At 37.9% G+C, this 142546-nt stretch overlaps 7 protein-coding genes, 4 long non-coding RNA genes and 3 pseudogenes across 21 annotated transcripts in view; 7 read left to right on the plus strand and 7 right to left on the minus strand.

Moving 5' to 3' along the window:
• Positions 1–14836: 14836 nt before the first annotated feature.
• On the minus strand, positions 14837–17522 carry LOC148189223 (UDP-glucuronosyltransferase 2A1 pseudogene; annotated as a pseudogene).
• Positions 17523–22423: 4901 nt separating this feature from the next.
• Positions 22424–46303, plus strand: LOC121937919 (uncharacterized). Of its 4 annotated transcripts, XR_015777072.1 has the most exons (5): positions 37814–37973; positions 38048–38154; positions 41606–41703; positions 42906–43405; positions 44941–46303. It is a non-coding gene; the product is annotated as an uncharacterized LOC121937919 (long non-coding RNA). The 4 variants fall into 4 exon arrangements; XR_015777073.1 differs by lacking the exons at positions 37814–37973; positions 38048–38154 and adding an exon at positions 22424–22728; XR_015777071.1 differs by having other exon boundaries at positions 37816–38154.
• LOC148189224 (uncharacterized) lies at positions 27456–29583 on the plus strand. Its single transcript, XR_015777077.1, has 2 exons — positions 27456–28204; positions 28706–29583. It is a non-coding gene; the product is annotated as an uncharacterized LOC148189224 (long non-coding RNA).
• Positions 29678–35144, minus strand: LOC121950272 (UDP-glucuronosyltransferase 2A1-like; annotated as a pseudogene). Its single transcript, XR_015777066.1, has 2 exons — positions 35004–35144; positions 29678–32673 (listed from the first exon to the last, which is right to left on the minus strand). The product of XR_015777066.1 is annotated as a UDP-glucuronosyltransferase 2A1-like (transcript).
• A 1040-nt stretch (positions 46304–47343) lies between the features above and the next one.
• Positions 47344–51291, plus strand: LOC148189225 (uncharacterized). Of its 4 annotated transcripts, none has more exons than XR_015777068.1 (4): positions 47344–47632; positions 47842–47939; positions 48885–49396; positions 49899–51291. It is a non-coding gene; the product is annotated as an uncharacterized LOC148189225 (long non-coding RNA). The 4 variants fall into 4 exon arrangements; XR_015777070.1 differs by having other exon boundaries at positions 47347–47939; positions 49899–50054; positions 50152–51291; XR_015777069.1 differs by having other exon boundaries at positions 47348–47939; positions 49899–50307; positions 50405–51291.
• A 674-nt stretch (positions 51292–51965) lies between these two features.
• On the minus strand, positions 51966–56536 carry LOC148189226 (UDP-glucuronosyltransferase 2A1-like; annotated as a pseudogene). The gene is made up of 2 exons (XR_015777065.1): positions 56242–56536; positions 51966–53915 (listed from the first exon to the last, which is right to left on the minus strand). The product of XR_015777065.1 is annotated as a UDP-glucuronosyltransferase 2A1-like (transcript).
• A 2677-nt stretch (positions 56537–59213) lies between these two features.
• LOC121949989 (ubiquitin-conjugating enzyme E2 Q2-like) lies at positions 59214–75014 on the plus strand. 2 transcript variants are annotated; one of them, XM_042495880.2, is made up of 13 exons: positions 59214–59494; positions 62416–62520; positions 64413–64535; positions 64629–64685; positions 64783–64932; positions 67102–67186; positions 67280–67340; positions 67433–67523; positions 67618–67676; positions 69161–69209; positions 69307–69402; positions 71445–71511; positions 71597–75014. In XM_042495880.2, exons 1-13 carry the CDS (start codon positions 59336–59338, stop codon positions 71626–71628), a joined length of 1134 nt encoding a protein of 377 aa, XP_042351814.1. In that variant the 5' UTR covers positions 59214–59335; the 3' UTR covers positions 71629–75014. The 2 variants fall into 2 exon arrangements, with proteins under 2 accessions (XP_042351814.1, XP_042351813.1); XM_042495879.2 differs by having other exon boundaries at positions 59216–59494; positions 64780–64932.
• A 1724-nt stretch (positions 75015–76738) lies between these two features.
• scamp5a (secretory carrier membrane protein 5a) lies at positions 76739–88752 on the minus strand. The gene is made up of 7 exons (XM_042495386.2): positions 88522–88752; positions 87597–87674; positions 87313–87432; positions 83784–83940; positions 83597–83698; positions 81643–81760; positions 76739–80245 (listed from the first exon to the last, which is right to left on the minus strand). The coding sequence occupies exons 2-7, from the start codon at positions 87601–87603 to the stop codon at positions 80057–80059; spliced, it is 693 nt and encodes a 230-aa protein (XP_042351320.1). The 5' UTR covers positions 87604–87674; positions 88522–88752; the 3' UTR covers positions 76739–80056.
• Positions 88753–90448: 1696 nt separating this feature from the next.
• parp16 (poly (ADP-ribose) polymerase family, member 16) lies at positions 90449–98698 on the plus strand. Its single transcript, XM_042496796.2, has 7 exons — positions 90449–90582; positions 92705–92901; positions 93760–93897; positions 93987–94193; positions 94362–94533; positions 94639–94783; positions 96224–98698. Exons 2-7 carry the CDS (start codon positions 92713–92715, stop codon positions 96357–96359), a joined length of 987 nt encoding a protein of 328 aa, XP_042352730.1. The 5' UTR covers positions 90449–90582; positions 92705–92712; the 3' UTR covers positions 96360–98698.
• A 1953-nt stretch (positions 98699–100651) lies between these two features.
• LOC121950100 (uncharacterized) lies at positions 100652–102994 on the minus strand. Its single transcript, XM_042496014.2, has 4 exons — positions 102508–102994; positions 101274–101361; positions 100997–101192; positions 100652–100884 (listed from the first exon to the last, which is right to left on the minus strand). The coding sequence occupies exons 1-4, from the start codon at positions 102920–102922 to the stop codon at positions 100825–100827; spliced, it is 759 nt and encodes a 252-aa protein (XP_042351948.2). The 5' UTR covers positions 102923–102994; the 3' UTR covers positions 100652–100824.
• Positions 102684–108680, plus strand: LOC148189227 (uncharacterized). 2 transcript variants are annotated; one of them, XR_015777079.1, is made up of 5 exons: positions 102684–102859; positions 103072–103167; positions 107275–107396; positions 107845–107956; positions 108634–108680. It is a non-coding gene; the product is annotated as an uncharacterized LOC148189227 (long non-coding RNA). The 2 variants fall into 2 exon arrangements; XR_015777078.1 differs by lacking the exon at positions 103072–103167 and having other exon boundaries at positions 102688–102859.
• ctdspl2a (CTD (carboxy-terminal domain, RNA polymerase II, polypeptide A) small phosphatase like 2a) lies at positions 105563–119017 on the minus strand. Its single transcript, XM_042496518.2, has 13 exons — positions 118702–119017; positions 116117–116328; positions 114268–114403; positions 113948–114094; positions 113601–113834; positions 111803–111896; positions 111111–111222; positions 110924–111010; positions 110773–110835; positions 110602–110681; positions 108141–108267; positions 107965–108060; positions 105563–106761 (listed from the first exon to the last, which is right to left on the minus strand). Exons 2-13 carry the CDS (start codon positions 116303–116305, stop codon positions 106696–106698), a joined length of 1431 nt encoding a protein of 476 aa, XP_042352452.1. The 5' UTR covers positions 116306–116328; positions 118702–119017; the 3' UTR covers positions 105563–106695.
• A 381-nt stretch (positions 119018–119398) lies between these two features.
• Positions 119399–128734, minus strand: sqor (sulfide quinone oxidoreductase). The gene is made up of 10 exons (XM_042495817.2): positions 128553–128734; positions 127406–127608; positions 127081–127251; positions 126878–126931; positions 126591–126785; positions 126286–126495; positions 125636–125819; positions 123713–123780; positions 123451–123629; positions 119399–122190 (listed from the first exon to the last, which is right to left on the minus strand). The coding sequence occupies exons 2-10, from the start codon at positions 127601–127603 to the stop codon at positions 122133–122135; spliced, it is 1317 nt and encodes a 438-aa protein (XP_042351751.2). The 5' UTR covers positions 127604–127608; positions 128553–128734; the 3' UTR covers positions 119399–122132.
• The window catches only part of atp8b4 (ATPase phospholipid transporting 8B4), a 25576-nt gene continuing 7792 nt past the window's right edge, over positions 124763–142546 (plus strand). Inside the window, exons 1-21 of the mRNA XM_042495816.2 lie at positions 124763–124830; positions 131731–131830; positions 132785–132843; positions 135202–135260; positions 135357–135470; positions 135577–135675; positions 135766–135827; positions 136287–136359; positions 136609–136679; positions 137749–137828; positions 137991–138149; positions 138243–138331; positions 138408–138604; positions 138770–138978; positions 139772–139815; positions 139917–140082; positions 140175–140363; positions 141612–141727; positions 142069–142233; positions 142319–142430; positions 142519–142546. The exon at positions 142519–142546 is cut by the window's right edge and continues 78 nt beyond it. Of these exons, the coding sequence (XP_042351750.1) occupies positions 132813–132843; positions 135202–135260; positions 135357–135470; positions 135577–135675; positions 135766–135827; positions 136287–136359; positions 136609–136679; positions 137749–137828; positions 137991–138149; positions 138243–138331; positions 138408–138604; positions 138770–138978; positions 139772–139815; positions 139917–140082; positions 140175–140363; positions 141612–141727; positions 142069–142233; positions 142319–142430; positions 142519–142546 (2063 nt within the window). The 5' untranslated portion in view covers positions 124763–124830; positions 131731–131830; positions 132785–132812. The remainder of the gene's footprint in view (positions 124831–131730; positions 131831–132784; positions 132844–135201; positions 135261–135356; positions 135471–135576; positions 135676–135765; positions 135828–136286; positions 136360–136608; positions 136680–137748; positions 137829–137990; positions 138150–138242; positions 138332–138407; positions 138605–138769; positions 138979–139771; positions 139816–139916; positions 140083–140174; positions 140364–141611; positions 141728–142068; positions 142234–142318; positions 142431–142518) is intronic.

The raw sequence follows: 142546 nt of genomic DNA on the forward strand, positions 1-142546 counted from the left end.
GCATAAGAATGCATTTTCTTTGTTGATCAACATTACAGAAAAAAGGGCCACACATATAGAATAAAGCGACGGTGGTCCCAAGTTGGCTGGTACATAATGACACAAGTTCCCTTTTGGATAGGACAGAGTGATATTCACACTCCACCATAGATTAGAAATAGAAAGGTGCATTTTGTAAAGAGAAAAATATCTAATACAAAAATGTATCTATTCAGTAAAGCTTCTCATTGTTTAGTAAATTGGCACCAGAAATGTTGCCATTGTAGCTATTTAAAATAAAGGCTATAATGTGAACACAATTATAACTTGTCTTAGTATTCACTGTGACGTGACAGATGAGCTCAGGTCCGGGAAGTTGGCAGTGTTTCTGGATTTTGTTGATATCTGGCTTTCACTTTGCATAGTTAAGTCTTAATTTGCATTTATAGATACAGTGATAAACTGTGTCCACTGTCAGTGGTTTTTAGTGTCCCCGAGCTCATTTTGTGATATCCTTCAGTCATGTTGGTATTTAATGCAGTGCAGCTTTATGGGTCAAAGGTCATGGCCATTCATATTTGGTTTTTAGCCTTGTCTCTTTTATGTATTTCTCAAGGTTCTCTGAATCTTTTCATGCTATTATGATAGGTAATGGATTTGAACACCAAATATCTTGTTTTGTAATGTGTTCCATTGTGTTCAAAATGAATAGTTTTTCAGTGATGGATGAAACACCTGTGTTTGTAAGTGTATTTTAGCATTATCTAATCTAGACCCCATTCAAAGATGTTTGTTTTTAATGACTACAGTCTATAACATATACTACACACACTGGCATGCAGCATTGTCACAGTGCACAAAGAGTGTGCATGAAGTGAAAGGCACATAATAAATAATATAATAATACGATAAGTTCACAATGACACTCAGCTTTACAGGACTTTAAATTCCAGTATTGTGAACTAAAACCTTTCTTTAGCACTTAAAGTTTAACTGGTATGTTAGTGTTTTTGATGGGCATTGAAATGGTGATGAGCCACCAACACCTCATCTCAAAACCATCACAGCAGGATACACATCTATGAATAGGCCTTCACTAGTTATCTTCTGTTGACCCCATTCAAAGAGGTTTGTGCAACCCAGAACTAAGTTTTTATTATTGTTATATCTATTTTTTGGTTGTTTTTGATAACTATAGCTGGTAACACATAGAGTTGTAAATTAGTTGGCAAATACAGGGCTGGTATACAGCATTGTCACTGCGGCACAGAGAGTGTGCATGAAGGCATGTGAGATTGCTAAAATAAGTTTACATTGACACTCAGCTTTACAGGTCTTTACATTCCAGTGTTGTCAACTGAAACAACTCTTTAGCACTTAAAGTTTAACTAATGTTAATGTGTTTCTGATGGCCATTGCGTTAAAAATTCAGACAAACAGAGCCACTGAGAGCCAAGATGCCCTACTGCTTTAGAGGGCCACTTAATAAATAATTACCTTTCAATTATTTCAGTGATATTACATACATGTGGTTATTATGTCACTTCCCAGCAGATGTTTCTTCATGTGAAAAACATGTTTAACTCCTTTTTTTGAATAGCTTGTAGTCAATTGTGCAATTGACGACAAATGTGGAATTCTGCTTGTATTTCTACTCTTTACAGTTTAACATTATCTTACCCAACATCCACTTGTTTAACACAGGAAAGAGGAAAAAGCCATGTTTCAGTCAGATACAACATCTAGGATATGAGAAGTAAGCAACCCTGAAGCCCAATGTGTAATGTCCTCACGACCATAACGACCATCGTCAGCTAGAAGAAACCATCCCCGCACTGCAGGGAATCAAGGCCTGACAGATTTTCACAGGCTGACTTGCAGAGAATCAAACCGCTCACCCACTGCAGGTCACTCACTTCTCAGTGGCAGCAGTCTCCACTGTTCAACACTCAAAGTTAGGATCTGAGAATCATATGGGTGCTGGTCACTCCACCTCTTCAGTGTAGAAGAAATTACATATTTTTGTCCACTTCATCAACTGAAGGCCAAGTAAATATAAAAATATATCTATAAAACTGTGTGTGAATGTAATAAAGACAGATTGCTTTCTAAAGAATGCACAAAGCCACTGAATCAAATGTACATAGATCATACAGAGATGAATAACATTTTTTTTCACACATATGAATACTCGGCCTCTTTTAGGGATGCATCTTACTCCATAAATGTGGTAATTTTACATGTCGGTATCATCTTTCTGAAGCTGGCAATACTGTATTATAGGCATCATTAATAACTTGTTAACTGACTGTTAATTATAGTTTTGTCAATACTCCTTGATAACCAATGAAGAAATGATAACTAATTAACTTTACCCATTATAAGTAATGTTATAGATTGTTATTTTATTAGTCAAATACCAAGACTTATACAGTCTTGTATAAATACATAAACTAAGTATTAATGGTTTCCAACTAATTTGTAAACCTTTGTAAAACAAAAAAGTAAATTATACAATATAAATATCTCTTGGATAGATAGACCAAATATTTATAACACTTTGTTAACTATTAATAGTTGGTTTGAAAACTGTTTATAAACATTGTTTGGATGGTTTCTATAAAGTTGCAACTGCTAATGGTAATAAACTGTTAAACTGTTAACAAATACCATGTAGCAGATCTTGAAATACTATTTGGAAGACCATTATAAAGTTGCAGTTGCTATTTAAATCTTTTGAGTCACTTAATAAATAATGTCTTTCTAAGCACTTTGTAAAGTATACATACACGTTTGCCCTTCATTAAATTTTTAATAGGTTACAAAAGTTGCAAAACAACAATAACCCACTACATTTATCTTTGGCTCAAAGTTGCATGTCAACATTGACTTTCTGTTCATATATGTGTTTAAAATGATAATCACACAATCAGGACACAAATATGTACTCTTTATGTAGCTCACCTATAAAACATTTAAAAGGGCCAAATTAGTTTTACTCCATACAATCAATAACCATTGACAACATTTTAACTATCTAAATAATGTTTGTAGATGCTTTACAGAGTATCTAATTCTGTAGTATTGTTTTACCTCTTTAGTTAAAACAGAACCTTTTATTATAATTAGAATAATGAAATGTAAACTTGAGGCAATAACCTGTGCAACATCAAAATGGTATGTCATGAAATAACAGATGTAATCATTAGGTAACTGAATATGTTCAACTACATAAATATCCATAATAGTACAAGTTTTGAAAAAAAACCCCCAGTATTTAAAATGGGAATTAAAGTGGAGAATTGTATGCCTACTCCATTACAATTTCAGGGTGTTCTTCCCAATAATCCAGGGATGTTGTACTAACCAAGATAAGCAGTGTGTGCTACTTGTTAAACCCAGGATGGGGGAATAAGCCACGTTTCAGTCAGTCTAAATCAGATACAGCATCTTGGATATGAGAAGTTAGCAACCCCTTAGCTCAATGTGTCATGTGCTAACGACCATCGTCAGCTAGAAGAAACCATCCCCCGCACTGCAGGGAATCAAGGCCTGACAGATTTTCACAGACTCCCTTGCACAGAGTCAAACCCCTCACTCACTGCAGGTCACTCACTTCTCAGTGGCAGCAGTCTCCACTGTTCAACATTCAAAGTTAGGATCTGAGAATCATATGGGTGCTGGTCACTCCACCTCTTCAGTGTAGAGGAAATTACATATTTTTGTCAGCTTCATCAACTGAAGGCTCATAAATCTAACAATATATCTATAACACCATGTGATTGCTTACTGAATAATGCAGAGCACCACTGAATCAAATGTTTAACATCTTAGAGAGATGAACAACAATTTTTCACAAACAAATGAATATTTAACCTCCTTTAGGGATGCATTTCGCTCCATAAATGTGCTGGTAATTTTACATGTCAGTGTCATCTTTCCTAAGCTGGCTGTTAACAGACTGTTAATTTCACTTTTGTCAATACTACTTGATAACTAATAAATAAATTGCAACTACTGATGGTACGCTGATACACTGATACACTACTGATGGTATATTGTTAAACTGTTAAAAAATACCATGTAGTGGATCTTGACATATTATTTGGGAGGCCATTTTAAAGTTGCATTTGCTGTTTTAAATCTTACAGTCACTTAAAAAATGCTTTGTTTCTCAGCGCTGTGTTAAGCATGCATACACGTTTGCCCCCATTAAATGTTTTATAGGTTAGAAAACTATTTATTTTCATATATAAGTTCAAACTGATTTATGACCAAACCTTTTAAATTTATATCACTGCAGCTCAAATGAAAAGGGTTCAGGAGGTGAAAAATGGACTACATAAATTCAACATTACAGATCAATAACAAAACCTATGTTACAAAACTACAATAATCCACCATGTTTTTTCTTTGGCTCAATGTTGCATTCTGACATTTTATTTCTGTTTCCTGAATATGTTTAACATGATGATCAGACGATCACTCTTACTCTTTAGTTTTGTTTTACTCCTATAGTTGAAACCAAACCTTTTATTATGATTAGAACAATTAAATGTTAACTTGGCACAATAAACTATGTAACATCACAATGGTTTGCCATGAAATTCATGTAATTATTAGGTGATTAAATATGTTCAAATATTTAACTATCCAGTAAAAAAAAGTACAACTTTTGTATCAGTATTCAAGCTAGTGGGAATTTGAGTGGAGAATTATATGCCCAATCTGTAAACTTTTAGGATGTTCTTCCCAATAATCCAGAGATGTTGTACCAGCTAAAATAAGCACTGTGTGCCACTTGCTTAACCCAGGACAGGGGACAGACCCATGTCTCAGGCAGTCAGAGTTGGATGTAACATTCTAGCTAATATAAATTAGCATCTCTGAAGCTTAATGTGGAATGGCCTATTGACCATCGTCAACAACAAAGAAACCAACCCCCACACTGCAGAGAATCAAGGCCTGGCACAGAGCTGCACACGCTGACCCCTCACCCTCTCCAAGTCACTCATTTCTCAGAGGCAACCTTAAAGGCACATGGGTGCTGGACACTCCACTCAGTCAATGTGGAGGATTGTTTAATGCTTACATCATAAACTAAAAACCCTTTAAGGAATTTGAAATTCTTCATATAAACCAAAACTGTGTTGAATAATAATAAGTCCCTCTGGTCACTGCAGCATGCACACAGAGAGATGGCAAATCATTTAATCCAATACAAAATGAGTAGTCAGCCTCTGTTAAAGACACAATCCATAAATGTGCTGGTAATTTTGCATGCCAGTACACCCATTTAAAAACTCTCAGTTCCCTCTCCTACAACAGAAGACTTTAAAGGTCGTACACAGCAGACAATCCAATCCAAATCTCTCAGCGTTATTTTTTTATTTTACTTGAAAGTGAATCCTATTTTGATCCTAGTTCTGCAGTTTTTGTATTGTTGGCTGTTTTATATTTCTTTAGTTGTTTTAGTAGTTGTAGTTGTTTTGGTTTTCTTGAGATCTAGTAATGTGTATATACAATTTTGTTTGTCTAATGCAGATTTAAGATTAATTTAAAACATTGGAGAAAATATAAAACAAAACAAAACAAAACAAAACAAGAAGTGTCATTTTGTACAGGCCAAGAGGGACAAAGTGTGGACTGACTTTCCTTTTTAGAATTTAAAGTTAAAGTACAGCCAAAAACCTATAGAATTTGAAATAGTTCATCTCAGCAGTTGAACAGAGGGTTTCAGAGGTTAATCATTCCTCTAACTGACTTATCCCTGTAACTGAGACAAACTGATTGCTCACAAAACCTCCCATATTATAAATACCATTAAAGATTGCTCTAGTCATTTATATCATGATGGGTTGTCAATGTGTTTTCAACACAAGGTAAAAAGGAGCACACTCTTAAACAGCAACTCAAAAACTTATTCAGGTGCACGATTCAAAAAGCAATGTACGAAAAAACTAAAATGATATTTCTATCTCCAATTTCCTAAAAAAATAAATAATTTTATTATTACATTTTTGTAAGATTATTTTCTTTGAACAATAATGCATCTAACTTCTTTTTTTCCTATTCTTTGTCATTTATCCATGTTGAAATGGGAATGTCACTCTATACTATATATCTAAGATGGAACTTGTGTCATTATATACCAGCCAACAGTGGACTCATGTCACTTTATACAACTCAAGTGTGGACCTCTTTTCTGTAATGTGGAGCGACAAATAAAATGGATTCCTATAGATGGGCACACATACATTGGATTTCAACCATAACAATAAATGCCAAATTCAGCTGATTCCTGTGAATTCTGGGAGACCCTGCAATTTTGTCAAATCACTGCAACTATACAGAATTCTTAACTATTTAAACCGGTTAAAATCTGATTTTCACTGTATGTCTGCCCACAACTAATCCACTCAGTTCCTCAGTTGCCCTCTAAGTATTTCTGAGTGGCTCTGATGTTTTACAAAGAAGACTTTGGACCAGCAAAGCTATTTTTAAATTATTTGCTTCATTTTATGCAAATATTGGCTCTGAAAAGGCATCATTCAATGATGATGAAACTTTATTCCTTTTTTAAAAAAAAAAATAACATTTTTGTTTTAATATTCTTTTCCCAATAGAAAAAAAAACTTTAAATCCTCAAAAATAAAACCTAAAACTTGCATGGCATTTTTTTTGCTTGTAAAAACTGTTAAATGGAAGTTTTGAGTATGTCCATCCATATTCTCAAGTGATGCTAGCCACGCAAGATGTATGCAGATGTGCCTCGTGCTGTCTGGCTGTCTACTGACGTATAATAACAATGCCGCTGGCTCTGTCCGGCTATGTTCTCATCTCACATCATCCTGCCATGATCCAGATTGATGCAGGTATGCCAAAAGCACTGACAGAGGGAATGTATTTGAAAAGTTAACAATGAGAATGGACTGGGGTAGCTCCTTTTAAACACAGTGTCAGGCTATAAAATGGTAAAGACATCCACAAGGGCTGAGCCTTTATATTCAGTTACAAAAATACATACTTACAGATCCTTTTAGAAGCAAAGAAATTACATGATTTAGTTTAGATATATTTACAAGTAACTTGTGTCATTATGTACCAGCCAACTGTGGACCCCTGTTGCTTTATACTACACAAGTGTGGACCTCTTTTGCCTGTAGAGTAGATCAGCAAATAAAATGCATTCCTGTGATTATAGAGAAAAAAAACATATGTACATTGTAAGATTGACAGAAATCTAGTGCTTCTAGTGCATCTAAAAACTCAAAGGGAGTTTTGGAGGATTGAGCTAATCTCAAGGTTAAGTTAAATTCTGATAATAAACTAATTTAAGCAATTCATTAAAATTAGTAAAGATCTTGCTGGTATTTTCTCTCCACATTTTCTTCCTACCCTTATTATTATTATTATTATTATTATTATTATTATTATTATTATTGTTGTTATTGTTATTTCTCCTTTCTTTAGATTTAAAAATATTTCCTTGCCCTCTGGGGAAGCCGTATTGTAAAACAGTGTCAAGCTAGATGGTTAAGCCATCCACTAAAACTGAGCCTTTATAGTTTGTTATAAAATATTAGTTATAATTACAATAATCACAGTCATTGTAATCATAGTTGAGGAATAATTTTGAATTATTTAGGTGAGATTCTTTTGTGTAAGTCTTATCTATCTCATTTTATTTATTCTTTACATGGTGGAGTGTGAACGTCACTCCATGCTATCCAAGAGGGAACTAATTGTCATTATGTACCAGCCAACAGTGGACTCATGTTGCATTATCCTATGTTTGGACATGTTTTCTATAATGTGCACCCACAAACAAATTACATTTCTATGCGTACAGACTGAGAGTGTATATTGAAGTATATTGAAAAACTGATTGACATTCAGTGCTCGTGAAAACTGGTCAGGTCAGTATCGTCAGGGACTGAACAACTTTAAAGGTCTAGTCAAGGTCTGATGTTACATCATTTTACATAATTAAACCTAAAAAGAAAAAATCTTACTGCTGATCATTTTATGTAAAGGTTTATTCTGCTTGGATTATAGTTTTCTTGCTTTTTTTAAGGCTCTAAAATACTGATTTCTCTCCTGCCTTCTGGGTAGCCCTTTATTTTAATACAGTATAGAGCTTAAAACTTATGAAATCACCTAAAGCCAAGCCTTGAATTTTAATGCAAAGACTAATAACAAATCACTTTTCAGGAGACTGGTGTCTTTATTAACCCTATCATGCTATTTGTATCATATTTGATACATTACATTCTGTGGCCTTCATGTCACCCACATTAACATTACTAAAGCCTGTTTAACGGCCCATCTGCAGTCTGAAAGGCTGCTGGGGAGAGGAGTGTTAAAAGCGACGTGTGTGCATGGGTCGTTCAAATACCAGCTCCAACCAGGAGGAGAGCTCTGAATATGGATATAAACACTCACACACACTTTGGTCCCCTCTTGGCAAAATCTGAAAAATTTCACCAGAGGCCATAACACATGATTTTATGATGATTTAGAGCATGTCCAAGTGGGGACTTAAAAAATGTCCCCTGTTAGTTTTGCCGTTCCCTGTTGGTGACTGTGTAACGATGAGTATGTTCCCTGTTATATATATGCGCTGAGTGCACACACACACACACACACACACACACACACACACACACACACCCACACAGAACTGTTCACCCTACACCCAGTACAATAACAGACTTGGTGCAATAACTGTTGTGTTCCATGCCACCTATGTATATACATATTAAATCAGAGTGTTTATTACATATTTTAAATCTTTACTGGTATAAATGTGTATGTGGTCATCTGTATGGGTGAGGTGTGCTCAGGCTTGTGCGTGTGTGGTTATGTAGTTATATAAGATATGTATGTAAATATATATATATATATATATATATATATATATATATTTTGTTTGATGCTGCAAACTGGACTGCTCCAACAAAATTTTATTGTATAACCTACATTGAGAACAGAGGTCTGTCTGTCTGTCTGTCTAAATGATGTAAGCAAACTTCATAGTTCTGTATCAGTAAATAACAATTTACTTTATATATGTTGAGTATTTAATTCGTAATTTCTATTGGAAAGTTTGCTGGGAAGATTCATGGTCCCCAGAGAGTCATTTAAGTGTCATCGTAAAGGCTAATATGTCATAAAAAAAGGTCAATGTGTGCACTTTTTCCATGTGTTCCTCAGTCATAAGTTCCCTAAAATGGCACTCACTCCTCAAAACTTTAAGAACCCCTAAACTAATATTTTTGTATCGAAAGGCGCTGAAATGGTCAGTGTAGCTGTTATAAAAGTGTCTCCTGGGAGAAATCACTGCTGTTACCTCTTAGAGGGCTGAGTCACAGATCATGTAGACTGAAAATAACTCAGCCAGTACAAACACAGAACCAGTACAGCTGGCGTCAACCAGTACTTTAAAATACCAGAAATGTTGCCATTTTCTTGGGCAATCTTACGTTAACATTTTATTTAACCGGTACTAATTTTTCTTTCTTTCTCATTTGATCACTGCAAAAGACTTAATACAACATAATTAGTTATTTGTGATAAATGTATGTTCTCCACCATATGGCTGCCTACGCATTGTACCTCTTGGTGTTTCATATCCTTTGTTTTGGGTGAGATTCAGCCCTTTCAAATGAATGAAGTTTACAACAGACTTAAACCAGATCGAGCAGAAGGCCCCAAGAAGCACCATTTTATGGGGTTAGGGGGCAAAAGACAAATACTGTATCTATTATAATTAGGCTTAACATGTGTGATTACACTAATAATTACAATACAATTAACCCTGCTTTGGGCCCCCATAAATTTAGGGCCAGCTCAGTCTGCTTGTATTTGGCTTTTATCTACCGTTGACAAGGACTCACCCATCCTGTGTTTGTGACACTTTGCACCACCATTTTGTTCTGCTTCTTACTTTTCCTGTGAAAAGTTCCCAGCCTACAGACACACACTCTCAGGCTGCAAAAGGCTTACTCTTGAGCACAGTGTAAGTAATGTGTATCATAACGATAATAGTATATGGTTACCTTAGTACATCAACTTATGTTGGGTTTTTAAAATAATATTATTTTATTGTGTGAGCATGATTGTTAATACATTACATTTCATTTTCTGTATGTAACATAATAATCGTTTCTTTGAGAAATCAAATTTCATGACATAAATGTTTGAGTCACTCATTGACAAATACATTGGTAGTCATATGCAGTTGTTATCACACAAGATAAACAGAAATTCATAAATATTAAGGTAAGAATGTATATGCGGACAAACATGTCACAGGAACATTTGTAAAATATAACCAGGAATATTGAAAACAAAGTAGAATTTGTCTTAATCTGGTTTTGTCATATCTTAAGTAGCCAACATAAGAACAAAATACTTCACTGACTCAACCTAACTCATGACTCAGTAATTAACATCAGGGATTAATTGAGCTGGTGAGGAGAGAAGAAAGCTAAAGAAGAAGATTTTGTTGACAATTTCAAGAGTTGTTTAGTGTGGGTTAGCTTGGGTGTCTGCCTGGTAGAGATCTACACTTTGAGTGCAAATGAATGAAATTTTAATCATATATACTTAACTGACATTTTATTAACCATCTATAACAGTAGCTCTTAAAACTGCCTAATGGTGCTGATACATTCATCGGTCAACCTCTATTCCAAACCCTTTAATTTGTCAGCAATAACAACACTTTCCAAGGAACAAGGCCCTTCCCTGCTGCACTTCCATCTCTGCTCTAACATGTAAGATATTTCTCTCATTTCTTTTGTGGCCATATTTTCACGCAGAAACCTTCCACTCACTTATGTTTTTTCTTTGTATGTTAACAGATGCAGTGATGGCACTGACTCACACGGCTGCTGTTTCTACAGGATGAGAAGACTTTCTGGACCGCAGCACAGATTCTGGATAATGTGTCAGATGGAATTAACAGGCTGCAGATGAAACTCCTCAGTATGTTGAGATTTGACCTTTCTCACAGCTCACCCAGCTTTTAAACAGGATTCTCCTCATCAAACAAAGATTACCAGTTCATCATAAAGCAGACAGAGGCAGGAGACTCTGCTGTCTGTTACTGTGGGACATGGCAGCAGTGTTTTGAAATGTCATCAGACTGGTAAAGTGAATAACAAATGTGAAAGTGAAAGTTGGTGTCTCAAAAGGATGTTTCACACCCCCGAACAAGAGTTTTAAGATTATCTAATCGAACAAGACACCAAGCTGTTTGTCGCAGGTAAGTACTTTTCAACTGAACAAAAGGGTACATCTAGTCTTCTAGTTTCTTGTTCGTGTTAAATAAATAAATAAATCAGTTTATATGTTGCTTATTGTTCAAAATATATATCGGCTTTGATACCATGATCTGTGTTTGAGGGCAAAGGAATCTGCAAATGATCACAATATTTCATATATATAAATATAGTTAATACATCAGATAATTCAAATCTATTCTACAAATACTCTAAAATGCTCTTTGATGGATGATCGATTCTTAACAGTTGGGCAACATTTGAAAGAATTTTCTAATTTATTTTTACAACTTTTGACAAGCTTTAAAATTGCAAAGGCCTATGAAATTGAAAATGATCCTTAACCAGTTTAGAAACTTAACAATACAAGTTCTGTAATTTTTAGGTAGTAATTGTTTGTGTGCATGTGTGTGTACGCATGCGTGTGTGTGCATTGAAGATTGCCGTGTCTTGGTTAGTCAGTTTGTAGGTTGCAGAAAGTGCACATGTAGAATCATGTTAGTAATGCTTTAAACTTTAAAATCAACATGTTTGATTTCACAGATCAGAAGAACAGATGGCAACATGTTATACTGGGTTATTTTAAGAAAAACAATCACATCAAATGAGAAAAATGCAACTCTTTCATCTTCCATTCAGAAACATATTCTACTTTTAGCGACTCCTGAAAGTGGAGGGCCTCTGTGTCGACTTTCCACCTCCCTCCTGGTTTCTTTCCTTTTTTAACCATTTGTTTATGAAGACACATTATTTCTGTCTGTGTAGATCTTGCTGGTTGCATGTCTACTAACTGTGTGATAATCCTGCGACCGTGAGGTGAACAGAGAAAATGCTAAGTGATCCTGTATAAATTACCAATACTGTGTGGCGGGCCACATATAATACATATTTTGTAAGACCAGCTGAAGGCCATTTAAAATATGTCTGCAGGCCACAATTGGACCCCGGAACCAGACTTGGACATGCCCAGTTTTAAAGTTTATTTACAACTTTATTAGGCATATTTAACTTTACTATTCTGCCCTCTGACATCTCTTTTTTTTCTCTTCATGCAGATTGAACTATGGCACAGCCACAGGCTATGATCTCTCAACTGAGTAGAGAATCAAAAAAACTGGATATCTCAAGTGAGGACGGAATTTAAACTGGGCACTCTTGCATCAAATGCTATTTTTGGCGCCATCCTTCTGGGCTTGGAGAAGTTCATTGAGAAGGAGTTTGCATGCCCCTGCGATCCTCGGATGAATGCTTGGTTTGCAGTTGCATATTTTACTATACCTGCACTTGTAGTCTTTCTGCTGATGATAAAAACCAAAGGCTTACAGTGTAAGAGGGGTCCAAAGTGTGTAAAAACTTTGGCTTCCAGCATTGTCCCTGCCCTATTTTGGGTCATCATTGTGCTTTGGGATGGCCACAGTTGGGCCTGTTGTTGGACAACCTGGTCAGGCAATTATGTAGAAATTGAAAAAGCTGCTCCTTTTAAATGGTGCAAACCAGCCAACCTCACCTCTTCACAAGAGTATGACTACAAGATGAAGACTCAGCATTGGTTTTTTGGGTCTCAGGTAAGGAACAAGCTGATGTCAATTAACGTACTATAGATTGTTGTGTAATTGTCAGGAAATTTAGCTCTGGGTTCTTGATGTTGTTGGTAGTGTATCTAATCACACAGCAGCTTTTAGCCTTTTTCTGTTGTTTGCTAGCAGATGGAAAATACAGGGAGGCACCTTCACTCCATACAAAGTCAGTGGAAAGTGCCTGATTGATTTCTCCCTGGTGGTAGCAGGACTTAAATGCGCTCTGTCTCTATGTGTGTAACTAATAATTGTGGAAACATTTCACTAAAACCACAAATGACGCTCAAGGAAAATTTAGACGGTCATCAAAGTCACTAGGATTCATCCTCAAGGAACCATGAATGTACAAAAGTTCATTGTTCCATGCAGTTGTTTTTAAGATATATCAGAGGTAGGCTGACTAACCCTTTACAAAATGTGTTGCATTACTGAAAACCAATTAATTTTACTTGTCTTTTTCTTTGTTTTTCCTTTGGTCTCTGGTTTAGGTTACAGGAATGGTGCTGGTCACATTGCTCATTTTGCTATATGGAGTGCATTTTGTCTACGAAAAGTACTTCAAACAGAGAGACCAAGCTACAGAAGATTATGAGTTGCAAATAAACGAAGGCAGATATGGTAATGTTTAAATTCCACTTAAATACATTTTAGAACAGTAATAAAAAAGATAAATTGAAGTAACTTTGGGCTTTGGCTTTGGAAATGATAGTGGAATTATTACTGGAGAATTAATTTAAAGAAATTATGGATAAAGATAAAACAAACCTTTGATTGTCATTAATCACATTGTCATATTGATAGAAGTCTAACAATTACTTGGCCTATTTTGGTAAAATAAATTATAGTTTGATCTGTACCAAAACAAATGTATCTTGATGTGTATATATTGTGTAAAATTTATGCAGAAGGCTTTTTACTGATGATATTTTTTATTTTTGACAATAGATATTTTACCTAGATATATATTTTTTAACACTGTCCATTTTAAACTGAAAAATATTACCTGACCTTCATATGAGAAAAACTATTGTTTTCGTCATAATTTGTGATGATGTAAGTCTTTCAATTATTAATTAACTAGAGGTCAGTCTTTTTTTCTAGATGTTGCCATAACAGGAAATGCCTTTCATTTCATCTTGTCATGATCTTTTCTGAACGTTTGATAGAATTCCTTGTTAAAACAAGAGCTGTAAACATAAAAGTTGTAATTTTGCATAGTTTCAAGCAAAAGCTGTCAAGCTAAAGTAACCTGTAAATAGTCTCAATAAATGTTTTGTGTTGCATTTACCACTGACATGACACTTTGGTCCTTCTGTGTGCAAAAAATGTCTAAAATTAAAATCAAATCAAACATGGAATAACAATATGTCACTTTTTTCTTTTCATGTAGGGTATGCATTTACTGTATAATAATGAAATAAACAAAAACCGGTTTCATGAAAGTTATATAGCTTTTTGTCTTTAAGACTTTTGACTTTTTTTAGGAAATCCCCATTCAGATCCTTGACAATAAACCAGACAGCATAATTTTGCAAAAAAGCTTTTGATCATATTAGGATAATTTCAATAATAATTTTCACACCCATGACTCATATATTGACTTACAAATGCATTCCTAATTTTTAACTTATTAAGACCAGCCTTTATGGTAAATACACGAAACAAAGATGGTTATATTGATCTGCCAGTTATCTCACTATCTAAAGACAGTTGCTGCAGTGGGAATGTCTTTCATACTACAAAACCTGCACTAACTGAATTAGCGATCCTATTCAGTTTTAAAAAGAAAATGTAATCAGATAGGAAAGAAGGAAAGTTGCACTAAAAGTCACTGCCAAACAGTGTTACATGTATTTGTGCATGGCAAATAAGGTGGTGAATACAACTGTGTTTCCCAGAGAATGTTGATCTTAAATTTGTAAGCTGAAATTTCTTCCAGAAACTGTTCACATGACCTCCGGTTCACCAATGGAAGTTAAGTGAAGTTTAACTTACAACCAGACTCCATGAAGAGGGAATCACAAAGGTTTGAGGCCTCACATAGATTGTGTAAGCCAGTTTTATTATAGGGTAAAGCCCCTTTTAGGGCAGGGCCTTGATGCTGAGGGACATTGAAAAGATTGAGTATTGAGTATTGAGTTGTCAACGGATAGTTCAGTGACTGGCTTTTCCGAGTTAATGACCGTCTGCATTCCTTAGAGAGGATGAGAAGTTAGTGTCTGTGTTTCAAAGTAAATCCAGAAACAACACATCACTGCTTAACAGTATTGCCTCCATCTGTGGGTAGCAGATAAGGTGGTGACCACAACTCAAATTCCAGGAGAATTCATTGACTAAAACTGAAATGTCTTCCAGAAACTGTTCATGTGATCTTTGGGTCAATAATGGCAGTTAAGTGTCTAATTTAAGTCAGACCTGGAGAGACTTCAAGGAGAAAGAATCACAGAGGTTTGAGCTCCTACATGGACAGCTTAAAGTGCCTTAGTTACCTCGCCTTGATCTCTCAGGCAAGTTCAGGGACTTAAATCTGATCTATTCTGATCTTTGAATCCGACAAATAAATTTCAAGAAGGGTATTAGGTCATCAGTGGGTACTTGAATGACTGTCCTTTCTCAGTTTATGACCCTCTACATTCCTTAGAGAAGATCAGAAGAACATAGAGGGACACTGCAGAGTTCACATTCTCTGCCTGTGCCTGTTTGGCTCGGTCCAACAGTATCCATACAGTATTTTTCCTAATGTTGTCAACTGTAGCAGCATCCCACACAATGTTGATGGGTTAATGATTGATAAATCTTGAATTTCACACACCAAACCAACATTGTTTTCCATGTCATTCATGTTTAACTTTTTTGCCAACAAAATAATTCTCCAAAGTAACCTTATAATTGAAATAAAGATCAATGTTACAAATAGCGCAGCTGACAACAAAGCAGCGATGACATCAACAGAGTTGTAAACAAACCAGGACATTTTGTTGGACTGGGCCTGCAGGTGACGGGCTCCTCTATGTCTGATGACATATTCAATCCAAAACATTGCCAGGTCCAGTGGTTTCATGGGCTGATCTCTGTGCAGCCGTGAGAGCGTCTGCATGTTTTCCCTGTAAGAAGAATTGTAAAGAGCTGACACCAGAGCATCTGCAAAGATGTGTCTGTCAAGCTTCGGCAATATCCACAATCACAGCCCCTCCCTTTGCTCTGATTCTGGACAGGTTATCAGGCTGATCAAAGAATAAGGGAAGTCCAACTACAGCAACTCCATGGTAAATTGCCTCCTGAACGCTGTTTGTACCTCCGTGGGTCACAAACACTCTAGTTTTGGGATGTCCTAAAAGGTCGTTCTGTGGCAGCCAGTCGACCATTAATGTGTTGTTACCCAGGTTGGCTGGCCTTTGTCCCCTATACCTCCATATAACCTTCTGAGACAGCTGGGCAAAGGCTGCAGCTATCTCCTCAGTTACTTCAGAGGAAGCTTCTCGACTAATGTTCCCAAGGTCATCATAATGACTCCGTGGTCTCCAGAGCTCTGGACAAACTCCTCCAGCTCTGCAGGCAGCTGCTTTGGGGGCTTGCACTGAAATCCTCCCATGTAGACTATATTTGGCATCGTTGGACGTGGAAATTCAAAGACAAAATCATTCCTCATGAGCCATATATCTGCATCCAGGAAAAATGTTGAATAATCCACATCGGGACCAAAGTACTTCTCAACTACAGGTTTGTAATAAGGTTCTGTAATGGTTGACATTGTGTACATCCCAAAAATGTAACTCAAAACATTCTTTATTCTTTGAGGGAAAGTCATCTTATCTGTCAACTCTGTTGCAGTGAAAGGAATGTATGACAGCGGTGAGGGGGCCATAAGGAAATGGGCTTCCCCTTGAATGGTCCATCTGACATTGAAAACAAGAGGAACTTGGAGACGACGTGCCAGCAATGTCCCTCCGCCAACTCCAGGGTCAGTCAAAACCATGTCATATTTGGCTTCATGGAAAGACCGCATCAGGTTTTCATCTTCAAACATCTGAATGACCATGTCACTCATTCCTTTATGGAGCAGAGAGAACTGATCCACAACCAGCCGCTCCATCTGTATCTGAGTCCAGATTTTAGACCAGGTAGATGCATGCCTAGCTTGAAGCCGGATCTCCAGATGTCGGGACAAAAAGCTTCAAAGTAGTTTTTCAAATCCTCCAGGGCTGGGAACAGTCACAGAGGTGTAGAGGAGACTTTTCACTGATGTACCAGCTATCGGACGCCCGAACCACAGTGACCTCGTGACCTTTGGCGTGCAGTTCTTCTATGAGTACTCTCATGTTTACCCAGTGGCTTCCGTCCAATGGAAACACAAGGATTTTGCCCCCAGATGCACTTGATAGTTGAATTAACAGTAGAGAAAAGGTGATGAGAAACAAGTGAGGCCCCTTCATACTGACACTCCTCACAGACCTTAACAAATGCACAAAAACAAATCAGTAAGAGAGTTATTCTGGTTTGCATGTTTAAGTTTACAGTTACATGATATCATGACCTCAGTTTATTTTTTAAAGATTTAAACTGAAGTAGGTAGTTTCAGTTTGTCATAATTTGGCAAAAATCCCATAATAACCTTTCAGCATATTGTAATTTAAGTAGTCTGAGAGAACAAAAGACTTTTGTATCTTCTCTCGGCTCAGTTTTCAGGCTTTAGAAAATCTAGGCCTTAATGGGAGACCTTGGTAATCACAGGTAATTTCTTCCTATTGGCTGTTCCAAAATGCTGAATGTGAAAGAAAAAGCCTGATACAGAGTACTGCAAAGAAAGTTGATTTTCCAGCATTTGCAACAACACCCTATGCTGCTTAACAACATTAAAAATAAATAGTTAAGAGAGTCTTACTGAGAGTCTGACAATAAACACAATAAAACACATGTCAAAATTATGAATGAATTAAGAGAAATTGATACAACATTGTGGGCGGGCACCTGTTCATTCCTATTAAAGTTGCTCAGCAGTGAATGATGCCAAAAAAAGCTTGATTTCCACAGTATGAAATTACCTTTCACCTCTCATTATCTTCCATATTATAGGGCCCATAAAGCAGGCACACTAGAGAATTACAGCTGCAGAGTGTGGCCAAACAGGGAACTTTAACTGAACAGCTAACTTGAATGGAGATGAAATTATTTAATTGTGCTGCTCTTCTCCAGACTTTTGACATGTTGTTGGACTGAATGGACCAAGTCTCAGTAGTGAAAGAAGTCATTTTACAGTGGTTGTAACATTTTTTAAAAAGATGTATCCACTGATTTACAGACGTCCATTTCCCAATTTGAGTCTATGAGAAAAAGTCTTTTTGGGCCCCATGGCATCTGCTGATGGACTCAGACGCTGTAGTCCCACATTTGATCACTATGTAACATTGGCTTCAAAGCCTGGCACTGTACCTGGGGGCTTCATTAATATCTGCGATGCTTTTAAGAGATGAAGACAAAATGTTGCTGAAAGAGAATCCCTTGAAAGAGTCCTAAAACCTGGAAATTTGTTAGCATTTAAGCAACTCCGGTTCCCTAATCTCAGAGTCAATGGGTGTTTTGAATGGGTTTTTGTTGGAAGCCTTAAATAAGGTCTTAAGCTTAAGATTTTTCACATTTTGTTCAAGGACATATAATCTGTCCATAAATACTCCACTCACGAACTTGGAAGCTTTTATGTGTCTTTAAAACAAGTTGCTAAAACGTGCAGTGGGACAATAGAACTTCATCCAGCTGAGCCATGCAGAACATGGCTTTACAGCCACGTTGTAGTGGTGACATTAAATCATGTGGCTTGCTGAGCAAAACATGTCAGTATCATAAATATTTATTTACCACAGAGCTATTTCCCAGTTATCCAAAATCCAGTGGAAAAAATCCCATGGGCTGTTTGACGAGGAAACCAGGGCGAAGCTAACCTCTGCATCAGCCTATAGAAAACGTCATACTTGGGACACTCTGTTGTTGAGCCTTCTGCTAACTGGGGCCAAAGGTCACATGGCTGTGACTATTAGTTCAAGCTTATGTAGCAAATGTTATGTTGAGCCCCAAATCACAGTATGGCCCCCCCTGCCCCTCTCCCTGCTGCTACAGACCACCTTGAGAGGAGAGCAGGCAGCAGCTCCAGAAAATGACGCCGAGTCAGCGGCCACAGCAACTCCAATCCTGCCAGCCCAGCACAAATTCTAGTCCAAAGCAGCAGGGAGCAAGGCAGAAGGACTATGGGGTGGCTAGGTAGCTAATTCTTGTCTGCGTTGTGGTTCTTGAACAGAGAGAGATGTCTGAAAACAGATTAAATAAATCAATGTATTGAAAATAGTGGGTTTCTGTATAAAGCGCATGTATATGTTTGTGGTAATCTGGTGGGCGCTGCTTAGGACAGAGGGAAGAGAGGGAGGGCTGCAGCAGGATTGCACATTTGAAAATTTGTTGTTTTTCCTTTTCCAGATTTATGCACACGCCTGCTTTCAACTAGAATTTGGAGCACCTTCTCATGTTTCAGGTGATTTATGTAGCAGGTCCACCACATAGATATTACCCCTCTAAACTTGTCTAATTGCATCTCTTACATAACAGCGTGAGACTAAAAGACACAACAATTGGTGAATAACACTTGAAAACACAAGTTATACATAAGTACATTTATTTCTGTTAGATTTTACACATACACAACTACCAAGACTTGCACAGACACATTTCAGCAGAACATACAGTTGCTGTTTTTACTTTTCATGTGAACTTTTGATTAAGACTTACCCAAATCCACATGCTGGAATGTCAATCCTACTTTAAAATGTCAGTTCAGTGGCAGTATTATAGTTATTCAATCAGATGGCAGGCTTTGAGCACAGTTGGAGAGAAAGCGTGGTGAATGCACCTCCTAGTCCGTCCTTCTAAGTCATGACGAGTTAACGTGTGGTTATGTAATGTAATTCGACCAGCTCTGTTGTAAAGGAAGGTGTGGATAGGAACCTGTTGTACTGCAACAAGTTCAGAAGTAGAAAACATTTGTGTGTTGTGCCATCTAGTGTCAAGTCAGTGTATGTTAAATTGATCATGAATGTTAATTGAACAAAGCAGCGCTATAAACCTGTTTTTTATTTTTCACAGCTGCTGCACCCATTGACAATTTTACAAAAAGCACAGAGCCATAAAAATCATACTTATCAGATAAAACTTTTATTTAATGCATTTGGGGGAAAGAGAGAGAGGGGATGACCTATAGCAAAGGGTCAAGGGTTGGTAACCTTTGTACATGTAGCGCCCACTCTACCAGGTGAGACATTTGGCTCCCCAGATTGCAACCTCTTCAAACAAATTTACTCTCTACCCCTTGTCACAGGTTGCATATGTCTACAGTTGAAGGTCAGCTTGAAAGTGTACAATTTATGCAGTGATGCAAATGCTAAAAGCAAGGATGAGGAAACATAAACAGAATTTAGTATAAATATATTATTTTGCCCTTTTCTGTCCTGTTAATCAACTCACAACCCCTCTGCTTTTTTTGTAAAACTTAATTGAATTAAAGCAAGAGCTGTAAAATTAATGCTTTATTGTATCTGTCTCATTTTGTATATTGCAAAAGAAGAAAAACTAAAGTAACCTGTACCTAGTCTTAAAAAATGTTGTGTGGTGCATTCACCATTTACTTTACACATCGGTCCTTCTGTGTGAGGACATAAAATGTCTAAAATGAAAAAAATCAAACATGAAATGACAAAATGTAACATGCATTTCCTTTTCATGTAGGCTATGCTTTACCAGATGATATTGAAATAAAAACATGCTAAATTACATTTGTCTTTTGTCTTTAATAATTGGAGGAATTGTTTCTAATTAATGCATTATTTTACATTTCAGTTTTCAGGAAATTCACATTTAGTTACTTAACAAGAAACCAGACAGCAGAATAATGCAAAAAGCTTTTAATCATATCAAGATAAGACTTGATCATCCACATTCATTTGTCATATAATAGTTTAGATAAACATTTCTTATCTCACTCTCCAAAAACACTGAACTGAATGAGTGATCCCATTAAACATGGAATCGGTGGAGAATGACAAAAAACAAAAAGAAAAAGCTGCACGTTAATTCACTGCTTAACAGTATTGCCTCCATCTGTGGGTAGCGGATAAGGTGGTGACCACAACTCAAATTCCAGGAGAATTCATTGACTAAAACTGAAATGCCTTCCAGAAACTGTTCATGTGATCTTTGGGTCAATAATGGAAGTTAAGTGTTTAATTTAAGTCAGACCTGGAGAGACTTCAAGGAGAAAGAATCACAGAGGTTTGAGCTCCTACATGGACAGCTTAAAGTGCTAGTTTGGGATTATGGACTAAATGAGATACTAGTCAGTGTATTACATACAGTAGATCGGCATGCTCCCAGTTTGCAGAGATAGACAGGGAGCGTGCCCACAGCTCAACACAGCTACCACAACCAAAATGTATTTTAGCTACCTTAAAAGGGCCTACCTAAAAAGCCAGTATCAGTCTAAGTGGATGCTATATTTAGAGGATTTTAACTGCTTTACCTCGCCTTGATCTCTCAGGCAAGTTCAGGGACTTAAATCTGATCTATTCTGATCTTTGAATCCGACAAATAAATTTCAAGAAGGGTATTTGGTCATCAGTGGGAACTTGAATGACTGTCCTTTCTCAGTTTATGACCCGCTACATTCCTTAGAGAAGATCAGAAGAACATAAAGGGACACTGCAGAGTTCACATTCTCTGTCCGTGTCTGTTTGGCTCGGTCCAACAGTATCCATACGGGATTTTTCCTAATGCTGTCAACTGGAGCAGCATCCCACACAAAGTTGTTGGGTTGATGTTTGATAAATCATGAATTTCATGCATCAAACCAGTTTCATTTTCCATGTCATTCACATTTAACTGTTTCCCCAACAAAAATAATTCTCCAAAGTAACCTTACAATTGAAATGCAGATGAATGTTACAAGCAACAACAAAGCAACAATGACATCAACAAAGCTGTAAACAAACCAGGACATTTTGTTGGACTGGGCCTGCAGGTGGGGCTCCTCTATGTATATGTTGACATATTCTATCCAAAACACTGCCAGGTCCAGTGGTTTCATGGGTTGATCTCTGTGCAGCCGTGAGAGCGTCTGCATGATTTCCCTGTAAGAAGAGCTGATACCAGAGCATCTGCAAAGATGCATTGGTTGAGTTTTAAATGTTGATTAATAAATACTTGTGAATGTAACACTTTCTAATGAGCCATCAGAGTTCTAAATGTTGATAAGGTAGTTGTCAGAAGGTAAGTGTCCTGCTGAAACAGAATAACGAGATTTTTCACAACCTGGGTCAACTGTTATTAATGAGTAAAGTAGTGGAGTTCCTTTTTTTTGGAAATTTTGTTCTTGATTTTTGTTCTTTAAATTAAAAATAGACCTCTGGTGTCATTGGCAGTGTGATGAGGAAATGAGGAGGAGGGTCTCTGCCTCCTGTGGACGCTTGTGAGGAGAACTTCCGGTGTACCTGAGCACTGATGACTGATGACTTTCACCTGTGCTCGGTGTGTGGAGGCGCACGCGGGAAGAGTGCTTTGAACTGCCGGACAGCGCATGGGAAAGTCTGAAATGTCTGGTCCGTGTCAGCCGGAAGCGAAGGAGGGGAGCCGTTCCTGAGTTATATGGGAAGGCTGGACGCCTCCTTTAGGTAACGAGGGGCCGGAAAGTATTTTCAATACGTGGCTTTGCCTGTCTTCATGAAGCGGTTCACTGACACCTCAGACAAACCGCACACCACCTGAAGCTTCGGTCTGTCCTCGCCGCCTGTCGCTGACATCCCATCTGCAGACGCCTCCTGACACTACACCCCCTCCTACCCGAGATAAGTGTTCCTAACCTACTTTAATGTTTAATGTTATATGGTATCTGCTAAGGCTGTTCTTTCTTTGTTTACATGAAATAAGCATCTTTGAAGTAGAATATAGCAAATTTGACATGTGGCCACATTAGAGGCAACACTGGTGGCTACGTGGCCCTCTGCCTCCCTCTGGTGGTACTAGAAGTGACTCTGGCCTGCCTACAGTTTGCAGTGGTCCTTGATTGATGTGCATTTTTATACATAGACTGACTGTATATGATTTTTATACTGTGTTGTGTAAGTATGCAGTGCTACTTGCTGTGCTGTTCTGTATTGTGTGCATTGTTTCTCTTAAGCTGTGTGTAGACTTTATCCTTTATGCTGTGTAGAGCCGTAGGGTGGCTCAGAAGTGGGGTTGGTCTTCCTGTTTTTGGGGGTGTCAAGTTACTTTTTTTCATGAATTTCTATCTTCAGTTAAGATTCTGCTTATTTATACTTGCTTGGTTCTGAATGTTCTCTTGCCTCTGACACGGGACCAGAGTGGGTCAACAAAAGTGGTGGCAGCTGTGTAACAAAATATAGCTTGAACAACTGAAGTTTATCACAAAATATTTGACTTTAATAACTGAACGTCCCAGTCCTTTATCAAAGATGAATATTGAACATATGAATGATTTATGCGTGACTCTTGTGAAGAGTGTCGTTGGACAGAATTGACATATTTATGACAGAAAAAATTGTTGATCGACACTTTTCTTTCATGAAGCACACACAGAAAATTTTCTTATGTCCTGAATGGGCATTGCCATACTTGGATCACACAATGTGATGGGTTGTGTTATTATCATCACCATGGAGAAAGTAGTTTTACTTTTAAATCCACACCAACTCTGACCTGCATTCAGTGTCTCTGCCACAGTTCTTCATTAGTTCCCTCAGTTGTTTCTTAATTCACTAATCATTCATTTTTTACTTTATGATTTTTCATTGGGAGTTACTCAAGAGATTTTGTGACATAAGTCGACAGTAAAAGGTCAGGTCAAAGAGAGATTTTACCGACCAGAATGTTTTATCTGAATACTCTGTAGGGGATTCAAGATGTACACTTACACGGTATTTCAAATGCAAAAAGCGAGGATTGGCAAACATAAATATAATTTAGTATTGATTGTTTTGTGATTTAATAAACAGGAGAATGTTGTTTTGGGTCATAGTAGGGGTCAGACACACACACACACACACACACACACACACACACACACACACACACACACACACACACACACACACACACACACACACACACACACACACACACACACACACAGAACTGTTCACCCTACACCCAGTACAATAACAGACTTGGTGCAATAACTGTTGTGTTCCATGCCACCTATGTATATACATATTAAATCAGAGTGTTTATTACATATTTTAAATCTTTACTGGTATAAATGTGTATGTGGTCATCTGTATGGGTGAGGTGTGCTCAGGCTTGTGCGTGTGTGGTTATGTAGTTATGTAAGTTATGTATGTAAATATATATATATATATATATATATATATATATATATTTTGTTTGATGTTGCAAACTGGACTGCTCCAACAAAATTTTATTGTATAACCTACATTGAGAACAGAGGTCTGTCTGTCTGTCTGTCTAAATGATGTAAGCAAACTTCATAGTTCTGTATCAGTAAATAACAATTTACTTTATATATGTTGAGTATTTAATTCGTAATTTCTATTGGAAAGTTTGCTGGGAAGATTCATGGTCCCCAGAGAGTCATTTAAGTGTCATCGTAAAGGCTAATATGTCATAAAAAAAGGTCAATGTGTGCACTTTTTTCCATGTGTTCCTCAGTCATAAGTTCCCTAAAATGGCACTCACTCCTCAAAACTTTAAGAACCCCTAAACTAATATTTTTGTATCGAAAGGCGCTGAAATGGTCAGTGTAGCTGTTATAAAAGTGTCTCCTGGGAGAAATCACTGCTGTTACCTCTTAGAGGGCTGAGTCACAGATCATGTAGACTGAAAATAACTCAGCCAGTACAAACACAGAACCAGTACAGCTGGCGTCAACCAGTACTTTAAAATACCAGAAATGTTGCCATTTTCTTGGGCAATCTTACGTTAACATTTTATTTAACCGGTACTAATTTTTCTTTCTTTCTCATTTGATCACTGCAAAAGACTTAATACAACATAATTAGTTATTTGTGATAAATGTATGTTCTCCACCATATGGCTGCCTACGCATTGTACCTCTTGGTGTTTCATATCCTTTGTTTTGGGTGAGATTCAGCCCTTTCAAATGAATGAAGTTTACAACAGACTTAAACCAGATCGAGCAGAAGGCCCCAAGAAGCACCATTTTATGGGGTTAGGGGGCAAAAGACAAATACTGTATCTATTATAATTAGGCTTAACATGTGTGATTACACTAATAATTACAATACAATTAACCCTGCTTTGGGCCCCCATAAATTTAGGGCCAGCTCAGTCTGCTTGTATTTGGCTTTTATCTACCGTTGACAAGGACTCACCCATCCTGTGTTTGTGACACTTTGCACCACCATTTTGTTCTGCTTCTTACTTTTCCTGTGAAAAGTTCCCAGCCTACAGACACACACTCTCAGGCTGCAAAAGGCTTACTCTTGAGCACAGTGTAAGTAATGTGTATCATAACGATAATAGTATATGGTTACCTTAGTACATCAACTTATGTTGGGTTTTTTAAAAATAATATTATTTTATTGTGTGAGCATGATTGTTAATACATTACATTTCATTTTCTGTATGTAACATAATAATCGTTTCTTTTGAGAAATCAAATTTCATGACATAAATGTTTGAGTCACTCATTGACAAATACATTGGTAGTCATATGCAGTTGTTATCACACAAGATAAACAGAAATTCATAAATATTAAGGTAAGAATGTATATGCGGACAAACATGTCACAGGAACATTTGTAAAATATAACCAGGAATATTGAAAACAAAGTAGAATTTGTCTTAATCTGGTTTTTGTCATATCTTAAGTAGCCAACATAAGAACAAAATACTTCACTGACTCAACCTAACTCATGACTCAGTAATTAACATCAGGGATTAATTGAGCTGGTGAGGAGAGAAGAAAGCTAAAGAAGAAGATTTTGTTGACAATTTCAAGAGTTGTTTAGTGTGGGTTAGCTTGGGTGTCTGCCTGGTAGAGATCTACACTTTGAGTGCAAATGAATGAAATTTTAATCATATATACTTAACTGACATTTTATTAACCATCTATAACAGTAGCTCTTAAAACTGCCTAATGGTGCTGATACATTCATCGGTCAACCTCTATTCCAAACCCTTTAATTTGTCAGCAATAACAACACTTTCCAAGGAACAAGGCCCTTCCCTGCTGCACTTCCATCTCTGCTCTAACATGTAAGATATTTCTCTCATTTCTTTTGTGGCCATATTTTCACGCAGAAACCTTCCACTCACTTATGTTTTTTCTTTGTATGTTAACAGATGCAGTGATGGCACTGACTCACACGGCTGCTGTTTCTACAGGATGAGAAGACTTTCTGGACCGCAGCACAGATTCTGGATAATGTGTCAGATGGAATTAACAGGCTGCAGATGAAACTCCTCAGTATGTTGAGATTTGACCTTTCTCACAGCTCACCCAGCTTTTAAACAGGATTCTCCTCATCAAACAAAGATTACCAGTTCATCATAAAGCAGACAGAGGCAGGAGACTCTGCTGTCTGTTACTGTGGGACATGGCAGCAGTGTTTTGAAATGTCATCAGACTGGTAAAGTGAATAACAAATGTGAAAGTGAAAGTTGGTGTCTCAAAGGATGTTTCACACCCCGAACAAGAGTTTTAAGATTATCTAATCGAACAAGACACCAAGCTGTTTGTCGAGGTAAGTACTTTTCAACTGAACAAAAGGGTACATCTAGTCTTCTAGTTTCTTGTTCGTGTTAAATAAATAAATAAATCAGTTTATATGTTGCTTATTGTTCAAAATATATATCGGCTTTGATACCATGATCTGTGTTTGAGGGCAAAGGAATCTGCAAATGATCACAATATTTCATATATATAAATATAGTTAATACATCAGATAATTCAAATCTATTCTACAAATACTCTAAAATGCTCTTTGATGGATGATCGATTCTTAACAGTTGGGCAACATTTGAAAGAATTTTCTAATTTATTTTTACAACTTTTGACAAGCTTTAAAATTGCAAAGGCCTATGAAATTGAAAATGATCCTTAACCAGTTTAGAAACTTAACAATACAAGTTCTGTAATTTTTTAGGTAGTAATTGTTTGTGTGCATGTGTGTGTACGTAATGCGTGTGTGTGCATTGAAGATTGCCGTGTCTTGGTTAGTCAGTTTGTAGGTTGCAGAAAGTGCACATGTAGAATCATGTTAGTAATGCTTTAAACTTTAAAATCAACATGTTTGATTTCACAGATCAGAAGAACAGATGGCAACATGTTATACTGGGTTATTTTAAGAAAAACAATCACATCAAATGAGAAAAATGCAACTCTTTCATCTTCCATTCAGAAACATATTCTACTTTTAGCGACTCCTGAAAGTGGAGGGCCTCTGTGTCGACTTTCCACCTCCCTCCTGGTTTCTTTCCTTTTTTAACCATTTGTTTATGAAGACACATTATTTCTGTCTGTGTAGATCTTGCTGGTTGCATGTCTACTAACTGTGTGATAATCCTGCGACCGTGAGGTGAACAGAGAAAATGCTAAGTGATCCTGTATAAATTACCAATACTGTGTGGCGGGCCACATATAATACATATTTTGTAAGACCAGCTGAAGGCCATTTAAAATATGTCTGCAGGCCACAATTGGACCCCGGAACCAGACTTGGACATGCCCAGTTTTAAAGTTTATTTACAACTTTATTAGGCATATTTAACTTTACTATTCTGCCCTCTGACATCTCTTTTTTTTCTCTTCATGCAGATTGAACTATGGCACAGCCACAGGCTATGATCTCTCAACTGAGTAGAGAATCAAAAAAAAACTGGATATCTCAAGTGAGGACGGAATTTAAACGGGGCACTCTTGCATCAAATGCTATTTTTGGCGCCATCCTTCTGGGCTTGGAGAAGTTCATTGAGAAGGAGTTTGCATGCCCCTGCGATCCTCGGATGAATGCTTGGTTTGCAGTTGCATATTTTACTATACCTGCACTTGTAGTCTTTCTGCTGATGATAAAAACCAAAGGCTTACAGTGTAAGAGGGGTCCAAAGTGTGTAAAAACTTTGGCTTCCAGCATTGTCCCTGCCCTATTTTGGGTCATCATTGTGCTTTGGGATGGCCACAGTTGGGCCTGTTGTTGGACAACCTGGTCAGGCAATTATGTAGAAATTGAAAAAGCTGCTCCTTTTAAATGGTGCAAACCAGCCAACCTCACCTCTTCACAAGAGTATGACTACAAGATGAAGACTCAGCATTGGTTTTTTGGGTCTCAGGTAAGGAACAAGCTGATGTCAATTAACGTACTATAGATTGTTGTGTAATTGTCAGGAAATTTAGCTCTGGGTTCTTGATGTTGTTGGTAGTGTATCTAATCACACAGCAGCTTTTAGCCTTTTTCTGTTGTTTGCTAGCAGATGGAAAATACAGGGAGGCACCTTCACTCCATACAAAGTCAGTGGAAAGTGCCTGATTGATTTCTCCCCTGGTGGTAGCAGGACTTAAATGCGCTCTGTCTCTATGTGTGTAACTAATAATTGTGGAAACATTTCACTAAAAACCACAAATGACGCTCAAGGAAAATTTAGACGGTCATCAAAGTCACTAGGATTCATCCTCAAGGAACCATGAATGTACAAAAGTTCATTGTTCCATGCAGTTGTTTTAAGATATATCAGAGGTAGGCTGACTAACCCTTTACAAAATGTGTTGCATTACTGAAAACCAATTAATTTTACTTGTCTTTTTCTTTGTTTTTCCTTTGGTCTCTGGTTTAGGTTACAGGAATGGTGCTGGTCACATTGCTCATTTTGCTATATGGAGTGCATTTTGTCTACGAAAAGTACTTCAAACAGAGAGACCAAGCTACAGAAGATTATGAGTTGCAAATAAACGAAGGCAGATATGGTAATGTTTAAATTCCACTTAAATACATTTTAGAACAGTAATAAAAAAGATAAATTGAAATAACTTTGGGCTTTGGCTTTGGAAATGATAGTGGAATTATTACTGGAGAATTAATTTAAAGAAATTATGGATAAAGATAAAACAAACCTTTGATTGTCATTAATCACATTGTCATATTGATAGAAGTCTTGCAATTACCTGGCCTATTTTGGTCAAATAAATTATAGTTTGATCTGTACCAAAACAAATGTATCTTGATGTGTATATATTGTGTAAAATTTATGCAGAAGGCTTTTTACTGATGATATTTTTTATTTTTGACAATAGATATTTTACCTAGATATATATTTTTTAACACTGTCCATTTTAAACTGAAAAATATTACCTGACCTTCATATGAGAAAAACTATTGTTTTCGTCATAATTTGTGATGATGTAAGTCTTTCAATTATTAATTAACTAGAGGTCAGTCTTTTTTTCTAGATGTTGCCATAACAGGAAATGCCTTTCATTTCATCTTGTCATGATCTTTTTCTGAACGTTTGATAGAATTCCTTGTTAAAACAAGAGCTGTAAACATAAAAGTTGTAATTTTGCATAGTTTCAAGCAAAAGCTGTCAAGCTAAAGTAACCTGTAAATAGTCTCAATAAATGTTTTGTGTTGCATTTACCACTGACATGACACTTTGGTCCTTCTGTGTGCAAAAAAATGTCTAAAATTAAAATCAAATCAAACATGGAATAACAATATGTTACTTTTTTCTTTTCATGTAGGGTATGCATTTACTGTATAATAATGAAATAAACAAAAGCCGGTTTCATGAGAGTTACATAGCTTTTTGTCTTTAAGACTTTTGACTTTTTGTAGGAAATCCCCATTCAGATCCTTGACAATAAACCAGACAGCATAATTTTGCAAAAAAGCTTTTGATCATATTAGGATAATTTCAATAATAATTTTCACACCCATGACTCATATATTGACTTACAAATGCATTCCTAATTTTTAACTTATTAAGACCAGCCTTTATGGTAAATACACCGAAACAAAGATGGTTATATTGATCTGCCAGTTATCTCACTATCTAAAGACAGTTGCTGCAGTGGGAATGTCTTTCATACTACAAAACCTGCACTAACTGAATTAGCGATCCTATTCAGTTTTAAAAAGAAAATGTAATCAGATAGGAAAGAAGGAAAGTTGCACTAAAAGTCACTGCCAAACAGTGTTACATGTATTTGTGCATGGCAAATAAGGTGGTGAATACAACTGTGTTTCCCAGAGAATGTTGATCTTAAATTTGTAAGCTGAAATTTCTTCCAGAAACTGTTCACATGACCTCCGGTTCACCAATGGAAGTTAAGTGCGAAGTTTAACTTACAACCAGACTCCATGAAGAGGGAATCACAAAGGTTTGAGGCCTCACATAGATTGTGTAAGCCAGTTTTATTATAGGGTAAAGCCCTTTTAGGGCAGGGCCTTGATGCTGAGGGACATTGAAAAGATTGAGTATTGAGTATTGAGTTGTCAACGGATAGTTCAGTGACTGGCTTTTCCGAGTTAATGACCGTCTGCATTCCTTAGAGAGGATGAGAAGTTAGTGTCTGTGTTTCAAAGTAAATCCAGAAACAACACATCACTGCTTAACAGTATTGCCTCCATCTGTGGGTAGCAGATAAGGTGGTGACCACAACTCAAATTCCAGGAGAATTCATTGACTAAAACTGAAATGTCTTCCAGAAACTGTTCATGTGATCTTTGGGTCAATAATGGCAGTTAAGTGTCTAATTTAAGTCAGACCTGGAGAGACTTCAAGGAGAAAGAATCACAGAGGTTTGAGCTCCTACATGGACAGCTTAAAGTGCCTTAGTTACCTCGCCTTGATCTCTCAGGCAAGTTCAGGGACTTAAATCTGATCTATTCTGATCTTTGAATCCGACAAATAAATTTCAAGAAGGGTATTAGGTCATCAGTGGGTACTTGAATGACTGTCCTTTCTCAGTTTATGACCCTCTACATTCCTTAGAGAAGATCAGAAGAACATAGAGGGACACTGCAGAGTTCACATTCTCTGCCTGTGCCTGTTTGGCTCGGTCCAACAGTATCCATACAGTATTTTTCCTAATGTTGTCAACTGTAGCAGCATCCCACACAATGTTGATGGGTTAATGATTGATAAATCTTGAATTTCACACACCAAACCAACATTGTTTTCCATGTCATTCATGTTTAACTTTTGCCAACAAAATAATTCTCCAAAGTAACCTTATAATTGAAATAAAGATCAATGTTACAAATAGCGCAGCTGACAACAAAGCAGCGATGACATCAACAGAGTTGTAAACAAACCAGGACATTTTGTTGGACTGGGCCTGCAGGTGACGGGCTCCTCTATGTCTGATGACATATTCAATCCAAAACATTGCCAGGTCCAGTGGTTTCATGGGCTGATCTCTGTGCAGCCGTGAGAGCGTCTGCATGTTTTCCCTGTAAGAAGAATTGTAAAGAGCTGACACCAGAGCATCTGCAAAGATGTGTCTGTCAAGCTCGGCAATATCCACAATCACAGCCCCTCCCTTTGCTCTGATTCTGGACAGGTTATCAGGCTGATCAAAGAATAAGGGAAGTCCAACTACAGCAACTCCATGGTAAATTGCCTCCTGAACGCTGTTTGTACCTCCGTGGGTCACAAACACTCTAGTTTTGGGATGTCCTAAAAGGTCGTTCTGTGGCAGCCAGTCGACCATTAATGTGTTGTTACCCAGGTTGGCTGGCCTTTGTCCCCTATACCTCCATATAACCTTCTGAGACAGCTGGGCAAAGGCTGCAGCTATCTCCTCAGTTACTTCCAGAGGAAGCTTCTCGACTAATGTTCCCAAGGTCATCATAATGACTCCGTGGTCTCCAGAGCTCTGGACAAACTCCTCCAGCTCTGCAGGCAGCTGCTTTGGGGGCTTGCACTGAAATCCTCCCATGTAGACTATATTTGGCATCGTTGGACGTGGAAATTCAAAGACAAAATCATTCCTCATGAGCCATATATCTGCATCCAGGAAAAATGTTGAATAATCCACATCGGGACCAAAGTACTTCTCAACTACAGGTTTGTAATAAGGTTCTGTAATGGTTGACATTGTGTACATCCCAAAAATGTAACTCAAAACATTCTTTATTCTTTGAGGGAAAGTCATCTTATCTGTCAACTCTGTTGCAGTGAAAGGAATGTATGACAGCGGTGAGGGGCCATAAGGAAATGGGCTTCCCTTGAATGGTCCATCTGACATTGAAAACAAGAGGAACTTGGAGACGACGTGCCAGCAATGTCCCTCCGCCAACTCCAGGGTCAGTCAAAACCATGTCATATTTGGCTTCATGGAAAGACCGCATCAGGTTTTCATCTTCAAACATCTGAATGACCATGTCACTCATTCCTTTATGGAGCAGAGAGAACTGATCCACAACCAGCCGCTCCATCTGTATACGAGTCCAGATTTTAGACCAGGTAGATGCATGCCTAGCTTGAAGCCGGATCTCCAGATGTCGGGACAAAAAAGCTTCAAAGTAGTTTTTTTCAAATCCTCCAGGGCTGGGAACAGTCACAGAGGTGTAGAGAGGAGACTTTTCACTGATGTACCAGCTATCGGACGCCCGAACCACAGTGACCTCGTGACCTTTGGCGTGCAGTTCTTCTATGAGTACTCTCATGTTTACCCAGTGGCTTCCGTCCAATGGAAACACAAGGATTTTGCCCCAGATGCACTTGATAGTTGAATTAACAGTAGAGAAAAGGTGATGAGAAACAAGTGAGGCCCCTTCATACTGACACTCCTCACAGACCTTAACAAATGCACAAAAACAAATCAGTAAGAGAGTTATTCTGGTTTGCATGTTTAAGTTTACAGTTACATGATATCATGACCTCAATTTATTTTTTAAAGATTTAAACTGAAGTAGGTAGTTTCAGTTTGTCATAATTTGGCAAAAATCCCATAATAACCTTTCAGCATATTGTAATTTAAGTAGTCTGAGAGAACAAAAGACTTTTGTATCTTCTCTCGGCTCAGTTTTCAGGCTTTAGAAAATCTAGGCCTTAATGGGAGACCTTGGTAATCACAGGTAATTTCTTCCTATTGGCTGTTGTCCAAAAATGCTGAATGTGAAAGAAAAAGCCTGATACAGAGTACTGCAAAGAAAGTTGATTTTCCAGCATTTGCAACAACACCCTATGCTGCTTAACAACATTAAAAAATAAATAGTTAAGAGAGTCTTACTGAGAGTCTGACAATAAACACAATAAAACACATGTCAAAATTATGAATGAATTAAGAGAAATTGATACAACATTGTGGGCGGGCACCTGTTCATTCCTATTAAAGTTGCTCAGCAGTGAATGATGCCAAAAAAAGCTTGATTTCCACAGTATGAAATTACCTTTCACCTTTCATTATCTTCCATATTATAGGGCCCATAAAGCAGGCACACTAGAGAATTACAGCTGCAGAGTGTGGCCAAACAGGGAACTTTAACTGAACAGCTACCTTGAATGGAGATGAAATTATTTAATTGTGCTGCTCTTCTCCAGATTTTTGACATGTTGTTGGACTGAATGGACCAAGTCTCAGTAGTGAAAGAAGTCATTTTACAGTGGTTGTAACAATTTTTAAAAAGATGTATCCACTGATTTACAGACGCCCATTTCCCAATTTGAGTCTATGAGAAAAAGTCTTTTTGGGCCCCATGGCATCTGCTGATGGACTCAGACGCTGTAGTCCCACATTTGATCACTATGTAACATTGGCTTCAAAGCCTGGCACTGTACCTGGGGGCTTCATTAATATTCTGCGATGCTTTTAAGAGATGAAGACAAAATGTTGCTGAAAGAGAATCCCTTGAAAGAGTCCTAAAACCTGGAAATTTGTTAGCATTTAAGCAACTCCGGTTCCCTAATCTCAGAGTCAATGGGTGTTTTGAATGGGTTTTTGTTGGAAGCCTTAAATAAGGTCTTAAGCTTAAGATTTTTTCACATTTTGTTCAAGGACATATAATCTGTCCGTAAATACTCCACTCACGAACTTGGAAGCTTTTATGTGTCTTTAAAACAAGTTGCTAAAACGTGCAGTGGGACAATAGAACTTCATCCAGCTGAGCCACGCAGAACATGGCTTTACAGCCTCGTTGTAGTGGTGACATTAAATCATGTGGCTTGCTGAGCAAAACATGTCAGTATCATAAACATTTATTTACCACAGAGCTTATTTCCCAGTTATCCAAAATCCAGTGGAAAAAATCCCATGGGCTGTTTGACGAGGAAACCAGGGCGAAGCTAACCTCTGCATCAGCCTATAGAAAAACGTCATACTTGGGACACTCTGTTGTTGAGCCTTCTGCTAACTGGGGCCAAAGGTCACATGGCTGTGACTATTAGTTCAAGCTTATGTAGCAAATGTTATGTTGAGCCCCAAATCACAGTATGGCCCCCCCTGCCCCTCTCCCTGCTGCTACAGACCACCTTGAGAGGAGAGCAGGCAGCAGCTCCAGAAAATGACGCCGAGTCAGCGGCCACAGCAACTCCAATCCTGCCAGCCCAGCACAAATTCTAGTCCAAAGCAGCAGGGAGCAAGGCAGAAGGACTATGGGGTGGCTAGGTAGCTAATTCTTGTCTGCGTTGTGGTTCTTGAACAGAGAGAGATGTTTGAAAACAGATTAAATAAATCAATGTATTGAAAATAGTGGGTTTCTGTATAAAGCGCATGTATATGTTTGTGGTAATCTGGTGGGTGCTGCTTAGGACAGAGGGAAGAGAGGGAGGGCTGCAGCAGGATTGCACATTTGAAAATTTGTTGTTTTTCCTTTTCCAGATTTATGCACACGCCTGCTTTCAACTAGAATTTGGAGCACCTTCTCATGTTTCAGGTGATTTATGTAGCAGGTCCACCACATAGATATTACCCCTCTAAACTTGTCTAATTGCATCTCTTACATAACAGCGTGAGACTAAAAGACACAACAATTGGTGAATAAAACTTGAAAACACAAGTTATACATAAGTACATTTATTTCTGTTAGATTTTACACATACACAACTACCAAGACTTGCACAGACACATTTCAGCAGAACATACAGTTGCTGTTTTTACTTTTCATGTGAACTTTTGATTAAGACTTACCCAAATCCACATGCGCGGGAATGTCAATCCTACTTTAAAAATGTCAGTTCAGTGGCAGTATTATAGTTATTCAATCAGATGGCAGGCTTTGAGCACAGTTGGAGAGAAAGCATGGTGAATGCACCTCCTAGTCCGTCCTTCTAAGTCATGACGAGTTAACGTGTGGTTATGTAATGTAATTCGACCAGCTCTGTTGTAAAGGAAGGTGTGGATAGGAACCTGTTGTACTGCAACAAGTTCAGAAGTAGAAAACATTTGTGTGTTGTGCCATCTAGTGTCAAGTCAGTGTATGTTAAATTGATCATGAATGTTAATTGAACAAAGCAGCGCTATAAACCTGTTTTTTATTTTTCACAGCTGCTGCACCCATTGACAATTTTACAAAAAGCACAGAGCCATAAAAATCATACTTATCAGATAAAACTTTTATTTAATGCATTTTGGGGGAAAGAGAGAGAGGGGATGACCTATAGCAAAGGGTCAAGGGTTGGTAACCTTTGTACATGTAGCGCCCACTCTACCAGGTGAGACATTTGGCTCCCCAGATTGCAACCTCTTCAAACAAATTTACTCTCTACCCCTTGTCACAGGTTGCATATGTCTACAGTTGAAGGTCAGCTTGAAAGTGTACAATTTATGCAGTGATGCAAATGCTAAAAAACAAGGATGAGGAAACATAAACAGAATTTAGTATAAATATATTATTTTGCCCTTTTCTGTCCTGTTAATCAACTCACAACCCCTCTGCTTTTTTTGTAAAACTTAATTGAATTAAAGCAAGAGCTGTAAAATTAATGCTTTATTGTATCTGTCTCATTTTGTATATTGCAAAAGAAGAAAAACTAAAGTAACCTGTACCTAGTCTTAAAAAATGTTGTGTGGTGCATTCACCATTTACTTTACACATCGGTCCTTCTGTGTGAGGACATAAAATGTCTAAAATGAAAAAAATCAAACATGAAATGACAAAATGTAACATGCATTTCCTTTTCATGTAGGCTATGCTTTTACCAGATGATATTGAAATAAAAACATGCTAAATTACATTTGTCTTTTGTCTTTAATAATTGGAGGAATTGTTTCTAATTAATGCATTATTTTACATTTCAGTTTTCAGGAAATTCACATTTAGTTACTTAACAAGAAACCAGACAGCAGAATAATGCAAAAAGCTTTTAATCATATCAAGATAAGACTTGATCATCCACATTCATTTGTCATATAATAGTTTAGATAAACATTTCTTATCTCACTCTCCAAAAACACTGAACCGAATGAGTGATCCCATTAAACATGGAATCGGTGGAGAATGACAAAAAACAAAAAGAAAAAGCTGCACGTTAATTCACTGCTTAACAGTATTGCCTCCATCTGTGGGTAGCGGATAAGGTGGTGACCACAACTCAAATTCCAGGAGAATTCATTGACTAAAACTGAAATGCCTTCCAGAAACTGTTCATGTGATCTTTGGGTCAATAATGGCAGTTAAGTGTTTAATTTAAGTCAGACCTGGAGAGACTTCAAGGAGAAAGAATCACAGAGGTTTGAGCTCCTACATGGACAGCTTAAAGTGCTAGTTTGGGATTATGGACTAAATGAGATACTAGTCAGTGTATTACATACAGTAGATCGGCATGCTCCCAGTTTGCAGAGATAGACAGGGAGCGTACCCCACAGCTCAACACAGCTACCACAACCAAAATGTATTTTAGCTACCTTAAAAAGGGCCTACCTAAAAAGCCAGTATCAGTCTAAGTGGATGCTATATTTAGAGGATTTGAACTGCTTTACCTCGCCTTGATCTCTCAGGCAAGTTCAGGGACTTAAATCTGATCTATTCTGATCTTTAAATCCGACAAATAAATTTCAAGAAGGGTATTAGGTCATCAGTGGGAACTTGAATGACTGTCCTTTCTCAGTTTATGACCCTCTACATTCCTTAGAGAAGATCAGAAGAACATAAAGGGACACTGCAGAGTTCACATTCTCTGTCCGTGTCTCTTTGGCTCGGTCCAACAGTATCCATACAGGATTTTTCCTAATGCTGTCAACTGGAGCAGCATCCCACACAAAGTTGTTGGGTGGAGTTTGATAAATCATGAATTTCATGCATCAAACCAGTTTCATTTTCCATGTCATTCACATTTAACTGTTTCCCCAACAAAAATAATTCTCCAAAGTAACCTTACAATTGAAATGCAGATGAATGTTACAAGCAACAACAAAGCAACAATGACATCAACAAAGCTGTAAACAAACCAGGACATTTTGTTGGACTGGGCCTGCAGGTGGGGCTCCTCTATGTATATGTTGACATATTCTATCCAAAACACTGCCAGGTCCAGTGGTTTCATGGGCTGATCTCTGTGCAGCCGTGAGAGCGTCTGCATGATTTCCCTGTAAGAAGAGCTGATACCAGAGCATCTGCAAAGATGCATTGGTTGAGTTATTTTTATTTTTCAAGTATTTATTAATCAACATTTAAATGTTGATTAATAAATACTTGTGAATGTAACACTTTCTAATGAGCCATCAGAGTTCTAAATGTTGATAAGGTAGTTGTCAGAAGGTAAGTGTCCTGCTGAAACAGAATAACAAGATTTTTCACAACCTGGGTCAACTGTTATTAATGAGTAAAGTAGTGGAGTTCCTTTTTTTTGGAAATGTTGTGCTTGATTTTTGTTCTTTAAATTAAAAATAGACCTCTGGTGTCATTGGCAGTGTGATGAGGAAATGAGGAGGAGGGTCTCTGCCTCCTGTGGACGCTTGTGAGGAGAACTTCCGGTGTACCTGAGCACTGATGACTGATGACTTTCACCTGTGCTCGGTGTGTGGAGGCGCACGCGGGAAGAGTGCTTTGAACTGCCGGACAGCGCATGGGAAAGTCTGAAATGTCTGGTCCGTGTCAGCCGGAAGCGAAGGAGGGGAGCCGTTCCTGAGTTATATGGGAAGGCTGGACGCCTCCTTTAGGTAATGAGGGGCCGGAAAGTATTTTCAATACGTGGCTTTGCCTGTCTTCATGAAGCGGTTCACTGACACCTCAGACAAACCGCACACCACCTGAAGCTTCGGTCTGTCCTCGCCGGCCTGTCGCTGACATCCCGCCTGCAGACGCCTCCTGACACTACACCCCCTCCCACCCGAGATAAGTGTACCTAAACTACTTTAATGTTTAATGTGATATGGTATCTGCTAAGGCTGTTCTTTCTTTGTTTACATGAAATAAGCATCTTTGAAGTAGAATATAGCAAATTTGACATGTGGCAACATTAGAGGCAACACTGGTGGCTACGTGGCCCTCTGCCTCCCTCTGGTGGTACTAGAAGTGACTCTGGCCTGCCTACAGTTTGCAGTGGTCCTGATGGATTGATGTACATTTTTATACATAGACTGACTGTATATGATTTTTATACTGTGTTGTGTAAGTATGCAGTGCTACTTGCTGTGCTGTTCTGTATTGTGTGCATTGTTTCTTTTAAGCTGTGTGTAGACTTTATCCTTTATGCTGTGTAGGGCTGTAGGGTGGCGTCAGAAGTGGGGTTGGTCTTCCTGTTTTTGGGGTGTCAAGTTACTTTTTTTCATGAATTTCTATCTTCAGTTAAGATTCTGCTTATTTATACTTGCTTGGTTCTGAATGTTCTCTTGCCTCTGACACGGGACCAGAGTGGGTCAACGAAAGTGGTGGCAGCTGTGTAACAAAATATATCTTGAACAACTAAAGTTTATCACAAAATATTTGACTGTAATAACTGAGTGTCCCAGTCCTTTATCAACATTGAATATTGAACATATGAATGATTTATGCGTGACTCTTGTGAAGAGTGTCTTTGGACAGAATTGACATATTTATGACAGAAAAAATTGTTGTTCGACACTTTTCTTTCATGAAGCACACACGGAAAATTTTCTTATGTCCTGAATGGGCATTGCCATACTTGGATCACACAATGTGATGGGTTGTGTTACTATCATCACCATGGAGAGAGTAGTTTTACTTTTAAATCCACACCAACTCTGACCTGCATTCAGTGTCTCTGCCACAGTTCTTCATTAGTTCCCTCAATTGTTTCTTAATTCACTAATCATTCATTTTTTACTTTATGATTTTTCATTGGGAGTTACTCAAGAGATTTTGTGACATAAGTCTACAGTAAAAGGTCAGGTCAAAGAGAGATTTTACTGACCAGAATGTTTTATCTGAATACTCTGTAGGGGATTCAAGATGTACACTTACATGGTATTTCATATGCAAAAAGCGAGGATTGGCAAACATAAATATAATTTAGTATTGATTGTTTTGTGATTTAATAAACAGGAGAATGTTGTTTTGGGTCATAGTAGGGGTCGGACACACACACACACACACACACACACACACACACACAGAACTGTTCACCCTACACCCAGTACAATAACAGACTTGGTGCAATAACTGTTGTGTTCCATGCCACCTATTTATATACATATTCAGTCAGAATGTTTATTACATATTTTAAATCTTTACTGGTATAAATGTGTATGTGGTCATCTGTATGGGTGAGGTGTGCTCAGGCTTGTGCGTGTGTGGTTTTATGTAGTTATTTAAGTTATGTATGTAAATATTAGTGCTGGGCCGTTAACGGCGTTAACGTGCTGCGTTAACGCGGGATTCTTATCGCGCGATAAGGAAATTATCGCGCGATAAACTATTCACTAAGTTGGGTCTATACAGTGAGCAAGGCACCAATTTCACTTTGTTGTTTAAGCGCGGATGTATACCTGGTCGAATTACGCGGAGGGGGCGTGAAGAAGGCGGAAGCTGGTCTGCCTGAGTGACTGGAGTGATTGGCTCAAGCCGTGTCACAAAGCTGCTGACTGTTAATGGTCTTCTTCATGACCTCTAATGTAGGCCCACAGTTCAGTTAGGGTCATGTTATCAGAGGCTGCGCCCTCTGCTGTTCATTCCAGTTAGCAGGAAAAAGCTTTTTCCACATGGAGACAGAACCTGTGTTCCTAAATGTCTGTGTTTAACAAAATAAAAAAAAGTTAAACACCAAAGTAAATCTTATGGAACATTATTTTTCTTTACCAAATATTGTTGTAGAACAGCTTTCTCAAGCAGTTTGTGATGCATTTTCATCATTTAGATAGATAGATATTATTTTGAATGTCTTTGGCAAAATTCAAATCTATAATTTTAATCTAGATTAATCTAGATTAACTACAGGATTGCAGTGAGATTAATCTAGATTAAAAAAATTAATCTATGCCCAGCACTAATATATATATATATATATATATATATATACATATATATATATATATATATATATATATATATATATATATATATATATATATATATATACATACACATATACATATATATTGCCCCTTTAAATAGAGTTTTCAAAGTGCTTTGACAAACAAGGCAAAGCAGAACCAGGAACAGTTTCTTGCAGAGGCAACATAACAATAAGAGCCAAACAATAAAACTGAACTAATGCCAGACAAAAGAGAAGAACAATTGCAAAACAAAAATAACAACAACAGCTCATACCAATAAGATTATATACTGTTATATTAGCAGTAAACACAGAAATATTTTTACTAATGACAGCACGACTGGGACAGAAAAAATAAATGAAAATGATAAAATAAAATACAAATTAAAATAGACAACATCACATAAAAGCAAGTCTTTAAAAATGGGTTTCAAGAAGTGATTTAAAAGAAGTCAACGACTCTGCCAGCCTTGTCTCCTCAGGCAGGTTGCTCCAAAGTCGAGGGGCCCTGAAGGCAAAGGCACCGTCACCTTTAGTTTTGAGCCTCGATTTTGGAACTGCCAGAAGGGAGGATGGAGGATCTAAGGCTGCAAACTGGTTCATAAGGGGTCAACATTTCTGATAAGTAACTTGAGGCCAGACCTGAACGAGCTTTAAAAACAATCAACAAAGTCTTAAAATCAATTCTAAAATGAGCAGGGAGCCAATGGAGCGAAGTGAGGACTGGGCTGATGTTGTCTGTTAAAACCTGTAAGAGGCCGAGCTGGTTGGAGGTGGAAGAGTGATTGAGTGTGAAGAATGTATCAGACTTAAGCAAAGGGCTCTGAAGAGGACCATTCATGGGGATAGGACAAATACTGTATCTATAGGTTAATTTGTAGTGTTGTTGCTGATAGGTCTCACTTTAGGACCACTTTATCGCCTTAACTCATAACTCAGTAAGTAACATCAGGGATATATTGAGCTGGTGAGGAGAGATGAAAACTGGAGAATCACATTTTCATTTGTAAACCCTCTTTCACCACTAACACCCAAAGCCAGGTGTTTTTTGGTGACACGCCGCTGCCTTTCTGGCCATGTTTGTGGCACTTAAAGCAGGGTGTTTTCTGATGACCTCTATAATTTTTTAAAACCATCATCAAGTCGTTTTGTTGCCTCAATGTACCCTTCAACCCAGCATGGGGATTTTGTTTTTGCAATATTGGCGTTCATCATAAAGCAGACAGAGACAGGAGACTCTGCTGTCTGTTACTGTGGGACATGGCAGCAGTGTTTTGAAATGTCATCACACTGAAGAATAGAATGACAAATGTGAAAGTAAAGTTTGTCTCTCAACAGGATGTTTCCACCCGTCAGTGAGCATCAAGATGTTTTTACTCAGCCACAAGAATTAACTGAAACACTGCGGTAACAAGACACCAAGCTGTCAGTGACAAGTAGGTACTTTTTAACTGATCACAACAAGGGAACATTTTATGTTTTTGATACATATTAAAACAAATTAATCAATGTATATTATTACATTATATTATATATATATATATATATATATATATATATATATATATATATATATATTTAAATATTTAACATGTGTTTTGGTGATGTTTTACATCTTCTTTGATACCAGGATCTATGTTTGAGGAATCTGCAAATGATCACAATATTTAAAATATTTATAATATATATAATTATAACACAGATTTTTATTTATTTTCACAACTTATTAACAAGTTTGAAAATTACAAAATCCTATTTAAAATTCAAAATTATCTCTCACCTGTAGAATATTAGGAAATGACTACAAGTTTAATAATTAACTTGTGAAACTTTTTTTAGGCAATGATTCTGTCTTGGGGGGGGTCATGCATTTGGTGCTTTGTGTGTGTGTGTGTGTGTGTGTGTGTGTGTGTGTGTGTGTGTGTGTGTGTATTTACTTAGGTATTACATTGACTTAGATGTTCAGTTCAAGAGTTACCCACTTTGTAATTGACAACAATGCAATGAGATTCTGAGTGGCATGAGCAGTTATGTGTAACCTGGTGTGTTTTGAAACAGTGGTCAGTGACTAGGCGGGGACATTTCCTCTGAATAGCCTAACTGACAAGACTAGCTCACAGAGAGAGGGACTTAACAGCACAGCTCAATAGACAGATCCAGTTTAAAAATCTTTTCCCTGAAAAACGGATGGTACACAGGAGGGCGGTCATGCAGGCAAACAATCCGAAAGGGGCGAGGCATAAAGACAAAGCCAAAAAGCAAACTAAGTTACTTGACAGACACGACGCTAACATAGGCAAACAGAGTGCCGGAATATCTCAAGACAGGTTAACAATCAGTTTTTATGTCAAGTTCATTACTCTTCAACTTACAAGAGAGAGTGTTATCACAAGTGCTACCCTTCATGTGAAGGAAGCTCACTGAGTCTTGGATATAGACTGCAGGAAGTGCATGTGCAGAATCCTATTAGCAATGGTCCAAACAAAAAACAGTGAATGATGCATAACTTACATCATATTATTGTATAACTTTATAGGACACATCCAACTCTCCTCATCTCTGTTCTCTGTCCATTTTGCCCTTCATTGTTACGAATTAAAATGCTCTGTGACATTTCATCTTTTCTCTCTAAATGCAGAATAAACTATGGCAGAGCAAGACATGGCGACAGCAGCAAAAAACGCCTGGACCTCTAAACTGAAAAGTGTCTTTAAAGAGAGCCATGTGGTGTCAGACATGTTTTTTGGCTTCATCATATTTTGCTTGGAGAAGTTCATAGAGAAGGAGTTTACATGCCCCTGCAAAGTTCCCTGGAACTGTCTGCTTGCAACTGCATATTTTTTTTTCCCTGCAGTTGCAGTCTTTCTGCTACTGATGAAAATCAAAGACTTCCAGGTCAACATGGATTCAAAGGAGAGATATAAAATCCTGCTTTCCAGCTTTTTCCTGGCCATACTTTGGATCCTCATTGTGTTCTGGGATGGTCGAAGTTTTGCCTGTGCAAGAACATCATGGTCAGGCAGCTATGTAGAAATTGACAAAGCCGCCCCTCAGAAATGGTGCAAACCAGCCAACCTCACACCATCACAAGAGTCTGACTATATAAACAAGACTCAGCATTTTTTTTCTCTGTCTCAGGTAAGGAACAATCTGATGTCACTCAAAGTACTGTGGTTTGTTTTGTATTTGTTAAGGTGTTAAGGAAATGTTGCTGTTACTTTCAGAGTGCACAACTTTACAGTTGGCACCCCATACGTTTGTGCTTCCTTTATTATTTCCTTTAGCATAGACTACACTGGACTGTCCTTTACAAAAGCAAAGGAGATAATGTTGTCCCACAATTCCTTGTGGGAGAAATTAAGAGATGAACTATTCACATAATGGTTCATCATAAACGTAATGTTCAACAAATATTTTCATTGAGAAGAACTGCTGCACACTCTGCTGAAATATTTATTTGATTACAATGTTTCGGTCTGTCAGCAGAGACTACATGAAATACAGAAATATTGTAATCAATAAAATTTTAATATTTCAGCAATATGAGACTTCTTCACACAAGGTGTACAGAAATAAAACAATTATTAGCATACTAACTGGTATTCATGTTGATATGGAACACATTACCGTGAGCGACTAATCTCAATGTGGTCATCATTTGGTTTCGCTGTGACTAAAAGCCTATATTCCTTCATTTCAATTCTAATTTTAGTAATTAAGAAATATTTTTCACCTGTTTTTTTTTTATTTATATAGCCTGACAACACAATAAGAACACACACGGCAAAAGGATCTTGGATGTGATAACAATCTGATTGTTTTAGTGCCAAGATTGTCTTTTCATGAAGTCATTATGAATTCTCTTTCACATCTTTCCTTGACCTCATCGCATTTTTAATCAAGGTCAAGAAAAAGTGTTTGGGAAAAGACCCAGGATGTTTTTTTTTTTTTAAAAAACGATATTCGTCTGCAGCCTCAAAGTTCTGTGAAGCTCTGGTACAGTGCTGCTTTGAGCCAAATGTAAATGTTAGCATGCTAACATGCTGCTATTCAGCACGCAACTTTTCTTTTTTTAAAACATGCTCACAGTCTTATTTTGTCCCCTGTTATCATGTTAACATTTGCTAATCAGCATTATTGAATTCAAAGGCTTTTTTTGGAATGAAAGTTTCAAAAACAAAGTTGCCAAAGCATAAAAATACAGTTATAATAATGGATAGGATCATATGGATGTTGACACATATTTCTCTCTTCCTAATTATACAACTGCTGTATAGGTAGATGAAAATCGTTTTGTTTAGGTTCATTAAAGGAACAATTAACAATATATTAATTAAAAAAAAAAAAAGTCATAGATATCAATTGAATACAAATAAAGCAATGAAGTGGAGTCAATAAAAAGGCAGTGTGAGCTCTGAAGAGGTGAAGTTCAGCTGGTATGAGTAGTTGTATTCGTTTCTTAGGTTGTGACATGCACTGACATGTCTTTCTGCTTCTATGGCACTGACTAGTTTCTCTAAGTAGATGTTGTATTTCATGGTAATCCATGCTGTAGGCCTACTAGATGACATACACCTGTGATGGACTAACTTTATTTTTTTTAAAAATCCAGTGCTGATAAGCAGCTTTAACTTGTTTGTCTTTTTCTGTTTTTCCTTTGGTCTCTGGTTTAGGGCATTGGAATGGGGCTGTTCATCGTGCTCATTTTGGGAAGCGTAGTGTATTTTTTCAGTCATGACGTCAAAGGAGAAGGGGAAGCGCCTGAGCCCACAATTAAACAGGACATGGAGTTAGTTGACATCCTTCCCCAAGTCGCAAGTCCAGAAAGAGTGAAAAAAGAGTGCGCTAAAAAAGGAAGGGCAACCATCTGAGCCCAAAACTGATGCGAATACTGAGTTACTTGGCATTCATCCTAATGTCTGATTTCATATAATAAAGAACTGTTAGAAAAAAGCTTGCATTACAGCTCATTCTACCAATAATGGATTATGCAGATGTTATATATCAGTCTGCTGCAAAAGTCAGCCTTCTTACTCTTAATGTAGCTTTTAATACGTTTTGCAGATTTGTTCTTGGCTGTCCTTTTACAACTCAAAATTGTCCAATGTATGTAACTTTTAATTTGTCCTCTCCCATCATACCAAGACAGCAATTATGGTTGCAGCTCATTTTCAAATGCATAAATTTCAATTATCCTCAGTATTTGAAATCGTTCATGGCCCCTTTTATCTTGAATTATCAATTGAAACAGTCCCTTTTTTCCTGTTCAGTCCCTAATCATGAGCTTAAAAAAGCCTTTATGTTTAAAGCCTCTTCTGATTGGAATAATGTACCTGTACATATTTATCAGCTGTCCACAATAATGTCTCTATAATTGTGTTTTATTACTTTGTTTATTTTCTAACCATTTAAAGCTTTGTCTAGCGTATGATCTCCTGATTTTATATGTGTTGTTACTTAATACCTATTGATTTATTTTGTTTTTGGTGTTTGGTTTTTGTCTCTTTTTTTTCTTTTTAGTCATTGCTGCCTCTTTGTTTTTGACATATTTGGTATTATTAATTTATCCTGTTACTTTTTTCTGTTAAATGTTATGTCTAATTGTCCTTATACTGAATTATTTTTGTTGAGGATCCTCTTCAAATTATATGATGCATCTCAAGAGGTTATTTCTTTAAAAAAAATAATCATAGTGTGCCATGTTTTGAATCTTACATTTATGATTTAAATAGATTTAAATAGAGGTCAGTCTTATTTACATGCCACCATAACAAGAAATACCTTTTATTTTAACATTTCAACAACTTCACATGAACTTTAATATGAATTTCTTATTAAAGCAAGAGCTGTAAACAGAGCAGTAAAATCAATGCTTATTGTATGTCTCATTACACATTGGTCCTTCTGTGTGAGGACATAAAACGTCTGGAATTAAAAACAAATCAAACATGAAATGATAATATGTAACATGCATTTCTTTGTCATGTAGGCTATGATTTTACTGTATAGCAATGAAATATAAAGCTTAAATTACAATTATTTGTCTTTTGTCTCTAGTAATTTGAGGAATTGTTTCTAATTAATGCATTATTGTATCTTTCAGTTTTGAGGGAATCCACATTTAGTTACTTAACTTACTCTACAATTTTTTCAAACCATAACCAAGTGATTTTGTTGCCTCAATGTACCCTTCAACCCCTTCTTTCTGCCACTCAAAGCCAGGGGATTTTTTTTATTTATTTTTTATTTTTTTGCAATATTGGCGATCTTTTTCTAACAATAACTGAGTAGTTTTACCTTCATTTTCTGTCAACCCCCTCTGCATAAAGACACAATGCAAAAGGCTACTCTTGGCATCATTTCAACAATGATCAGGGCTACAGCCAAAGTAGCAAAAAATGACATGTAAGCATTGTATTGTGTTGGGAATTTCAAGAATTGTTTAGTATGCCTGCAATTAGCTTGGGCAGCTACCTGGTGGAGATCGACTTTGAAATTTCATGAATTTACACTGGATCATATTTAACCACCTGACATTTATTTAACTATCTGTGACGATAGTTATTAAAACGGTCTGACGACGCTGATACATTCATCAGCGTCAACCTCTACTCTTATCATCAACCCTAATCTGTCATCAGTAACAACACTTTCCAAATTACAAGGCCGTTCTCTGCACACACCTGACGACACAATAGGACCTGCTGCACTTCCATCTCTGCTCTAACATGTAAGATATTTCTCTCATTTCTTTTATTGTCCATATTTTCACGCAGAAACCTTCTGCTCGTGTAATTTTCTTTGTATGTTCTACAATTCTACAATTTCATTTAGCAGACGCTTTTATCCAAAGCGACGTACAACACAAGCAAGAATTTAGACTTAAGGAAAAAACCCTTTGTAAGTGCAAAAAGTGCTTCAGGTGTGATTGGTCACAGGTATTGCCGTCTAGTGGCAGAAGAAGTGCCGCACAACCCCCCCTTTTTTTTTTTGGAAACCAAAGTAATAACCAGAAGTGATCTCAGCGTCTGAGATTCAATAATCTCAGTATCACTACTTACGATGACAGTCAACATACAACATCACACAACTTTGTCAGTGCTAGATAATCATTAGGTGCTGGGTTTTGGACCTTCTGACTTATGTTACCCCAAAGGGCAAAGCGAAGAAGAGTCAGGTTAAGTGCCTAGGTGTTCTCGGAACAAATGAGTTTTCAATTGTCTCTTAAAGGTAGTTAACAGATGCAGTGATGGCACTGACTCACACGGCTGCTGTTTCTACAGGATGAGAAGACTTTCTGGACCGCAGCACAGATTCTGGATATTTTGTCAGATGGAATTAACAGGCTACAGATGAAACTCCTCAGTATGTTGAGATTTGACCTTTCTCTCAGCTCACCCAGCTTTTAAACAGGATTCTCCTCATCAAACAAAGATTACCAGTTCATCATAAAGCAGACAGAGGCAGGAGACTCTGCTGTCTGTTACTGTGGGACATGGCAGCAGTGTTTTGAAATGTCATCACACTGAAGAATAGAATGACAAATGTGAAAGTAAAAGTTGGTCTCTCAACAGGATGTTTCCACCCGTCAGTGAGCATCAAGATGTTTTTACTCAGCCACAAGAATTAACTGAAACACTGCGGTAACAAGACACCAAGCTGTCAGTGACAAGTAGGTACTTTTTAACTGATCACAACAAGGGAACATTTTATGTTTTTGATACATATTAAAACAAATTAATCAGTTTATATATTATATTGTTTAAAATATTTAACATGCTTTTGGAGATGTATCTGCTTCGATAACTGGATCTGTGTTTGAGGGCAAAGCAATCTGCAAATGATCACAATATTTCAAATATTTTCTATAAACACTCTAAAGTCCTTATCCTTAAAGTTTGGCAATATTTGAAAGATTTTTACCTACATTTTATCTAAACTTATGACAAGTTTTAAAATTGCAAAAGTAAATAAACACAAGTTAAGTATTTTTTTAGGTGATAATTATCTGTGTTTGTGTGTGTGTATGTCTGTTTGTCTGTCAAAGCTCGCTGTGTCCTGGTTAGTTAGGCTGCAGGAAATACACATGCAGAATCATATTAGAAATGCTCTAAACTTTAAAATCAACCTGTTTAATTTTGCAGATCAGAAGAATGAATAGCAACAAGTGATACTGGGTTGTTTTAAGGGAAAAAAAAACACATAGGAATGAGACAAATTAAACTCTTTCATCTTCTATTCAAAAATAGAAGTATTTCAGCCACTCATGAAAATGGCCTCTGTGTCGTCCTTACACTTTCTTCCTGGTTTCTTCGCTTTTATTACCATCCGTTTATGACACATTTTCTCTGTCTGTGATCATCCTGCTATTGTGAGGTGAACAGAGAATGCTAATGCTAAGTGATATTGCATAAATAACCAATACTGTGTGGCGGGCCACATATAATGCATATTTTGTAAGACATGCTGCAGGCTGTTTAAAGTCTGTCTTTGAGCCACAATTAGCCCCTGGGGCTGGACTTTGAACTTGTCCAATGTTACAGAATAACTTTATTGGACATATTTTAACTTGACTATTCTGTTCCTTGACTTTTCATCTTTTCTTTTTTCCATGCAGATTAAACTATGGCAGAGCAGCAAACTGTGATCTCTAAGCTGAGTAGAAAAGCAAAACCATCCTGGATCTCTAAAGTGAAGAGTGAAGTTAAAGACAGCCCTCTTATGTCGAATACTATTTTTGGCGCCATCCTTCTGGGCTTGGAGAAGTTCATTGAGAAGGAGTTTGCATGCCCCTGCGATCCTCGGATGAATGCTTGGTTTGCAGTTGCATATTTTACTATACCTGCACTTGTAGTCTTTCTGCTGATGATAAAAACCAAAGGCTTACAGTGTAAGAGGGGTCCAAAGTGTGTAAAAACTTTGGCTTCCAGCATTGTCCCTGCCCTATTTTGGGTCATCATTGTGCTTTGGGATGGCCACAGTTGGGCCTGTTGTTGGACAACCTGGTCAGGCAATTATGTAGAAATTGAAAAAGCTGCTCCTTTTAAATGGTGCAAACCAGCCAACCTCACCTCTTCACAAGAGTATGACTACAAGATGAAGACTCAGCATTGGTTTTTTTGGTCTCAGGTAAGGAACAAGCTGATGTCAATCAACGTACTATAGATTGTTGTGTAATTGTCAGGAAATTTAGCTCTGGGTTCTTGATGTTGTTGGTAGTGTATCTAATCACACAGCAGCTTTTAGCCTTTTTCTGTTGTTTGCTAGCAGATGGAAAATACAGGGAGGCACCTTCACTCCATACAAAGTCAGTGGAAAGTGCCTGATTGATTTCTCCCCTGGTGGTAGCAGGACTTAAATGCGCTCTGTCTCTATGTGTGTAACTAATAATTGTGGAAACATTTCACTAAAAACCACAAATGACGCTCAAGGAAAATTTAGACGGTCATCAAAGTCACTAGGATTCATCCTCAAGGAACCATGAATGTACAAAAGTTCATTGTTCCATGCAGTTGTTTTTAAGATATATCAGAGGTAGGCTGACTAACCCTTTACAAAATGTGTTGCATTACTGAAAACCAATTAATTTTACTTGTCTTTTTCTTTGTTTTTCCTTTGGTCTCTGGTTTAGGTTACAGGAATGGTGCTGGTCACATTGCTCATTTTGTCATATGGAGCGTATATTGTCTGCGAAAAGTACTCCAAACAGAGAGACCAAGCTACAGAAGGAACCATGAATGTACAAAAGTTCATTGTTCCATGCAGTTGTTTTTAAGATATATCAGAGGTAGGCTGACTAACCCTTTACAAAATGTGTTGCATTACTGAAAACCAATTAATTTTACTTGTCTTTTTCTTTGTTTTTCCTTTGGTCTCTGGTTTAGGTTACAGGAATGGTGCTGGTCACATTGCTCATTTTGTCATATGGAGCGTATATTGTCTGCGAAAAGTACTCCAAACAGAGAGACCAAGCTACAGAAGGAACCATGAATGTACAAAAGTTCATTGTTCCATGCAGTTGTTTTTAAGATATATCAGAGGTAGGCTGACTAACCCTTTACAAAATGTGTTGCATTACTGAAAACCAATTAATTTTACTTGTCTTTTTCTTTGTTTTTCCTTTGGTCTCTGGTTTAGGTTACAGGAATGGTGCTGGTCACATTGCTCATTTTGTCATATGGAGCGTATATTGTCTGCGAAAAGTACTCCAAACAGAGAGACCAAGCTACAGAAGATTATGAGTTGCAAATAAACGAAGGCAGATATGATTCTTTTTAAATTTCACTTAAATACATTTTAGAACAGTAATAAAAAAGATAAAATCGCAATAACTTCAAAAATTGAAGAGATCGAAGGCTTTGGAAATGATAGTGGAATTATTACTGGAGAAATCATTGAAAGAAATTATGGATAAAGCCTAGAAAAACCTTTGATTGTCATTAATCACATTGTCATATTGATAGAAGTCTTGCAATTACCTGGCCTATTTTGGTCAAATAAATTATAGTTTGATCTGTACCAAAAGAAATGCATTTTTATGTGTATATATTGTGTAAATAAACAACTTGTGCAGAAGGCTGTTTTTTATTATTGACAACTGATATTTTACCTTGAAGATATACATTTTTTAACACTGTCCATTTTAAACTGAAAAATATTACCTGACCTTCATATGAGAAAAACTATTGTTTTCATCATAATTTGTGATGATGTAAGTCTTTCAATAATTAATTAACTAGAGGTCAGTCTTTTTTTCTAGATGTTGCCATAACAGGAAATGCCTTTCATTTCATCTTGTCATGATCTTTTTCTGAACGTTTGATAGAATTCCTTGTTAAAACAAGAGCTGTAAACATAAAAGTTGTAATTTTGCATAGTTTCAAGCAAAAGCTGTCAAGCTAAAGTAACCTGTAAATAGTCTCAATAAATGTTTTGTGTTGCATTTACCACTGACATGACACTTTGGTCCTTCTGTGTGCAAAAAAATGTCTAAAATTAAAATCAAATCAAACATGGAATAACAATATGTCACTTTTTTCTTTTCATGTAGGGTATGCATTTACTGTATAATAATGAAATAAACAAAAGCCGGTTTCATGAGAGTTACATAGCTTTTTGTCTTTAATAACTGAAGAAATGCACACTTTTTTTTAGGAAATCCCCATTCAGATCCTTGACAATAAACCAGACAGCATAATTTTGCAAAAAAGGATAATTTTAATAATAATTTTCACACCCATGACTCATATATTGACTTACAAATGCATTCCTAATTTTTAACTTATTAAGACCAGCCTTTATGGTAAATACACCGAAACAAAGATGGTTATATTGATCTGCCAGTTATCTCACTATCTAAAGACAGTTGCTGCAGTGGGAATGTCTTTCATACTACAAAACCTGCACTAACTGAATTAGCGATCCTAATCAGTTTTAAAAAGAAAATGTAATCAGATAGGAAAGAAGGAAAGTTGCACTAAAAGTCACTGCCAAACAGTGTTACATGTATTTGTGCATGGCAAATAAGGTGGTGAATACAACTGTGTTTCCCAGAGAATGTTGATCTTAAATTTGTAAGCTGAAATTTCTTCCAGAAACTGTTCACATGACCTCCGGTTCACCAATGAAAGTTAAGTGCGAAGTTTAACTTACAACCAGACTCCATGAAGAGGGAATCACAAAGGTTTGAGGCCTCACATAGATTGTGTAAGCCAGTTTTATTATAGGGTAAAGCCCCTTTTAGGGCAGGGCCTTGATGCTGAGGGATATTGAAAAGATTGATTTTAGCTAGTTAATGACCTTCTGCATTCCTTAGAGAGGATGAGAAGTTAGTGTCTGTGTTTCAAAGTAAATCCAGAAACAACAGAGTTCACATTCTCTGCCCGTGCCTGTTTGGCTCGGTCCAACAGTATCCATACAGTATTTTTCCTAATGTTGTCAACTGTAGCAGCATCCCACACAATGTTGATGGGTTAATGATTGATAAATCTTGAATTTCACACACCAAACCAACATTGTTTTCCATGTCATTCATGTTTAACTTTTTTGCCAACAAAAATAATTCTCCAAAGTAACCTTATAATTGAAGTAAAGATCAATGTTACAAATAGCGCAGCTGACAACAAAGCAGCGATGACATCAACAGAGTTGTAAACAAACCAGGACATTTTGTTGGACTGGGCCTGCAGGTGACGGGCTCCTCTATGTCTGATGACATATTCAATCCAAAACATTGCCAGGTCCAGTGGTTTCATGGGCTGATCTCTGTGCAGCCGTGAGAGCGTCTGCATGTTTTCCCTGTAAGAAGAATTGTAAAGAGCTGACACCAGAGCATCTGCAAAGATGTGTCTGTCAAGCTCGGCAATATCCACAATCACAGCCCCTCCCTTTGCTCTGATTCTGGACAGGTTATCAGGCTGATCAAAGAATAAGGGAAGTCCAACTACAGCAACTCCATGGTAAATTGCCTCCTGAATGCTGTTTGTACCTCCGTGGGTCACAAACACTCTAGTTTTGGGATGTCCTAAAAGGTCGTTCTGTGGCAGCCAGTCGACCATTAATGTGTTGTTACCCAGGTTGGCTGGCCTTTGTCCCCTATACCTCCATATAACCTTCTGAGACAGCTGGGCAAAGGCTGCAGCTATCTCCTCAGTTACTTCCAGAGGAAGCTTCTCGACTAATGTTCCCAAGGTCATCATAATGACTCCGTGGTCTCCAGAGCTCTGGACAAACTCCTCCAGCTCTGCAGGCAGCGGCTTTGGGGGCTTGCACTGAAATCCTCCCATGTAGACTATATTTGGCATCGTTGGACGTGGAAATTCAAAGACAAAATCATTCCTCATGAGCCATATATCTGCATCCAGGAAAATGTTGAATAATCCACATCGGGACCAAAGTACTTCTCAACTACAGGTTTGTAATAAGGTTCTGTAATGGTTGACATTGTGTACATCCCAAAAATGTAACTCAAAACATTCTTTATTCTTTGAGGGAAAGTCATCTTATCTGTCAACTCTGTTGCAGTGAAAGGAATGTATGACAGCGGTGAGGGGGCCATAAGGAAATGGGCTTCCCCTTGAATGGTCCATCTGACGTTGAAAACAAGAGGAACTTGGAGACGACGTGCCAGCAATGTCCCTCCGCCAACTCCAGGGTCAGTCAAAACCATGTCATATTTGGCTTCATGGAAAGACCGCATCAGGTTTTCATCTTCAAACATCTGAATGACCATGTCACTCATTCCTTTATGGAGCAGAGAGAACTGATCCACAACCAGCCGCTCCATCTGTATACGAGTCCAGATTTTAGACCAGGTAGATGCATGCCTAGCTTGAAGCCGGATCTCCAGATGTCGGGACAAAAAAGCTTCAAAGTAGTTTTTTTCAAATCCTCCAGGGCTGGGAACAGTCACAGAGGTGTAGAGAGGAGACTTTTCACTGATGTACCAGCTATCGGACGCCCGAACCACAGTGACCTCGTGACCTTTGGCGTGCAGTTCTTCTATGAGTACTCTCATGTTTACCCAGTGGCTTCCGTCCAATGGAAACACAAGGATTTTGCCCCAGATGCACTTGATAGTTGAATTAACAGTAGAGAAAAGGTGATGAGAAACAAGTGAGGCCCCTTCATACTGACACTCCTCACAGACCTTAACAAATGCACAAAAACAAATCAGTAAGAGAGTTATTCTGGTTTGCATGTTTAAGTTTACAGTTACATGATATCATGACCTCAATTTATTTTTTAAAGATTTAAACTGAAGTAGGTAGTTTCAGTTTGTCATAATTTGGCAAAAATCCCATAATAACCTTTCAGCATATTGTAATTTAAGTAGTCTGAGAGAACAAAAGACTTTTGTATCTTCTCTCAGCTCAGTTTTCAGGCTTTAGAAAATCTAGGCCTTAATGGGAGACCTTGGTAATCACAGGTAATTTCTTCCTATTGGCTGTTGTGAAAAAATGCTGAATGTGAAAGAAAAAGCCTGATACAGAGTACTGCAAAGAAAGTTGATTTTCCAGCATTTGCAACAACACCCTATGCTGCTTAACAACATTAAAAAATAAATACTTAAGAGAGTCTTACTGAGAGTCTGACAATAAACACAATAAAACACATGTCAAAATTATGAATGAATTAAGAGAAATTGATACAGCATTGTGGGCGGGCACCTGTTCATTCCTATTAAAGTTGCTCAGCAGTGAATGATGCCAAAAAAAGCTTGATTTCCACAGTATGAAATTACCTTTCACCTCTCATTATCTTCCATATTATAGGGCCCATAAAGCAGGCACACTAGAGAATTACAGCTGAGTGTGGCCAAACAGGGAACTTTAACTGAACAACTACCTTGAATGGAGATGAAATTATTTAATTGTGCTGCTCTTCTCCAGACTTTTGACATGTTGTTGGACTGAATGGACCAAGTCTCAGTAGTGAAAGAAGTCATTTTACAGTGGTTGTAACATTTTTTAAAAAGATGTATCCACTGATTTACAGACATCCATTTCCCAATTTGAGTCTATGAGAAAAAGTCTTTTTGGGCCCCATGGCATCTGCTGATGGACTCAGACGCAGTAGTCCCACATTTGATCACTATGTAATATTGGCTTCAAAGCCTGGCACTGTACCTGGGGGCTTCATTAATATCTGCGATGCTTTTAAGAGATGAAGACAAAATGTTGCTGAAAGAGAATCCCTTGAAAGAGTCCTAAAACCTGGAAATTTGTTAGCATTTAAGCAACTCCGGTTCCCTAATCTCAGAGTCAATGGGTGTTTTGAATGGGTTTTTGTTGGAAGCCTTAAATAAGGTCTTAAGCTTAAGATTTTTTCACATTTTGTTCAAGGACATATAATCTGTCCGTAAATACTCCACTCACGAACTTGGAAGCTTTTATGTGTCTTTAAAACAAGTTGCTAAAAAGTGCAGTGGGACAATAGAACTTCATCCAGCTGAGCCATGCAGAACATGGCTTTACAGCCTCGTTGTAGTGGTGACATTAAATCATGTGGCTTGCTGAGCAAAACATGTCAGTATCATAAACATTTATTTACCACAGAGCTTATTTCCCAGTTATCCAAAATCCAGTGGAAAAAATCCCATGGGCTGTTTGACGAGGAAACCAGGGCGAAGCTAACCTCTGCATCAGCCTATAGAAAAACATCATACTTGGGACACTCTGTTGTTGAGCCTTCTGCTAACTGGGGCCAAAGGTCACATGGCTGTGACTATTAGTTCAAGCTTATGTAGCAAATGTTACGTTGAGCCCCAAATCACAGTATGGCCCCCCCTGCCCCTCTCCCTGCTGCTACAGACCACCTTGAGAGGAGAGCAGGCAGCAGCTCCAGAAAATGACGCAGAGTCAGCGGCCACAGCAACTCCAATCCTGCCAGCCCAGCACAAATTCTAGTCCAAAGCAGCAGGGAGCAAGGCAGAAGGACCATGGGGTAGCTAGGTAGCTAATTCTTGTCTGCGTTGTGGTTCTTGAACAGAGAGAGATGTCTGAAAACAGATTAAATAAATCAATGTATTGAAAATAGTGGGTTTCTGTATAAAGCGCATGTATATGTTTGTGGTAATCTGGTGGGGGCTGCTTAGGACAGAGGGAAGAGAGGGAGGGCTGCAGCAGGATTGCACAATTGAAAATTTGTTGTTTTTCCTTTTCCAAATTTATGCGCACGCCTGCTTTCGACTAGAATTTGGAGCACCTTCTCATGTTTCAGGTGATTTATGTAGCAGGTCCACCACATAGATATTACCCCTCTAAACTTGTCCAATTGCATCTCTTACATAACAGCGTGAGACTAAAAGACACAACAATTGGTGAATAACACTTGAAAACACAAGTTATACATAAGTACATTTATTTCTGTTAGATTTTACACATACACAACTACCAAGACTTTCACAGACACATTTCAGCAGAACATACAGGTGCTGTTTTTACTTTTCATGTGAACTTTTAATTAAGACTTACCCAAATCCACATGCGCGGGAATGTCAATCCTACTTTAAAAATGTCAGTTCAGTGGCAGTATTATAGTTATTCAATCAGATGGCAGGCTTTGAGCACAGTTGGAGAGAAAGCGTGGTGAATGCACCTCCTAGTCCGTCCTTCTAAGTCATGACGAGTTAACGTGTGGTTATGTAATGTAATTTGACCAGCTCTGTTGTAAAGGAAGGTGTGTACAGATGCAGATAGGAACCTGTTGTACTGCAACAAGTTCAGAAGTAGAAAACATTTGTGTGTTGTGCCATCTAGTGTCAAGTCAGTGTATGTTAAATTGATCATGAATGTTAATTGAACAAAGCAGCGCTATAAACCTGTTCTTCATTTTTCACAGCTGCTGCACCCATTGACAATTTTACAAAAAGCACAGAGCCATAAAAATCATACTTATCAGATAAAACTTTTATTTAATGCATTTTGGGGGAAAGAGAGAGAGGGGATGAGCTATAGCAAAGGGTCAAGGGTTGGTAACCTTTGAACATGTAGCGCCCACTCTACCAGGTGAGACATTTGGCTCCCGACATCGCAACCTCTTCAAACAAATTTACTCTCTACCCCTTGTCACAGGTTGCATATGTCTACAGTTGAAGGTCAGGTCAAAGAGAGATTTTTCCCTACCAGAATGTTTTATCTACATACTTTTCAGGAACTTGAAAGTGTACAATTTATGCAGTAATGCAAATGCTAAAAAGCAAGGATGAGGAAACATAAACAGAATTTAGTATAAATATATTATTTTGCCCTTTTCTGTCCTGTTAATCAACTCACAACCCCTCTGCTTTTTTTGTAAAACTTAGTTGGAAGGTCATGACCCCCAAGTTAAGAACCAATGCTTCAACCTAATGCACATAAATAATGTAAACAAATATTACAGTACTATATCGATAAACCTTCGGTTGAGTATTTACCATTGGCAGAACTTTGCCTTCAGGGAAACGCCTTCATTCACGTTAAGATTTTATTGTGTTTAATTAAATTTGCTTATTAGTTTTTTGCACCTTGAGGACTATATGCTAATCTATGCTCAGATGTAATGACTTGACTTCAGTATGTCTACCAGTATGTGTTTAATAAAGAGGCCTGCAGGGGGGAGTAAAGGGGCATTTAAGGTGGTCTGCTAATCTTATGTTATTATATGTTATATGTTATTGCGTTCATTGAATTGACGTAAACATTAAAACATTTTAAAATAACCATTAAAATTATCATGTAAATGTAAATTTAGATTAGCAGCTGATAAGACACACATTTTTCTTAGGCTTTTTGAGGTAGCAAAAAAGAGGGCATTCACTCAAACACATCTACAAAAGTGACCACGGATGACATATTGAAGTCCAAGACTTCTTTTCATTGTGGTCTTCGATGTGAATATAAAAAAGATGCAGGAGGTCAGGTTACGAGGCAACATTACCAACAAGCCAAGACAATAAATTCCTACGTTATTATCATACAAATCGCCATAAGTCAAGCAGTTTAGAAAATGTACATACATACATTCATAAATTGATAAACTGATTCATAAATAAATTGATTCATAAAGTGTCCCAGTGAGAGCAGACACACTTTGGACTCCTGTGCCACCTATCAACAAAAATTCAGACAGTTTACACTAACATCAACTCATTTCAAAACTGAAAAAAGCAAGGTATAGTCAGAAGGTCTCCACTTTGAGGTTAAAAGTGAAGAGGGGGCGACTAAGTATGAGCATGGTGAATGGCTTAGGCATATTGCTTTCTAACTTCCTAGAAAGACACTGACCCAACTGACCCCACTCTCCCCCCCTTTCCCTTTACTGGTAGGGGCTACCCAAATTTTTTGTTTGTCAATTAGTTCTTGGTAATTTGATTACACTTGTATTTAGCCATAAACCCCCATGAGCACAGTATAAACTAAAAACTTAAAAGGGTTTTCAAATTGGAGTTTGGCATAGGATCACAAGGTATTCTAACAATGCAGTTTATATTATGCTGTTGTAGCGGTAATTCCTTCAGAAATTTTGCAATTAATTAAAAAAAATAAAAAATAAAAAAAAAATCAACCTATAATGAACTTTGGACTTGTGGGGGCTCCTGGAGGTCAAGGGTCCCAGGGTGGCTGCTTGGTTGGTAACTCAGACTTGCTTGGTGCAGACCTTTTTCATATTTTCTTCCTTTTGCATATTTAGAGCGTTAGAAAGGTTACTTTTGAAGTTTTTTTTGTTTTTTTTTACCTTTTTCTGTGCTTAAAATACTGATATTTCATCGAAATCAATTTATTATACTTCTCCTTTGAAATGTGGCCAAAAATAAACTGTTTGCACAATCTAACAGGCATGCACAAAACGAGGCAGACGAAGAAAACAGAGGTTTTTTTTCAACTCCAGGATTTCATCTTCAACTTCAAAGTTTAAACTTCCAAACACAAAAGGGTGATTTTTAAAAAATATAATAATTAATATATGATTGAGGGGGGTCATGAATCTATGCCACTCAGGGAGGCTCAAGGAAAAAAATTTGTAGGTTCCAGGAGATTAAAACAACAACAACAACCGCCAACCCCCTCTAAGAAATAAAGAACAGTCTCTAATTGAATTACTTTCTTTTCTCAGTAACTGTGACTGATACATTAGTTTCGAAATTTAATTTATTTATTTGTATAATTTATAAATATTTCTTATTTATCTCCTCCTGCTAGTTACATATAACTAGTTACTTTCCGTCAATGCCTATTTATTTGAGGACATAGGCCGATGTATTATTTAGAATGTTTTTATCTTGTTTTTAAGGGATCCTGTAAGTTAGGTTGTGAACACTACAATGAAATCGGTGCCAAATATAATCATGCCATGTAATGATAACAAAAATAACAACACAAATGTAAGAAAGAGAGATTAAATTAAAGTTGTGCAGCGTCATAACTGTCAAAAGCCAGTGACAGCGTCCACCATAGACCTATCCCTCCAGCTCTTTGTTGTTGTTCTCACGCTAATATGCGAGATCCGTGGACCCGACTCAACTGCGCGGTCACATTCCGCCCCGACTTCCCCTCTGCCAGCGGCCTGGTGGTTTGAGATGAGTAGAAGATGTCGGTGTCGGGGCTGAAGGCCGAATTGAAGTTTTTGGAGTCAATTTTTGACCCAAACCACGAACGATTCAGAATAATAGACTGGAAACCCGATGAACTCAGTTGCCAATTCAACGTAACAGGAGAGAAGCTGCTGATCATTCACTGCAACATCACGGTGAGTCCAGGCCAGCTCTGCGCACAAGCTAACCCAGCCACTGACTATCGACTGAAACCAAATCATTCCGCGGAAGGTTCCGTGTTTACAAATTAACTGCGATTAAAGTGCCCGCTTTTATATTCACGTTGTTTTTAAAGCCACCAATATACACCAACCCCCGTTGACTAGAGAAAACAACACGACACCAGTGTTGAAATCACTTTCAGAAGTGCACAAGAAAACGTTTAGTTACGACGTTGCGGTAGCTTTTTGCTAGCCTGATAACTGAAAGTAACATTCGTGCTAGCTTGTCTTGTTAGCCAAAATAACTGCGTTGCAGTTCGCAGTCTGCTAACTTTCTAACTACTGAACCGTATCTAGTTTAATTTTAACGTCAATAAGCTTATTCGCAGGGGGATTTTCACAGTATCACAGCTGTTTTTATTTAATAAAATGTATAAAAACACAATTATCTAAACAGGCACACCGCTGAATGTCCCGTTCATATCTTTAACGTTAAATACAGGCGGTTTAATGGAATGTTGTTCCACTGTGTTTTCTGCCTTTTCAGTAAATAGACCGATCCCCGTGGCGAACTTGTATTAAAGCTGTGACGTTAATGGTTTCTTTATCAGGACACCAAAATATGTACAAAGCGATATAATGCAGATATGAGGGCGTCTGCACTGTATTATAGTTTTGCGTTACGAACTGATAATGTGAGCTTAGCTGTAAATATATTTTGTCAACGTAGATGACGTGAAATGGGCCTGGTATCTTTCATGCATTTCAACACCAACTCCTCAAGGCGGTGTAAATACATCATCAGTAGTGTAAATAATCGTCAAACTTCTTAATGCAAACGCCTTAAGTTAACCATCACAATGTGTAGGTAATCTCAATCTTGTCATAGCATCTGTGTTTGTATGGTCCAGGTGGTGCACATTACTCACACCATCCAGACCACATCCTCCTCTATAAGCATTCACACCTGCAGTCGCACTTGGTGCTCAAATTTTGGGGACACGGATATGGCCTGTTAAGATGTTTTCGTAGCCCTGTCATGAGGAGACTCAAGTTGTGTCAGTCGTCTGCACCATCTTTGAGTCAGCTCAATATTAAAGACACCAGAGTACATTCTGCATCACAGTGTGAATCTAGAATATTAGAAGTGAGCAAGTCAGTCAATCCTTAACTGTGGGTACCGCAAGCTCTGCACACATCCCACATCTGATTGACTGGATCATGTGTGATCACCAACTCTTGAGTGGCTAAACCCACCTGATAAAGCAAATCAGTTGTAAGAAAAGAATTTACAGATTGAAAATGTGCAGGGCCCAGGAGTAGGATAGAGAACCACTGACTTTGGTGTCTGTGGTGATACACTAATTTGTTGACCACTTTGTACGGGCCATGATGAAATCTGAGTGCCCTCTTTGCATTTGACTTAATGCTGGTTAGGGTTATATCCTAAAAAAGTTATGGAGATAGCTGAAATGTTGAATAGCATGCAGTACAAGTGCTTATCATTTTTCTGAAAGCTCTGATATATCTGATTTGGTGCTTGATAACAGAAAAGTGTCTGAAAACCAAACAAACACACCTCATATCAGCCATGGTCTGTTTTTAAGGTAATAGAGTACTTCACAGACAATGTTTTTCTGTAGGCCGAAGCATATAAGTTAGCTTCGCCCTGGTTCCATTGATAAAAACCCTATTGGATCTTTTCATTGGATTTTGGATTACTGTAGAAAATAAGCTCTGTGGTAAACAAACATTTATGATACTTGTGCATTTTGTTCAGCAAGTTAATCTTCACAAATGGACACTTTTTGGGCCTTGGAGGCCTAAACGAAATCACCACAAGTAAAAAGCTAAAGTTAGGCTAGAAAAGAACTATGCCACAGTCACATGATTTAACACCGTTACTAAAACTAGACTGTAAAGCTGTGTTTGACAAAGTTCAGCGGGATGATGCTCTGTAGTCTCCCCACTTGTTAGCAACCGCCGTTTATATTACACATAAAAGCTTCAAAATTGACAAGTGGGCTATTTACTGATTAATTTGATGTTCTAGACTCATTTTTGTATTTTTTAAGACTCATTACTGGGGCACTCTGTTAAGATCAAATACATTTTTTAGAGTTATATTATCAACACACAGTACGTTAAACCCTCGCTTAACTACCATAATCATAAATCATAATCATAATCACCGCCTAAGGCTGTTCATAGTGGTTTGTTTGTAAGTTGTAAACATGGGAGTCTTTCCCATCCTTAGCATCCATTTCATAATAACAGTGCATTCCCAGAGTCATACCCTAACCCATCTTTAACTTATGTGATACATAAACATCAACATTGCGGTATAAATATTTGGATATTTTCCTCTCTAGAAATTGGACATGGGATCCTTACCAGTTAAAATTATTACCAGTACATTACATTACCGTACTTACTACATAGCTTGGGCTTACTTGCTAGAATACACAGCAGTTCAAATACACAAAATACATATACATAATCTCCTGAAATGAAGAATTAGTCCTTATAAATATTCTCTTGCATCTCAATCTCCATGTAAACTGAAGGTCACACATGATTTAGCAACTGTATTAAGATCTAATTAAAGGTTCGGTGCAGCACTCAGCCACTTGTCATCCAGTGCTAGAGATACTCTTGCTCTACAGCTGGCAGTAGACAAATTATTTTGTTGAGTGGGTGTCTGTGTGGGCTAAAACATTTGGTCTGAAATCATTTATAGCTCTCGAATAAACTTTAACATTTTATGTAGATTAGATATCCTTTGGCAACATTTGGGTTTCATAAAAGCAGTTGTGTCCTCTGTTATGTCCTCTATTATCTGTAGGCAATAAAGCCATTAACATACACATGGCTGGCTAAGTTTCCATGTCCTGCTGTTGCTGACTCTGTTGCAGGAATCCTATCCCTCAACACCCCCAATATGGTTTGTTGACTCTGATGATCCGAGTCTGGCTGAAGTGTTGGAGCGCTTGGAGGATGTGAGAAAAGGCAGCACATTGGTAAGTTGGCTGATGTGGATCCAGCTTCATAGAGGTTAGCTCCAAATCGGAATTTCTCATAAATGTATTTGTATATCAGTAGAAACTTGATAGAGTTGTGAATGGGGTTTGCGCAAGGTGCTTGAAGTGCGTGAATTTTGACGTGAAAAAAAAAGAAAGTACTGGAATATCTTGAAAGTAGACCCATTAGCGTCACGTTCAACATCACATACAAGTTCCCAGTAACTTTTCTTTTTTTTCTTGAATAAAGTCAAGTAAAAATTAAAAAAACATAAAATTAAAAAATAGATATATATATATATATAAATAGCTTCCTGGAGTTTTACAAAGGAAAGGTTCCTCCCATGCTGATACTTTCTTTGCCCTTTTTAATCAGTTCATTTTATTGGGAATTATTAAAATGAAATTTACAGATATTCGGCAAAATGCCAAATATTGCCCCCCATAATCGGCCTGGTGTATAATCTGTTGACTAGTAGTTCAAATGAACCGCATAACACTGTCTCCAGCCCCTTTTACACTGCCTGTTAAAAATGGGAATTTTGCGCTGGGATCATGGGCACGACACATGCGGTGTTTAAACATGTTGTGTGATTCACCCCCAGAAGATTCAAAAAGCAGCTAGCAGCAGTTAGTAGCTAACTCAAAGAGGAAGAACAGCAGCCAAAATATCCTCAAACTGAGGAGACAGTGAAGTCCAGGAGCTACTTACCTTTCGTGCAAAGGACGAGAACAACCGCCATATAACAGGGACAGTAAATGATTATTTCCTTGTAGTGCCGTTGTTATGGTTTATAAAATGCTGCCAATAAGCATGTCATTTGTCACCCTAGAGGCCCATGCTGTTGTGTTACATGTCATGCCTGTCAAGCCTTTTTAGCCACTGAGATGTTGGCATGCTGTTTGAAATCGCACACTGAGGCAGTATGATGCTAAAGTTGGGTTGATCTGTGTAAAAAAGCAAAGGCAGCGTAAAAGGGGCTTTTAAGTGGCCCCATATTGCAATCTCTGTAAAAAAAACAACTTTTTTTCATTGAGTCATTATTATTTAATTGCTCAAAATCAGCTATTGCTCAGCATTTTCTTTTATTAAAAAATTCTGACGCGTCACTGTCTCAACTGCAGCACCCTCCCTGTTCTTTCTTCCTTGTCTTGGTGATGTCCTGCCTGACATTGTAGTTTATTTTTACCTCGCTCCACTCTTAAAACTCCGAAAACTAGTTGGCCTATGTTGACAGTGCAAAGCTTAACTTGCCCTAACATAATGGGCTGGCATTGTCACCCTGATTTGTTTTCCTGACAATGTATCGCCAGAAACTGAAAGTGAAACTGAAGTTCCAGCTGGCTTTGTTTCTTTGCACTTCTTACAGAAGGTTCTACTTTAAAGATTATTTTTCCTTTCTTCATAATTTGTAGTGCTTTTTGTACAGATTTGACAAAGTGTGTTTGATATCATACATGCACAGCAGGGTCTCTCCCTCTCCTGACAATGTTGGTTCAGTTATAGTGAGTTTCTCTGATTATGTTGATGCCCTCGCCCTGAATTTGCTCTGGATTAGATCTTTTCAAAGTGCAAGAAAATGGTGCATTATAGAGGTATAATAAGCACAATAGGTCTCATGACATTCAAGGATTTTATACAGTTATGCCTAAAAACAATGTGTTAAGTAACCATTCACTGAAAAGAGAGACATTGATTTATCATTCATGTTTAGTCAAAAATCTAAAATTAATTAGCTGCTTTGAGTGAAGTCCTTGAAAATTAAAAAAAAAAGGGTGCTTGAAAAAGGACTTGAAAGTCCTTTAATTCCATTTTATGATGCCTTTATGAACCGTGTCTTGGCAGTTTGATTTTCATCTCTGATGTCTTATCTTGCTGATTTCACACACAGCTCCTTCAGCAGTTGAAACGCCTCATTTGTGATCTCTGTCGGCTTTACAACCTGCCACAGCATCCCGATGTAGAAATGCTGGACCAGCCCCTACCAGCTGGCCCGATTACCCAAGAACGAAAGGTACTCAGCTACAGCAAGAGTAAAATTCAATATCTTTTTGTTGCATTTTAAATCTCACTATATGTCAACTGACAATGTTTTGCCACACTACAGAACGGGCCATCAGATGAGGTGACATCTGAAGAGGAAGAGGAGGAAGAAATGGGAGAGGTACCTGTTTGTATTCCTGACAGTTCAGTGGATTCATATACCTTCATAGCTTAATGGTTAATTTTGTTTCTAAACATATTTGATACACTGACAGCAGGACATTGATCTGGACCAAGACCTGGACCATTACGACATGAAAGAAGAGGAGCCAGTTGATGGAAAAAAGTCAGAAGATGATGGAATAGAAAAAGAAAATCTGGCCATCTTGGAGAAGATTCGTAAGAACCAGAGACAGGATCACTTGAATGTAAGTGCCTGGTTCTTCGTTGGGATTTAACAGCATTTCATTGAATCTAAATATTGTATGGATTCTACTTATTGAATCCAAATCCCCCAGTAGTTTCAGCTGGAAGATGTGTTTAAGTGGAGAGTTTGGTATGCTTCACAAGATGTTTTAGTCTAATCACTAAAACATACTCACAACATATCAAGAAAGGAAATGTTTTTACGCCTGTTTTCCTTATTAAACAAAAATACATAGACGCACGCCTTCTATGCATTTCAAATTTGTCCTTATCACAGAACTTAGATGAGCTTTATTGCCCTGTTAACTCATTGTAAAACACACTTCATTCAAACTCAGCAGAAACTAAATAAATCTCAACAAAACCGTCTCTAGTAGTCTTTCCGCTGTTCCAGAAATCACCAGCTCTGGTTTCGTAAAAATAAACCCTAAATTGAATCCACAGAGTTAGATGTAAAAATGTGCTGGCTCAACAGCACTGTTCTTTCCTTGCTGTCTCTTGCTAACCAGAGCAGTGTCTCTTACATGATCGCCCTAAAAAACAACCAGCAGTGTTCTCAGCCAGTTGCCTTTAGCCGATTTGTCCACCCGCGCAACCCTTATTTGATGACACTGAAGTTATACATAACTAAAACTCAAAGAGTTAGTTTAGATCTGATCTGATTACCTTTTGTTTGCTGCAATAGTGGAAACACTGTGCTTTCCAGTGGCAGCACAAATTATGTTCACATCCTTTACCTATCTCTCTACCTAAAAGTGAGATGAGCATCATTAAATTTGAAATGTTGAATAAATTCCTGCTTTATTGATCAGATGTTTTCTACATTGCTCTTTACTGATAATGAGGAGATATGAAAGATTCGATTAGAGGTTCATTAGTGCAGGACTTTAGCAAATCTGGATCCTCTGCCAGTAAGGGAACTGTTTGAACCCAAATCATCTCAGGATAGTTGCACAGTACTACAGGTTTATACGGTATCACTGGACAGAAATCATTCTTTTTTTATTTCGACTGTCACTTTCACCGTGTTCAGATCAACAGTAGCTCTGCGACCAAAACGCAGACTCATCGTTCCTTGCAGTGCTGACACAGTGTGGCTGCTGCCGCAGAGGGCTCCAGCAGAGTGAAATGATAGTGTCCAGCAGAAAGTTTAGTTGGCTCTCAACTTTCACACCAGCACAGTCCAGTGGATAAAAGATGCCTGCTGAAATCAGGAACAAAACATCAGACTCTAATTGATGAAACTATCTAAACTTTAAAAACTGAATAATAAAATAAAGAATCTTGTCAAATTGCTGATTGTTTTTCAGATTATATAAAGGCCAACATCTTAAAATATCTTGAAACAACTCTTATCATTTCTGCATGGACACGCTTTATGATCGAAGGTTTCTCTAATGGACTTATGGTAGAAAAGTTTAGTAACTTATGCCACATTTCCACTGCATGATTTAGCTCAGCTCCACTCACTTTTTGTACCAGACGCTTTTCTCTATTTTGTTTGTCCTCTACGTATAGTGTACTGTGTACTACGTATAGTATACTGCAGTGACACCGACTGCAGTGGAGCACTTGCTGAGTCCTTTCATAGGCAACCAAAAAGAGGAACGTCTGTGCTTCGTCAGTTGGACGGCGTAGTGTTTGTAGTGAACGCCATAGTTTTGCAGGCTGCCATTGTATAAAGCTGAAGCAAGGTGAACTAATAAAAACATTGCTGTGGCTATTGACAGTAGCTCAATCCTGGTGATTTAACTTCCTGTATCATGCTGTTATCAATTCTCTCTAACCAATCAGTGGTCTGCAGAGTTTTAACTCCACTGTCTGCTCAGCTGGCTTTAAACCTAAACCAAGGTGGTTTTAAAAAAGGTACCAGCTGCAGGCACTATCTAAAACTTTTACTAATGGAAAATCAAAAACGAGGAAGTTGAGTTAAATAGACCACCGCCATACCATGCAGTGGAAATGTGGCATGACCAACTTTTTTTTTTCTTTCAAGGAGAGTTGTTGGTCTTGTCATGTGTTGAAAATGCTCACATGTAACATTGTCAATAGACCGAAATGTTCAGGACTCTCCCTGATGTCGCCCAGCCCATTTTTTTTATGTGCTATATGCGCTCTTTTGCCCTGGTGTCCCACCATCTGTGTGATTTACTTTTTGCTTTATGTTGCAGGGCGCAGTGTCTGGCTCCGTGCAAGCCTCAGACCGCCTAATGAAGGAACTCAGGGAGATCTACAGATCACAGAGTTACAAGACAGGTGACTGCAATAACACGTTTCCCCACAGTGGGGACTTTTGTTTCGACACACCATCAGCAGATTAAAAAACATCTCTGTGTTTGTGTCTCACAGGTATTTATTCATGTGAACTAGTCAGTGACAGCCTTTATGAATGGCACGTCAAGTTAAGGATGTAAGTTCTCACTTATAGTTGCTTTTAACATTTTCAAATATTGTTTTATATCGTCTTTTCTGTTAGATTTGACTTGTTGTTCTTTATTACAGGGTAGACCCAGATAGTCCGTTACATAGCGACTTGCAGGTCTTAAAAGAAAAGGAAGGAGTGGACTACATTCTGCTCAATTTCTCTTATAAAGTGAGTACTGTTATAAGATTTGTCAATTGTTTTGTTCAAGAAAAGAGTTTTTTCTTAAAACTGATGGTTTGTTTATTTTTTCTCCATGTGACAGGATAATTTTCCTTTTGACCCACCTTTTGTACGGGTTGTCTCACCTGTACTTTCAGGAGGGTGAGTGTGCAGTTATCTTGCCCAAGTACAGTTTGGAAATGAAATTCTCGAGGAAAGTATTTTCTCACTGGGACTTAGTCCACATTTTTGTGTGCACAATTTTGAGATTGATTGTGGGAGAGCTTTACTCACATTACAAGTATTAGTAACTCCAAGTGTTTAACATTGTGCTGGCAGCTGTTGCTGATGTGTTGAAATGTCGCTTTTCTTACTTACAACCTTAAGTCAGATCCTTTGATGAATTTATGCGTTTATGCATAGCTTTATGTTGTTTTATGTTACTTCTGCATAGTACAGGCTATGTGGTTTGGTTATGACAGAGTGCAAAGTATTGCTTTTGACTCTTACAAGTAACTTGAAGCATTATCATACGTCTTTGTGATTAGGCTTTTGAACAAGACAATTCCTTCAGTGATACAGATCCATCATGTATCTCAAATCATCCAGGTTCTTTAAAGAGAAAGTTACATTTTTAATGGGTTAATTATCCATTGATACTATATTACATACAATAGATGTCAGTCAGGGTACCCCCAGTTTGTTGAAGCAGGCTGGAGTCTGACATGGTAGCTAAGCAATGGATGGGGTGGATGTGGATTGGGGTCAGCCGCAAAACATATTTTAGCCACCAAAAAAGTCCCACCAAAAAAAACAAAACATCAGCTCAAGTGTATGCTATATTGAGAGTATTTAACTGCTTTACCTTGATGTCAGACAACATGAAAATGAAGCAGTTATATCACTCTATTCAAAGCTAGACTCCACTGAGAAAAACAGTGATTTAACATTGCTGAACACACGAGCTGCTGGTCCAGCGGTGGATTTTTTTTTTGTGTGTCAACATTGGCGTTGAAAAGGGTTAGTTCATATCCACCAAGGGCACACAAAAACACAAACTAATGAACTGATCGAAGCAGTGATAGACCAGATGCTTCTATGTTCAGTTAAATAGAATAACTATTTTTGTGAATGGAGTCTGGTGGCTTTAATGAGAGCATAAATGGGGAATTGAAGTTGTTAATGGCTTCTCCTTTTGGAATTAGCTGTCCGACATTAAGGTAAAGCAGTAAAATACTCTCAATATAGCATGCATTTAAGCTGATATTGATTTTTTTAATTAGGTGGGACTTTTTGGAGGTTGGACTCCAGCTTGCTTCTCCAAACTGGGGGCATGCCGACTGACATTTACTGTATGTAATACACTGTACAAGTAACCCATATAACCCCACTTCAAAAAATCTGAAATATCCATTTAAGGGTTCTGATTATCAACAAAAGGCATAAACATCTACTTTGAAATGGAGTCTTTGCAAAAAAAAACGCTCCCACATGGCTATTCAAGATATTGTGAAATTAAATTGAAGCACAACAAATTTACAAAAAGCCCAGTGAATACTTTCCATATCAAATGTACCCATCTGTGTAAATATGTATTATTTAATTCTCACACACTTATGCTGAGTATTGATTTTTTTTAATTTCAGTTATGTTCTAGGAGGAGGGGCGTTGTGCATGGAGCTTCTCACAAAACAGGTTTGTAAATGAGTTTGAGACTTCGTGTGACACATTGTTCCTCAATTTAAACAGCAGAATAATTTTGTTTTATTTGTGCGTGTGTGTGTGTTTTCAGGGCTGGAGCAGTGCCTATTCCATAGAATCTGTTATTATGCAGATAAATGCAACTCTGGTTAAAGGAAAAGCCAGGGTGCAGTTTGGAGCCAATAAGGTAAGTGTTGTCATTAGTCCAGTCTCAGTGTGCTTTAAATGTACGAGGTTACACATCATGTTGTTCGTCCACTAAGGATGCCACAGTGAGGAAATTTTCACACTGGTTAATAAATTTGCGACAACACTGGTGTTACTGATTACAGCTGACATTATAGAAAGAGATATAAGAAAAGATATTTGTCGATGATGCTCAATATGTAGGTTGCTGACCTTTAATGTTGATGTTAGATCCTTAGATTTTTCCCTTACTTTGAGCAAAACAGAACAAGAAAAGGTTGTCGCGGCTGTGGCAGTGCCTGCTGTTCTTTTTAACGTTTTTTCTCTTTTGGACTCCCTCGGCCTCTTCATCTCCTTTTTCTCTCATAGTGTGTGCTCTTCTGCTTCCTCCTTAATCAACTTCTTGGTCTCCTTCATTCAGATCATACTCACCTCAGTACCTGGGACCTTATGCCTTGTGCATAAGGTCCCAGCTTGCTTCTGGCAGAGCCCACTGCCATCATGCCGCTATCTACACTTTGAATAGAAGTGTAGATGGCGTGACCGCAGTGAGCTCTGTGCTGTGGCTCTGCTGCTGCTGCACGGAGCAGACACTTTCAGTCTGTGATTTTACGAGAGTGGATTTTAGTTGCGGCAAGCAGCACATTTGAAGCACAATGAAGCCCTAAATGTGTTGCAGTTGTGTTTTAGTGGAGAAATCAAGTGAAGGGAAATAGTGTCCCAAGGTACCATTTACACCTGTCATTTCAAATGTCTTATAATAACCTAGCTGTAAATGCTTTTCCCTCCAACCATTTACTACTACTGGCTCTTTATCGGAGCCAGTAGTAGAAAGATTACAAGAAGGAGTTAGACGTAAGAGGATGTGGAATGACAAAGTAGCAACTTCCAGGATTGAAAATGAATTGAACTGAACATGCTAAAAACTGCGGTTTGTTAAACGGCCACTTGAGGCTGGCTCCAAAACTGAGTCCATCCCACAGCCACCCATGTTAAAATGCTCAACTTTACAGCTGAAATGAATGTGTTTACAGTCGGTACATAAAATTGTTTTGGTGCCTATAGATTATTTCCCATACATAACAACTGTACGGGGAGTACATTTTTTTAACATTACTCCCTTTTTAAATTTTAGTAAAACCTAATGCTATGCATAAATAAAGGTGTCCCAGCTAGCAGGTTTTGGTTCTAAAAAAGTTCTAAGAATGGTACAATGCAATCAATGCAGTGTTTTAGTAATGTTTCTAAGGGCAGGTTTTCTTTCAGTCCCCAGAACAGTCTTCTTAAAAGTAAGGGTAACATTCTTAACAAACATCAAAAAATGTTACAAATGGTTTTTTTTAACATATCACATTACAGGAATGTTTCATAAAAAATCTGAATGTTGCTTTTAAAATGTTCTTCCTTTGTTCTCATGTAACATGGTGGGAATGTTAGATGAAAGAACATTGGATTATCTGTCACCTCTCAACAACACCAAAACATCTTCAGGATGGTGCAGTTAAAACGTTACACCTTAGTCAGCATTTAACCTTTAAGGAACATTATTTGAAATGATAACCATCCTTAAAATGATCTTTGAACATTAGATCAAAATGTTTTTCTTCAAAACTTTATTGCAACTTGTAGGTAACATTAGCCAATGCTGTGGGAATGTTTCCTGCTAGCCGGCGTGGCCACTTTGAGTAACATGCAAAGCATCACCTTGAGCTCTCAGTTAGAGGCAGCCCTCGCTCCTCCACAGCTCTACACCTCATATGTAAACATGGCCACCTTGTGTCACTTCCCACTCCAAAAATTCAAGATGGTGATGGTTAAATTCTAAACTCAAGGCTTCAAAATGGTAGTTTACAGACCAATGGGTGACAGCACACTGGCTTCATCCATTATTTTTATACAGTCTGTGGGAATAGCAGCAACACAGTTCCTCTGCCACATAGAAAATAGGAGCAGAAGTTTTTTTTAATTGTAGTTTTTTTATGTAGTTCGTACTGCATATTGAAGAATTTCTGTCTGTCCTACATAACATTACTTGTTTTTCAGAACCAGTACAATCTTGCCAGAGCACAACAGTCGTACAAATCCCTTGTGCAGATTCATGAAAAGAATGGTGAGTAAATATTCCTTTATGTTTGGGGTACACACTGGGTGGATTGGATCTATTGGCAAAGGGGTTTCTCTTTCTGTTTTCACAGGCTGGTACACACCACCTAAAGAGGATGGATAAGGAGCTACTACCACTATGCACTGGGAACATGTCTTTGGGTCAAAGTATCTTGTTTTCTTTGGAATATTTTCCCCCCTCTGACTTAACTGGGGATATATCATCTTTCTCGCGGAAACCATCTCGTTGGCTCATCTGACAAGTATTCCTTTTGCCCCGCTCCGGGAAAGACTTTATTCTGGTATGACTTTGCTTCTCCCCTCAGTGTTTTAGTGAGGAGGATGATGTGAGGGGTATCACTAGTCCTGTTTTCTAAATATGCTCATTTGTCTTTAAAAAAAAAACGAAAAAAAAACCTTTTCTCCCTTGAAATGTGGGGAAATGCTTTTTCTTTAGCTGCTTCGACAAAGTGGGCTTCATAAACAGTCAGTTACCCCTCTTTAAATGGGAATTTTAACACAAGATTGATACTGAAGCTCTTGATGTGGCACCTCACAGCACCTGTTTTTATTGGCCGCATTTTTTCCCCCATCTCATCTCAATAAATTTAGATGACCTTCAAACTTGGTATCCTTTAGCTCTTACTTTTTAAAATGTGTGGAGAATATCGGGCCAAGCAGAATCGAAATGCTGCAGTGTTGAACTAAGATTAACTGTTGTTCGTGAACAAATCCACCAGTGGTTGATAATAAAAACAGGGCCAATGGAGACAAAATAACTCAGAATCTGCATGTTGCATATCTTGGGAAGATATATTTTCATTAGAGAATGATGAAATGACTGTTGCAGCATCATTTTTTGGAAGTTTTAACAGAGCTAATGTTGAAGAGCTCATTTTGCCTCGTTTCTTTAAACACAGCGGCCCTGCAAGCCATCAGTTTGGCGGCTGTTCTTTCTGTTGACCGTAGCTGTAGAGGTTGATGGCTAGTTTAACGCTGAAAATGAAGCCCTGTGTGTGTGCAAAGATAGCGACATAACGCACAGGAGCCTCGTCTCAACCGCTGTTACGAACAGGGTTCCCACTGCCATGAAATTCTTGGAAAAGTTATGAAACTGTTTTCAAGACCTTGAAATGGTTTTGAATCAACAGAATGTTTGGGAAAAGTTTTGAAAATACATCGTATCAGTTATAGTTTAAAATGTGCTCATAAAAATCCCCAATCAGTCTTACCTTACACGAAATATGTCCCTTGTATTAATAATTTAAAATCTAATGCTGTCCTGAAAGATCACTAGTATCCTGTGATACATGTCGACCAAACCGACATTACCAACACCATGTCCTCTTTAAGACGAAATAAACGCGCTGTCACTTAAGAATAGAAACAGGAAAATGCTGCAAAGCAGTAGCTAGCTGGTTAATCAAGGCTTTCACACATGATATTTTGGAATCCTAAGATACTGAATATTTACAGTCAGAGTGATAAATCGCTAAATGATGCTGGCAACAGTTACTATCAATGGACAGCTTACGTTAGCATGAGTTGGAGGCTGCTGCAGTAATATTACAGTAATACAGAATAGCTGAATCACGCTGTCGGCTCCAACTAAATCTCAGTTTATAGAACAAACTATTAACAGATCATTATTTACAGACAACACTAACGATACCTGGTGATTCAATCAAATATACATGTTTGATTCATTCACTGCGTGACGTGATCCGGACATCTATACATGTATAGATGTTCGGATATGAAAAATCCGCCCTCAGTGTTAGATCTTAAATTCATATGGACGAGGAAAACCCGACAGCAATCTACCCTACATTATTAAGCAATCGTTAACGCTCCGGTTCAGGCAGGTTCCAAAAACAATGTTAGAGAATGACTTTAAAGCATACATTTTTTTAACAAGAAAAATATACATGCAAACATGTCAAAATTAAAAACCAATCACATCAAATTGCATTTATATCTAAATGATCTTTGGTTTTCAATTCCCCAAAAGTACTGTTACATGGCGGTCTGGTCTATGCATCTTGTTGGTGGTGGGAATTGGCGAGTAAAGATGGCGAGCCCTAGCAGTTTGCTTATCCGCAAACTCCTGGGGAGTGTGTGTTTAATAATTTAGGGTTGTATCACTATATAGGTCTACCAATATTTAACCGAGGTCAAATAAAGTCATGGAAGTGGGGTAAATCATTATGGGAAACTTTTGAAAATGAGTTGTTAAAAATGCGTGGGAACCCTGTATAAAAGATAGTTGGATTTGATTTCAGTCAGTGTTAAGCACTGGCTTTACAGAGCGAATAAATGAAGGGTGGTTGGATGTGTTGTTTTCAGAATTTTGCCCGGTTTAGCAGCAAAGTTGTATGTCACATCTTTCTGGCATGCATCGATTGCAGTGGGTTGCCCCTTCTGTGTTTAGAGTTGAACTTCTTCCTTGTTAAATGACATCGTCACACATGCAGCCGGATTTGTCTCCAGTTTTTTTTCCTCAGTCAGCAGCTAAACATCCACCTTTTGCAGGGCTTCCTTTGCCACAACAATGTACCACGAATACATTTCTGTGCCATTTTTGGTGCAAAAAAAAGACGCATCTGTCAGAGCTGACCTGATACTCTGTATGAAGCTGTAACGTTGACCATGCAATATACGTCACTACTGCTGTTCCCCGTTCTGCAGGGACACACGCTGTGTCCACAATCTGTTGGCTCTTTTGCAGTTTATTTGTTAACACTGACTGCAAAAGTATGTTTGAATGGCAACTCAGGTAACAAACAACACTTAGGAAGGGGATCTGTACGTGTTGAGTTTGGGGTTATTTTCTTGGATTAATTAACGCTCTGCACCGCTGACATTTAGGTTTACTCACCCGCTGATCTGATGTCAGAAAAACGTAATGAGCTTTACAATAATAAGGGCCACGTTTCTTTTAATTTGAGATGCCATTTTAACAGTATTGCAGGAGCATGATGATCACCCCATTAACAGCTCATCAATACCCACTGTTGTATTTTAATTTTTTTTTCTTCCCAAATACTGAAGTAGATTTGATTTCAGTGCGTGATCTCTGAAGTATTCCGAATAAAATATGTATCTATATATTTGCACAAATGGCAAAAATGTGCCTGGAGAGGTCAATTATAACAACAAACAAATTCTGAGCAAAATATTTTAAAATAATTTTTTTTTTTTTCTTAACACACATCCTGTTGTTACATGAGGGGGAGGAATCATCAGGTCTCATGTCCTCACCTGAAGGGCCCGTGCAGTCAGAGGGGATTTTCACAGAGCGTGCCTCTCTGACTGGACTGTGTGTTGAAAAGATTCATTTATCTCGACTCTCAATTCATCTTCTGGCACCGACAAAACATGATCAAGTCTGGCACCGGTGGCTCGCTTCGTGTTTTCTTTTCTTTTTCATTTTCCATTTGAAGAAATTTTGACCATGTACAGTAATTTGTAAACTTGCATCAAGTTTATGAATAAAGAATTTTAAGATTATTGCTGTTTTACTGGTTTCCATATGTATTATATTTCACTGTTACTTAATGGATTGCCGATGTATTGGACTAATTAATGATAATAAAATGTATAATGACTAGGATAACGAAGCAAAAAACTCAACTGCCATTGAGGAGCTTGATATTTAAATGAATCAGTATTTAAAAAATAATTTGAATGTAGCTGCAAATAGATATGCCTATTTCTTTGTTGTTGTTTGTTTGTTTGTTTGTTTGTTTGTTTGTTTTGTTTTATTTTAGGAACCCTTTTGCAACAACTTGGCCAAGAAACTACAGATGAGACAGCCTCTTGGTAAGTTCTAGCTTTTTCTTTTACCATGTCTATTTTTAATTTTGCAAAGTCCCTTCTCAAATAACTTAAACTGAAACTATATCCAACTCCACAATCCCTAAAAAAGACAATTAACAATATTCTCCAGTCACTATCAGTTGACATATTTATATTTTCTTTAAAATCGACTTGCTTTTGAATAGTTTTTATTATAACAGGTGATGTCCCCCTTTATAACTATGTATAAGTACTCCATAAAAACTACATCTTGTATTCAATTCTGAAGTATTGTCAGCAAATTGTACTTGATATAACAAAAAATTAAGTGCTTGTGACAAATGGCTCATTTCCTAGTGTCAAACACTGTAAATATTACAGGATAATTATTCATGTGTGAGCAGCATTTCTATGTGTTAATCTGGAATGTAATCTGTAAAATCCTTATTCATATAGACATTTTTTGCCAACTAGGGAGTTCAAAAAATAATTGATGAAATATTGCTTCTGCACAAGTATTTTTTTTTTTTTTCACCTTAAAAGTTTGACTCAATTTCAGGCTAAAGTTACTTTGCAGGTGGAAGATTTTTTGCTTTAGCAATGCATTATGTTTGAGAAGTTTATCACGATTTATATGAAAACATGTCAGAACTGTACTTGAGAACAGTACTTCAGTAAATATACTTAACTACAATTTACTGTTGGCAACAGTAAGGAGCATTAGAGCTTCATGATATGCAAAAAAAAAAAAAAAATCATCTTCACTAAAATGAAAGATATATATATGTGATTTTGCTGGGGTTTGTACCGAACAATAATTATTCCTCTACGTCTGGAATATGATCTTTGGCCGGGGCATCTTTATAGCAGTTTCTTTTAAAATGGCATGTTGTGATACATTTTACCTTATCAAATAAAAAAAATAAATAATAACAGTAATAATAACATTTTGGCCCCAAGGAGCATCAGCCCAAATCTTTCCCCTCTTGTGAAGCAGAATTAATGGTATACATCAGACCTCCTGCCTGAGTCTAACTAGAACATGCAATATGCTTATTTTGAGCGCAGAGTGTTTTTTTAATGACATTTTCAGACCACAGATTGTGCTCTCAAAAGCAGAAAATTCATTACAGGTCTTATGAATTGTTGTTTTTGACACCATTCAACATTTTTAAACACGCTAGTTTTAAAGAAGAGCCACTCTGTTCAGAGGAGCTCACAATAAATTTGACTTTGTTTAAGGGCACAATAAATTATCCACATTTAGTTGGAGGGCAGATGAAGCATAGACTTTTTTTTCAATAGCAGGGTGCTGAATTAAGCTTTGTGGCTGTTTAGTCCTTTTTTCCAACTAGTATTGCCCAATATCGGGAATAATAGTTCTTCTACACCTACAGCAGGACCCGTGTGCAAGCTCATCAAAAAACAAAACAGGATGCAACAAGAACTGTTTAATATCTATTAGGGTAAGACCAAATAATACAAAAGTAATACACAAAAATGTATTTCCTCATTTACTCCACTCATGGAGACACAGCCTCCTCAAACGTTTCATTCACTTAATTAGAGCATATTTCTATTGAGTGTGTTTATCCATGGCAAATATTTACCTCACCTCAAGTAATTATATATTTATATCTAGTTATGATATAGTACATGATAATACATATCAAACAACATACAGTAGATGTGGGAACATGGGGGAGTTAATGGGAAATGGCTTTCCAAAGCTTACATGAAATGCAGAGTATTAGTATCCAATGCACTGCAGTTCCTGCTGCACAATTACTACACAGCTGTAGTTTCCAGGATCACATTAACTGTGTTGTATGTACATATGGCAAAAATAAATAAATCCAAAAGTAGCCTGTTTGTTCATCACTTAAGACATCACACTTAATTTCTAGAACAAAGCTTAACTTTGTGCAAACAAACAAGAGTGTGAATGGTTACAGTTCATGGGGTTATATTTCATGACTACTGTATGTGCATCTGCTGGTGAAAATGTTATGCAGTTGTAAAATTAAACTAGTGGTGTCCAACTTGAAAACAGGCTCATTTTTCAATTCATAACAGCATATGTTATGGTCCTTACGACTATATTTGCCTGCACAACAGGACCTCACATGATCCTAATAAGTCTATATTCATGTTAGTATTGCTCCACTGTGATTTTCTGTGAATTCAGTTTACACTGATGTCAACAGGTAACCCAGTGCAAAACATTATTTAAAAATTAGAATTTAAAAAAATCTTATTCCCACAGCCATGGAAAGACACAACGGACATGTGCTTCAAACTCATCCACACATCATCCAAAATACACACAAAAACAATACAAAAACTAAAAAGTAAAACAACAAACAGCCTATTGAATACCACATCATCACAATCAGACAAGACGACTCACAGGTTTTGAAATAACGAGCATTCAGACACGAATCTTCACATCTGTTTCAAGTCTAATACTGTATTACTGTAATCACCACCTACTGAATCTTGAAGACATTTTCAAAGACTTGAGTGACACTGAAGTCAACATGACGCTGTCTCTGACTGCAACAGATAGTCTCTCTTTCAATTTCATCTCATAAAGAAATAATTGGCTTGAGTTTTATATTTTCTTTTATATAAATATCATATTACACCTACTCATAGAATAACACCAACAGCCACGAAAATAACACACTAAGGCCTGAAATCCAGAGCTTCAGAAACAAGTAGTCATTTAAGCATTTACATGTAGGGGTAAAGTGGGAGAATTTGCCAAAGGGGTGAAAACATCCATCACTTCATACAATGCTATGACCACCTACAACAATGATTATTAATATTTACTGTATGTCCAACCTGCAAATGTTTTGGTTTTCTTTTAACCTGTACAACATTGATTTGGAATGTTTTATCCAATGAACTGCAATCCTAAATACTGCATGTGCTTCGTTTGAACATGTAATAATAATTAATTTCATTGAAATCAACCCGCTAAACATTTAACCAGTGTGTAATGATGAAATCAAACACCCCGGATGGTTGAATAATGGCGACTGAAAGGAGACAAAAGCCCGACATGTTGACACTTTTAGGGCTTCTACAGGGAGAATTTAAAACCAGTTGTCACACCTTTCCTGAGAATGTAAAAAATGGAATTGAACAGAGAGGTTCACTGACGCAGAGCAATTTCTCATCAGTATGTATAAAAAAAACCCACACACAATCAGGTCACCAAACATGAACTGCAAAAGATTTTCTTTTCTTAGGGAAATAATCTACTTGATAAATTTTGTGCTAGTATCCCTTCTGGCAAATGTCTTCTGATTTTAATCTTTTACTCATCTTCCTCTCAAATTTGATATTTTTTATAAATATTTTGAAATGCCAACTCTGTCGTCCAGATTTTAGCCAAAATTCTCATCACAAAAGTAGCATACAAAGTAAGAAAAATATTGGCCAATATCCAGATGGTAATATGGTCATATAAATAATAAGACTTATTTACTCTCAATTAAAAGAACTTGTTTGACATTATTTGCTTTTATGCGGAGAAGTTGATGGAAGGATAGATACTACTATCATGTCTATACGCTAAATAGAAAGCTTTCACTAGCAGCTGGTTAGCTTAGCATAAAGTCTAAAAGTAGAAAACTTGAAACTGCTAGCTGGGTATGTGTTAATTAGTGAGTTTTAGCGGCATATTAAGCACTAATTGTAGATCCTCTTCCTGTAAGATGCAACAACGTGCTGCCACAAACTACCAGCTATCTCTGTCAAAGCAGTGCTCAAACATTATTCAAAATTGTCAGAGACAAGTTTGAGAGAGACTAAATAAATAACAGATATGAAAAAATAAGTAACCACCGTAACATTTTCACTGGCCTCCATGCTACTTTCTTCTGTTTAATAACCCTGTTTTTCTGCCCGTTAGTGACGTCAAACATGACCCACCATCTAAAACAAAACAAAAAAGGCATTGCTAAGGCCTACTTTTCTACTGCTGAGCCATGTTCATGGCTCTGGTCTTCTGGCAATGGAAAAGCAGTCTATCATCTATTTTTAACATTTGAAAAACCCTGTATACACACGTGCTAACTGAAGTTTTCCCCTTTTTCCAGTCTTTATGCCAAGCTAAGCTAACCAGCTGCTAGTGCTATTTTCATATGTTACAGTGGTGTCAATCTTCTAATCCAACTCCAAGCAAGAAAGCGAATAAGCCCATTTTTCAAATAGTTGAATGATAACTATAAAGAGACTTGTCAGCTGAACATCAAATGTTTTTAGTTTTTGGTGACCTTCAAGGCTAATGAAAGTAAACTTTTGACGACATAGCTACTACGGCAAATAAAAAAAGCACATAAAAAGTCATAAAAAGATGTTAAGAGTGTGACACAGGCTGAGGAGTCACTGAGCACAGATGAACCTACCTGAATAAACTGATGAGGCTCAGGGGATTAGTTTGAGCTGTGTTTCCCTTTGAAAGCAACACGCACATTGACCCGCTAAAACTGAGCAGCATAAGAGATTAAAAAGTTTAAATAACTGGCTGTTGATTTAAATGTGAACCAACTTAAAATATTAAATCCCACGTGTGTCAGAATGCAATAAAAGTACATTTCCACCAAAAGACTTCTCTCTACATTGTTCTGGTTGGATTCAGCTTGTACAGTGTTATAACGACGGGCACCTAATTCTGAATTGTGTTCTTAATTGATCCCTTTTTATCTCCCCCACTCTGCAGCCTCGCCCCCTCCTCTGCCCTACATCGGGTCGTCGTAGTTGTAAGTGGGAGCTGCTGAGTACTGGTTCTGCTGCATGGCTCCCTGCGCGGCTCCCATGGCCGCCTGCTGGGCCGCCTCCTGGACGTGGGGGTTCTTCCAGGCTCCAGAGGCCCACTCCTCTTGGGCCTTTCCCAGGCTGCCACCACTGCCACGGTAGAAGTTATGAACCTGCCAAAAATTCAAAAGGTATTTCATCGTCATTACTGTCTATCAGGAAAAAATGTCTACAGTATCAGAGTTGAGCTGAAATCAAAATATATTTCAGCTAAGCAGTACAGAAGAAACATTTTTTAAAATTTCTTTTTAACATTAGTGTTCTCCAGGTGCCATTAATTGTTTGTACCACTGATTATGCTGGTACTTTAACTTGATTGGTGGTATATCTGTGAAGGTGGCCACCTGCTGGGTGACAGATGTTATCAGCCTTTGCTTGGTCCTATCTGTGATTTGAGCACTCTATACTTAGCTCATGACTGTGTACATTATGTGGCGTTCACGTCAATACGATATGGTTGGAAACTTGATCCACTGAGGATTAAATTACTGTGTATTGACAATGTAACACCATATCCATTGATTTTTGGTTTAATGACACTGAACAATGGTCTTTAGCTTATGTGAGGACTAAGTTAAATATATTAAAGCTTAACTAGTTTGCACTTCACTTAAATACCTACATATTGTGAACTATCCTGTTTTCAGAATGTAATAGAAGTAACAGAATAGGAACCTAAAAGCATGACATACCTTTACTACCTTCTAGAGATTGCCTACGTACAGGGTTCAGAATTTTGGGATAAACTGCTGGAACTAGCGACTCGTTGCTGTAAATTTGGACAGTCTGGTGATTTGCGTTCACCAGTCGAACCCAAGACAGAAAGATAGATTTTACGCTAGCCAGACCCACTTTTTTGTACAATGTGGCAAAGCACTGAACATGTGGGAGCAGCCAATGATTCAGTAGGTGATGAAATAACAAGAATGTAAAAAAAAAGTACCAGTTATTTTATTTCTGTGTCTAGGATGGATGTCCTTCTACCGGATATCAGTGGTAACAGTAATAAGTAAGGTAATTAGCTGTCATTTTTAAGTTGAAGTGAGGTAGCCTAGTTTGCTAGCTTCCACTTTTCGATTGGAATCCAAACTTAATAGCATGATGGCTCCATAACCAAGTGTCAGTGTGCATAGGCTACAAGTTCACTCTGTACTCATGTCAGTAGCATATCACGGTTCATTCAAGTTGAAAGTGCATCTCTTAACGTCACTGGCTGGACCCAAAATGTCACTGAAAATGCTTTTTCCACAAATGTTAAAAAAAAAAAAAAAATCATCTTTAAAACATGAAAAAATAATGCAAAATAGTGTTGGTAATAATAGCAGCAGTATCATTATAATAATAATAATTAATATTTGAATTTAGTCATTTAAATTTCAGTTTGACTACAGAGAGCCTTTTTACCAAATGAAAGCTCACTAATTGCAAATTTCTGCTTCTGGAGAAGAGGCTCAAACAGTTTAGAAGGGATTTTTTGGCTGAAAGAAGAATGTAGAAATGTCTCGGTCACCTTTGTGAGGGCAATGAAGGAGAGCACAGCCACCGCAGTGAACATGATGGTGGGAATCAGCATGACCACAGCTGAGCCGATGTTGGTGCTAAAGAAGGTGATGGTAGCCAGCCAGCCACTGACGGAAACAACAAAAGAGTTAGTAACATCTCACACCTATGGCACTCATGACCTTTGACAATACAAAATTGTTTTCCATCTGTACGGGGGATGTAGGAGAATTCAAGGGAGGCAAAGAAGCAGAGACATGAGGCAAAAATACTGTGCCAGGTAAAAAAGACAGGTGCATGCTGGTGCAGTTATTTTAAAAGCTTGGGCGCCTGATTTGCCCGAATCTGCAACAAAACACTCCCCAAAGTCATAGCTCAGTCAGTTCTGAACACTCAGATATGATCAACATGTTTTTAGATTCAGTGTGACTTACACTTCCTTAGCATAGCATAATCTCTCCATCAGAAAATGAACATGCAAGAACCTGCTTAAACACGCTCCTTATCATGAATGAAAGTCATGTGACAGTGGTCTGTACATCAGTGTTATTCAGCTCGAGGCCCACATGCCAGATATGGAGCTGTACTTTGTTCAGTAAATAAGGTGACAAAGTGCATAAAAACCCATCAAATTACAGCTTGTATATTATTTTTTTTAAAAAAGTGCAAGGGGAGGATCCCCAAGACAGGGCAGCTGTGGCTCAGCAGGTAGAGCAGGTCGTGCACTAAATAAAAAGGTTTCCTTTTTGATTTAAAAACTGATGAGCAGGTGGCACCATGTATAGTTGCCTCGGTCACCAGTGTATGAAAGGGTTAAAGTGACTTGTAGTGTGAGAGCGCTTTGAGTGGTCAAATGACTAGAAAACTGCTATGCAAGTCCATTTAACATTCACCAGAATCCCCGGCAGACATCTGTGCTAATTATGTCTATATTAATTATTAATGTTTATTAACTGGACCTCGGTCGAAGCAAATTGAGTATCCCTGCTGTACAGCCATGGGCTTATTGCAATCTGGTAATTACTAAACCGGAAAACTTTTAATTGTGCCAGTTTGCCAAAATGTGAACAAATAGAGGGTTTCAGTACAGTCTGAGGTGGGGCCCTCAAAGTCTGACTTTGAAAACCTCTAGTTTAAGGTAATATGAGTCACTAATTGAGGGCTTTTCTGTTCTCTGTGTTGATGTAAAAGTTTTGTCTACATCCTGTGTGAACCACAGTGTCCTGTCAGACAAAAGTTAGCCTGTAGATTAAACAGTTCTCACCTTTTAATGAACTGTGCTGTTTGTAAATGATAAAAAAAAAATCTTCTTGATGCAAAATAATGAACCATCTGAAACCTGGAGTGACATCACTTTTCTTTTGCTGCATTCAGACGCCTTTCACAAGTATTTAAACCTTTGAACTCTGCAAATTTGTGCCATTTTTGTCAAAGACATGGGGAACAAGACAATGAGAAACTTGGTAAGAAATGTATCACAAACTGCAAGAAATTAGTAGATTTAAAAAAATATTTTTAAAAAGCTAGGGGTAAATGTCTAGGGAAAAGGCTGCATTTATAGCTTACTGTCATTATTACATATTTAAAATAATGTTACAGAATTATTATAATTTTAAGCACTTTTTCCACGTCATTTCCTTGTCTTTTTTTATTTTAAATTATTAGGTTAATATTTATGCTTTCAACCGTTCAAGTTGGGTGACAAATCATATATGGAGAAACAGAGCAAATGCAGATGCTTGCATAAAGGACACAAGAAGTCACTGAATGGTTTGCGGAAGAGTATGAAAATGATGTGAACCACCATCATCAAAAATCCAAATGATCCAATATATTTCAGCAGAGGATCAACTCTTGCAAACGTCATGTTGTTTTTTCTTTTACGTGTCACCCATCTGTATTTGCACTTCATATCAAACACATTGAATATCCGTGTTTGGTTCTAATCCGTTCAGAGCTCTTACCACACTCCCCAGCCAGGAATGCCAACCGTCTGGATAATACTGATCACCACCTGGGCCATGAAGACGAAGAAGAAAGCCATGAAGTTGAAAGAGCTGTCGGTCCTGCACAGAGAGAATAATAAACGTCAGAAATTATGCGATTCAGCAGAAAGAGGAACAAAATGTTGAGTAAGCTCCGAGCGCTCACTTGAAGGCCTTGTAGATGGGCCTGAACCAGCACACGTAGGAGCAGGGCGTGAAGAGGATCAGCCACAGGATGGCCATGCCGAAGTTGGTCGCTCCGCCACCTCCACACATCCACGCCAGGCAGCCAATCAGATTAACAGCCAGTGTGGCACTATTCACTGTCAACGCCGCAGAGAGAGAGCGAGGAAGACCAAAACATGACAGACTGAAGACAAAAGTCTCCATGGTGAAGATCCCACAGGCCGCGTTACTCATCATTCAGCAGGACTGAATCACTACGAATCTCAGCGACGACTCAACACCAGATTCTCTGTTCTACATCAAAGCTATAATGGAGACTGGAGCTACGCTTAATTTAGCACACACAGCACACAGATTCTGCTCTACAGGTACCAAACATCCTGCATAAACTAGTCTACTTGTCACCAGACTTACATTCTTGTTTTCAAATGGCAGAACCTATGAAGTGACAAAAAAACACCATGATGCTCACGTGAATGTTACAATTCAACTACTGTTACCGCTAAGAGCTGCAACTGTGACACCGACCACTGTGGCCTTATCGCATACCAGACTCCCTTAAAAAATCATTGACTTTTGTGAGTTGTTTCGTGGTACGGGTTTGTTGGCTGGCTCACAGAGTTCAGCGTAACACAGCTAATGAATTTGTCTGATACCAAACAGAACTGTCAACTCATCACACTCCGTTTCCATCTTCAGTCAGACATTGTGTCCTGATTTCCCTGGAGGAGGAAGATTCAATTTTACCAAACCGATCACTGGAGACCAACATATCAACCCGAATCGAACATCATCTCAGTCCACACCGATGCGCAACGATGCCAATATGCTTGTTTCTCCTGAGGTTTTAAAGAGTGGAACAAAGCAAAGCAAAAACAAAACAATGATGTTGGGCAAGGAAAACGTGTCAGTTTAGGACAGCTTTGTTAGCGGCGTCTATCTTGTCTACAGTGCCCACCATTGTTGGTATTGATCTTTATTGGTTGTGGTGCACCCCTTAATGACGCTTAACATCAGCTTGACAATGGCATTTGTCCCGCTCGTGGAGCTGATTGGCTGGTTGTAATTCTCCCTCATGATCGTTGGTTGTTTTTTTTATTTTAACTGAAAAAGCCAGACAAATTAGTCAGCTCTGTGGAGTGAGTAGGTTCTGAGGTCTGAATGCAGGCAACTAATGAATGCTTTCTTAACCCTGTGAATCGCAAGCAAATTGGTTTGATTTCTTTCAAAAATATGAGAAGAAGGCAATGAGCAACGAAAGACGAAATGACTAACAAATTTGCAAGAAATCAGGAAAAAGTACAAGAAAATTACCTGAAAATTAGTTTAAAAAAAAAAAAAAGTTAAAAAGCAAACAAACTCAGAAATGACCTGCAAAAAGTGCTTAAAAAATGAAATAATAATGAAACAATAATGAAATAATAATGAGTCAAATATAGAATTTAGATAATTATATTTATAGTGTTTCCCTTGCTTTTTTTTTTTTTAAAGATTTTTTTTTTGGCATTTTTGCCTTTATTAGATAGGACAGATCAACAGTGTGAGAGGGGGAGAGAGAGGGGATGACATGCAGCAAAGGGCCATGAGCTGGACTCGAACCCAGCGGCCGCTGCAGCAAGGACAGTGTCATTCATGGGGCGCCTGCTTTATCCACTAAGCCACTGGACCCCCCCCCCCTTTTTAAAAATATATTTCCTAAATCTTAAATTTCTTGCTTTTTTCAAACACTTAGTACTAAGTTGCCCCAAACCCTTTCTTCCGTGTTTCTGAGAGAAATCACACCAGCTTACTCAGGTTTCAAAGGTTTGAATTACTTGTGAAAGGCATTTGAAAGCAGCACAAGAAAAGTGATTTCACTCCAGGTTTCAAGGGGTTAACTGATTAATCTTACAATCATTTTTTTGATTGATAGATAAGTCTATTTAATGACAAAAAAAGACTCTGTTTTTCCCAGAGTCAGAGATGTCTTCAAACATCTTGTTTGTTCTGACCAACAGACCAAAACTCAAGGAAACCAGGGAGATTTGGCAGTTAGCTTGAAAAATACCTCAAAGCGGTTGTTTTTAGGGTGACCTGCAGGCCACCTGGTAGAGTGTACACCCCATACAGCGTGAGTCCTTAACAACGGCCGGGTTTGAATCTGACCAGAGGCCATGGGAGGATTATGAAACAATGTGCCTCTGGGAATACATGTGCAAAAGGCCCCAACATGCCTCTTACATAGGATACACAGACTTTGTGCTGGCTTTGCCTCTTGGTGTTTTTTGTGTCTCTTTGTCAGCATCCTTTTGTGGTTTTGTATCTTTTTGGGGTAATTTTGTGTTTCCTTGTAACTGTTTTGTGTCTCTTTAAAGGTCAGATTATCCACCTGGCCGATTATTGGGGCCAATATTTGGAATTTTACTTATTATCTGTGTCAGCGTATTATTCCAATGATCGCTGATAAAATGAATTTATTAAAAAGTGCAAAGAAAGTGTCGGCATGGGAGGAACTTTTACTTTGTAAAACCTTGGGGAGCTATTTTTATTTTTTTATTTCTATTTAAATTTTCAGTTGACTTTATAAAAACAGTTGCTGGGAACTTTCTGTATATGATGTTGAACATTTAAGTTTTGATGAAACATCTTGTAAAGGCATTTAAACAGGTTTTGTGTTGGAGTTTGTTATATTCCAAATTCTAAATATTGACAGAAAGATTTTCATTTTTATTGTAAATGCATATCGATTCCTAATATCATTTTTTGTTCTCATTAGCCACTAAGAATCCGAATCAGCATCGGCCCTGAAAAACCGAACCCATAGTTCCTTGTCTTTGTTGTCTGTTTATGTCTTTTTAGAGGTCAATTTGTCTGTCTTTGACATATATTTATGTATTTTTTGTGATTTTGTACCTCTTTATAGTTCCTTTTCGTATCTCTGTGGTCATTTTGGGTCATTTCCTAGTCGACTGTGTTGATTTGAGTGACATTTTGCAAGTGAAGGCCAAAGGGCCCCCTGACACTTTGGGCCCCTGGTCCCGTGCCCGGTAGGCCCGTTCAGTAATCCATCCATGCCCGCAGCCTTTTGCTGTGTGTCATCTGCTCTCACTACCCCCTTTCCTTTCACTTTCCAGCTGTCTATACTAAAATAGGCTATAAATCTAAAAAATAACAGTCATTTTCTGCTGATCAACCTTGTTACTCGAAACAAAGAGAAAAAAGCAAATGTGTCAAACAGACACACAATTTTTCAATCTTTGTATAAAAACCCACAAGAAAACAGACACCTGACAGTGAGACCGGTCAGGCTGGTCTCACAGCTCTGCTGGAGTGTCTCTCATGTTGGACTCATGATGTTTTGGGAACAACAAAGAGACAGGGCACGCAAACACAGAAGCCATGGACACGTTAACAGCTTATATCATGATGCAGGCAACATACATGCTGAAACCTTAACTGTCGTTAAAGATGTACACGTAGAACTGCAACTCAACAGTCAACACCCAAACTTTTAGTGCAGGTGCACTCACAGATCCAGAGGTAGTAGAGCCTCTTGCACATGGTGCGACGCTGGTCTGGGATCTCATTGAAGTCTTGGTAAAAACATGGCTTGAGGGGGATGAACCGAGGAAGGGGAGGGAAGTTGTTTTCTAGGACACAAAGGCACAGTTCAGCGCAGCTGCCCACACACAAAATACATAAAGAAATGAAGACAGCTGCACGATGGATTACAATTTAGCCATTATAAATGTGCTGTGCACAGACCCCAAAATCACATGCACACTATGTGGCCGAACAGAGAGGAGAAGCTTACCTGCCATGATGACCTGTCAGTATTTTTTCTCCACTTGCAAACACACAGACGTCAATCTCAGCTGCCTTTTAAACCAAACTGCAAAGGAAAAAAATTATATTAAGTGCAGCATCACTAACACACATTATGCTCTTCTTGTGGGCAACAGGGCCACAGTCCTCCATAGGCCTCCCTGTGGATGCATGCACACACTTCACTGCAATAAAAGACTTGAAATCCCCATGTGATTTCATTAAAGGTGCTGCCCAGCCTTTCCAGTGCATCCACCCATACTGCTGCATCATTCATTAGATCGACAAACATGTTTTCTTGACCACACATTACAGCTGTGTGATCCGCGCGGTGGGAAACTGTGGCCTTGTCGCGAAAATGTAACCTATGGGTGCAAAATAGGCGTTTACAGGCCTGCAGGGTGTACAGATTGGACTATAACTGATACAGATGTTTGTTTAGCTCTTAAGTATTTCAATAAGGTGTGTAAAAAAAACCGCCTCCCACGTTATCTGACTGTGTCTGTGAGCCACATTTCAATGCATATGATGGTGGATGTGGAGCAGGTCTGAAGGGCATCTTTCTACCACAAAATAAAGCAATCTGTGCCACGATAAACAGCCAGATCCAGGTTGATTTTAATGCATCGTGATGCTAAAACTGTCCTCTATGTGTGTTTGTTTCAGGGGATGGCAGTGATGCTGCAGTAGGGCACAGTGCATCGTGATCACAGGCGATGGAGGAGCGTCCTTCAGCCTGTGGTGCATCGGTGCTTGCTCTCCATCCGGACGCTGAGCAGGTCAAACACTTCTCACAATAAACCACCCGGGATACAGATTTCGAGGTTTTATTTAGGCTAGAATCCGGCTTATTTCAATGAAATAATTTCCTCCCTCCCGTAATGAATGGACATGCAGTGATTAAAACGCCTTACCTCCAGTTTAGTCCGAGAATGTCGCTAGAATCCCTCCGGTCGTTTAAATAGCATCCTATGGATCAATCTGCTTTAAAACACATCAGAGGAAAAGGCCAGATCTATCAAAGCTAACACACAAATATGTTACGTTATTCCTCAAATGATGGGTTTGGGAGTAAGGGGTGGTCACGTGACGTAAGGTCTTTTCTTTACGCACATATCCCCCTCCTCCTCATCCGCCGCTTTTACCCGCCCGGGCAGGACCGGGGCGCAAAGACGGGATTTGTTGCTGGCCTGAACTGACCAATGGGAAGGCAGGAATGTGTGGACAAGCCCCTCCCCCTCTCTGATGCTGTACACAGCGCCGAAAATCAGAGGACACATTACACAATCTGATCTGTGATTGGCTGCCTGATAGCACACTTAATTATACTACTATACAAATATTACAGCGAAAAATGAAAACATGTTTGACAGTCTTACTCTGAGACAAAATAAACTCACAGTGATAACATAAATAAATAAATAAATTTCATAAGACCTACAATTACTACTTTTTCAGTTGTTTTTTAGCCCAAATGACACATTTACAGCAAAGCAAGTTTATTTATGTAGCACAAATTATATACAAGAATAATTCAAAGAACTATATATAATGCATAAAATAAAAAATTAAAAAAAAAAAACAAGCAAACAGAAAGTACACCACATTGTAAGCATTTAAACACAAATTATGTGGATAGCAGCAATTCCAGACCGAAAAAAATGAATGAATAAATAAATAATGCATAAAGATGTAAGTTCAAGGTGCTCAGCGTTTATTTAAAGCTGATAAACAATAAAAGGTTCAGTAAGACTTTTTTTTTTAAATCGCTCATTTTATAGGTTTTATAAGTTGTAACTAGAGGCTCTATTAAAAGGTAAATACATTAGTAAAACTTATTTAATTTCTACAGACACACACAAAGTGCTTTACAGGGTCAGTATACAACTTACAAGAATAAAAAATACAAGATAAAGCCAGTGCTTACTATTCTTACTTAATAACAGTTATAAACCATTATGTAGAGCAATTTCTAGGTGGCAGGTCGTGAAAAAAATCACTCATTTGAGTTTATAAGAGAAAAAAAATTACAAACCAGCAACAGTGGCCCCAAATTCAACTTAAAGCTGTGAAACAGAGATTTTGTTTGGGGAGAGATCCAGATCCATGCAGTGTACTGTGAGACCTGAGATAAGAGTATTCTACTGAAAATGAAAGAATAAACACAAATCCTCCAAATCTTAAATTAATGTAGCCAAAATTCCTCTAAGATCATTTTTGGACAAATTGTGTTGGAAGATTTCAGGTTATTTTGTTTTGCACAGGTCATTACATACACTTTGTCCTAACAAAAGCTTTTATGTAGGTATAGGCTGAGTGTTGACGTATGCTTTAGTTTTATTGATTAAATAGGCTCTGAAAGGTCAGATTTTGCTGTTTAAGACATAAAAAAAATTAAAATGAGATCTGATGTCAGCATCAAAAGTCTTCAGGTAATGTGTCGGCTCTGGACTGGAGGAGTAAGGGGATGTATAGCATGTATGCCCTGTTTTATAGTCGGGAATCGAGCAAGATACAAGAAAGCAATCTTCCATGCCCTTTTGGTTTGTGGGTTTTGTTTTGACACAACTAAGCCTGATAAAGTCTGCCCATGGCTCTGAGCAACAGCTTGTGCAGGAGAAAGTGATGTTTCTGCAGTGACACTTGAATGCCTCTCCGGACATCAGTTTAGTGAATTGAGTGATGCTTTCATGGTCCCTCGTAAACTGCAGGTTGTCGGTGCTCATGGTAATTAATAGAGTGAAGACTAAACCAAACATGTATTGTCCTTGTTTTGTTTTTTTTCCATAGATAGTTTTGTCTCCTTCCTCTGCATTAATTTACTGACACACACTGACCTCTTTACCTTTCCGTTAGCTCAAACATCCGCCACGTTTGTGTTCACACATTTTGACTTTCCACTATTTCTACGGCACTTAAACGCAGCAGTTCCTCTTAGCTCTTCCTGCAGTGCTATGAGTTGAGCAAGACTGAAGGTAACGCTAAATAATGCTGTAAAACTAGTGTCTGTCTTGTGAAATGTGTCTGTGTGCCACGGAGGTTTATTCCTGATATGTTTAGGAGCCCACAGTAGTCCGACAATGTTACATTTGTCGTTAGTAACGATACTCGGCGATAGCAGCTCTTCACTTGTAGCTTAGCTAGTGCTAGCTAACGTAGCTTCCACACGCCATCTACGCTAGTAAAGGGACAACATTACTAACCCAACAGCGAAGTTGTCAGCTCAGGAGAGATGTTTTGTGGGACTTTTTGTGTTGTTGTGCCACTTTTTGTTTTGACGTTGACCATAAAAGTTACCATAGACGTCAACTATCGACGTGGAGCTTTACTTGGCAGGAGCAGGGAACTGTTTGCTTTATTAGTAGATGAGCTAAGGCTGTTCAGTACAGGTTCAAAACGAGCTAAACCAGGTGTGATGACACACTTTGTATCCCCGTCAGATAATGTCCTCCCTTCAGAGACAAAAAAGAAGAAGTTGAAGTGCTGTCAAAAGATACTCCTCCCTCCTTTACACATTTTGAACCATGAGATTAAGATAGATAAATAGATTGATCCTACACTGGGAAGTCTTTATTTACAGCAGCAGATTAAAGCGCTGCAGGAGAGCAGTAAAACACAGTCATAACTTACACATATCACACTAGAAGAGAAAAAGTATCAATAAAAATGAACCTTGGTATATCCCTTAGGGATTACATTAAGATAATGTATATCTATGGAATTTACAATGTGAATTATAGACTACTGTAATGTACTATAAACTTTAAACAAAAATACATATACTAAAATACAAAAAATAGTTTAAGAATAAAATGAGTTAGTGTGAGAATAAATTGTGCAAATTTGCTATGTTAGGTTCCTAGAGGGCAAAACTGGAGTTTAGTTGGGACAAACTGTAGCTGACAGCTTTCTGTCAGGCTAAGGTGAGGTGTACAGTTTTATCATAGGACAGGAAAGAGCAGTAGATCAATCTATAAACCTATTCGTTTTTAATTAATCATTTGGGTTTTTTTTTTATATTGATTAATCATGTCAGTATGATGTTTAATGAAGATAAGTTAAAATACTACATGGTTCCAGACTATCAGATGTGAGGATTTTATGCTTTTACATGCCTTGTATTAAAATAAAGAGTGTATTTTGGGAAGTCGGACTGTTGGTTTGACCAACAAGTAATTTGGTCTTTGGGAAATTGTAATAATTTGGCACATCTTACTATTTTCAAAAGCCCAGGTGATTGATTTGATTTCTTATCAGTATTTTAAAGGCACAAAGACTCAAAGCGGTATGAAAACATAAAAATCTGGAATAGGATAGCCCTTAAAAACGTTACTAAAAACATTTATTTCCAGAGTGGTCCTTGGTGGAAACGGCAAATTATACATAGAAATACACCAACAACTTAAACAAACAAATGACGTTATAAACCTACTTATCACCCTTGCAACTCCGCACCCATGGTTCACATTACCTCCCTCAGTGGTATTAACTCTCCCCACAACTCTTCTGAACTTTTTTCTTTTTGCCTTTGTTTGGCTTTGTTTAATGTTCCATTGTGGGAACAGTGCATGACATAATGCTTGCTTTTGTGTTGTAATTATGTTGGTTTCCAACCATGTTAATTTGATAGTCCATATATTCTGGGGCCCTCCTGTGAGTAAACGCAGTAACATATATTTAAGCTTAAGTTGTTAAACTTGATCTTCAACAGGCAATAATCCAATATGCTTCATGTCTACAAGTCCTATATGTGGGAGGACCACTGAGCATTATCTGATGACATTATTCAGTGCTAACTTCAATTTGGTTTATAAGCTTTTGGGAAAGCCCACAATACCATGTGGCGCAAGCGTAGTCGAAGTAGCGTTGAATTAGAGAGGCAACTAACAATTTTTTTCAATTTGATCAGTTAATTGAAAAAATAATTAGCTGATAAATGAGTCACGAAAACAGTCATTAGGGGAGTACACACTGTGGCACAGCACACCAATTTAATCAATTTCTATCAGCCCTCACATGAGTTTTTTGCTTTGCTAATAACACCTTTCTTATTTTTTGGCTTTGCTCCTTTGTCTCTCTTATCACTGGTGTCTGCAGAGCTGGGAATGCAGCCTCCGCTCCCACCTGAGGCGGTCAGAGAGCTGGTGTGCTCCTGTCTGCACAGAGACCCCGTCGCAGCAGACCTCCGCTGCAGCCTGTTTGTTGCTGCTGCACAGAACTACAAGAGGGACTCTTTGCTCAGACCCTTCCCTCCTAGATACATAAGTGGAGACAATAAGGACTTTGAAGAGCTGGTAAGATGCACAGTCAAAATCTTAGGAAAACACTCTGTTGTAGCATTTATGCTTCAATACAAAATGTAAAGTGCCTACATTTTAGATATTATAAGCAAGAAATTGAGTTAATGTTAAAAAAAAAAAAAAATTTACTTCACAGTGATGATGATGATGATGATGGCGTGATATATATACACTTGGTGGCAGTAATGTGCTGTTCGAGGCAGCATTCTGTCACTTAAGAAGGTGAAGAACAAGAATGTAAGACAATGATGCAGATTCAAAGCATTAAATATGCTTTTCAAATGTTTAAAAGATATAAAGAATATACTTTTGTTTGGAAATATTGAAAGTATTTTTTTTTTATTTACATAAAACAACTCTCCAGGCACTTGAGTGCAGCACAGATTAGGAGAACATTTGAGATCTTTTCAGCTTAGCAGTTGCTTTTAAACAAAGATTGATGTCTGGGTTGGGCCATTGTAAGCGACTCGCCAGCTGCCCTGTGATGCATGTTTCAAACTAAGTTATTTTTACTCATTTTTAAGCATTTTAGGGTATTTGCAATAAGACTGTCTCAAACATTTGATGAAAACTAAAGGTGCTTAGAGCATTCTGATCAGTACTTTATATGTACTGTATGCTACAGATTTGTTTCTTGGCGTCTGTGGGCATGGCGACGTCATGTAATCTCTATATAGCCGAACTGAAGACAGATTTATGATGAGATTGATGCAGTGACACAGATGCGGAGATGATAAGTCAGTTTCAGAGAGACGACAGCACATACAGTAAAAGGGAAGACGGGACATACTATAGGTGGGTGGGGCTACTCCTGCTGTGGTGACACGATTAAAAGAAGTTTGTTCTCTTTAGTTGGCAGATGTGCACTCTTTGCCTGGTGTGAGAGAGTTGGTGAGACTGCGACCCAGAGAGGGAGATCATCATCTGGCTCTCACTCACTGGATTCTCTCTTCAAAGAGCTTCGCTGTGAAGACTTTACAGAAAGATGAGGTACATCCCTGCAAATATAAGCACGTAAACCACAGCATGATTTACTGCGTGCTTTTTTGGCTACAGTACGTTTCTTCTGTTACTTCCAGTACGCCAAACTTTGTGACCTGACGGAAAATGAAGGGATCTCTGCGCCTGCGCCAGACTTCCTGTTTGAGCTGGAGTACTGCGATCAGATGAACGCCAGGTTTGAGAAGACTAGGGAAGGCCGAGACGTCTTCTATGCATTCCACGGGAGCCGCCTGGAAAACTTTCACTCCATCATTCACAATGGGCTGCACTGTCACCTCAACAAGGTTAGTGCTGTCAACACTGCTTCTCCTCGACTGTGGCTAAAAGCGGCTGTTTTATTATTGTGGAAAAATAGTTCTCATAGACCTGTAATTATACAATATGATGCTCAAGAGTTCATGAAGCTGACACAGAAACTCAGTAGATATGGTTTCCTCTCTGCTTGTGTGCAGAACTCAGTGTTCGGAGAGGGGACCTACCTCACCAGTGACCTCAGCATGGCTGTCCTCTACAGTCCCCACAGCAGCGGCTGGCGGGAAAGTCTCCTGGGTCCACTGCTCAGCTGTGTTGCCTTGTGTGAAGTCATTGATCACCCAGATGTGAAGTGTCAGGTGAAGAAAAAAGGTGTGTAAACCGTGTGACTCGCAGAGTAACACAGATTTTTAATGCTGCAACAATGACTTTTGAAATCGCTTCATATCAAAAGAGGCCTCTCATTTCCCACTTCAGATTCTGAAATCATCGACCGACAGCGTTCGAGGGCAAAGAATAGCGAAGGAGGGGACGTACCGCACAAATACTTTGTAGTCACCAACAATCAGCTTCTGCGAGTCAAGTACCTGCTTGTTTACTCTCAGAGGAGGCACCTGTCCAGGTAAAAGCCACTTGTGGGTAAATGATGTCAACGCTGAAAAGGTATTTATAAGTCACATTACACATAAAGTACAGGATAAATGTCCACGACACACTTTCAAACGTATTAACACTGGAGACGGGAAAGGAGGCTCTTCATGATCAGTTGAAAAACATGCTGGTGCTGAGTTAAAACTGACTGCTGACTTAACAGTGTAGAAGTGATCCAAACCAAATGTAGAAACGCTACTTGTTGCGGTCAGTGATGATGATCATAGTTCGCTGTGATGCTACTTGAGTGATGTGACTTGGGATTTTTGTCTTATACATTATGTTTAGCTTTATTGCTTTAGCATGTTTAGCATGTTAGATGTAGATGTACTTGTTCTTTGTTTCTATCTATCTGTCTATCTATCTGTAGTAATTCACTATCACTTAATGCAATATCATTTGTACATTTACTTTTATCAGCCAGTTGAGCTCAGTGGGAACAACCAAGTGTAAAGCTGATTATCAGTAGATTTTGTTAAATGCTGTTTTTGCAACACTTAAACTCTTACCCGTCCATAGTTTTTGGAATGAAAGAGGGACACTTCAACGCTTTTTAAACCTCTGACAATAATAAAAAATGTCTGCAATATTTGTTGCTGCCTCTCTACAAATAGACAGAAACAATAATATAAAAAAGGGCTTGTTAGAAGCTAGCATAAATAATTTCAATTAAATACAAATTACATTTCTGATCAATTCCTTTTTAGAATATAGAGAGGCAAAGTACTTTCCTTCCAGCGGACCACCATTGGACCTTATTTTGGAAAAATAATTCAGATAAGTACAAATAAGATAATACAAATAAGTTTTTGATCCAATTTGCATTGTGTCATGAATTACCCCTTTGATGTTTGGTAATTTAAACCATCATTTTCCAAGTCAGGAAGATGCAATTTGTTTTAAACCTGTTAAAGACGTAATTATGAAGACATTCAAAGGGCACATAAGTGACCATAACTTTCCCTTTTCCCTCTCGCTGAAGATACGATGCCTCTGTTTCATACTGATATCTACTCACTGAAAAAAGACCATTGATGGATAAAACACATGGTAAACACAAAGTGAAATGTGCCGAGGTTCTGGCCGTGTCGGTGGTATAAATTGTGTGTGAGACGAGAGATGTATTTCACTGAGCGGTTTACACACAAAAGTAAATGCTACTATGACAAACCTAAAAATATTTATATGTATAATAATAATAAATCATTTTTAAATGGACAAATGTGTAATTCATAGCACATTTCAGCTGGAATCAAATTTTTATTTGTCTCTTATCGTTGACTACCATACATGTTTTATTTTCTAACATAGTTCCATGCGGCACACCGGAAGGGGAAGGACTCCACCTCTCTATAGGCCTTGATTGTGCTGGTAAACAAAAGATCATTTTTGGTGTTTTTTTTATCCGCAGGCGTTCCCGCGGCTCCTCCTGGCTCCTCAGACACCACTTTGCCATCATGATGAGTCTCTACCTTCTGCTGCTCATATTCATCGGTGCCTTTAACTCCACAACCTTTGTATCCTTTTGGAACAGACTGTTCAGGTGACAACACAGCAGGACAGACGGATGTTTATTATCCACAGTGCCTTCCTGATCAGAGACTGACCGGAGGCCTGAGCCAAGATTACGTTTTATGCACCTTTTTACTGTTTTCACTCTACAATCATTCTTCATTTGTGCAAATAACTTTGATTACTCTTTTTCCCAGATATCATATCTTTTCAAATAGCAGCTATTGGGATCATATTATGTATAATTTTGTTGAGATGGGTATTAAGACCATTCTGCATTTTTGAAAATGTTATGCAATGTTTCACCTGTATGTTGGTTTATTAACCATCCTGTATTTTTTATTTTAGATAAACTCTGTTGCTGTGTAGTTTTAGCCCTTTGAGGACAAAGTCTTATTAACCAAAAGGTTAAAAGAAAAAAACATAATTATTATTTAATTATTATAATTAGAATATAATTATAATAATAATTAATTATTATTATTAAATAATTATTATATTATATACTTATTTAAATAACTGCACAGCAACAAGTCAAGCATTAAGATGTCTTTTTTTGGTTTGTAAGGTTTTATGTACTAACAATTATTAGCACATTAAAACTGAGGTAGGCAGTGTTTTTTGCCTCATTAGGCTAAAATCATATAATAAACTTTGAACATATTGTTGTTCAACTGACCTGAAAGAAAACTAGACTTCTGCACCTCAGCTTGGCTCTGTTTTCTGACTGACTTAAGCCAATCGAAGATCATTTCAGAGAGAGGGAGGGAGTCTAAAAATGCAGATGTGTGTGTACGTTCACCTTCAGATGGTGACAGGCTGATTCAACGATAGATGCATTCTGCAGAAGTTGCTATTCCAGCATTGGCAACAGCTGCCTACACTACAGAGCAACCCAAAAAGGTAGATAGATTTAAAAAAAAAAAAAAAAAAAAAGTTTTGGTGAATCATTTCGGAGACAGAGAGAAAATGTTGCTAATAGTTTAGCCTTCTGCTAACCAAAGCCAAAGACCCACAGCTGCAGCTATATGAAGTTCATGTCTGAAGTTTTTAGGTAAAACCCTGAATCACCGTGTGTCCTCTCAGAGCCTAACAGGCCAACAAGTTAGGAGAGAAAACAGGACAGGTCTGTCAGCAGAATAAAGTGTACATTTCTGCAATCCTTGAATACGTTACATTTGCACATTTCATATACATCACATCAGTGTTTAAGTGACGTAGTATATGAGTCAACTTTGTCATCAGGAACTGGAGGGGATGGTGGATGGCGTGTCACCTCGAGACAACCTGCTAAACTGCAGACGCCTGTTGGAGACCAACAAACAGCAAAACCTGTTGAGATTTAGCGAGTCATTGCTGTGTTCCCAGTGGCTTTTTAAGCACCAAATGTGTGTTTTGTAGTGACCCATTGCTGTTTTTCCAGTGGTTCTTTAGACACAAAAAGCAGTCTTTTTTTTTTTAACAGAAACATTAATGCTCTTCCTGCTGGGATTGTTTCCCCCATGCCTGTTTTTTAAAGCCAAAACATGATTTTTTTCTAAACATAACGTATGTTTTTTGTGCACAAATTTAACCACACATTACCCACAGTGTTTCTCCCACAAAGTGACGTGCATATCCATAGTTTGCAGAAATGTTCAATGCCGACATTTTTTCTGGCATTTGGGTTGATTGCTGCTATGTAAGCATCAGGATCACAATGGGGATGATTGAAATGAATTAGATATGCAAGTTATGCATGAAACGTGTGAGGAGAGCTGCAAGGAAAGGGGATATTTGTTTTTTTGTTGTCTTTTTCAGAAAACTGCCTACCCCAGCTTTAACTGGTCGCATTGACACATTAACAATATCCCAATTCATATTCTTACTTTATACTTTTTAATGTTATTATTTTGTATCTTTCAGCCATGGTTGGGGACTTTTTATAACTCATGATTTAAGTGTAACTTTAAAGGTGAAGTGTTTAAGATTTAGAGGGATTTAGTGGCATCTAGTAGTTAATTTCAGATTGCAACCCGCTAAAACTTCTCCTGCCTAGGGTGATTATACACTAAAGAAAACATTCCTACTATAATTTATTCAATTTCTGCCAATTTATCCACCTAAATCCTACATGCTGGACCTTTAAAGTATTGAATAGTTAAGTTAATTAAAGGAAAATATATAAGGTGGCCATAATTATTATGCTGACATATTGTATTTATAATGATGGGTCACAAAAAGGCTAATGGTTAACCTCATATATAATAATTTTGGATATCTTCTATATCCTTATATTAGCAAAGGAAATAAACAGTGTATCCACTTAAAGGCAACAGATTCTAAGAAAGATGTGACAATGTTTGACATTAATAAAATGATACTTTTGATTGAATTTGTTTGAAAGGTTTGAGTGAGGTTGGTTTGTTCCTCAGTTGACTTAAAGAGCGGACACACTGACAATAATCAGAGAAATCTCCGCAGCTGCTTCCTGAACATCAAAATCTACTCGAAGGTCACTCCTTCATAATAATCTCTTGTACTTTTCTATTGTTTTGTGTCATATTCAAACTTCAACACAGGTTTCCTCTGACAGGGGCACATTTACTACCACTGGCACGCAGACGGTCCTTTGTTATCTGTTGTTTTTATCAGTAAAAAAAGCGAGACGGCTATATGGGATTGATAACGGAGGCGGCCTGCTTTGGTGACGGATCCCGTCCTTCTAATAGATACCTGACATGCTGATGTGTTTCCACAGTTAGAAACACAAGAAATGCACAAAAATTAGTTTTGTTTGTTTTTTGTCTTATGCTTTGCCATAAAACTGTGTAAAAGGACAAATTATTAAGAGAAATAATGAATTAAGTACTGTATTTCCAAACTTCACAAACAAAGCCTTTTGAAGTTTAAGCATAAATACATTTTTCTGGTGTGTCTTATAAGGCCAGCTTTGCTTACAGTTAGACTTCCCTGTATTTAATAATGACTCCACTAATTTATGCATGAGTGCTTGTTGTAATACTGGCAGCACAGTCACAGGACAAGGAGCTGCACACTCCTCTCATCTGTCTGATTAAACACCGGATATTATTTAGATATCACAGTGCTTTAGTGATGCAACTGACTGACGAGTTGAAAGACGATGAAAGAAAAGGCAGGCCTTTGTTTTGGTATGAAAAGCGATTCCTTCTTGCGAAATCCCTCAGATAAACTCTTTCTCCTCTTCAGAAACGGCTCACATTTGAAGGACACAGAACAAACTGCCCATTGTTGGTCCCACACTTTATTCCCTTTCTGTGCAAGCTTCATTATTGCTGCCTCATAAACCGTCTGTTATTCAATAACCATCAACTGTCAGAGGGGCAGCGATGGCAGAGGGGACATGAGGCACTTCACTCCTCGTGTGAGCCAGAAAAACTCCCCAAATGGGAACAAATCAGACAGAGGAGACACAGAGCTGCACTGATGTGACGGATATATATTTATTACATTATTGTACTCACATCATTGCACTTCATTTCTTTGCCCCAAGCGTAGTTTTCTTTTTTTTAAAGCTTGTATTGTTTGTAGTTGTTTAAATGCAGGTGTCCACGTGGTTCACCAAGACAAGAAGACTTAGTCTTTGAAGCTTAATGGAAATATGATCCTTTTAACATACTCATAACTGCAATGTAAACATGCTGATTATGAGCTGGTATGGTATTTTTCTAATTCACTGTCTTAGTTTACCGTGTTAGCATACTGAAATGTGCTTATGAGGTTCAAAACAAAGAGCAGCTCAGGCTAATCTTTAAATATTACGGTTATTGTGATTACCGATATATCACAACACCCCTATGATCATAAACCAAAGTTTTGGACAATTCAACATTTGAAACATACAATGACACTACATGAGAAGTCACATGAATATCTGAACTGAGTTTCATGGCAGTCCATCCAAATTGTTAAGATATTTCAGCCAAAGTGACAAGCAAGTATTGCCATTTTTAGAGCTAAACCTGTGTCTGACAATATTTATTCCAAAACATGAAGTGTGATGGTCTTTAATAGAGAACCTTTAAAAGCAGGTGGGTTTTGTGTACGGGTAACTTGGATGTTATTTAAACGTTGTGTCCAAGAGGGGAGATGTGTCATGCAGGAAGATTAAAACATAAAGCACACACGGAGTTAAACATAAGATACAGAAAACATACTGTACAATAACTGTATAAACTAATGCAAGAACACACGCTCGCTGATAACGACATACTTCAAGTGAAATAATCCATCAGCCCGATATATGTGTCAAACATCACTTTAGTTTCCACCAAATTCATGAAATCAAATAAAATACAGCATGACGTCATTTTATTTCTCATGATTTAATGATACATTACATTTCACAGGTTGTCATTCAAGTTTACATGCATACAGATGTGATTGTTGGATATAGAAATGTCAATATATACAAAGTTTATAGATAGCTGCCTTTTTCTATTTTGCTACATGAGCTAGTGAAGATGTCCTCTCGTCTCTTTACTTGGTTGTGTTCGGACAGGCTGGGACCAAACACAGAAAATGCCCCTCAGGACTATTCTGCAGAGAGAAAAGTGTTGGATTAATGGTTGAACGGTTTTCAGGCAGCACAGCATAATGATGAAATGCAGGTTAATGTAGCTTTCCAGCTTTCTTTTTTTCTCTCACATACCTGCAGGTTGTTGTGGCACACAGCGTTGCGATTGGCTGTCAGGTGGTTGTGCACACACTTCCCAAAGTGTTGCAGACAGGAGGTATCAGAGGGGGCGCAGGTCTGAGGGCATGATGGGGGTTTCAGCAGCAGACAGCTTGAACAGGAGGTGTGTTGGCAGGAGCCCTGGCACGCCGTCTTCTCCAGAGACACCAACCTACAGAGCAGACATTCAGATTTCTGTTAAAAATGCAGCAGGAGGGGATATTAAGGGAAAATGTGTTGTTGTTTTTGTCACCTGGCAGAGCAGATTCCAGAGGGGTTAGCCTGGCAATATTCCCTGGTGCACTCTGGGTGACAGCTCTCTGGATCCAACGACTCAATCACTGCACAAAAAAAACAACATTTTGACAGATTCACAAGGCATGTTAGATATACACATTTTTAATATTTACATCCTTTCCCGAGCAGCAACAAAACACAAAAATCTCTAATCTCGTGCTATGTCTGATACCGTATCAAAAACGGCGACAACGTGGGTTACCATGAGGAGATAAGAGGAGTAATTACGGCTTAACTGTTAGCAGAAACCTTTGAATCAAAGGAAGCCTTGACCACACTATCAGGCCTTACAGCTCATAAACAAGACTCACCACACTGGCACCGTTCCCACTGCAGGGGGGCTAAATGATACTTAATTTTAGAGAAAAATCTCCCTTTTCATACTTTAATGCGTTTATTTCATAGCTTTATTTATTTAGGAAACATGATCAGTGTTTAAAGTGCTCAATAGTATATAACCTGAGGTCCTCAGCTCTGCTGCTGTTCCACAATTTAGGCTGCAAACAAAAGTTGACCAAACCTTTTTTGTTCCAGTGCCCTCTCTCTGCAGCAACTTCTCTGAGGAGATCAGACTGGTGAGCTCCTTATTCTCTATTAAATTCTTCTTAAAACACACTTTAATAAATGTAAACTCACTGTTATCTGTAAGTCACTCTCTTAAAACCCATTTATACCCAAAGGCATTTTAACTGATTCTTTTATTTTATTTAACTTTATTTCACGCTTTCTTGTGTGCAGCTCCTGTTGTGCCATGATGTGGTACTTTTAAACTGGCTTTATTATTAAGCATTTTAAGTGACAAACTATTTTTTCTGCTTTCTGGTAAATTTTATGCACCAATTTGTGCTTTTTCTGCATTACTTTAAGTTGTAAATGTTCTAATTTTGTCAAAAAAAAACACCAACAGGAGTATATAATTTTGTTTAATTTATTATTTTGTACATTTTACTGATGCCAATGTACAATACCTAAGTAACATCTTCAGTGTTTACTTTTGCTATTCACACGTTTGCTATTTTGTCTATATTATTAACTTTCTGTGATGCAAAATTCAGACATTGCTGCATCTTTTGATGTTTTTAAGGTTATTGATACATCAAGAAATTTCTCTCAGTGTGTCATAATAATGGATGATAAAAAGTCATCACATTGCCTTTTAATACTAATTAAGCTATAAACTGTGATCTCACCTGCTTTACAGATCCCTTTACGCTCTGTGTCTGCTTTGTCAGCCGAGTCCTGGTAAACACACACCAGTCCCTCATCGCACTTGCCCAGGTAGTCCCACGTCCCTCCGCAGGTCTCCCCCTCTGCTCTGGCACAGACGGGGCAGCAGCCACACACACCTGTGGTGACGCCTCCTTTACACTGGAGCTTGAGCGCCCGCCGGGTGGAGCAGTGGATCTGCTCGCAGGGCGGGCAGTGAAGGGCCTGAAGCTGCTGAGCTGCTCCTGAGGCCGTTTCCTGTGACCCCAACGCCCCCAGCAAGGCACTCAAAAAGACGAGCATCCACATCCTCGATTGACCTGATGTTATCCTGAGGTGAGAGCGCCTGTCTGCACCTTTTATAGATCCAGGACTGCACACCATACAGCAAGGCTTCATAGTTTATGAGCCACAACCTCCACCCCCCACCAACAGCCAATAGATGAGGGCAGAGGGGTTTTCACTCTGAATACACAGTTAACTCTCCCCACCTCTTATCTTCACACTATCAACACTGTGATTTTGTTTTGAAATAATTCTTCCTTTAGAACGGCTGTTAGATAAGTGTGATGAAGACTGGCCCCCTTTGTGTCTCCAGTCACATGACCTCTGGAAGGGGCAATTCAGTGCACACCTGCAATCAGGTAATGACCTATTTCTCCAAAGAACAAAAGGATTAAGACATCAGCAGGTTATCTGATCAGGACATCTCGTAAGTCTCGTATCTCCGAATAAAAACGCAGACAGGTTGTGTACATAACAGTAAATCATGGCCACTGTCACTGGATATTCATTCATACTAAGTGCTTTTTTTCTTTTTATTTGGCTTTATTTTTGTAAGGCGATAGCAGCTAAAGAGTTCAAGAAGTTCACCTCAGGCACATGAGATTTTGATGGGATCAAATATTCACCACCTGATGCAACATATATCCAAAGCAACTACAACTAAATATTAATATTAGCTGCTTTGTGCCATTAAGAAAGGGGATAAGCATAATGTAGCATTTCAGTTTTTTTAAACCAAAGTAATAGACATAATAAACACTTATTTGTAAAAAACTGCATGCATTGCTATTTATCTGGTGGCTTAATTTTGCCAGTCACCAGTACATGTGTACTTTCTGTTTGTAGGATATATATGTCTCTCTTCAAATTCTTAATCTGAGATTGCAAAATGGTGCACTTAATATAGGCAGCCAAACCACACATGCCTTTGTTAACCCTTATTTTTTCCTTTGATGCTTTTTCTGTGCTTCTTAAAATCTTAAATCAGATATAAATAAAATATGCAACTGTTTTTGAAAGTTACATAAGTAAATAATGTTACAGAAATCTGATTCTGAGTGAACATTTTGAAAAGACTGAACATATTTGATAGCTAAGTAAGTATTTGTGTTTGTGTTTAGGGCTTCATAAGTGAAAGCAAACAAACAAACAAACAAACAAACAAACAAAATGTATTAAACACATTCAGTGTATTCTGTCTGTCCAGCAACTTATCACTGCAGCCAATCCAGATAAATATGGCAAAGCTTGGGATTATTTCATTTAGGTATTTGAGTCCTGTCATTATTTATTTGACATAATTTTGGAGCACAGCTCATCTGAATCTGTGCAGTTATTCTCTTACATTTTAAAACTCATAGGTACTGTTAATGAATTTTTTCAAACATTTAAAAATGACTGTAACTAACATTGTGTAATGTGGCAACACATCAACACAGCAGAGACAGTGATCAGCAGCTACATTACCAAATCGTTTCTAATAATAATGTTTTCATTTGAAAGAGAGCTCTGCTTTAGAAAGATCTGCTGATTTCCAGTTGTTTCTTCTTAAAGTGCTGTATCTACAACCCTTCTTCTGGTCACTTTTTGGTGACACAGCTCCCCAAAAGACTCACAGGAACATCAGTTTTCCAAGAAAGGAGGCTGCTAAAGTGGACAGCATTCACCTTAAAGTAAATTTGAGCATTTAAGAAATTCTTTCAGAGATAATTAGGGAAACCACATCAAAAAAATGCAGCAGCATCGGTTGATTGAACGTTGGCTGAAGTTGCAGCGATGCTTGCTGTGCTTAGTAAGTAAGGCAGTAGTAGTAGTAAGAGTAAGGCAGTCTATTAAGTGACCTTAGATTTAATGCTTTTTAAGACCTTTTCAAGATAGTTTTTAACCAAATTCAAGACTGATTTTTGGACAGATCATCTCTCTCTTCATAAAGCACTGCAGTAGAGTATAAAGAGAGGAGTGCAGTCCTACAGAGGTTGGTTTTATTGGTTTTATAGAGGAATATGGCTATGAGAGTGAGAATAAAGTAAAAATACAGTATTAGGTTAAGTGGTAGGTTTATAGATGTGTAACAAAAGAAAAATGCAATTTCACACAGAAGAGCTTGACTCATTTTGACAAAAAGAAATTAAAAGTTGGATAAATGAAATAAGATAAAACATCTGTAGCAATTATAACCTCGGAAATTCAATTTTTAAGACTATTTAATCACATTTAAGGCCTAATACTTTATTTTAATGCTTTTTAGAACCTGCAGACATCCTGTATATTTTGTTCAAAAGTCATATGTAAGTCATTACTAAATACGTATTTTTCAGGCATTTGCAGATATGCAAACAGTTGATGCTTGCTGACTTTAAAATGGTCATTAGATATTCCTGCTGCAAACTAGCTGTGTACACTAATGTGCATCATGATACTAGTGACATTTCAAGTCACACAGCACAGCTCTAGATTTTAAAATAGTTTTACAGTAAAGTTAACTTTATTATTGTCATTGTGCTTAATTGTAGTTTAAGGAGAAATGAAATGTAAGGTTTAATTTAAAGTATTTTGTGTAACATTTTCATGAATATATAAACAAAAGCCTTAACAATATGCATTCAAAAAAACTTTGACAAAACAAAGTTTATTCCGAACCATGTCCAGGGCTGAAGAAGTTTTTATAAATGTTATTTTTAATTAAAAAAAAATCTAAAAGTTCCTAAATAAATCCAGGGTTATATATTTTAATCATCATCAGGAGGCCCTAAATCGTATAAAAATGTATTTATTTCCAAGGAAACCATTGAGTAACACTGAATACAACAGGTGTGATCATTCAATAGTCAATAAAACTCGTGACTCCTACGTCATAAAGATCCCACATACGAGACGTCTTGAAAAACAGGATTTCAAAGCAAACATGTTGGCAATTTGCTGGTGCTACAATTTCATTTTTTTAACCCCCCACATAACAAATTCTGGTGATACACACCTGTATAGAAAAGTGACAAGATTTTACATCAACTTACAAAGGGCTGGATGTCAAAGTGCAAGATGCCTGAACCCCCTCACCCACCCCTAAAGAGGACGATCAAGGTGTCGAAATCAGAAATGGACTGTCAAATACAAATCTCCAAAACTGTAATTCAGCCATTATGGCTCTGTATTCAGTTGAGACCCAAGTCTAGCTTACATTACATAGCTTTAAAATATCATTTCAGGAACATTTTCCTCTCAAACATACTTTTTTTTTTTTAAAACTGCACCTTAATACAGACGACTGCATGTAATGGAGTAAAGCATCACAGGAATTATGCAGGCATACAACAGAAAAGCAGCTGTTCATCAGCAACTTCAAACAAAACACACTAACATTTTGTTGGTTTATAAAAGCAACCGAGTCAAAGAGTACATACTAAAATCTGAAGTGAAAATAAAATGACTTAAAAACCTCGAAGAAAAAAACAAAACTATGTACACGTATTTACAAGTAAATAGAGTGAATATTATACAGGTTTGACTGGCCGTTCAAGGTCAGGCCGAAGCCACCGAGGTCCATATGATCCAACGCTGCATGACATTCAGTTTAATCATTCCAAAATGGTTCTTAAAAAGACAAAATACCTTCCAGGAGGTCGCCTTCAAAAGTTGCGCTAAAAACAAGTGAGCAAAAAGTGAAAAGTCTTGTCAGTTTGTTTGATCTGAATCTGGTCTGAGTGTGTAGAAAAACATCCAGGGCTTTTTGACTCAAACATAGCTTTCAATTTTTTTTGCATGATTTTAAAAATAATCAGAATAATGGCGATGTTTGCAAAGAGGATCCAGCGAATATATTCTTCGGGAATCCTTTATGTTTTTTTTCTTCCAATGTTGATACCATCTTGAACTAAAAGACGAGGACATCAGTCTGGAGGAAGGAGGTTGTGCAAACGAAACTGTTCTCTGATGTGCGGTCTGACATCTTCATTCTGTGATGAGAGAGGAGATCAGGTCAAGAATTAACCCCAAAACACTTTTCAGTTCAGTGTTGATGACGATGACTTGAGAGAGACAAGAGAAAAAGCAGACATTAAGAGCATAAAATTTAAATTTTTTAAACAAAAGTAAATAGAAGACAACCTTTTTAGGACAGTAGCGGACTCCAGATTCAGCAGTTCAATACCAATATGCGTTTTTTTTTTTTGTCTATATAAAGTTTAAAGTTTTTTACACTGTTTTGACTTGCAGGATATGTAAGGCTCCATGTAGCTATATTGACTGTTTATTGTGATTTATTTGGGAAAAATGAATAAATACATTTTTAACTATTGTCTAGCTGATGCAAAGCAGTTTCAGGTGATCAGTCTCAGCAGTCCTCTGATTAGATGATTAAAAATATTCAGACTCGATATGTGTCGATAAATCCATATTTAATATTCAATAAAACATTAACCGAAAAAAATATGAACTTAACTTTTTTGTTTTTGCTTCCATTTTTCTAGAGTTCAACTGAAAGATTGGCGACTTTTTTCAATGCACACAGCTACTGAGGAGGAGTGAGCACCTGAGGGCCACAGTCAACAACCTGATCAACTCTGTGTGGAGATGTGTCGCACTGCACGAGGTGAGAGCTGGTCACAGCAGATACTGACTGATGCAAAGCACCCCTGATAATAATTCTACTACTGTACTGTAATACTGCTGTAACACTGCTGTTAGAAAAAATAGGGATGTAACGATTCACTCAGCTTGCGATTTGATACAGGATATACGATACTGGGTTCATGATACAATTTTATCACAATTTTTTTTAAAAAAAACAACAACAAAATGAGATTTCAGATACATTGGAAACTAAAGTGCTGTGTTCATTTTTTGTTCAGTGCACTTGGATTATTCTAAGTAATATTTTTTTTAAAAAGTATTCTTGTGATCTTTCTCATCAGTACTAAATGTGTACCTTTTGACATAATCCAAATACAATCTTAGAAGTCCACATTAATACAGTAGGTTCTGTGATAGCTGCATGTTTTTCTCTTACATCAGCTTATATTGTCTGTATAATATTACAGGTACTGCTCGTCTGTGCATCCATGACACTTTCCACAGAGGACGAGTCGATGGAAAATTCACACCACGCCACCGTCTGCGTTTAGGTGTCAGTCTAACCAGTCAGAGGTCGAGGTACGTACCAGCTCCACAAGCTTCTCGAGGAAAGGAACAAGCTTTAGAAGCTCGTTGTCATTTCTATCCACAAACCAGCTCTCAATAGGGATTCCATTGGAAAGCTGCAAAAGAGACAAAACCTTTGCTCTAGTATCTCTGTGACAGAAACATTGGTAGAAACATACGAGTTTGAAAGTTTTACCTGATAGGCAAAGGCTTGGGGTGAATTGTCGATTATTATCGTCTTGGAAAGATCCCGTCCGAGAATGTTTAGATCTTTAATATAATTTCCTTGAACACACACACAGTGCTCACGAAACAATCTATGTCTGAAGGAAAAACACAGGAGAGAATATTCCTCAGTTAAAACACGCAGTTAAACGTCTTTTTAACGAAGAACGTAGATCAAACAAAGACAAACAAAAGGAAATAACTGAAGTATTAAAAAGGTAACGTTTCCTAAAAGCATCTTGTGGTAAGTGTAATAATAATCTGTATTTATTTGAACAACAGCTAAATTAAATTTCGTTCTGGCTTAAGATATCCAAATTTTTACTTCTACTGGCAGAAAAAAGAAGACTTATCACTTCATACAAACTTAGGAATTAATCTGTTATATTCACTGTGATTGTCTGTTTTCTATCAGCAAAAGAGGTTCTTCCTCTCCTTTATTCTCCTTTGTTCTTCTGACATAGGGAAGAGGAAGTTCCTGCCGTGTCCACCCGCACTACTGTACATACGGTATTTATGACTTAAGATTAATTTAGACGTCAGAGGTGTGGAGGAGCTTAGAGACCATGGGTGTGTGTGGAGGAGCAACAAAAACAAAAATACATAATGTTGATGTTTGTTTAACTGTTGCTACAACAAGCAAACTTGATTAACTTGAAAACCAGCAACAGCACTATGGAAACATTCATTACAAGAACACAACATCTAAAAATAACAGGAAATAAACACGAAAAAGGAAGTACGTTTTATCATTAATTTATGGGAATATTTAAAAGGTTAGAAATAAAAAGATGTTTACAGCTTCTTTATATCTTGATTAAGTCTCGGGGTCAAGTGCAGAATAGAGCTTATCAACTATCCTGGTTGAATCATGGATGATAGGGCTGAATCAGCTAATGTATTTGTGCCAAACCGTCGCGGCCCGGTGAAAGCAGCCGCACGCAGAATAAATGGTGTGCAAATCAGAACCAAAGTTTACGAGCACAAGTTCCACCTAGAAACTTCTAGCCGTTCGCAACGTGTGTTGAAGTTTCGACAACAAGCGGATAGGCGTGTTAGTCAATCAACACTATGACGTGCACAAATGAAACAGCAGAGCTGACAGGCCCGTCTGTGACGATGACAGCGACAGAGAGCTGAGTTGTGTTTAAGATGAGGGGGGAAAAATCCATACAGCTTAGTATTGCAATAATTTGTGTGGCAATATTGATCTATACAAATCGTTATGCTCTTAAATGAGCTGGGCATAAACACTATTTTTTGAATAAATAATTACTATTGCAAATACAAATTAAACTTTTTATAGCCCACTACACTTGCTTTTTCAGTCCACTAGATACTTTTTGCTGCAATAATAATGATTTGCTGCAAGATGAAAAGATTGAAAAACATAATTTGCAGCTGAAGAAAGGTATTAAACTGCAATATATGTTCTCATAATACTCAGCATATTGTAAAAACATTTAAAAATGCAATAAGATTGTATTGTTACTTGAGTGTCATGATAATATGGTATCATGGGGCCTCTGGTGATTCTCACCCTTAGAGGATAGAGTGTCTGCGTTGCTCCATTGTTGTAGAGCAGGCATGTCAAACCGGTCCACAGGGGGGCCGGTGTGGCTGCAGGTTTTGTTTCCAACCAAGTAGCAGCACACCAGACTTGACTCATTTAATCAACTGATCTCCGTCTTCAGACAGTTGATTGGTCAAACTGTGTGCTCTTGGTTGGTTGGCACAAAAACCTGCAGCCACACCGGCCCCCCTGTGGACCGGTTTGACATGCCTGTTGTAGAGGAAATAAATGTAAACGTATGAAACATGCTTAGACACATTTCACAGCATCACTCAAATCTGCAGATCACTGGGGTGATAAATGTTTGGGTGCTTTGAATGTTTAAATATATCCAAGGTGAAACTCACTTATAATGCACTTTTTAAAAATTTAAATCTATTAATTTAGTGTTTCCAATTTCACGCCATAACAGATGTTTTTCAGTTTTATGGCCTGTTGTGATCCCGGTGCCTTTTTGGAAAGTCTTTGTCCTGTGATACATAAGTATTTGGAACGTTCCTCATTTTTATAATCAAAATAATTTACCGAAGTTGTCACTTGGCAAAGTGTTACCTCAGTCCCCAGCAAGAGCATTTTGTCTGCCTTTGAAACTTGCACTGCTGTCTGTTTTAAAGATTCGAAAAGAAACACAGCCGGAAGCATTTGTGTTTCTTCACGCTGCACTGAACTTGCACCAAAGTGTGACTTTTGTGTCCGATGACAAGCTTTATTGCGGTTGCATTATAACATCCTGTTAAATCTGAACTGACTCTGTATTTCCTCCTTGTCACCACAGCTAACTCAGGCACACATACAAACTGCAGGTAGAGCCTAAAACAAAATACACATTATAAAGCTGTTCTGTTGTATTCTTACTGACCTGACCAGCTGTTTTTTCGGATCCAGGATGTTGAGCAACTTGTCGGCGTACACTTTCTTTGAAGCCGTGAAGAGAATAATCTGAAATTGAAATAGATAGCAATAAATGAGCGATATGTAAACTTGAACAGATGCTGTGCAGAAACTCTTGGAAATGAAAGTTGCATCTCACCTCATACATTTGAGACATGCGCTCGAGAAACTCGCGGAAAAAGGGCCTCAACCGAACATACACCTTAAGTAAAAAAACAAATAAAAAATTAATCACAGCAACAAAGGAATGGAGGACATGTGGTTAGAGAATGCTGTTTAAGAGTCAGTACCTGGTATATTACATCTTGAAAGAGCACAGGGAATGTCAGGGCTGCGTCTTCTAGCTCATTTAAACTACAGTGGACCAGAGTTTCATCCTGATGACAGCAAAAATAAAGAAAAGCCAGCTAGTAAAGGCCATTTAAATCAGTTTACATTTAACATGAGATACAGCACAATAAACTGCTCACTGCTCACCAGATCCAAAACCAGAGAAAACTCTGGCGTGCTGCGCGTTTTCAAAGGTAGCGCTGGTTTGCGTGTTAACTGTTCTTCTGTCAGCGGAGGCACGTGCTTGATGAAGAAGTACCTTAACGCAGAGAAACCATAAAAAAAAGACTCATTTAGCAAAACAAACAGGGAGTGTCTCAACAAAGAGCGACAGTTAGACCAAAGACATTTTAAATATGGTGTTTGTGATCCTGGCTAAAATGTGAAGCAGTAAGAGCAACAAGTATTGTTCTCAACTTTTAATGAACAGAAAACATCTCCTCCATTTTCAATACTACATAGGTATTAAAATCATTCAGCGAAGTGTTTAAATGTTAAAACTTAGGCAATCAATTGAAAATAATAATGCTTAGCCCAATAAAGTACAGTAGTGGTAAACATAGTAGCGCGTCATCACAGAGGCTTAAAACTGTGTTTTTGCTGCCATCTAGTGGCTTAATGATGCCAGCAAGCTCTGTTTACACACCAACATGCAATGTCACCTTGGGTGTCAGACTATATCTGATCACATTTTATCAAAATTTCAGAGTTGAAACTTTAACTGAAAAATATGCCTCAACTTACAGTTTCTCTATATAACTTAAAATAATTCTAAAATGAAGTATTAAGTAAATATTCTAATAACATTGTTGTTATAAGCTGCTTAAAAATCAACTCACGGATCAAAAACTTCCCATTCCTCTTCATATGTTGTTTCAGGAGGAGCTGATGGTAACGCATCTTGGTAACCGCCATCTGGCATGCAACCAGGAGCTGACAAGGAGAGAGAGATGGCAGAGGAGTTAACTTATTTTGATCTTGAGCAACAAAGAGCTGAAGTCGTGACGTCATGTCCGGGCTACCCTCACTGCTCCACCAGCGTCTGTGAGTCAGTCTCTCATTCATCTCTCATTTATCTGTCCATATCTAACTCAAATCAGCGCTAGCTATCAGAATTGGAAACATTTACTTGAGGTGTAACAGAACACGAAATTCACTGTTCTGTATGTACTTCTGTTTTTTGGGCCGCAGTTCAGTATGTTTTTTTTATAGCAAGGGAAAAAAAAAACTTTTTTTTTAATATGTTCATTCTACAGTGGCTCATTGACTGAAATTCTTGATGCAGCCGTAAAGACCCTAAAATACTGGCATGTGGTAATTTAGGTTAAAAATTAATAACAAAAAAAAGCACAGATGTCAGTTATGCTCTATCATAAGACCTGTCGACATAACTCCTGAACTGTTGCTTGCAGTTGGCCTTTAACTAAAATGCACATGTGAAGGCGCATCGTAGCAGGCCTCGGCCACTTTGACCATGTGCTTTAATGCGGTATTTACTTTGGCTTGGTCCCAGTGTGTAGAGGGAAGCTGCCGGAACGTTCACTAATAACCGACACTTTGGGTGATGCTGTAGGAACTCAGCAGGCTGATCTGCAGCGGTCACTTTGGCAGTTGGTTAGGGGAAAAGACCGCGACATGAGACCATGGACATATGTGTCACAATTCAGTCTGAGTTTTAGAATTATTACACCACTAACATAAGACCACAATGGTCCAGGGCTTATAGGAAATCCTGTTAGTTAAAGGTCACCAAACCTTAAACCTTATCCATAAATAAAAAATGAAATGTACTTAATTGTTTTATTACCGTCCTTATCTAAACATGTGGCGTAAAGCAGATGCCATGTTGTTGAGAGAGGATCTTCTCAAAGGCTGAATTCTAGTTTTCAAGTTATGTCAGTGGGATTTTGAATGAGGTTTCTTACTTCTTAAACCTTTGAAACCTGCTCGAATTGGCTTCTTTCCAAAACACAGGGTGATCACAGTTAGCAAAAAAGTTAAGAAAAAAAGGCAGAAAAATGAGCAAAAACCAAAACAAACCCAACAGTAAAAACCAAAGAAACAAAGAAATGACCTAAGAAAAATGCTTTAAACAAAGTAAATATATAAATCTGATAATTAAATATATAATAATGAATAATTTTCCCCTAGCTTTACAAAAAAATTATGTTTTCCAAATCTACTATTTTCCTGCAATTATGGAACAATTAATGCAAAGGTGCTCATTCACTTCTTCCCATATTTTCAAAAGACCGCAAACCAATTTGCTGAGAATACTTGTGAAGTAAACACAGCACAAAACAGTGATGCTAATCCAGGTCTCAAAGGGTTAAATAGAACCTGAAGTTCCAGTTTGACTTTGGCGTTCTATTGTTTAATTACAGAGCAGAGGTTACCGCCACGTTAACAATTTGACAAAGACGGAGAAAACTGACTCTGCCTGAAGTGTCACGTGTACAAATCTGTGTAGCAAAAAAAAAAGATGAATTTGATTTAAAAATCCTCCTATTGTAAACTCCAGCTATCTGCTCATCAAAGCAGGTTAAAATAAATAATGAGAACTGTCTGCGGTTAGTATTTGTCTTCTGAAAGTTTCACAAGTTAAAAGAATCTGGTTTACTGTGAAAGTGGTTGTACCCGTTAATGGTGGCATGTCAGTTTCGGTGACTATTTCTCCTTCCTCTATGGTTGTATCGGAGGTCATCTGAAGCCTCTGCGGTAACATCGGGATCGGGGCGGTGTGACACGGAGTGATGCCCTCTGTGGATGTGAGGCTGCTGCTTTGCATTTCTTCTGCCGGCTCGATGTCCAGCTGCTTCATGATTTCCTCCGCCTCCACTGCTTGGCCAGGAGAGTCTGAACCAGGAGTGGCTGAGTGTGAATGGAGAGAGCGGTAAGTCAGTTTGGTCACATATCACAACGTTTTTTTAAACAGTCAAAAATGCTTTTGGACATTAATATTGAAGGATTCTTTTTTGTATTACCAGTTTTAGTTGCTGGTGAGAAAAAGTTGAAAACGGGAGAGAAGATGGTTCCCAGTAGGGTGGTGCGTGGTGGGCTGCTCGCTGCCTCTACGGGGACCTCCAGTTTACCGTTTGGTGTCATGGGTTTACTGTTGCAGGTCATTGTGTCTAAAAAAACCCACAATAGCTCTTTAAGAACGACTCAAAAACAATACATCTGTATATTCTGTAACATCTGTATCTGGTCTCTTTTTTTTTTCTTTGGTAACCTTAGAAAAGGCATAGCATCTGTTATGTTACAGCCAAGATAAGACATATCTTCAACACTGACTCTTTAATACCTTTATTAGGACTTTTCCGGCAAACTCTGGAGACTGCTTTGTTGGTAAGGCCTCTAGTCTGTGGTGTGGAAGTTATTAGATCGCTCTCAGAATTACAATCAATACGACTCCTCTTTGCGGGGATGTCCTGCTCCACCTGAGAATAATTAAAACAGACATACAGAACCAGTCAAGAACACAAACTGTTCATAGAATTTCAGCTTTTTCTGTGGCTTTTTAGTCTTTTAATCTAAGGTCCCCCGACCAAGCCGAAGGTCAGCCGTCAGTCAATGTCATGCTGTCGGTAAGCGTCTGTTGCCCTAGTTTTTGCAGTATGCCCCGCACAGTTGGCACTACTAGATTCAGCATGTTGTATCAGCGTCAGAGACGATGAAGCCCGTCGGTGAATGAAATCACTCTGATTGGCAGATCAGCTCAGAGCACAAGAAATGGAGCTGAGGAAAGACTAAAACCAAGAGGGCGTCGGACCAAAACAAACTTGTTTTATTAGGTGAGATTTTTTTTTCCTAAGCATTAAGCTCTTTGGCAGAAAAGGTTCTGAATTGTCTGTTATTGTTCACTAGTGCACGATAAAAATTACTGGCAAACTAGCCTCATGGATCTGTCCTATAGTTCTTTCGGTTTCCCTATTGATGAATACGGACTACCGCCGTGCTGGTACTGAGTTATTTCCTCTTATGCAAGTACAGAACATACTTGTCTTTGCAGTGTGTTAATGTGCAACATTTTGGCTGACAGTAAACAGTTGGCCTTCTTTGCCACTATTTATTTATTTTATTTTTTCAATGCTGGTTTGGTGTGTCTAAGTTATATACACAGAATATTTACACAACAGAAATTAAATTTTGGTACCATCAGTCAGCCAATTTTATGGTCTGATGTTGGCCCATTACAGATATATTGTATCAGCTTATATGTTCAGCTTATATTGTGCATGATATGCACAATATGAAAAGTTTATCTTTTACAAAACAAAATGCAGAAAATATGCTTAGAGTATATCAGAATGATCAAATTCACAGTGAAGTTTACTGTTTTAGGGCACCGATTTTATTTTTGACATTTTTTATTGTTAAAATGTAAAATATCCAGCCTCCATTTCTTTGTCACTAGTATTTAATAACCATACCCGAAGGACAATTGCATATATGTATAATATCAGTCAATATATATGAACATTGTTATTTTATTACTCCTACATATCAGTAATGGCCCAAAAATACAGTATCGTCAGGCCCTAGAAACAAGATATGGATTATATTTTATTCTCCATCTTTCTTACTTTTGTGCAGCTGCAGCCTTCACGGACACTCAATTGAGACCATGATAAAAGAGTTACAGAAATGTTACTAGGTACGACTTAGTATAACTGCTGCTTAAGCTTTTATGTAAAATGACTCTTGTCTATTTAGTCACCCAAATAATGAGGTGCATGGCTGAAAGTGGCTTGAGTAAAAACCAGAACAATTTCTTTAGTGGGAAGAAGTTTTGCTTCACAGCCTGCTCTATTTTTTTCTTTTAAAAAAAGAAGAACAGTTTGCGGTTTTACAGTTGGGAATTACCAGACCATTTATCATTCGAATTTATAACAGCTGCCAGAATGAAAATAGAGGAAGTTCACAGAAACGTACAAAAAGCCAGAAGGAAACAATGTTAGCTGTGTTCAGACTTTCTGTCAAGTGTCTAAAAACATTCCTAGCTATTATATGACGGTTTCAAATATCAGTAAAAAATGCAGCTGAAGCACTTCTTTCTCTGCACCAAGTGAGAGTGTGTGCTCCTACAATTATGTTCAAGCAGCAAACACAAAACTGTAAAAGAGCGGCTGTGAATCGTGATGTGAGCCCACCTTGACTGCATTTCCACGGATGAATTTTTTGATGGTGGAGAACAGGCCTGTTTCATTCTTCTGCATTTTGCCTCGACCTCTCACTGGGGATGGCTCCACTTCACGGTGTTTCCGTTTGGCCTGGGCCGGGTGGGTTCGACGGCCTAAGTTCAGCTGCTGAGGAGCTTTACGCACTCTCAGCCTCATCATGCTCCAACGTCACATAGAAAAACCTGACAAGGGGAAAAGAAAAGTTGAAAGACACTGTTTTGACAGTCAAAACAATACCTTACTCTGAAAAATGTAAATACTGGCCCTTTCCCTGATCAAAAGAACCCCAAACTGTTAAATGTGATAAGTTGTCCAACCACAGACAGCTTAATAAAAACTTTCCCCAAATAAATGTTTTTATTAAAGGAATACTCCAAAATGACCACTTGTATATCAGTTGTCACGAAGAAAACTTGACAAAATTGACAAAATTAGTAATTTTTCATCGCTGGGCACAGGAGCTGCTGGTTTACTGATGAGTCGATTGGTAGACTTGTCACTTGGGTGAATCTGAACTAACCATTGAAAACACATTAGTCACCCAATAAGACAAACAAACTGATCAAGGCAGCGGTAGACCCGCAGCTGATGTATTCAACAAAGGTAAAATGACCTTTTATGTCAAAGGAATCTGGCTTTAAAGAGAGCATTAAATTTCACTCAGTTCAGCTCAGTTTGACGTTGGAAACGGCTGTCTGTTTGGGAAGTACTGAGCATACGACAAGAGACTTGAATTATACTGCACAAGTTATCTGAGAGTTTGTTAACGGATGTTTTGATATAGTTTTACTCTTGCTTATTGCAACCCCCTACTACTTCAACTCATCTAGAATTTCCTGCATTTTTTGATTCTCCGTTCACTGCAGGCATGCAAGAGTAAAAAAGGGGTGAGAAATCGATATACAAATGGCCATTTTGAGGTTAAAGTTTCCCTTTAAATTAGGAAATATATGATCAAATACAAAGGGCACAGAAGGGCCCCCCGAGTTCTAACCAGGGACTCTCTTGCTGTGAGGCAACAGCATTAACCGACTATAGTGACTTATTCTCAATTCATTTTTCAAAGGGCATAATGTGATTTTAAACATTACTTAATTATTGATTAATCAAAAGTAATAGTTTGTCATTTTTTGCTTAATAATTTGCAATTTTACACAATTTTTTTAAACAAATCAAACACATTTTCAGAATTAAATTGAGTTTATATCTTCTTAACTTTCATGCAATGTGACCCAGGGAGCTACTGGGTCACATTACATGAACTATTACAACAACTACAACTATTGAATGGCAGTTACTGGCTGTGACCTCATATCAACACCAAAATTTACTACTACAACAGAACGCCTTCACGTTGGTCAGATTACACAAAAGCTATTGAAATATATTTTTTAAGACTTGAGTTTCCAACTAAAATGATAATAATTATGATAATAATAGAATAGAAATAATAAAATAGAGGGGATAAGATTACATGGAGGATATTGAAACAATGCAATTACTCTTTATTAAAAAATAGGTTAAATAAATGAATTACATTACACATTTGTGATCACAACGAGTGTGCCATATTAGACCAGTGTAGTAAAACTGCTTAATGATAATATCCACTTTTAGGAGCAAGTCTGCATGAAGGCACTGTAGCATCAGTCTGGCTGTGAGGATCACTAAGTCAGTAAAGATAAACCCATATCTGCCTTTTTGGTTCTTACGGTCATTTCACAAGATTGTAAACAAAGTTTGGAGCAGAAGTTGTTATCGCCACCAAATTTTGAGTATGTCAAACAGAGCGGTCAGTGGAGTGGGCGGTGTACGTGAAAAGCCACATTATGAGAGACGTTTAATGTGTTAAAAATGAGCTGATATTTAGTGCAAACGCTCTATGCATGCACGTTTGCTCAATTATATTGCGGCGTTATTAGCTACCTGTTGCTATATCATATCTGGTAGCATAACGGCATCGCCGTCTGTTGTTATGTAACAGTGGACAGGCTGTGTTAACGCCAACGACGTCAGCTAGCGCTAAAGGTTAGCAACTGGTATTAGCATCTAAAGCCCAGCGTACAGCCACCACTGGTGTGAAGCTGGTGCTCCACATGTTGGGACAAGACTGCGCCGCTGTGTGGCAACATCTGACACTTGTCCGCTCAATATATCTGCTATTAATCGGACTTTATCTTAACTTAAACCAGACGCTGCCAGTGGGTTCAGAGGCTAGGTAACACGGCTAGCTTTCAGGCTAACAAAACGCCAATGGCAGCAAAAGCAAGGCCGTGACATTATTCACTTCAGCTCCCACAGCACGTCTCACGTGTGGACCCGCAGTTGTATCTTTGTTTAACATGCAGACTATCCATCAGTGCATTGATAATAATTTTTCCAGCTAGCTACAGTCTGGCTAGCGCGTCATTTTGATAGCTTCCATAATTATTTTCAGCCATTAGACTACGCCCCCTTCGCTGGCTAGCGTTAGCCGCTAGCTAGCCAGCAGCAGTCAGGCTATCAGAGGGACAAACATTTTTTTTGTTTACATGTTGACGCAGTTTGTTACTCACCGACGATCCACGGAGCTCTTCAAAACTTGCCACAGCGTTGTCAGCTCTCGGCCACGACCGTGGCGGCCACCAGTAGAGGTGGGGCCGTGGTTGTTGCTGCCAGCTGTGTGTGTCGCTCGGTAGCTAGTCAAAGACCAAACATGTCTGCGGACGCCATTTCCCGCCTCATCACAAACATAACGTTGGTGGTGCGCAGGGGAATGCGACACACACACGTAGGAGAACCAACGTGGCGGAGCGCGGAGTCAACAGAAAAAAGGCTGCTGAGCGTGTGCGCAGCCTGAGCGAGACAACACCACACTTTATCCTGCTGGTGTTGTTGTGCGACTACAAGGAAGCTGTAAATAATGTGTAGACGGGTGCACGTATTACCCACAGCAGCTATTTCTTACATTTTACATTTCAGTTGTAAGACTTACATTTAAGAAGTACCAGACTTTTGTTTGACATCTTTATGCAAAAAAACAAAACAAAAAAACAATCAAAAGTTATAGTGTAAAATACATTTTGCAGCAACTACTTTGGCATTACGATACTTGAGAATGACAATACATCGCAATTAAATTTCTTAGGGATTGTTTGTTATTGATGAAAGGGGAAAGAGTGGTGCAAAAAGAGGGAGGCGTGTTAAATATTTTTTAAACACTGGAGAGGGACTTGCATTTTTTAATTTTGGCTCAAGGAAGAGAAATACAACTTTAAATGGCTGTATTAATTTATTTAACCATAGATTTTAGAAGAAACTTTCCAAACCCAGTAAACTTGCCAAAACTGCACCATTTATCATGGCCCGAAACTGTAAAGACAGAAATTATCATTGTATTTGCAAATTTCTGACAGTCATAAAACACAATATGTGGGACAAAGGCTTTAATACAATAATAATAATAATAATAATAATAATAATAATAATAATAATTCTTAAAATAGTGACACTGCATCTAAATCACTTGATAATTTGCTAAAAATACACCAGTTGCACTAACTAACCTGCATGCAAAAACCAATGCAATTTTCAACTTCAGTTTTTGTTCTTCAGCTTTCAAACAGAAAAGGGCAAGTTTTTAACATATAATAACCAATTTATAGTGGACGGAAGGCCATGCATTTTTTTCCCCAAGTCACTCGGGGAGACTAAAGGAAAAATATTTGTACCTCTGGAGAGGGTGAAAAAAATAGTCACACTCCAACCAGTCCCTTAGCTTAGTTTTCAGTCAAATGCAGATAAAGAGCTCTTGTGTAAAATTGCAGATAAGAGATTTCAGTTGGCTGGTGTGCAGCACTGTAAAAATATACTGTGATCATACTGGAAAGTCAAACAAGAAATAAAAAGAAGCCAACACAGACTGTGTGTGGGGTTTTAAATGGGATCGTTTTTAACTGCAGAGGGACTCAGATCAACTCCTGGACGCCCAAACTTTGCATCAGCAATTTGTAAAACCTGTTGCATTCAGCTGCATTACTTTTAAAACAGACATTTATTAAAACAAATTTTCAAGTAAATTTCAGGGCCTGGGGGGTGAAATTTGCTGGGAAATTCTGGTTGCCTAGAGGGTAGAAATAGCTATCGATCAGCATGCTCAATTGTTATTCCATTTGTTCTCAATACACATTTTTCATTGCAGACATTTTGATTTGTCATAGTAGAAAAAACACAAATGAATTAGCTAATATTTACTATGGCTCAGTTCCATTAAGAGTCCCAGTAAGCTATTCAAGTGAGGCAGAATGAACAATACCAGGGCTATGAGTGGAGTGCAGCTATCTTTAATGTGCTTTTACCACTATAACATGTCAAAAAGTCTGCAATGGAAAATGAATGATCCCAGAGGCAAGGGTTTATTTAATATCTGAAAACAACGTGGCAAAACTATGTGAATTTTCACTTCTGTAAAGTTAAATTGTGCATGATGGGCTTGAACATGCAATAACATGTCATTCAATTCTCAAGAACTGTTTCTGATAAATACCAGAGTAAACATGGTCTGCATCTACAGCTAATTTAGTAGTGTGAAGACATCACACATTTCAATGCTGACCATGAGGAGTCTTTACTGATGTGCAGAAAAAGAACTGTGCACCAACTACAGATTGTTCCCTCAGCCCCGAGAAATCATAATAATCTGGGACCTCAAAGTAAATAATACAATATTAAAATCACAGCATAACTGAGTCAAATATAACATTCAATATTTCAGTATCACCACTGAATGTAAAATTCAATAGAGTGCAGCAAGGTTGAAACTATTCTAAGAATATATTTATGATTTTTCATCAACAATCTGTTTTTACCTCAATAGCATAATTACAGTAAATTTATAAGCGTACATGGTCATTACAGTGGTTAAAGAGTAACGCTTTTAAAATACAATCATGAAGTAAGCACTGACTCTATAACCACAAAGATGTTTATAACTCAGTTAAGCACTCATAGAAAAATAATCACTATGTACAAATGTTTTTCTGACATTGATGTTTAAATTTAGCAAAAGCACTTGTGGTAGTTTGCATGTTAATGGTCAAACATTCCTAAAGACAACAGCTCATACAAAATGTTTGGTAGCACTAATGATCAACGCAGTACTACGAAAAAATACATTTTCATTGTCTGGATGCTTTAACATTTAAGCTGAAGGCAAACCTGAAGACGACTAAAATCCTGAAATGGCCAGAAACTACACACACAATAACGGACTTTGAATGATATACGCAATTTGTAGTGTAGCAATCTGAAAAAGAGCACATTTACATACTGTGATTACTGGCTGCTGACACAATGATTACAGCTGTAGAATTGAACATCCCTCCAATATCTTAAAAAACAAATCATGTGCAATACAGACTGTAGTATATACCCTGCAGCAAGAAGCTGAATTTACTTTGGAAGAGCCTGGCTCACCTCAGTTCGGCTGTGAGACTAAGATTAAATTCACTGGTTTCTAAAAGGACACTGGTGCACCTACTGTATGGTTGCAAATAAAGAATCCTCAGCAAACCTTTTGGTCAAGGCTCCTATAAAAGTCGCATAGCTAGTAGGATAACAGGGTTGATTAAAGCAGCAAAACTTTACATTCACTGTGTCGCCAAACAAACTGAAAGATTGACCTACAAGCATCAAAAAAGCAACATAGAACTGCAGAGTTTTAAATCTCAGTGTTTTCTACTCTCTTTCTCATCACATGGGATCATTTTATTCTATGGTTATGTCAATGCACCCCTTAAACGTGGATATTTCAATTATTTACGGTAATTCAATCAGATTTGTTGTGATTAGTCATGATGTCCAGGCCATAAATATACACCGTACTAGCTGCTATGTGTGTCTACCCTTTTGGACGATGATGGATTAAATGTGCTACTTCTTATGTGCTACTTCTTACCCTTAAAATTTAGGGAATGTACCTATCAACCTGCAAACTGATGGTGTGGTTTCATTTCATCCCCAGATGAAAGAGTTTCCTGAATGGTCCTGGTCCACCCCACAGACCCCTGTTGGAAGAAAAAAAAATAAAGAACATGTATGAAATTTGGTACAATGCATTCCCACTTGGATAACAAATTGTAAGCACTTTCCTTAATTGATTAATCATTATTTGAATTGACATATGGCATAAATTTTGACAGTATTTCATGGCATATCGATTGAAGATCGATACGACTTTCACATGTTGGATTAAATTCTTAACAATATATATATATATATATATATATATATATATATATATATATATATATATATATATATATATATATATATATATATATATATATATATATATATATATATATATATATATATTTGTTCTGTTCAGCTTGTGTGATTTCTTTATCTCCTTCATTATCTGTAAATGCATGGGAAAATACTGTTTCGCAAGATATCATAAACCCATAAAAAATAATAGTTATGATAATCATGATATAGATCACACTCAAAAATCAGAAAATCAGAAACTGATGCAGCTAATTAGTGATTGACTATCTCTGTATTGCAATTACCTACAGAAGACACCTTCAGCTCACAGACCACAGGTCTGCAGGTATTGACTATATATATATATATATATATAAATAAATATATATTTATATTTATATTTATATATTAAGAAAAAAAGCAGTTTCGCGCTAATCCTGCAACTGGTGGTCGATCCATGATAGTCGCGCTGAAAGTGAACAAGGGCAGGTGTGTTTCATTTTAGTCCACTGTCAGCTTTCCCTCGGCTTTCCGAGTGGCCTCCGTGCCATGTCAGCTGTTACATAACACCAAGGGTTGAGGGGAAGTGAGGGAGGACGGGTGGAACAATTTCTGAAACGCAGCCTTTATATTCCGATAGTGCTCCTTGTGAACGGTCCAGCTTCAAAAATCTAAAATCAATTTGTTGCGCCAGATGTTTTGAGTGTGGCAGCATGCCACAAATAAATGAACGCAGTGGTAAACACACGGTGCCACAAATGCATCTAGGAAATACCACAATGTGCTGCTAACTGTGGACGCTTTTTAGGATTTTCCACTCTAGCTGCTGCTTGGTGGCTTTGGTCCCGTGAGAGAGTTGCAGCAGACACCAGACACCACACCTCAGATACACTGTGAAATACAGAGGGCTTTCTCTGACAGTGATAGGCTTAATCAGCATTTTATGAACTCAGTAGGAAGAGCTTGAATGAAACAGCTCATTTATATTTAAAAGTCCTGCACTCCAGCCTTAACATGCTATTGATTGTTGATTGTTGTTAGCCTAACTGTATGCATACCGTAGAAGTCCATGCCAGTAGAGGTGAGGCATCAAATCGGCTTTCATGTGGTACATGATTCTCCTCTCTTTGGCTTGGTTAATGGGGAATGTCTCCAAGGGTTGTCCGTTATAGTCAAACTCTGCCAGAATCACCGTCTTGTAGCTTGTAACCAACGGACACGAGGTGTAGCCATCATACTGTAAACAAGGAAGTTACTAATTATGTATTTGCGGCTTTTTTCATCAGAGGCACTTCCAACAGGCATTTACACATCACTTACTATTTTATCTGGCTTCTCATTTTTCAGTACTTTGCTGATGGTTCTGTTCAAGATAGCAGTCTGTGCAGCTGACAACGAGAAAGCAAATGGTAAGTTTAATTTGTAAATTCTCTTTTTAGGAATTAAGAAAACTAATGATGTGTCCCAAATCCATCCTGTATACTTATTCTGTGCAGTATGTGCTACTTACTGAGCATCACAGCAGACAGTAGAATATTAAGCAGTTAGTGTACAAAAGAAAAAATAATCATTATGAGGGATGCACAATATTGGATTTTTTTAATTTTTTGATATGCCAATATATAACAACTAATTTGGCCAATGACTGATACCAATATTGATAAATCCACTTTTTTTGATGGCCCACCAGCAGATAAAGATAAAAAGTACAATGCTTTTCAGGGTATATAATATTCATTCATTGTGCAAAATAAGAAAAATACTTCAACTTAGGGTTGATGTTTTGTACATCTTCACTTTGTCAACAAATAAAAAAATATGGGTTTGTGATACTGGCAGAAATCAGCATGTTAGCTGATGTGCTGATAATATTGTGCATCCCCAATCAATACCTAATTTGAAACTTGCTAGACAGGACATCAAACTGCGACTTTGGAAAGTCACTGCAAGTCAAACCTCACCAATGAAAAGAAAACTTCCGTCATTAAGATTTGTCACTTTTTTTGTTCTCCAAGATCCTTATGGTGCTTTTTCACTACCATCCACAATTTATTTTATTTTTTCCAGCTTTGAGCAGCCTCTCCATTTCCTTTGTTTACTGCATTGTGGGAGAAAAGTATCCATCATCAGCACTTTTTCAGTGTGAAATGAACTGGGACACTGGGAAGTTTATAGACATGCCGGTGGCCTCTGAGGGGCTGTAGTAATATACAGCAGGAAGGAAAATTTTTGGATGGCTATAGCTATTCTTCAGTGTCCTACCACTAGTGGGGTAAATAATCTCAAGTTTGGCATTTGGTGAAGAAAATGCTATTTTTTGGGGGGTTTTTGCCTTTCATACGTAAATATTCATTATCTACTTATCATGTTTGGCATTGCTGGGGGCTGGAGCCAATCCCAGCACACACTGGGAGAGAAGCAGGGCATACACTGAACAGGTCAGCAGTCTATCACTGAGTCGACACACACACACAGACACTCACATCCATGCAGAATTATCTCTCACTGTGAGGCAAACCACTAAACCACCATGTTGCCATGGTGTGCTTTCACCTGATCTGAATTCTAATTTTCCTGTGATTATACACTAAAGAAAATATGGTTATGGCCCTAAATCCTACACACTTAAAACACAGCAGAGATGTCATTTCAGGCCAGGTGTGCCATTTAGCATGACATACCTTGCATGAATACACTGAGTGTAAACGTGATGAAACACGATTAGATAGATGCTTCACTGCAATCAGATTGCAGTGGTGCAGGAAGTGATAAGCACTGATTTACAGCCTTATGTCATCATCAGTGATGTGAAGTTGCCATGAGTTACCCATCATTTAACAGTTAACAGACAGGAAATGACACAAACACAGGAAATTTAAATTAACTATGCACAGAGGGTTAAATTTTTCACCATGCAATTGTGTCACGCACAAAACGATTCTTTGTAAAATGTAATGGTACGATTAAACTCAAAAACAAAGGTAAACTGATATGATACAATCCGCCAGACACTAATGAGAAGTCTCCCCACATTACAAGCTTTATAGGGCGTGGTGTATGTTTTTATAATCTTGTGTAAATAGACAATTGTGCAATGCACACAGTGAAGAAAGTATTTTTCCAATTACGAAACCCAGAAGCAGTTAACAAGAGATATAAGTACAGGGACTGTATGCAGCAACAGAGTGCTTTTCAGTGTTGCATTAACGCAATGTTCAAACTAATGACACAATAATCACTTACCGACAGCAGCGGCTGTTTTGGCTGTAGGCAGGTTGGTACAGTCTCCAATCCCAAACACATTTGGATACCTCTTGTGTTGGAGGTTGTCTTTGTTGACATCTAACCAGCCAGCCTCATCTGCCAGCGGGCTGCCTTTAATCATAGCATGGGGCCCCATTGGTGGTGTGACATGAAGCATTTCATACTAATAAAGACAAACAGCAAAGAATTATTTCCTAATTTGGCATATTTAGGTGCAAAGTCAAGTCAAGCTTTACTGTCATTCATCTATATATACAGTATACAGCTGAACGAAATGCCTCTTGAACCAGGTGCCAGAGAAATCACATAAGGCATTTCACCTAAAATAGAGGACACTATATACAATACAAAATTAAACAAAAATGACAAAAAGACTCATAAATAGTATGCAATAAAATGCATGTATAAAAAAATAATGGTATGTGCAAGAATGGAACAGCAGAAACAATCTACAGTGTATCTACAGTGAATTAGTTTGTTGATAACATACAGTAACAACAGACAAAATAATGAGGAGTTAAAGAGGAAGGAAGTTTCAGAGCACATAGGAGAATAGGCTGTCCAATTGTCTGGAGCAATTTATACTATAGTATGTTAAAACTACCACTGAGGTGCAGTAGCACAGTTACCTCAACCACTGAGGTTTCGCCTGGCTTGTCAAGGTTTTCAAACACGGCTTCCTGCTTGTCCGCACGCACTTCAATCAGGTTTTGCCTCAGGTTCACTTGTAGGTCACGCTGTTTCACAATGTCCCACAATGAGTCGGCATATTTCTTGATCCCGAAGAGCACCGGGAGCGATGTGTTGTACATTACATTGGCCTTTGACCTTTTTCCTGTCTTGGATAGAGAAATACTTCATTTCATGTGGAAAAAACACACTTGACAGTTTTAAAAATGTACTACATTTGCATTACATTATAGATTTTAAGTACCTTTCTGAGAAAGGCATCTGATAGGTACATGATCTTCTGAGGAGCTCCAGCACATTTCACAGGAGTATTTGGGAAAGTGAACACGGCGTTCCCCTCTTTGAAGTCTTGCAGTGCTTTCCATGTTTTCTCCACAGTTTGGACCGAGTAGTTTGACCCAATCTTTGGATGTTCAAATCCCTCTGGCAGTCCCTTGATCTGCATATAAGACAAGTTTAAATTCCCATGAATGCATCTGAATGTAAATACAATAATACAGTTTACTATGAATGAACAAAACACAACTTCACCTTCTCATAATGTAGTTGTAAACCGAGAGCCACAATCAAATACTCATAGGAGATCTGTAATGTGAAAGAAAGTCTAAGTAGGACTACATGCACATAGATCATGTATAATTTAAAACTTCCTTATATCAGAACTACCACTCAATGCCAAACCAGTAGATGATAGACTATTAATTTTATAACTTTAATATACACAGCAAACATACTTCAGTCCCATCATCTGTGCAGATAGTATTTGTGTCTGGGTTTATTTCCTGAACTTTAGATTTCACCCACTTCACTCCAGACGGCATAACACTCGCAGTGGGGCGACCTGATGAGGCTACAGTTTTTGCACCAGCACCAACCAGAGTCCATATTGGCTGATAGTAGTGCATCTAAGAGAAGAAAAAAAGAAATGTTACTGTAACTCAAACTGTTCTGTCACAGTTGAATGAATGAGAGCCACCACTTTTCACCACTTGCATTGTCTTCTAGTGATACCCAAAGAGAGGTGTGGCAAATAATAATCATAATCTCCTGCATCCTTGCCTCGCTGGGCTCCACAACGGCCACATTCTCAGCTCCCATCATCCTCTTCATTCGTGCACTCATCGAAATGCCCCCACTTCCTCCTCCAAGCACAAGCATTTTGTAGTGCTGTTTGGCAGAGGCACGGCTGCTCGTGTGAAAATGAGAGATAGCAGTGCCCGTGGAGTGGCACTGCTTCAGACGACGCAGTGCAGCCATTGTGTCTGGAGAAATAACAAGTCATTTTGGTTGGCATCAGTTCAGTTAAGATGTGTTCAGTCAACAACCTGCCCTTCCCACATTTCTCATTTTAAGTGGCTAGTATAGCCTTTTAGAGTAATAATTACTGTGGAGAGTCTTAGCGACTGCTTATTACTATTATTATTTGTAATTTTCTTTTTTGTGTGACTTTTATGATCAACTTTAAAGACTCCTTTTTAAAATGTTTTTTAGAAACCGTCAGAACCGCCAGACTTGCAAGTGGGTTTAAAATGCATATTTTCTATAGAAATCTGCATAATCACATCATTTTTCACAGCCAGAAACCGGGGGATACGATTATTTGTGGTGGAGCGAGGGTCATGCATTGTCCACTACCATTTTTCACAAAAGGGGGCTCAAGGAAAAATATTTGTAGCTCCAGGGAAGGGGAAAAAAAATCAAGTCACACCAAGCCACCTCCTTATTCCGATAAATAAAGTACAGTCCCTTATATACAGCATTTGTTGTCCTGATATGCACTAATGACAACAAAGTGAGACCATGTTGCAGCTTTACCACCCAGCTATTGTAATAAAGGACCATCCCTGATACTTTGACCTGACAGCACACACACAGACACACCAGATTATAGGAGCAAATTTACGGTGGCTTCTCTTGACATGTTAAAGAGCAAAAGTTAGCATAATAAAAGAACCTGCTTTAGCTTTAATGAGACATTCTGACTTCGACTTTGGACTTTTTACTCTATACCCCAATTTGACAAAAACACAGACCCTTATAGCACAAGTAATAATGACATAATGACATAAGTTACATATATTTGGGGTGTTTACACCCTCTTCCGTGAAGCCGAACTCAAGCTGCACCATTGCTGCTGCATGCTGCGTAACCAACTGACAGAGCCTCACTGGAGCGACCGAAATGACAACACTCGTGTGGTACTTGCCTCGACTCGCAGTTGTGTTCACCGCCCGTTTGACCTACTGTCTGACCGCCAATTTAGACTAAATCCGGCAGAATAAAGTCCGACCGGCTTAGAGTTGTCAGAGAAAGTAGGACTTCCCCAACTCGTGTGAAGCGTTGGTTACCCCGACGTGAACTTGCAGTCACCACCTTCAAGTCCAGGAACGTTCATCCCGCCTCCTTCGTTGTTCAACCAATCAGAAGCGAGTATTTTCACTGCCATGGTAACGCTCTATCTCAAGCAGACGTAAAACAGCTCAACTTTACGTAACAACGGAAGCTATTTCAGTCATTTTCGCAGTTTGATGTGTTTTGTTGCACTGTTAACTTGTCGAAAAAATGTTGCTACGTTGACACAAATCTAAATGTGTCTTCAGGCACTGTATAAAGGTGGGCGTGTTTGTCTGCAGCCCTGTGGAACAGCACGTAGTCGTCCTGGAATGAACTCCACAACATATGCAGGCTACTTAATACACTTGACATAAATGCAGCACTTCCTGTAAACAATTAAGGAAAATACAAAAGTTTAACCCTTTGACACCCGGATTGACGTCAGTTTTCCTGCATTCAGACGCCTTTCACGATATTTTTAATCTCTGACAATTGGTTAAAGTAAAAATATAATTAACAACTTGGCAAGAAATGTCAATTTAAAATAAAGTTAATTTAAAATAAACTAACTATACTAACTATAGTTAATTTAAAATAAACTAAAATAAACCTAATTAAAAAAAAAAAAAAAAGTGAAAGGTAACAAGGAAATTATCTGAAAATTAGCTTGGATGGATAATAAGATAGAAAAAAACTATATCCAGAATATATCCAGAAAACTATATTTATAATTCTTCTAATTACATATTTGACATCATGTTTCAGAGAAAAAAATCTAGCACATTCTTGGGGTCATTTTCTATTTTGTTTTTTATTCATTTATTTATTTTACTTTCTTGTAATTTTCTTGTAGCTTTTTACTAATTTCTTAGTTTCTTGATTTCGGATTTATTTCAAGTTTCTTTGTAAACAATCTAAAATGTAACTTTCATACAAAACACCGATCACAGTAAAAGCAAAAAAAAAAAAAAAAATAACCCCAAACAAAATTGCAAGATATTTTGTCCCAATGATTGTGCGTATCAGTCTATAAGGAAAGTGTATGTTGCCCACTAAACTACAGTGCAATAGCATCTTTGTTTATGACTTGCCCATATTCTTTACATGCCCATATAGATTTAGCATTAAAATTGGAGTTTAATAGACCAATTCTCTCATAAAGCCGGAGCTGAAAACCTGGGTTTGAGCTGACTATGCCAAAAAGTGCATATTATAGCCTGCCAATTCAATATCTAGAAAACAAAAACATCTTCACCACCATGTCTTTGCATGACTCATTAAACTTTGACACACGCTTTAGTGTCTTGATAATTTTATATAAAAAGTGGTGCAATGTAAAAAAAAAAAAGAAAAAAAAAAGGTGTTGACAGTTAAATCTTCCTTACACACTGACAATGAACCACTGTGTCATAAAGTACAAACAGTCATGTCCTGTTGTCCATTGGTACCATGTTCAGGTTTTAAATTCCCTCAAGGTCTCATCATCTGCACTTGTTTATGTATTACACATTGCAGAATCACCACATCTGTTTTCCCATTGTACTGAAAGAAAAAAGCATTAGAAATATTTTTTTTAAAGTATGGCCATCATAAGACAAACACAAGCCAGGATCTACTTCCTCCTTGGCCATTGTTAACTGATTTACTGTAGAGGCATAATCTAACACAGAAGACTGTAGCTGTAAAATGAGACTATTGAGAAAGAAGCCCAATGGCAAATCACTTTACAACTTTTGGAAGCATTACCTGGGATGACTATGAGAATCGCAAACATACTACTGATAACGGTGTGCCCTGGCTTTTAAAAGGACACTGACTGGGAGCTGTAACTTTGGAACTATAATTACAGCTAAAACACTTTCCTCCCCTTGTCATATGTCTTATTCAGTATCAACCATACAGTAAATCAGCACGATCAGCTCATCTTAAAACATGCTGAACTCAATCAATGCACCCATGAAGAAGCTCACATAAAATAAAATGAAATAAAACATGTACCTATACACTAGAGGCCTGTGAAAAGATACTGTTCCACAAATCCCACACCTATAATAATAATAATAATAATAATAGAACTATATTATGATAATCTTTGCTTGAGTTTTGAAAATAAGTGTAAGTCCTCATGGGGGCGACATAGCAACATTTTAGCATTAGACTATAACACAATTATGAGACAATTAGGCCTGGCCCACTTTAATTATGCTTTCAGAGTCCCAGTTGATTTTCTTTCTCTTTTTTTTGTTATTGTTTTTGTGAATTTGACCTGAATTTTGTCACTTTAATAAGGTAAAAGTGCCCCTTTAGTAAAAGTATGTATTTGCATGCAAATTAAGTACCAAAAGTAGAAGTCATTATGGAGAATGGCCCATTTCAGAATAATGTAGGCTATATTATATTACTAAATTATAATTACTTAAGCAATGATATGCAGGCTGTATCTTATCTTTATCCAAAGGCCCATAGCTACATCATCATTTCTGTGTTAATTATATTTTGTGTTATTAACCTGAATCGTCAGAGTAACAAATATTATTAATACATTAAGGCTGGTGTAGTTAAAAAGGTACAATATTTCCCTCTGAAATTTAGTGAAGTATTTCAGTGGTTAGAGACAAGTCGGTTCAATTAGAGCCAATTCAAATATTCAGTTCTACAGCTCAGAATTTTAGCATCACCTTGTGTGTTTTAATGTTTGTAGAGAAATCAGGTGGGATTATTTTTACACACACACACACACACACACACACACAGAGAGAGAGAGAGAGAGAGAGAGAGAGAGAGAGAGATGCTCCTTACAGCACGCGCACACACGCGCTCTCGCATCTCCCCGGTGAAGGCTCGAGCCTCAGTTAGCTGATTTCTCTCTTTCTCTCTCGGAGTATCGTGATTGCTTTTTGTAGCTTGTGTGCCTGCAGCCATTTTCACAGCCCACACCGTCTGCTTTCTTTCTCTTCTTCTCACCGCAGCTGATCAGCCTTTGTTGTTCATTTTCACGAGGAAAACCATGTCTGTTATTTTTTTGTTTGTTTGTTTGTTTTTTTACTTAGGAGGAGGATAACAGCGTTTACTGCGGAAAGTATAGCTTGAAATAAATGACAGGATACATGGAGACAACACAAGACTGCGCCTGTGACAAACTTGCGCGAGGTAAGAAAACCCCATTTATCCTGTTACACAAACACACACTCACACCTCTGTGTTGCTCACCTGTGTCCTTTGCTCAGGAGACTCACAGTTCACTGGAGATTCACCCGCTGCTGCTCACACCAATACTTTAATTAAAGTTGCTCCTCTGAACAGAATATACACACTTTGCTTTGTGTGTTGCCTCAGACATTACATCAATTTTATTTCACACACAGTCACCCCACCTGCACCTCCTGCACTGCAATACTGCAAAACGCTCACTTACAGGCTTTGCAAGTGTCGATGGTTAATGGTGATTTTCTCCAGTGGTGGAGTATATTCACATCCTTTGAAGTCGCATTGTAAAAAGTATTGTCTTACAAGTCACTGAAGTGTTTTAAGCAAGATGTGCCCGTAAACCTAAACCAAAAGTATATATATAGCTTTTTCATACAGTATGTTTTGAATGCAAAATCCCCCCACACAAACTGTCAAATAAATGAAGCGGAGTGTTAAGTACAGAATTTCCATCTGAATTCTGGTGATATAGAAGTGTGAGGTAGCATAAAATTGAAATATTGAAATATTGAGATATTTAATATTTATATATTTAGTACTGTGAATGTATATACAGTATAAGTAATAAAAGTCAATCTGTCCAGTGTTTTATTAAACTAAAAATAATGGTGACTTGCAGTCCGATGTGGAATAGGCCAAATTATTTGGCGTGTGTAGTGGAGGGATTATGGGCTATGCCCACCTCTTTTTCTCTCCGTTTACAGTACGCTCAGCTATCAGCCAAAAAGCCATTTCATCATATCAGAGAGTCTACCCACTTCCTCCTTGATAAGCTGCCCAACCCACCTTATTTACTACCACTACACCACTGGGCATGACATAGAAAGAAAATAAATAATGAATAATAATAGAATGAATAATGATTATAAGCTACATTTTCTTTACATTCATTTTTAGGGAAACCCTCAGGAGGTCCGTGGAGAAGATGGTATTCTGGAGGAGAAATACTCACATTGGTAAAACGTCTTTTGTTTCTAGATCTAAAAAGATGTAGAGGAGAACAACAGGAAAAATGTGTTTGATGTGAGGTTTTACAGGTTTGAGGTGTGTAAATGGTTAGAATAAAAATTGCGGCTTTATCTTTTGAAAAGCTGGAGACATACCTTGTGTCTCATGCAGCTGTACAGAAACTCCTTATCCTGTCCTGGTGCAGCAAACTGCTTTAGAGATGAAATGAAGCAGTATACAGTAGCCTTTCTCTCTTTCTTTCTCTATTTGTGTGTGTGCGTGTGTGTGTGTGTGTGTGTGTGTGTGTGTGTGTGTGTGAAATGTGCATCTGTTTGTCATTTATAACATCCTGTAATCAATATGTGCCCCATAGTGAGGAAGGGACAAACTCAGATTTGACCCTGTTCTTGATTTAAAGGCTTTTAAATATATATTTATATATATATTTAAAAAATCCTCAAAAGAACAAAGAGGAAACTTAAAGTACAGTTGTCATTGTTTTGGAAACAGAATCTAATAGCTTCCTGTATTGATGTGATACTCCGGAGGAGAATGGTCTGAATTATTTCCTGAAGCATTTATGAATCATTTGACTGCAAGCTGCTCAAACTTGCAGTGTTACTCAAGAAAATAAAAAGCTCCTCCAGAAATAAGCCTGTTGAAAAAACAAGATAATGTCACGGTGTATTAAAAAAATCAGTAGTGCATTTACACATCTTCTAATTAGGTGTTTAAACAGACCAAAGCCATTCTTAATAATTAATTATCATAGTAACTGATAGCAGAACGAGGGCAGTCTGTTGTGTGAGAAGGTCTATCCTGTTCCAGCTCTGTGCATGTGCGTTATGCATAATTCAGCAATGATTTAACCTCGTTTGGAAATAACAGCAGCGTGCAGCTTCAGGCATTTCTCTCAAAGTTTTGATAAATGGTTTTGTCATGTTGCAGATGGCTTTTATTGTTTTGTTTGTGAGTGAATATATTTCCTGTTTAGAAAGCAGACTAAGAATAATAATGAGCCTTAATGAATCACCTTGACATATGAACCATGTGATGAATGCCAAAGCGTGTCATTGCAGATGAAGTCTCTAGTTCTTAAAAAACGGGCAGGCCCTGACAGAGTCCACGTGTCAGAGACACGCTGTATTTGATCAAACCCATAACCTTACTCAAAGTTTTACTTTCCATTTAAAGACAAGAAGGCTCTTGTTGTGTATTTAGGCCAGTGATACCCAATTTAAGGCCCGCAGGCCAAATCTGGCCGCCAGTAAGGTGCCATCTAATTCACAAAAAAAACATGTGATTTCCGCTAAGTCCTAGCTAAGCCCCAATACCCTGAAATCCTATAAATGTCCCCAAATCTTAAAAAACACCCTCAAGTCCTAGAAATGTCTTAAAATCCTAGTAATGTCCTAAAATCCTGGAAACATGAATAGGGCTGCTGCAGTGGGCCCTTGGCCCCCTTTTACAAAAGTGGCCCTTCAAGAAAGTGACTGAAGTATCCCCGATTTAGGCAATACTTCCACATTTTGGAAAATATGCCTATCTGCATTCTTATTGCCAAGGATTACACAAAAAGATTGATATACCGCTCTCATGTCTGTCCGCTAAATGTAAAGTGACATACAGGTGCTTAACTTTGCATGAAGATTGGAATTAGGGGAACATAAAGCTATCCTGGCTCTGTCGAAAGGTAACAAAATCTGCCAGCCAGCACCTCTGAAGCTCATTTTAAAACACCTGCCAACCAGTCATTGTAGATTTATGACTTTGAACAGGTGGGCAAAAAGTCCAAAAAGGGGTCATAACAAGGCAGGCTGGAATGCTGTGGCTGAGATAACACAAAAGACGACCTTTGTTTGCAGGTGGATGTGTATTTCAGGGGATGTGGATATGAGAACTACTGTAGGTCATGATGGGATTGACAAACCGGCTAAATATTATACAAGGATTGCCTCAGTTTCTCAATATAATTCCAATGTTTCTGCCATTTTCATTATATGTGATTGAACCATTAATAAAAGCAACTGTAAAAAATAAAGAGCTTCGTGCCATCTATCATATGAAAAATAAAATTCAAGCTGCATTGTTTCTGTTAAGATCCTCTGAGGGCTTTGTCTTTACCCTTCAACAGTTTACTTAAATGGCAAAGTGGCTTCCTTTAACGAGACGACTCTCTGCTTCAGTGGATTAAAGAAAGAAAAGCTTTCAACAATACTGCAGAAGTACAAAAACATGTACACGGTTCTCTCAATGAAAACTCTCACTGTACCTTTGAACACAACAGTCTGAAGAATTCTATTCTTTTTATCGATGTGTTCTTTTATAACCTGTCTCTTGATAATGACCACGTGTTCTGTATGTAGAGAAGGAACGCCATGTGAAAGCCAACGCGCGGGACTATAATGACAAGTTCTCTTATGCAGTAAGTTTACCTCAAAATTACATTAAGCATGCTTTATGTACAAGTGTAGGCTGTGGTTATTTCACCAGTGCTGTCTCTGCATGTGTGTTTCATCAGGACAATCACATCAAAACCTCAAAGTACAACTTCCTCACCTTCCTGCCCATCAACCTGTTTGAGCAGTTGCAGAGGGTCGCAAACGCTTACTTCTTAGTACTTTTGATACTGCAGGTAGGAGAAACTACCTTGTGAGAACATTTATGCTTTCATTAATGTCATTTTTTAAGGGGAGATTGTTTGAAACTGAGTAAACTAATGTGGCTTTATTTTTCTGAAGTTAATTCCAGTAATTTCCTCTCTGTCCTGGTTCACAACCATCGTGCCTTTGGTGTTGGTGCTGGTAATCACGGCCGTGAAGGACGCCACAGATGACTATGTACGTGCAACTAGTCACTCTAATAGATCTTCTAAATGCTCCTCTACATCTCCTGCAATGAAATTGTTACCCCCTTTCTTTAAATTTCAGTTCAGGCATAAGAGTGACCAGCAAGTCAACAACCGGCAGTCTCAGGTTCTCATCAGAGGAAGGTACTTAATCCTCTGTCGTTTTCTTTTAAATGTGTAACTGTTGAAAGGCCAAATCACATGCACAAATGATCAATGCTGCTCAAGGACCTTTATGTGATTTAAAAGGAATACTTCACTGACAAAATCACCACATGTATACCAATTTCTCATCCAGTGTTGCGCTGAATTTGTGTTTTTATGGCTCCATAAAAAAGCAAAGCTATGTTGAAACATCTGTTTGCAAACTCTCACACAATGTTTGCGGTATAACCCAAGTTTCATTTATTCATTTGTGTGTTCAGAACTTCCCAAACACATGCATTTTTCTGAGCAGTAAGCCTGGTTGAGTGTGTGCATTTTACAACGTTTTTTTTTCTCAAAAATTCAAGGTATACAGGGTGAGTAATGGATATACAAATGGTAATTTTTTTGGTTAAAGTGTTCCTTTAATTATGGGTCTTTTTGTGTCTGATTTCCAAGTTTGCAGAATGAGAAATGGATGAACATTCGAGTGGGGGATATCATCAAACTGGAGAATAATCAGTTTGTTGCTGTAAGTAAACTACTTTGTATGTGTAGAAATATTCTGTAAACTGGATGCCTTTTCGACTTGTTGCAACTTTAATGAGATGATGTTGAGTTCTGTCGCTTATGTTTACATATAATTACATATAAGAGAGGTGGATGTCAGCAATTAGAAGTTTCTTATGGGAGATTTTGGGGCCGCTGGGCACTCTTTCGGGTTCAGCGGGGCAGATTGATTTATTGCCTTCTCTGTGTTTCATATTGGTTTTACACACAGGCAGACATCCTCCTCCTCTGTAGTAGTGAGCCCTATGGACTGTGCTATATTGAGACTGCAGAGCTGGATGGGTAAGTGTTGCACTGGTTATGTAAAGTACGACTGAAGAATGCATTTGTTTGTGTGATGAAGGAAACGCTGTAATTGTGATTCATGTAGTTGATTTTTGCAAAAATGTAAAGGTCCAGTGTGTAGGATTTGGGGCAGTGGTATGTTAGTAATGACATAATATATGATGACATATGTGATAAGTTCCAATACCATGTCTTGAAGGGTTGGTGAGTTCTTGAAGTCGGCACTTTTTTTGAAATGGTATTATCACATTTCCTGAAAATCACCTGAAAATAGGAATCAGTATGTTTTTGTTACCTTTGAATGAGCCGTTTATCTACATAGGGAGCAGGTCCTTGTTCTTGCCATGTTGCATAACCACATTTCAACAGTGGCCCATAATGGACAAACCAAAGACTGGCTCTAGACGGGGGTATTTGCATTTTCACATGGGCCACTGTAAAAGGCAGCCCTTCTGCAATGAACAGCGTCAGAAAAAATGCTGATTTCTTAATGTGAAACAGATTCATTCAGTGTTTGTTTTTTTTTTGTTTGTTGTTTTTTTTGTTTGTTTTTTTGCCGGCTTAAATCACTGGGTCACTTTGTTTTGGAAAGGTAGAGATCTCTGGGTAATTCAGCTCATCGTTTAAAGTCCTAAAAGTCTGAAACTAAGTTATCAGAGAAAAAAAGGTATGCAGTAGGTGCAGTCTCTCTGTGATGTGCCGAACAGCATTGGAGGCACACTAATTTATAACATGAAACTGCTTTATTCAGTTTTTTAAAATTTTATTTATTTATTTATTTTTTTACAAATTTAAGTCACTGGGTCAGTGTGTTTTGGAGAGGAGGAGACCTTTGTGGATAATTCCGCTGCCGGCAAAAACCTCCTGATCAATGAAAAATTGAAGGAATCCCAACTGGGAGTTTTCAGCTTGGCTCGAGGGAGACGTCTCAGCTGGTTCCTAACAGCTTGATACTACAAAATCCTACACACTGTCCCTTTACTGTCCCTTTGACTTTTCTTAACATTGTCTACATTTACACATCAACATAGGGACAAATTTGTTTTCGCCATTTCTTCCCAAACAGAGAGACGAATCTGAAAGTTCGTCAGACTTTGACCGTTACCTCAGATTTGGGAGATATCACAAAACTGATGGACTTTGATGGTGAGATGAAACTTATAATTCTAGTTCATTTCTACATTTGTATACATAAAATGCTTCTGGATTCCTCAGGCCTTCTGTATGTTGACATGTTGGCTTGTGTGATGAATTTTCTCCTGCAGTGATGACTGATGTTGGTAGGATTGCATTTGCTTTGCTCCTCAGGAAAAGTCATTTGTGAGCCACCAAACAACAAGCTGGATAAATTTACAGGAACTTTATTCTGGAGAAACAACAAATATCCTCTGGATAATGAGAAAATGCTGCTGCGGGGTTGCGTTCTCAGAAACACTGAGTGGTGCTTTGGGATGGTCATTTTTGCTGGTATGATTTTTTTCTATTATTTTAATGCTTTTATTCTCCACATCCATTATCCATAAACCCTCTTATTGTTGATGTTCTCTATCTTTGCAACAGGCTTGCAAACCAAACTGATGCAGAACTGCGGAAGGACTAAATTTAAAAGGACAAGTATCGATAAACTGATGAACACTTTGGTTTTGTGGGTAAGCTGTTTGTTGCTTTTACATGCACCATTAACAAACCAAAACAATTTTGTAATAATGATGGTCCATATTTCAGATCTTTGCCTTCCTCTTTTGTATGGGAGTTATTTTGGCCGTTGGAAACACTGTTTGGGAGAGCTGGATTGGCAGACACTTCCAGGTGTTCTTGCCTTGGGATGAGTTTCAGAGAAGTGCGGTCTTCTCTGGCTTCCTCACATTCTGGTCCTACATCATCATCCTCAACACCGTTGTGCCCATTTCGCTGTATGTCAGGTTAGGACAAGGTTTATTTCCAAAATGCTACATAGCTGTTCTGAGTTAACTTCAATGTATTCCAAAAGGATCATGATTTCTTAACCATTTTTTCTCAACGATCAGTGTTTTACTCTGAATCAAGTTCTATCGTACAATAAAACATTTTATTGAACCTTCCCTCAGTGTGGAGGTTCTGCGGCTCGGTCACAGTTACTTCATTAACTGGGACCAGAAGATGTACTACAGTCAGACGGACACCGCGGCAGAAGCTCGCACCACCACCCTGAACGAGGAGCTCGGCCAGGTTGAGTTCATCTTCTCTGACAAGACGGGGACCCTCACCCAGAACATCATGGTCTTTAGCAAGTGCTCCATTAATGGAAAGACGTACGGTATGGAACTTTTTTTTGAAGCTCTTAAAAACTTTAAAGGCACACTTGAAAAGATTACACTAAAAGAACAATGTATATATTCACACAAAAGTATTCCCTCTATATCATCACTTTTGACCTACTTGCAGTGTGTGGTGGTGTTTGTGTCTGCAGAGAACCTGCCCTCTGCCAGTATTTTCTTAGATTGATTTGATTTGATTTCACTTTATTGTTAGAAATAACTCAGAAATTTGTTAGCTGTTTCACATACATACAAAAACATTTAACGAACAACAAAATTGTACAATAAATGCTACAAACCACAACAGACATTACAAAATTGGCATCACGGTGGTGTCGTGGTTAGCACTGTTGCCTCACAGAAAGAGAGTCCCTGGTTTGATCCCGGGGTGGGCGGGGGCCCTTCACCCAAACAATCTCATCTGAGGAAACAATCTCAACAGTTTTTAAGAGACAGTGGAATAAAGGAGACACCTCCATCATACCACTTGAAGACTGTGTCACACTAAAGAATAATGAATGGCCATAATGTACCCTGAAGTGCTCTCAACACAAACAAACACACTCATTACATTACTGTTTTAATGGTTATTAATCACACCATGAAATTCTATTATTATAACATTGTGGGAAACAATTTTTCACTATAATTCTGCTTGCGGTTCATCAACTATTTCACTCTAAAAGTTGTTTAGGTTTAAACTTCAAAACACCTATACTGACCCTCAGTACAAAACTACCTATCACATTGCCATATATCTGATATTTAATATGTTGCTTTTTATTTTCATAGGTGACACTTATGATGAGTTTGAGCAGAAGGTGGAAATCACAGAAGTAAGTGAAGCTAAATAAGTACAAATTCTTAACTCAGTGACAATACCAATAACAATGTATGTATGTAATGTATGTAATGACGATGGTCCACGTGCCCTCAGAAAACAGCCTGTGTGGACTTTTCCTTCAACCCTCTGTGTGACAGAAGGTTTAAGTTTTATGATGGCAGCCTGGTTGAAGCTATAAAACTGGAGGATCCGGCAGCGCAGGAGTTCTTCAGACTGCTGGCATTATGTCACACCGTCATGCCTGAGGAAAAGAGTGAAGGTAAACTGTGCACACATTCAGCAGCAAAAGAAATAACAGAATTAACTGAATATGTAAAAGTGGGTCTGATTGATGTTTCTGTTAACATGAAGGAAATCTGGTGTACCAGGCTCAGTCACCTGATGAGGGAGCCCTGGTTACTGCTGCACGAAACTTTGGGTTTGTCTTCCGGGCTCGAACCCCTGAGACCATCACACTGTGGGAGATGGGACGAGCTGTCACCTACCAGCTGCTGGCCATACTGGACTTCAACAACGTGCGCAAGAGAATGAGTGTCATTGGTTAGGTCTTCACTTATAACAGCAACGCTCCATTCAGCTAACAATTTGTCAACATGACATCATGTTTTAATTAATTATTAAAAATTAAATCAAAATCAACGTTAAGTTTGTTTCTCGACTGACTTCCCATTAACTTGTTCAGATCCCCTGTTCATTCCAGTAGACATAACTTTTCTAGGATGTCTAGATCTATGATAACTGTCAATCAACTCCACTCAAATGCCTAGAGTTATTTTACGTGATGTCTGTCAGCCAATCACAGTGTTCCACCTCATCTAAAGTGGACTGCAGTGGAGCCACGCCACCTTTATTAGCAAGCATTGCAGACCATGAGGAAAGGAAGAGGTGCAAGGCACATTTCAGTCCATTATTCATATAGTTAAAATACCTAATTTGTGCTTAAACAGTGTTTAAGGTAAACATGAGATGTAATATTACCTGTCCATGTAAAAATAATCATCGACAGAAAAAAAAATCAGATTTGCAGCCTTTGTTCAGGAATTTTAAATAAATATCCATCCTTTGGAATGGACGGTGGATCTATATGTCGCAGGAAAATGAATGGAAGAAATACAGTTTATATAGGGGAATACTGTTCAAATTTAATTTTCTAATAATACAAAAAGCTTTTATTGTATTTTATTAATTATGTTGACAGAATACTAATCTCTGGAGGTATTCCACATACTATTTTCAGGAGATACTTAAGAAATAAATGATATTTTCAGTCACAATGACAAAAATAAAAATGTGTTTTAAAGCATCACTTTATTCAGTGATATGATTTAGTTATTCATGAAAAGTAAATAATCAAACATGTATTGTGATTTTCACTATTAGGTAAGTTCTGTGTTAAGATTCTTCGTCCATTGGAATGAACAGAAAAAGAACCCATAATGAAGTATCTTATAAGTAAAGTATTATTATTATTATTATTATTATTATTATTATTATTATTATTATTATTATTATTATTATTATTATTATTTGCTAATGATTATGAGTGCATTTAAAGAAGAAATCCATCATTGTTATATTTTTTTGTGTTTGGGTTCTGAACAGGTTAGACATTTTTAATAATATCTGAATAGTCAAATATAAATCTCTTTTCTAAAAACAGCATGAAAGTGATACTCTCTGTGCACATGCTTCTGTTAGCAGTCTTTATTTTTTTTGTATGTATGCAAATATGATTTGATCAGAAAAGTAATGTGATCCCATGTTTTATTTTGTTGTTGTATTTTATAGTGAGAAACCCACAGGGCCAAATTAAACTCTACTCCAAAGGAGCTGACACTATTATCTTTGAGCGCCTGGATCCCTCCAGTGAAGACCTCATGAACACTACCTCAGAACATCTCAGTGTAAGTGTTGTTAGATTTGATAACACCACTTAATGACTACATTATTAAATAAGTGCACTATGCATCTGTGTTTATAGTTTCATAAAAATCGATAAACCAGACAAAGTACTAAATACATCAGCATGCATATATAATACTGAACTCTTGCAGCAGTTGGTGCACGGTCATGTTTTGAAAGTTTTATCAAAATCTCAGACAGAGCTGGATTGATTGTGTTTTTGTCTTAACTGAAAAATTTACAATTAGGCATTGAACGGCATGCTAATAAAAAATACCATACTCAGTAAAACGTCCATCCAACTTTATTTGCCAAAGCAGTTATATGTGGTTGTTTTCTGCAGGAATTTGCTGGAGAAGGCCTTCGAACATTAGCTCTGGCCTACAAAGATCTGGATGAAGATTATTTCGATGTTTGGGTGAAGAAGCTTCTGTTCGCCAGCACTGTAATTGAGAACCGTGAGGATCAGCTGGCTGTTCTCTACGAGGAGATTGAGCAGGGCTTGAAGGTAACATTGAAATCCTTTTGTTTACATCTTTGAAGCAATCAGTCTCATGTAAGTCCCTGCAGACTGTCTGCTGTCCTGGTTGAAGCTTCTAGGAGCCACAGCGATCGAGGACAAACTTCAGGAAGGAGTCCCAGAAACGATCGCCTGTCTAAATCTAGCCGACATCAAGATCTGGGTCCTCACAGGAGACAAACTAGGTAGCATAATCCATCTTAATTTACCTTTTATACCATACATTCTGATACTGTTAAAGCTACTGGGATGTAAATTGTGTAAACATTTCAGAGACAGCGATGAACATCGGCTACTCCTG

The sequence above is a fragment of the Plectropomus leopardus genome, chromosome 7, assembly GCF_026936395.1.
Source record: "Plectropomus leopardus strain MGB_pleo_1.0 chromosome 7, ASM2693639v1, whole genome shotgun sequence".
Classification (NCBI taxonomy): domain Eukaryota; kingdom Metazoa; phylum Chordata; class Actinopteri; order Perciformes; family Serranidae; genus Plectropomus; species Plectropomus leopardus.

What these genes read in the sequence shown, in the direction of transcription:
- LOC121949989 (XM_042495879.2), top strand. Translation starts at nt 59,336, where the DNA reads ATGTCGGTGTCGGGGCTGAAGGCCGAATTGAAGTTTTTGGAGTCAATT. An exon ending in TCATTCACTGCAACATCACG is followed by an intron (nt 59,495 to 62,415) that starts GTGAGTCCAGGC and finishes ACTCTGTTGCAG; the next exon opens with GAATCCTATCCCTCAACACC. An exon ending in TGGCACGTCAAGTTAAGGAT is followed by an intron (nt 67,341 to 67,432) that starts GTAAGTTCTCAC and finishes TCTTTATTACAG; the next exon opens with GGTAGACCCAGATAGTCCGT.
- scamp5a (XM_042495386.2), bottom strand. An exon ending in GCTCTACTACCTCTGGATCT is followed by an intron (nt 83,941 to 87,312) that starts GTGAGTGCACCT and finishes CGGCGTTGACAG; the next exon opens with TGAATAGTGCCACACTGGCT. An exon ending in ATTCCTGGCTGGGGAGTGTG is followed by an intron (nt 81,761 to 83,596) that starts GTAAGAGCTCTG and finishes TGTTTCCGTCAG; the next exon opens with TGGCTGGCTGGCTACCATCA.
- parp16 (XM_042496796.2), top strand. Translation starts at nt 92,713, where the DNA reads ATGCAGCCTCCGCTCCCACCTGAGGCGGTCAGAGAGCTGGTGTGCTCC. An exon ending in TGCACTGTCACCTCAACAAG is followed by an intron (nt 94,194 to 94,361) that starts GTTAGTGCTGTC and finishes GCTTGTGTGCAG; the next exon opens with AACTCAGTGTTCGGAGAGGG. An exon ending in CAGAGGAGGCACCTGTCCAG is followed by an intron (nt 94,784 to 96,223) that starts GTAAAAGCCACT and finishes TTTTATCCGCAG; the next exon opens with GCGTTCCCGCGGCTCCTCCT.
- LOC121950100 (XM_042496014.2), bottom strand. Translation starts at nt 102,922, where the DNA reads ATGAAGCCTTGCTGTATGGTGTGCAGTCCTGGATCTATAAAAGGTGCA. An exon ending in TAAAGGGATCTGTAAAGCAG is followed by an intron (nt 101,362 to 102,507) that starts GTGAGATCACAG and finishes TTTTTTGTGCAG; the next exon opens with TGATTGAGTCGTTGGATCCA. An exon ending in TGTGCCACAACAACCTGCAG is followed by an intron (nt 100,885 to 100,996) that starts GTATGTGAGAGA and finishes TTCTCTCTGCAG; the next exon opens with AATAGTCCTGAGGGGCATTT.
- ctdspl2a (XM_042496518.2), bottom strand. Translation starts at nt 116,305, where the DNA reads ATGATGAGGCTGAGAGTGCGTAAAGCTCCTCAGCAGCTGAACTTAGGC. An exon ending in CTCACCAGCAACTAAAACTG is followed by an intron (nt 113,835 to 113,947) that starts GTAATACAAAAA and finishes ATTCACACTCAG; the next exon opens with CCACTCCTGGTTCAGACTCT. An exon ending in TTCAAGATGTAATATACCAG is followed by an intron (nt 110,836 to 110,923) that starts GTACTGACTCTT and finishes TTTTTACTTAAG; the next exon opens with GTGTATGTTCGGTTGAGGCC.
- sqor (XM_042495817.2), bottom strand. Translation starts at nt 127,603, where the DNA reads ATGGCTGCACTGCGTCGTCTGAAGCAGTGCCACTCCACGGGCACTGCT. An exon ending in TACAACTACATTATGAGAAG is followed by an intron (nt 126,786 to 126,877) that starts GTGAAGTTGTGT and finishes TCTTATATGCAG; the next exon opens with ATCAAGGGACTGCCAGAGGG. An exon ending in CAGATGCCTTTCTCAGAAAG is followed by an intron (nt 126,496 to 126,590) that starts GTACTTAAAATC and finishes TCTCTATCCAAG; the next exon opens with ACAGGAAAAAGGTCAAAGGC.